The sequence below is a fragment of the Corvus hawaiiensis genome, chromosome 3, assembly GCF_020740725.1.
Source record: "Corvus hawaiiensis isolate bCorHaw1 chromosome 3, bCorHaw1.pri.cur, whole genome shotgun sequence".
Taxonomy (NCBI): Eukaryota; Metazoa; Chordata; class Aves; order Passeriformes; family Corvidae; genus Corvus; species Corvus hawaiiensis.
In genome coordinates this window covers 105,125,049-105,250,734 of record NC_063215.1, presented here as the reverse complement: position 1 = coordinate 105,250,734, position 125,686 = coordinate 105,125,049, and the positions used below count along the sequence as shown (strand labels likewise).

Genomic DNA, 125,686 nt, shown 5'->3' with positions numbered 1-125,686 from the left:
GGCCGCGCTGGGCGCCCGCCCACGCCCGGCACCCGGGGCGCAGCTTTCCAGTGACTCCTCCACCTGCGTTCGGCCCTTGCTGGCCCCCAGGACAAGCTGGTGGCACCTGAGAGGTGTGGGGCGAGCAGCCAGGGGTTTTGCTCGGGTGTTTTCGGTGCTGTGGCCGATGAGAGCGCGGGCAGCGCCCGTCCCCTGTGCCCCCGATGGTTTCCTGTTAGCGGCCGCAGCCCGCTGCTTTCGCTCTGGTCGGGCTCGCCCTGCAGCGAGGGGCTTTCCACACCAAAGGAAGGTTCAGTAATCTGTCGGGAATCAACCCCCCAGATGGCATGGCAAGAGTTTATAAGAAGGAATATATTGGATTATTTAGGTCAGCGTTAAGCTGCTTTATGCCTTTTGTTATTCTGTTCCCGAACAGATCGTGTTGTAATGTTCCCAAAGTGTAACATACTGTATCGGAGCATTGACCCTGTTGAGCTGCCTTAATAAAAACCTCAGACACTGCTCAGACACAAATTGCTCTCTATTAAAATAGTCTGAGTTGTGCTGGGTGTATGCTGTTGCAGCTCTGAAACATAACATGGAAAACAATTTGGTTTGCAGTGCCCAACAGGCTTCACAAAGGTCCAGCAGTGCTTAGCTGTGTCATTTCTCTCTCGTTTCCTGCTGTAGAGGATATGCACAAATGGCTCTTGAAACTCTGCAGAAAAAAGGTAAATGGTATTGTTATGATGCCTTTGACTTACCAACAGTATGTTTAGTTGCAAAATTATTCTGCAGTACAGGAGTAGGCCCATCTGGCTAATTTAGTGTTTCACCACATAATTAAAAAACATGTGTAGATATCTTCTACAGAGATCTGCAACACTGAACCCAAAGAGTACCTCTGCAGGTCTTCTGTGCCAGGTTAAAATTTTCCCAGGGGAAAAACATATGTTTCAGATGATTGCCTTTTTCCCCCCCTTTTTTTTGTAATTACTTATTTACTACTATAATACTTACTTACTATTTAAAATACATTTAATGCCATTTTAGTTAAAATATGCAGCTTGAAACCAAACATGTAATTTGGGTCTTCAAAGACAGCAGTACCAGACTGTGCTGCTTTGAGTTATACAATAAAATGAGTTACAAGGACTTCTAAGCTTCTATTACAATTGTTTCTCATTTACCAGTGATTTTGCCTGGTAAAAGAGGTGTGTTAACTGAACTGAATGCATCAAATGCATCTTTTTACATCACCTGGAGAACAGCGAGTCCCTTCTGCTTTAAAAGCAGGCGCTGTGTTCTTTCACATGACGTGTGAGATTCAGATGACTCCGTATCTTTTCTGGTGGGGAGCCTTGGGGGAGAATAAAGCAGAGTTTTTCTTGTTTAGTTCAAATCACGGAATATTTGTCTCCGAAGCGACTTCATCCAGCATTTAAAACAAGGTCTGTCCCAAGTGGTGAAGGACAATTCCCCAGACTTGCACAGCGTTTGATGGGTTTTCACAGCAACCTGAATTCGAGTGTGATTTGCATGACATCCGTTCTTTCACACATTGGCGTCAGTGACTTAAGCTGAGCTCAGAGAGGCTGCACACATCTGGATGAGTGCCAGGGAAACACTCACACAGCTGGAGACGTGCTCAGGACTCTTCAGTCCCTCCTCTTGCTTGCATTGCTCCTTTCCTGGGATATATTCCTTGCTTGGACAGTATCCCAATGAAAAACACTGAAACTACCCAGCCTGACTAGGGAAACACATCTGCCACTTTTCATCTGTGACAGACATCAAAGAAAAGTGACTTCAACTGGGCTGAGCTGTTCTAGGACTGGCACTGATTCAGGGTAAGCAAATCCTTAAATTAAATATGAATCAGTGGGTTTATTCCACGATAGTTAAAGCAAAGAATCAAACTCATGACGTGGATTGCAGGGAAATTCCAGCTGGAACAAACCCCGGCTTCATCTGACCTTCATCTCAAAACAAGGTCAGCTGTAAGGTCAGGCCTGCTCACTCAGAGCTTTAAATGTCCTAGATATGGCATTTTAAATAGATCAACAGAGCATTCCTTAGTGCCTGTACCAACACCCAGCCATCCCACCCTGCATCACATCCCTGCAAACGCTGCAGTTGTTAGCCTTGCCAGCAGATGCCACTGCAGGAAATTTGTTATAAAAGGCACAAAATAGGCAAGATTAAGACCTTTTGTTACTTGGTCCGTCACGGTACCTACCCAGCAGCTTTCCAGAATTGCTTAAAGTGTAAGCTGATGATGGGAAAAAATCCCCCTAAGTCCTGCATCGATGTCCCCCCTCTCAGGGCACTGAGTTTTCTTGGGTTTGGTGCAGAAACCACAGCGTGGCAAAGAGTGAAGATACAGCAGAAAGGCTGGGCACGACAGATGCTGGGCACTGCATTTAAGCCACCCCGGCAGATGCCAGATGGACAATGAGGGACACGACAGAAACCTCAAGAAACAGCCACACTTGGAACATCCTGCCTGCAGTTTGTGCTGCCCAAATTCTCGGAGACCTGCTGGTGCTCAGCAGCCTGAAATAGAACAGAACCACGGAATAAGCTGAGTTGAAAGGGATCCATCAGGATCATCGAGTCCAGCTCCTGGTCCTGCACAGGACACCTCAAGAATCACACCGTGTATCTCAGCTCTTTCCATAAGGAAGGGACAAGGAAAGGGCTTGGCTTTTGGTTTGGGTTTTTTGTTAGCTTCTTTTTGAAGTTTCACTGTGAACTGTTGGTTCTTGATACAAGAAACCTGGCCAGGCACACGCATGGAAATCCAGCAATCAGCAGGCACCAGCAACATGTCTGGGGAAGATCAGGCTCCACCTCCACTGGGGCATTTTCCTGGTCAGACTCTGTCTCTGATCATCCTGACACTGCTCTGAGTAGGAAAGAGCAGTGCTGCTGCCAGTAAACTGTCTGGACAATACATGTCTGTCCCTGAAGAGGTAGTGGGAGAGTGGTGGAAGAACCCACCTGCTTTCCTTGGCCTACATTTGCTGGAGACAGATTCTCAGTGACAGGAGAAGCCCAGCTGCAGGAACACTCCTGCCTGCTGCCAGCTCAGCAGCCTGAGACACCTTGATAAGGCTCAGAATGCCACATGGGGCTTGGCAGTGGTGGCAGCAGCTCACTCCAACAGCCAGGCAGGAGTCACCACGCCCCAGCCTCCCCCAGCTGCAGCAGCACCTTGGCTTTGTTTTTAAATGAAACTCGTGGCTACAGAGGTGGCAGTGGGAGATCAGGTGTGGTGGCTCATGTGCTGTAATAAAGGCTGGGTGACGTGGAGGTGGCCCTGCAAACTGCACAGCAGTAATTAAGGGATCACTGCTTGTGAGGACAGTGGTGGAGGGCACGGAAGGCAAGAAAACACATCTCGAATAGCTCTCCTTAGAAGGGGGAGTAGGAACAAGGTGGACCCTTAAACAACATGGCGACCACACAGTTCCTGGACATCCTCCGAACTGAGGGAGCCTACCAGCTTCTGAAAGGGGTGGAGAGGGACACAGGAGAGAAGCACTCACCTCCCAGCAGAAGAGGGAAGTCTACCCCAGGCTCTTGGGTTTCTCGGAAGGGAATTTCTCCGCAGGTGCATCCACAGGAGTCCACTTCTTGTTTAACGAGCCTCTTTTCCTTCATTACCTCACTGATCTCAAGTTGGATGATGGAAACCTCTTTACAACAGCACCCAAAACACCAGCTGCACAGCAGTCAGGGAACTGGAACAAATTCCTTGAGAGAAAAAAGAGCCAAAAGGCTCTTCTTGAGCAAATAAGGCCCCCTATTGTCAAGCCACAGTCCGAGAGAGATGAAGCCTTCATCCTCTGGAGATGCTGTTTCTCTGCTGTCTAGGCTGGGCAGTTTAGAGTTGGAGGCCTAATGAAGAAGGGAAAACTGAGATGGTGCCAGTCCCTCCTGGAGCTGTAGGTTTCCTTTAGTGCTACCAGCACTATCCCTGGCAATTAACACTCATGACCTTTCTGTGTTCCCTTTCCCTGTGATTGGATTTCTTCCAGTCACACACAGGAAAAGAGGATGTCTCCTATTCCTCAGCACCACTCCTGAGTTACTCCTCCATCTCTCCCTGGACAGAGCAGACTTTTAGGTAGATGCAGATGGCATCTGCTCTGCAGCAAGGTGTAACCCCCAACACACTCCACTGTGTAATAACACCAACACTCAGCTGAGCAAATTATATTTCCAGGCTCCTATCAGCAACAGCTCTCACTTTACCAACTCCCCAAAGCCTTTTTGCCCTACCAGCCTCAAACTCCACTGGCCATGGGATGGTACCTCCTGTACACCTCTATTCTGAACATGTGGGCAGGGTCAGTAGCTCACCACAAGACAATTTTCTGCTAACTTTGATTAACTGTGTGTTTGTGGCACACAATGATGTTGCCTCATGGCAGGAAGCAACTCAAACCACAGAAACACTTCCTTTTCTTTCCTTTTCTCTTGAAATTTTAGCAGCAGGTTTTGGGGTCAGCCCCTTAGAAATGTAACAGTGTCGCTGTCAGGTTTGTGTTAGAAGGTAAAATGCATATTTTTTACTGGGTGACTATTTGAAGGATGGTTATTTTTGCCCTTCAGAAAATTCTACCTGAACATAACACCAAGGGCTGAGGTCAAGAGCCACTCAGTCACTGGAGTAAAACAAAAGAAATGGAGGAACCATTTATTAAAATCCCTCAGAAGAATGAATGCACTTGAGCAAAACCACCACTAATGTGCACCAACTGCACTTCTGGCAGAACTTAAGCAGCTGATGCAGATTTTTCCTTTTCCCCCAGCAGCTGTTGGTGTTTGCTGGTGCCCTCCCATCACCACTTGATGTTTTAACAGATGCTTTTTATCACAAAATGGTATCTGTACATGCTCAATATAAATTTTGGGCCACAGGCAAAGCAGACTAAACACACAGAGTACGTCTGGCTGTCCACAAACACAAAGTTCTCTCATCTGCATCCTTTTTGCACTTGAAAAAAGTGGAAGTTGTTAATTGTGAGCTTAAGTAAGAGTTCAGATTTATAGATTAAAAGCCTATCAAGAATTGAATTGCTTTGCTAGACTAAGAAAATAGCAGATGCTGATGCACCACCCTGTGTGGTTTGCTAGGAATATTTAACCTGAGTATGAAAAATTCCTTTTAAAAAGGAGTCCTCACACAAGCAAACCTTTGGTTTTGAATGAGAACAAAAGGATCAGATCCTCTAATCAAAGTCTCTCTGTTGCCACAATCTCCTTTGTGTTCTTGCATGGATTTTCTTTGGACAAATGTAACAGAAATGTGGGTATGGATGCATCATGCAGGGAAGGAAACTCCACTCATTTCTGGAACCTATAGAAAGCACACCCTAAGACAGAGAGGCTGGGGAGCTACAGTGATGTTAATAATTTCTGGTAAGAAAAAAAAAGGATGATGTTTTCCTTATTCCTGTCTTGGTCCAACACTGTCAGTGATTCTTCTGTCTCTGCATCCCACAGAGACTGCCATCTCATCAATCCCATTATACTCTGAGACCTTGGAAAGATCTTTCATCAATTTTCATTTTAAACAAAATGTCACGTGTTTGGGAACAGGGTTCATACACAGGAACATTTCCTCCTAATGGGCCCACTGTATTTTTCCTGAAGCTGGTAGAGTGAAAACACACACACACACACACACATAACAATTTATACCTTGGTTCTCACAGACCCTTTTTTTTCTTCTGCATTGGCTCCAGCTATTTTACACCTTTCCCATGACACAGCACAATACTGGGCATTGTATCTGGAGGGGAACCACCCTGCCATTAGCTCCTGCTGCTGCCTTTGCAGGGGGATTTCCCAATAATTATTTGCTTCTCAATGCACAATCATCTGAGCAACACTCCAGACTGAGCATTCCTGAGGGGTATTTAGTAGGATTTTATTTTTGAGTTGTATCCTTGATACTGAAGTACTTGGGTGTTTGTACTGCTGTGTCCTGAGGCTTGCCAGCTATTTTTCCTGCTGGTCCAACAGCCAATAACCCAAGTCACCTTGGCCAAGTGTCATGGTTTAACCTCAGATGTCAACTGAGTACCACACAGCTGCTTGCTCATTCCTCCCCCAGTGGGATGGGGAGGAGAATCAGGACAAAAAAAATGTAAAAAGCCCCAAACTCATGGGTTAAGAACAGTTTAATAATTGAAAACCCTACTACTACTAATGGAGGGAGAAATAAACCCCAAGAGAAACAAGTGATGCACAACACAGCTCAGGCTCTGCCATGAGCTGAGGAGAACCTTCTCAACAGGCAAGTGAGAGGATGCTGAGGGAGAAGATTTAGGAGGCCTGGAGGAAAAACATGAATCCATATCAATGTATTGACCTTTAAAGATGAACTTAAGCCTTAAAAGACTGTGAACAGTCACTCCCTGCCTCTTCTGAAGTTGTTTTCAGACTAAAATCACCTCGTGGAAATTGTTCTCCAGATCTGGAAGGAAATAGCTCCTTTAACAGTTCAGTGATGCTTCAGCTGCTCTGAAAGGTATTTTCAAGAGGAAAAACTGAAACTAACTGGAATATGAAATCTATGTGCACTTCACAAAATACAAAAAGACTATTTCTAAGTCACAGTTTGCAATACAGAATCTCAATCTGGCTGTGATGCATCTGTGCAGCACTTCAGTGAAGTTTTCCTCTGGGAGCATTAGCTTTGGCAATAACATTAAAAACCCCCTCTGAGATCACTTTGCAGTGGGAGCATTTTGATTTTCATTCCCTTTAAAGCAGACATGTAGCCATTTCTGAAATTCTGGTGAGGAACCTCTCCCCAAAAAGGGGTTTCCCTTACCTGCAGCAAATTCAGTGCTACTGAAACTCCGTAGCAGCGCTCCAAATTCCCTCAACACTTGCAATGGCTGCATCCACCTGCAATGCCAGCTCCAAACTGCACCAGCTGGAGATGCCATCCAGCTCCTTGCTCAAAAGGAGACCTTACTTGTCAGTAATTGCTGTTTATTTATCCACTATCTCTACCTCAGCTATTCCAGCTATTCAGCAGATCACCAGTTAAAAAAAAAAGGTGCCATTTCCTGTAATTCAAGTTATATTTTATTGCTTAACATATTTTTCATAGATGCATAAAAATGCTGGGCAGTATTTACTAGATTGTATAACTACAAGACAATTACACCTGATGGCTGGAAACATTTCAGACTGAAAAAAACCCAAACTAGTATTGACTTCAGAGAAGCTGAGAACACTCAGGGCTTGAAGATGTGCAAGGTTTTTATTCACGACTGCTGAGAGCATACAGGGAAACCTTCATGATTTGGGTCCAGTAAACAAAGCAGAAAACCTTTTGCCTTTAGAGTAAGGGTAGAGGGTAAATTTGCTCTTTTTATTGACTTATTTGCTCTGAAGGTTGCAGGCTGACACTGAGGAAAAGCAATGACTTCATGGCAATGAAGCTGTCCTTCAGCAGATACATAAAACGTAATTATTACGCAATGAAAAAGCCCAAATTTCCTGATTGTGCTCAGGGCTTCAGGGCCAGGCTGTGCTGGATCCTGCACAGTGCTCAGACCCCAAGCTGTGCCCCTGCCAGGCTCTGCCTTCAGACCTGAACTCCTCTCCCTTTATGCTAGTCAAATATGTAAAAGGCATGATTATGGTTATGGAGTTCACCTCTAATGAAAAAATAAAAGCATACAAGTGAAAAGTAATGCAGCAAGAAATTGCAGTAATTCTGAAGTGCTCATTGCCCTTCTCTTCTTCACCTCTGGCTTTCCTCACACAGGATGCTTGCGAACACACAAAACCCAGATGCTCCAATCAACATTAATTGTTTTGACCGTGCTAAATGTGCCACCATCTTTGAAGCCTTTTGCACCTCTATGCCTTCGTTTTCAAGGAAGGAATTTGCATTTTTGGCTGCCAGAGTCCCTCTCTTCTGAAGTTTTCTCATTTGCCTACCAGTGCTGTGGACTCGTGACTTTTCTACCTACTCCCCCTGAAGGTGCACCACCCCCTTTCCATCCCCAAGTTAACCAATAAATTGCATAATTGTGACATTTTCAGCTTGCAAGTTATTTTGTAAAAGTCCTCCAAGAGGAGTTTTACTTGAAAGCTGGCATGCAGTGTGTTTCCCTTCCTTGTATTTTGAGATCTGTGTGGGCATGTGACCTGGTGAAGATTTGGTGAAAGTTTATCACCACAGCTTCACAAAAGCTTGCCTGACTCCAGAGTACCTGAGAAGAGTGTTTAAATCGCTGAAGGATTTTTTCCCCCCCCATGAAACAGAACAACCAAAGCAAATTTTAAGGCCTCACTCAGCAGTGCTGCCTCCAAAAACGTCTCGAGCACACACTGACCTGCCAGGTTAGGGAGATACTCCGATCTCCAGCTTCACTGAGTGTCACTTACTCATCTCTTTAATAACAGATTTCGGGGTGAAAAAACAGGTAAAAAGTGACAAGCATTGGATTTCCTTTCCCTGCTGGGCTAAGGCCTCCTGATCCTCAGACAAAGCCTCAACCTGTGCATCCATGGCTGACTGCACTCTCCCTCTGGGGACACAGCATTTATTAGGCACTGCACCTCCCACGTCCCTGAACTTCCAGTGCCCAACAGGGCTGAACTCCTCAGCCTCCCACTGTTCCTGGGTGTGGTGGTCACCTCCTCCTCACTCCATTAAGTCACCTAACAGCCAATCTGAGTTTTCTGAGTGACCAACTCCTACTTCAAGTCACTTTTGGGAGGTGGAACACATAAACTGGCTCCGTGACTGAGACATTCACTCCCATACAACTAATAAGATGCAGAGTAAGAGTAGGATATAAAAAGGTTCTCACCTCTGAGAATCCAAATGCTCTGGCTGCATTTCTGTCATGGCTCACTCTGAACACAGGAAATGATTTTTCACTTACCCCATAAACTCCTTGATGAACCAACTCCACCAGCACTGGACTCCTTGGACCCCTCTCTGCATCCTACACTCCAGTGTCAACCTGTGGGACTGAGAGCCAGAGAGAGCTTTCCTCATCAGTGGAGCAAAGATTACTGAGCACGTTTTTGATGCTCACATTTGAGGCAAAATTTGCCAGGCACCGGCAGAGAGAAAGATCTCGGCCTAAGAGCTGTGTAAAATTCTGTTCCTCAACTTCTCCAACCGCAAGGCTTCCTGGCAGTGACAGACCCCCCTAGATCCACAGCCAGGAGGCATTTATGAGTGTGTCTGCATCCCCCTTTTCCTCAGGAGGGCTCCGGGGCTGGTTCTGCAGCATCACAGGGCTTTCCAAGCTATGTAGGGTCTAACAGGTTTCACAATACAGTACTGGGGGAAAAAATGTCAAAAATTTACCTTCAACACTGAGGTAATTTTTTTTTTTTTTTAACTTCCTAGCCCTACCATGATGAGCAAGCAGCCTTCAGACTGCCCAGAAAGCCACCTCTCCTGCCTATCTCAATTTGTGGATTCCATCAGCATCCAGAGTGGGTTTAAAAGCTGCAGCCCCGTCCATTCCAGCAACATCTTCCCCTGCAGGTAGCCTGAAAACTTCCACAATCCCTTACACCTTCTCTTCCTGTACCAACTTCCTCACTATTTTTATTGTCCTCTGCCTGTGTCAGCAGGACAAATCCCAGAGACTCTGCAAGGAAAACCAGTTTGGCACACTTACAGCATATTAGCACAGACAACTTTATTGCTGAGTTGAAGTTGTTCAGGGAGTAGCCGGGGACTTAAGCTGGTTGGTGGTAAAAAGTTACATTAAAGATGGTAAACATCAGATGATGATGGGAGACCCCTTCCAACTCTACTGTGCTTAAGCAGCTGAGGGAGAGACCTGAAGTCACAAAAAGAAGTGAAAATGTCACACAGGTAACAGCTCTAAAACAGGCTGAGAAAGGAGGAGAAGGTGGCACCCATCACTGAATGACAATGATGGCAAAATTATGCATCTCAGAGAAAATGTCAGCTTGCAGCTGCCACAGCCAGAGCAGCAGCACAGCCCAGCTGCAGTAGCTGCTCCACATCTTCTCCACTGCACAGTTTGTCAGCAGGACACGAGATAAATATTCACCGAGATCCAGGACACCCAGCTCTAAAACATAAATGTCAGAAAATACATTTCTATAATGACAGAGTTCAGCTGGGATCCAGTTACAAAATGGAGGGGATTTCCAAAGCCCCTTGACTTCCAGCATCACTGTGACAAACAACTACCCGAGGAAGGCCCTGTGCAAGGGAAGATGCTGATTGCCAGGTACCCTGCAGACACTGCTCTGACTGTAAGGTTTGCCTGAGCTTTCCCAACATCCAGAACTACACCATTTCTGCCACATCTTGGACAATTACACCAATTTCTATTGCACGTGTTTTTTACTAAGATTATAAACCTAGACTGACTTGAATATATCTCCTGACGTATCAATTTCAACAGGTGACCATTTCCAAGGTTTTAAAATAAATATTAATTCCTGTTAGGCCCTCATACAGGCTGACTTTAAAACACACTCTTCTGAATGTGTACATACAGGTTGTGACAGTATTGATTTAACATACTACTTTACTTCTCTCTCCCTTAAGACTCCCAGGTAGCATGCAAAAGAATCCTCATTTCCCAAAATCACACCCTAAGACAAATTAAGTGATCTTTAGACTGTTCTTCAAGAACTCTGAACTGGCCCCAGTTCCTCCAAAATCACTGACTTTTCCCTTTGCACCTGCTCTCCACCACCTCCTGCCCAGCAACAGCCTACAGAATCAAGGAAATTTACAGCTTCAAAAGGAATTGTCAAGTCTTTGGTAAAAAGCCAGTTTGGGAAAATTTTTTCTTGCTTCCCATCTTGTTCACCTACTGAAAACTGAGGGAGTCTTCTTGATTTTGCAAGCTTAGTATGACTAGATGTAGAAGACACTGGCACGTAATATTCATCACTGGAACTCAGCCCAATTAAACATTTTCAGAAGAGCCCATGACAACCCCCAGTTTGACCAGCCACAGACCATCTCCCATCTGCCTTTTAATATACAACTTAAAAAAGTAGACATTGTCCATCTCTTGACACCAATGGACATAGTTGGTAACACTGTTCAGACATTTAAATCAGAAATATTTATTACACTTGGTGCCTAAACCCTGCCCCAAGAACAGCAGACCATTTTAGAATCTAGTGATAATTCTTTTTAAAAACCCCAAACCTTTATAACTCATTAAGGTTGGTGCCAAACTTGGCACTGGGACCAAGGTTTGCCAAACAGCAGCAGCAACAAAGTACAGCTTCAGGATGCCAAGTCAAGGACATTTGAACAGCTCTGCTCAGTATTTTGCTGTAAGATAAATTGAGCAGAACTGTCCTTACTGTACAGAAACCTCTACTGATCTGCCATGGTAGGTTTGCTTTATTACCAGTATTGAAAATAAGTCATGAACATAAAAGCAGCAAGAGAGGTCGTCAGACTGACCACAATTATTTCCCCCCCCAGTCCTTCCTTCTCTCTCCCATGTTCTCTGTGGATACAGAGACCAAAATGTGTATATACCACGTGAGAATGTAAACCACATCATACATTTGAAATTAATTTTATGTAGTTACCATTCATGAATGCACACAGTCCCTGCAGTTACATTCTTTATAAGGTAAGTCTTCACTGTTCTCTACTGGATCTTCTGATGGAGGAACAGAAAGGAGAGGTGGAATCAAGGAGCACGGAATGATCACAGTCACGAAAAATTTGGGGAATTTGAATAGTGAATCTCAGAGAGTCTTCTGTGAGGTTCCAGAAATAAATGGTGGCAACGTGTATATATTGCAATTTTATTTCATTCGCTCAAACAAAACGTTAGCATGTAAGAAATTTAAAATGACACAATATGATAAAAATAGCAGAGAATGAACTGAGAAACTAAAAAGAAGGTAAACCTAAATGCATGAAAAGTCAACATTCATTAGTGAACAGCTTCAGTCTTTGATTGACACTTGATAACTTTAAAACAACGAACTGGAAATCATTATGACTGTCTGAAGAGATTTCAGCACCAGCACTAAGGGTTTTACATTCAGTTGGTTTGCAGTTGACTTGGTAGCCACTTGTCTATAGTGCAGGTTTATCACAGGTCAGATCACAGTGTTGAGGAAAGCAACGCCCTCCTGGCATTCGGAAGGATCCCTTAAACTGCCCTCAGCTTAAGACATCCATTGTACAAAAGCACAGAACCACCACAATATGGTTTTTAAAGAACTTAGTCACCAGTAAGCAAAATAATCGTAGCTTCTGCAGTTCATTTTCAATACTGAAATCTCTGGAAACGGTGCAACTGTCAGTAGGTCAGGAAATGTCTACAGTAATCTTTAATTCAATCCGATTTTCTGGAAAGAACCAGTTCTGCAGGCTGGGATTACAGAAAGTATGTATGTAGAAGCAGCACAAAAAGACAACATCTGTTCCTTTTTCTTTTAAACAGAAATCATGTTAATTGTAGACCAAGGCACAAAACGTTTAGTGCATAAGCCAGTTCCTTGCACAATCTAGAAGTTCAGCCTTTAATTTTGGACCACTTTTAGCCATCCATGCTATTCCACTGTGTAACTCCTGAACCCTCCTAGAAACGAATCAAACGTGATTTCTGACAAGGGTAAACATCCTTACTGCTCAAAAAGTCTGTGTAAAACAAAAAGCTACATCAACAAAGATGAAAATGCCTCCTCTTGTTTTGAGAAAAACAGTACTTGACAAACTTACTATGGATTTTTTTCTTTTTAATGCCTTCAATAAATGCATGCAGAAAAGTGATGTTGTTTCTCCTCTTTAATTAAAAAAAAAATAATAAATGGAGTTAGGCAATATTTCCACTGTCATCTTCCCTAAGAATCTGAACCTATAAAATCAGGAAATGTTTGAATGGGAGAAAAATTTCTTATTGAAGCCTTTCTGAAGCTGCTAAGTGCTGTTCTGCTCTGGTGTTCAGCACTCAAGACAGTCTGTTACTGAAAGCATCTGTCCGACGAACGGAGCTGTTGGGTACTTGTAAGCAAATCTCTCAAGTTCTAAGTAAACTTTTCTTCTGGATCAGCACAGATCCCAAAGCAAACACTGCTTGGAAAAATGGACAGTGCAAAGGAAAAGGGAAGATTTTGATCCATATTCTTTGTCCAAAGCACTACAGAGCCAATTTGCAGAATTTCTATGCCACTGAACTTTACCACATTAAGGAACAAAATTAAAAAAATAAGATTGAAAACCCTGGGAAAGAGAGAGGTATCACCTCCCTGAAAAATGATTCTCAAATTGCTGAGCAAAACCAATGGCATATCATTGCTGTTTTTCAGGGTTTGTGTCGCGTGGAGCTGTGGGGGTTTTTTGTTGGTTTTGTGGTTTTTTTGGAAAGGAGGGTGGCAGATAAACTAGGAGGAGAAGGGGACATTTACTGACATTTACCTGATCGTTCTCAGGTAACTACTGCTGTTCTGTTTCATTAACCAACCAAAAAAAGGAGTCTTGGAAAAGAGTGAAGCAGAGGGTCATGGTGAAAAGGTGAAGGACAACGCACTTACACAGGGGCATCCTCAGCAACTCAGATGCCCACAACGTTTTCTCTCTCGCCGAGAAACAAGTTCGGTTCACCTGGGAGTTTCAGAACCATTACTGGAAGTATTACTGAATTTCAAATAGAAAACTGAAAAAAGATACAAAAGGATCAAGTACCTGGTTCCATTAACATGGTTACTGATAAAAGTCATGTTTTCCTCATTATTACACATGCATGTAAGATGAAGAAAAAGTGTAGAAAGTAATAAAAATGTGTCACCTTCCCCCTCCCTCTTCCCACATCTTTCTGGGCATAAATTAAGCCTTACAAATGAAAAGGCTACTCTGTGACATGCAAGTTTTCTTTTAATTAAAAAGCTGGCTGTGTTGTGTTACATTACAAAATGTCCACATGCATAAATCTAAAAAAAGCCCCAAAATCTACTGTAAATCTACAACATACTAATGATTTACATTTGACTGCTGACTCGCATTATGTAGAAGTCTTAGATTTGGTAAAGCATCGTAACAATGTAGGAAGGCATCTACATCTTTAAACTCTGGACTGTATTTGCTTTTTTTTTTTTTTTGTTTTCCTAGAAAATTGCATGAAGGCTAACTAGAGAGGCTTCCTATCATAAAATTCCAAAATCTTGATATGTCATCACCGTCTAAGTCATCCTTACTTACAAATATTGCCCTTTAAAAGCACGCGTCTCTAATTGCTCCTTGTTTTGTGAACCAAACCTCTACACATCTGATCTCTTAAATTACTCGTGGAAATACCAGATATGATAGGAAGACAAACCTGAGATACATTTGAAGTACAACAGTATAACTTGCTAACTCCTTCATTAATAAAGAAAACCTCTCTGAAAAGCCTTCCCAAGCTTTTCCCTGTTTTTTTTTTTTTGTCTTAACAACAAATTCTGAAACATGTGCAATTTTATCTTGACATGAGTAGACTTCAAAGCACTGTGATCTTGTCTGATAGATGTAGGAATTTCTGCATAATCATTACAGTAACTTCAAGAGTCTTTTCCACCCTGCTGTAAAGGTCAGAAAAAAGCTGCAAACTAGGAGGGGAATAGCATTATCACCAGAGTGATGTCTGAAGCTTTTCAGAATAGGTTGTTTCTCCCTCCTTCCAAGTGTCTGTCTGTCTGTCTCCGTTTTCTTCTAACAGCTCACAAAACGTAGTCAGTTTTATATCAAGTTAAAGAGTCACATCGGCTTAGTACGAGTCTTTCTATGCAGTATTGGACTTGCTGAGTTCCTGCCTGATAGCTGCAGAGAAAGAGAAAGAGAGAGAGAGAGAGAGAGAGAGAGAAAGTGTTAGCAGATCAAACAGAGTCAGTGCAGGAAGCTGGAACACACAACTGACCCCCCAAAGCTCACCCTGCTCTGACAATGTGAATAACCAACAGCTGAGGCAGCCCCATGTGGCTTCAGACAAGTGGCATTATCCACCAGACAGACACTACCCTTTTTCTTCCTGTAAACTTCATATTAAAAATCTTAATTTTTAGTTCCCACCTCCAGCAAGCCTGTGGCCTTACCTGGTGACAACCAGCACTGCTGGGATTAGCAAGGAGCATATGTGGGGGCTCATTTATTTTAATTTTCTTTGTTTAAGAGCAGCCTCAGGGCCCCGTTTGCACTGCACTGTTCTGAAAGGCTGTGGTAGAACACAGCACAAAAAAATACAGGGAAAAGGACTACATTCTCTGTAGTCCCAAACCAGCCAGATATTTCTACATCACTTGATGACATTCAGTATTTTATCAGCAGTGGTATTAGATTAATATGACTTTTTTCCCTCCCTATACTTTATTTTGGTACATTCCATTAAGCCAATTAAAAACAAAAAGGCCCACCAAGGTAGTAAATCATACAGAGAGCTCTGTTTAATTCCTCACAGGTGGTCCTTTAAGATTATGCTTTCTCAATGACTTCCCTTAACTACAGAAGAGTACACAGGAAAATAACTTCTGTTAAAATAAAAATGAAAACCATGAGAATTCTTTTCTTTGACTCTTGTGTTACAGATCAAAGAGGTGACTGAAGGCTGGAAGCCCAGTTCTACTCTGAGTATTACTAGTTTTGAAATACATACCTCAACAGCTCTGGATTATTTCAAAATAACCCACCTACCACCACATGACACTAAGGATAACTTCAAATCACTCAAATGTGGCATCACTTCAACCACTCTTAAAGTCCCTACTTGGTGTCAATGTTCTACTGAAACAAAGCCCCCAGGAGAGAAATCACTGAAGCACATCAGTTGGAACAGCTCTGGCACCAGTGGTTTGCCACCAGACTGAGAAGAAAGCCACTTTTACCAATGAATCACTCTCAGGCTACCAACCCATTGTATTTACATTTTAAAGCACCTGCAGCTACTCTAAAACTGAGCAGCAGCAGTGCAAAGAACAATACTTACCATCAATGAGTTCTTCCTTTAATTTCGTTAACTCCTTCCTCATTTCATCTAAAATGTCCTGCAATGTGTCACAGCATAAATAAGAGATTAGCAAACAAATCAGTTTTGCCACCTGTAAACATCTGTGGAGAGAAATCCAGAATTCTCCCACTACAATCCTTCCCATTAATCCTTAACCCTTCTGAAACCCATCTCTCAGCTTCCAAGTTAATCCTCAAAACCTAAGGCATCCCTAGAACATTATTAAGTGCAGGTACAATGAAGAAAAAACCATCCCTAGAAGTCCCACAAATCGATTCCAGTGGAATTTAGGAGGGGAAGGGATAAGAGTAAGAAAGCTTTGCTACAGGTGAAATGTGATGTGGAATGCAAAAGGAGCTAACGAAACACCACAAGCCAAGGAAGCACTCCAAGAAAAAAAACCAAAAGAAAAAAGGGTAATCAAGGTATCAAGGTCCCAGTCCAAGTGGGATGTGAGGGAATGAAGGCAACAGCATGAAATGCTGTCCCTGCTTGCTGCTTTTTCCATCCTTTCCTCTAAGCTCCTTCAGAACCACTCACCAGGCCAGAAGCCACTCTAGAACTGCCTGTGGATCCAGGACCCAATCCAGAACCAACCAGAACTGATCCATAACCCAATCTAAAGCCAACCACTATGTGGGGACATGTTCTAGAAGCAACTAAAAGTTGCTACCAAAGTGAAAGTGGCTCTAGAACCACCCACTGAGCTGGAGCCTGCACCAGAGTCTCCCTCCCCCCTTGGGGATGGGCCCATTGATCCAAAAACCACTTGAAGATCCTTCACCTCCAATTCCACAATTCCCACAGGACTCCTCTGCTCTTGGCCTGGATAACTACACAGAAGGCAACATCTCTGGATGCTCTTCCACCACCAAACTAGTGACCACGGGTGCTCACATCTGATATTAAAGCATGGTCATACTTGTTCTGCTAGAGCTGCCCCGAGGGCTTGTTGCATGTTCGGGTACAGAGAAGAGAAGGAAAGGTTTTCCAGGCAAACTAATTTCCCAGTTCTATCTATAATGTCAACACCATCCTGTGTGTGCTGCCTAATGCAAAAGAAGGGACTTTGTGAGAAACTAATGGGGCTGTCTAGGCCACCATCCCACAGCTCCAGCTTCTAAGAATACTGACACATGCCTGGGCAAAAATAAAGACTAGTGTCACTAAATCATTAAGTTTGGAACTGGCTAACAAAACAGTCAGAAGTTGGTATTGGACAGCTGCAAGTCCTTACATCCAACTTACAGAGCCATCTTTTTCAAAGCATCATACACATACCTGCTTCAATCTGTCATAATCTAGACCTTCTGACTGTACTCCGTTGGCACTGGGCTGTCCTGTTGGTGTAGATTTTGGTCTGCAGCACAAAAACACATCCATGAGTTACTGGTTGCTCATTGTTACAGGATACATAGGACTCCCCCATCAAAATTGCTGACATTTGTCTACCAAAAACATAGTAATAAATCAGAATGGAAAAAAAATAATGTTGGGAGTGGGAGGGTGGGAAAAATCAAGCAGACCCAAAATACCACACAGAATAGAAAGCAACAACCAAGAATGTTTTCCACACACTGGAAATATTAATTACCATAAGAGTTATTAGTTCAAAACAAGAACTTTCAAAGCAGCAGACAGATTTCACTGTCAGTGGTTTCTGATTTCTTCATAATGGGCATGAAAAGCTGAATGCCTTCAAATGTCAAGTACCTTCCTTTCTCAACTGCTTACTCATTCAATAGAGGCTCTCCCATGGAAGCACTCCCACTAACTAATGACTGCACGTTGATGCTGACTGTGAATGCTGAGCAATCACCCTGGGGGATTTTCAACAGCTGACAGACTCAAGCAACTCCTTTGCAACCTGAATTATTCCATCAGTTGCTTTCTAAAGCTACTGAAAGCAAATACTGTAACAGCAGCAAGACTTACCAGGTGATACTTGAGAGGAAGTTCTAATGTTTTGGACTATGTCATGTTTGATGTTTGCTTATGCAATACTCTCTTTTAGACATCAAAAACTTGCTGACCCAGATCACCTTGCCTTTTTAACACAAATTCCAAAATAAGTGGGTTTTCTGCCTTCCCATTTCCTTCCTGATCCCCTCTCTCATAGAAGGGGTAATTCAGACTCATGGACTCACTACAGCTATGAGCAGAGCCTAGATGCTCACAGCATGAATACCAAAACAGTTCTCCAAAGAGGGAGGAATGTTCTGCTGTTCTTACATACATTTTACATCTTGGCTAGCATTCTCCCTCCATTACCTATGAAACTTCAAACCAAAAAGAAACTGTTGGTAGAATTCCTGACAGTTCATGCCAAGAGGTTTCCCCAATTTTAGAATTATCACAGTATGCTAACTTTAAGGGAGGGCAGGGTGTACGTAAACTAAGCTGGATCCTATTTCATTGCCCTTGTATGTGGCATCACTGAACAAAAAAGCCTGGCCTAAACTCAGTGTGTCCTTTCAAAATTCCTACATAGGAGGAATTCATTTAGCACTGCATTTGTTACCTAAAGGTACAGCCTTATTTACTGCAGTGGAAGCTGGGCAGGAACAAAAAAAAGACTGTATTTCTTAGTTTGTCTGACAAAATCACTACCTTGAGCTTTGATGTGTCTGCCCTTACAAGACAGGAGTTTATCCATGAAGAAATTATCCTATTACACTGGTTTTGTTCAATGAGAGCTGAATCAACCTCACACTCGACTGTCTTGATGACTTTTACAACCTGACAGGACTATTTTCTGACTTGCTAACCAAAGGAGAACACTCAAAATGTGACTCCCAACAGAAAAGGGTGCACACATGAAAATGTTGGTTTGAAACTTGTTCTTCCCTTGGGATCACAAACCTCAATTGTCACAGCTGTAAAGACTTAAGTCCTCACGGTCTAAATGTAAGTTCCCAGAGAGAAATTGCTAATTACTATTGCTTAAAACACACCAAAATTAAACACAATCCACTGAGTAAGACAGAAGATGAAATATTGAATAACTTGATAGTGAAAGAAGCTGGAAAATAGAATTCACCTTGCAACCACCAGAGAACCCACTGTGTGCACTAATGCTATGAAGGCAAACCACAGCTCAGGATCTTTTACAAAACTCTTTATGTGTTACAGTGCTTAGTTCAGTATGGAAGAATGCCTTGCTCAAAAACATTCATCAGCTGAGATCTTTGGCAACTGCTGTTTCATCAGGTATCTGGTATTTAAGAGTTACTTGCAGTTTACACCAGGAATTGTGAGCCCCGACTTACTCCAGGCAGAACAGCTGAGTTTTTCAGATTGTTCATCTATAGATTCTGATCATTTCCATTGACTACAGCTCTGTTCCCACACACTATGGCATGACAGCATTTACCCAACATGACTGAAAAAAATCCTCTTAAATGCAGCTCCTGGCAACTGGTAACAGGCACCTAGTGCCTGCCTTAATGGAAAAACCCAACCCATAGCATACTTTAATACTTTTTAAAAAATTAGTTGTGAAGTTTAATGTGTTAATAAAACTACTTCAAAGAAAAGCTCTACACAAACTGACTGCTTCTTTTTCTTCATACCCTTAGAATAAAAAGTCAGCTTTACCCATCATAACTATCTACTGCTGCTATCTGTCAAAAATCTCCACAGGAAAGCTTCTTTATAAACTCTGCCCCTCAGTCTTGAGGATGTTTTCCCTTTTTGCATTCCGAAATACGAGACATTCTTAATTCAAATATTGAAATACTGTAATTAGCAAAATAGACCATTTCTAATCTCAGGAAAGTCTAGCTGTCTTCCTCCCCAAATTATGCTATTTTTTTCCTTCTTCAGCTTGGATGTAGTTGCCGTTAAAAAAAACATTAACTATTGAAATTTAGTGAATAAAACTTCCCAGCCATTTGATCCCAAGATGGCTAAAGAGCTCTCCCGTGTGGTTTTTCATAGCATTGCCTAACAGGACAGTGAGGCAATCCTGACAGTCCCTAACACACCTTAAATCAAGCATGCAAAGTAAAGATTTTATTCATGCCAACATGCAGAATACACCACCCAACACAAGTAGCTAAAAGGGGAACTTTTCATACAAAAAGCTTAAGTAATCACCACAATGAGTGCCTTCATGAAAAACAAAGCTGGAATTTGATTCAGTAATTCTGAGGGGCTCTGTAACACATTTACCTCTGGAAAGCTCTCATCACCTGAAGGGTTTCAATGTCAGTACTTTATGCCTACTAGAGAGTGAAACTTAAATCTCCAGTAAAAAAATACACATAATGTTAACTAACTTGTGAATGTGTTCCGAACAGAAGCACTAATTTACGTTTAAAAAAATCTTTAATCAAAAAGCAGGTGTGAAAACTCACCTGGAAAATTAATTCCTGTTCCTCTGTATATAAACTTACAGTTTTGAAAACCTGCTTCTCAAAACACTGCAAATGGTTCACTAAATGCTGGCATACTCAACAGGAATTTGTACCTCTGCAGGTGGAGACTGCCAGAAAACCAGTACTTAATATGAATTCATACCTGGTTCTTAAGCCATCTCAATTTGCCTTTGACACCATCTGCTTTTAACCAGTCCAAAAATGGGCTCAACTGGACAAACAAAATGTGAAGTGGAACCTGGTGCACGTGGTGATTACCAACCCATGTAGAAAAAGTCCAACCCTGATCTGGTCAAAGGGGTTATTAGGAAGTCTCAAATCCCAACAGGATGATACCTGTTTAATGAATCATAGAACCTGTTTTCAGAAGCAAGCAGATTTTTCCATGGAGATTCCCGTCTATTAGGGGGAGAAACACTACCTTAAAAAGCTATAACAGGTCTTAATTTTGTTCAGTTTTAGCACCTTAAACACCAAGGGGTTTCACTAGATTCAAGAGTTCTACTTGCATGTTTCAGGAAATACTAAAAAGCCCACAGCTTAAGTCTTTTCAGTTTGCTACAAAAAGAAAAGGCCTGATGTTAGACAGGACACTAACTTATTTTAAAATACTTAGAACATTCATTCTGAATAACAACAACTGCATTGTCTACCTCTGGGGAAGCTATGAAGAGAACATTTTGCTGACTTGCCAGTTTCTTAAATCTGCTTTGCTTAATCCCTGTAAGTGACTCATATCCTCCCTGCAGAGGTCGGGAGCAGGTTCTCCACCAGGTGAGAGATCCCCCTCTGGCAAACACAGTATTAGTGTTTCAAACAGCAGCTCCCCTTGACTAACTCACTCAAAGAAAGCTACTTTAACAAGCTGCTTGCTGAGAGAGACTTGGCAAATGTGTAGAATGAAGAAAAATGCAAGGATATTCAAGAGCTACTTCTTCTAACACCTTCTCTTGCTATGAAATTTTCCTCATCCTGGTAGAGCAACCCATCAACACTGACTAAAAAACTGTACCAGCAGGCCTAAAGTACGTGCTATGGCACCTTCCAGCAGGTTATGACAGCACTGGAAAAGAATATTGACATTAAATAAACACAGAATTCTTCTTTTGGAAGTACTTTTAGAGTATATACCCAGGGAAGCTCACATCAAGTTAAATTCTATCAGCGTTTTCCACTGGAGGAATGAAGACAAAAGCTTGATGGAGAGAGAGTCTCAATACTTCTAAGAGAAACCTCAAAAATCCTCTGTACTCCCCTACGTCAGAAAACATTTTTAAACAGACCTCAGCAACCACTGAATTTCACCAGCTGGAAAAAGATCAGTAAAACTGGATGCATGAAAGAGTTTACAAGAACCTACGGCTGTGGGGAAAGGTAGAATCAAGACTTCAGAACATTCCAGACTCCCCAAAAGAGTCTGATAATAGACACTTGCCCTACTTATTAATCCCTTTAGCCTCTGGATAAGCAATTTGAGGAAAGTATCTGTAGCCAAAGGGCCAGGTCAGCAGCTGTCTTACACAATACAAACTCTACAATGCTCTTTAGGATTCCTTACACCAATTATTTCTGTGACAAGTTTCCCCTCAACGCCACATTTTGAAGCGGATCAAGCACAAGACCTTGGCTAAAGCAGGTCACACCTACTGGGGAGGAGGGGGAAGAGGGCAGGGCAGAGTCAAGGCCAAAGGCAATGCAGTATTCTGTTACACTGACAGTGGAGCAGAGAGAACATCACCACCAATGGCACCTTGCTTTTTGACAAAAAACAAAGCAACCAGAACCAAGGCTGCAGACACCTGAAACTCCTGGATTTACTCTGAAAGACAAAGATACTGAGAGTGTTTAGTGTTGCATTTTAGAACTGAAGACCTCAATGGCAACCTCAACTACAAGTGAGGCCACTTAGAGAACAATTGTTTTTAATACCCTGATCACCCAATCTTGTATAGCTGTTTCCAACAGCCAAATTTTGAGAAGAATTCAAGTAATTTCAAACACAGCATTCCCAAGTTGAACATGTTCTTTTGTTTTCTCTCAAGAAATTCAGGTAACTTTCTCAGATTATCAGGGGTCAGAGCCCTTTAACCTCTGTATACACAATATACAGGAATTCCAAATGAACCACAAGCCTTCTGCTTAAAGTAAACAACAATTAAATATACCTCCAAAAAATTGCTGAAGCAGCCATTTCACTTACTGAACTGCCTACCAAAACACTCCCTGCCTACCAAAGTTCAGCTGACAAATTACCAAAGACAGGCTGATGCACTGAGGGATGTACAATAGTTCTATGCTCCTTTAGAATGGACTTTCTTAGATTGGTACAAGACAGCTACTGAAAATTGTCACAGAATCAAATCTTACCAAGATGGCTTAAATATCCAGATAGCCATTCTATGACTAGCAAAGAAATAGAAAAGAGAACATCTATTCACTAGATTTACTACTGAATATATGAACTGCAGCACTGAGTTTGGTTTCCCCTTGCAGGAAACTTCAGACATCAAATAAAGAATTAAACTTCGCTGTAGGCAAATATACACCCTATTAATTCAGGTTATACACCAGCAATTGCTAAAGAAACTTTTTTGGGTATTGCTTTTGATTTTACTGTCAAAAATTTCACTTATTAGCATCCTCCAACAGGAACTCTTCATTCCTACCTAAACCTGCCAAAAGCAGTTTCACAGCAGCAATTTTAAATGCATACATTTTGATTTTAACAGTATGAAGGTGTTCTTTACTGTTTTAGTCCAGTATCTTCAGCAGCACGTGCAACAACAGCAAATGCAAGGAAAAGACAGCTGGTACAAAAGGGGAGTACCTGGAGATAACAGGGGATTTGCTTCCATTCACTGTATTTGTCCTTTCCCAAGGCTTTCTTGTTAGTTCTGGAAAACAGAGTGAGGAGATTAAAAACTGTCTTTTTCTCTTCATTGTGTCATTTATGTGAGGAAACTTCAAGCATCTGGCAACTCAAGTCAGCTGCTTGGTGTTTTGCTGGTTTTACTGCATTGCTTTAGTTCTTTCATGTTAAGCTACCTCCTGTTGCATTCATCTGTGAATGCATCAAGTTGTGAGAGCATCTTAAAGTCTCACTGGTCTCCCAGACACTGTAAATGCCATTTGATTCTTAATCCAGCTGGGAGGAGGTCTGCCCATACTTTATGTATCGGATTGCTTCAGTTGTGAAACACGGAATTCTGGAACTGCAGCCAGTCAGCTTCAAACACCTGAGGAAGGGGTTTTGAAGCTAAAGGAGTTTTCCTAAACTGTTAATGATATAAAATTAATTCAGTGCCAATTCCAGTGAAGTGACAGCAGGTATGATACAACCTGACACAACCAGAATATCTTTCAGCAACAAGGCATTTGTTTTCATTCCTTACAATCTGCACAAGTTAGAACAGTCTTTCTGTAGCGTGGATTGTTATTATTTGCCATCATTACTTACTCAGGACTTCAATGTGCCACTGATCTTATCAGTTTTCATTTCAGATTTGGAGTTTGTTTGGTCTGTTCCTTTCTTTCATATTGCTCAGCTCTGCTAAGCTGGGCAAGCAGAGAGGCAGAAAGGCCCCTTTGGAGTCTCATATTGACCAGAAAATTGCCTGGCATGCAGCTGGATACTGAGAATATCTAAATTACAGAAGTCTGCCAGCATAGTCTGTGACCCAGCCAAGTACAAGCTGCTTATGCTAGTAATAAGCCTTAAATTTAATTTTATACACCAGTCTTCAGGACATGTCCTGCTACAGGAGTTATTTTAACAGGATTTTAGCTGTATCTACAAAATTGAGAAACTTTGCTATGGCTGCAGCTTGCTCAAGGATGCCAAGCATTCCTCTTAAAACACTTTAAAGACCTGTTCCAGTGATGAGGCTCAGCATTACCAGAGCATCTCACATCAAGGAATGAAGCAAAATTTCTCAGCTGGAAGGAAATGGTCAAATTCTGAATGCATTTGACATTTTAAACAGGTTTGATGAGCTAATCAAACTCATTTATCATCACCAATTAAAGGAACAACTTCCACTGGTTTTAATTTCCCTCTTTTGGGCCTATATTATTAGAAGTGTTCCAAAAGCAGTCCTTTCCCTAAGGCTAATATCCTTTCTGTTTAACAGAATGTGTAGAACAGAACGAAGCAGATTCCGAAGAGAAAAGAAAAAGGGGGGTGGGGGGTGTGAAAAACTTGATCTGTGTGATGTCGTTTCTTGCCTTGCAGTCTAACTTCTCTAGACAAGTGCCTGTACCTCAATACTAAGTTTGCCAGCTATTTCCATCTGGACACACAACTCCTAGCACTCTGTTTTATTCCCCAGCCAGGTGTCACCTGCGTTTTGCTCACACTACAGCAGTGGTTTTCAACCTTAAGGCCTGCACATCATCAAGTGGTTGAATCATCTACAGGAGAAGTGTACACATGGGCAAGCAATCAAGAGAGGAAGCTGGAACAGACTGAATTCTGGTATATTCATTATCCAGTTACTTCCCTTCTGCTTCCACTGCCTTTTGGGATGACAAACTGCAGGTTATACAGCATATCCTTCCCCCTTATACAGGTATGTACTGAGAAAACTGAGGGTACAAGGTACTACTAAAGGACAGGAAAAGAAAGTCTTGAGTGTCTCTTGATAGACAATAATTTACAGTATGAATACATCTGCATGCTGACAATACCTCTTGGCCAACTGCAGAATGTGTAAGTTTTCCTTACTGCCTGACTGCAGCAGAGATGTTGGCTACACAGTTCCAAACTCTGCCTCTTCAGCAGAGGGATCATGGGCAAAGAATTTCAACATTCTGCACTTATATTCTGCATTCAGTTATGTTCTTTTTATCCACCATCTTATGAACCAGGACTCATTCTACAGCAAAATCCCGGGCTGTAATCATGGGAGAAGAGGCAGGCTCCCAAATTCAGCAGAGCTGATTGAGACTTGTCACTAGATTCCAGCATTACTGTATCCCAGAGTTCACAAACCTGAGCTACTTACCAGGTGTGCTTGTCGAAGAAACCTTAGAAGATGAAGACTCTGATTCTTCCTGATTAAAAGGGAGAAGAGAAGGAATAGAGAGAAAAAAGGGAGGTAGAAAAAAAAATCTTTATAATCTGTTAGATTCACAAGAAAACAGTTTAAATATTTATTTCACTTTTTATATATTTTTAAAATGGTTCTGCTCAACTGTATGTAGAAAATGTGCAAGCACTTAACAAAATAGTGATTATATGTGTGTATATAGTATACACACATAAAGTACTGTATACAGTAAATTATAAATCATCCCTTGTACACCACTGGAATCTCTCTAATAACCCTTGTACTGAGTAATGTGAATTAGATAAAATTTCTCAACTCACAGCTTTATCTTCTTTCTGCTCTGCTTCTGTTGATCCCTTTTCAGCAATTCTTCTCCTGTAAGCAGAGACAAAAGTTACCAAGCTCATCATGGCTTTAAGATGGAAGAATGCTGTTTACTGCAATTAAAGGCTTATACAGCCTCATAGACAGATCATTGAAAATTAGTGTTTTAAGTAGGACTTCCAAAATACCTTCAAAGGCAAAGCTCTCCTGCCAAAGCAACTGAGCAATTTGAAGTCTGCATGCCCTCCCCTACTGCTGCACAAAGGCTTACACAGAAGTACTGGATTACACTCAAATAAAAATGGCTATTCATGAAACATGATCAGGTTCCCAAAGCAACCATGAGCCGCTGTCTATTTGAGCCTCAGCCAGCTGCAAGCAGGCACCCCAAATCCCACCTGTGTGATGACTAAGCAGCTGGAGCAGAGCAGGAACAGCTCCTCACCTCCTGGCCAGCAGGGCACTCATTTCTTCCATCAACCCACTGCCTCCCAAGGGAAGGGGTCCATTTCCACGGCCACCATCTGTTTTAGATGAAGCAGAGCCTCCTCCTCCTCCACTCGAACTGGAGGAGTCTTCACCCTTCAGAGTGCACAAAAAGACAGCAGATGTGCCAAAAGAACGAGAGCTGACTTCATGAAACCAGCAAAGTTCACATGCAAGAAAGACACAACTGCATAAAGAATGGGATGGGCTGGCAGCACATCCTGTAATGCTTTTTTCATAATGAATTAAGCCTAGCCCAGATGTCTTGATACTGCTATCAACCTTGAACAAAGGTTAGAACCAGGGACAGGGATTGCAAAAAGAAAGCCGAGTTATATTTACCCGTGAGACTTTCCTAAGTTTGGCTCCAGCAAGTGCAGCTGCTAGTCCAGTTAGAGGGCGATTATCCTCGGACACGAATCCCGCTGAAAATCCAGAGGCTGGGAGGGGGGGAGCAGGAGGTGGCAGGGGAACGGGAGGAACTTGGCTGGGCAGGGGAGGAGGCGGTGGTGGCGGCAGCGGAGGCCCCGAAGGTGGGAGTGGAGGAGGTGGTGGTGGGCCAGGAGGAGGTGGGGCTGCTACTGAAGACTGAGCTGGGCCAGGGGGCAGGGGAGGTGGAGGAGGAGGTGCAGGGGGTCCTTGGACAACACCTAGTGTCAAACAGAAAGCAAACAGAATACGTTAAGGATTTAGAAAACAAAGGTCTTCCTTTCACTGAAATGGTGGCTCTTTTGCTCAGGGTATGAAACATTAAAACTGGTAAGATACTGGGCAAGAAAACACTGAATTTCAGCAGGAGAGAAATATTCTTATTCAATGTACTAAGTGTATTACACAGTATGCTGTGAGAGATCAGCCAGTTCCAGAGACATTTACATGAAACCCCTCCAGTCAGGTTCTGTGCTGCAACCAAGAACAACTTTACACCGGGAAACAGGCAAAGAGTCAGGTCAAGCATGAGCATCGTAGCAGGAGGAACAACAGGGTGTGCCCACATGGTGCTAAACAGAGTGACATCTCACTGTATGAACAAGCACTAACACATCACCCAAACATCTGAACCCCTGAACTGTTTGAGTTCTAATGCTAATTTCTAAGCTGTATGTAAATCTTTCCTTTAAAATAATTCCAGCAATCAACTTTTATAATTTAATACAAACACTAATTAGTGAGTTAGAAGACTGACATATTTCAAGCTGATGGGAAGAAGCTCATCTATTTTTTATCTATCATTCTTTTACTGCTTTATATTCACATTGCTATCCAAAGTGTACTTTGAAAATAGAATATTCTGATGATCACCATGTTATTGTTACAGGAAGAGTTTAAGAAATTGTGACTTAGACAACAGCTGTACCCCTCCACAGATCCTACCCCTGTCTCACCCAAACTGCCATAAGGCAGGAAAAATGCTGCACAACTACCTTAAACAATCTCTAAAGGAAGGAATTTCACATACAGGTCTTTCTGGTTTCCTACTCTGCTAATCACTGCAGAAATTTAAAAGCCTGTTAAACCCTCTTGGCATCACTCACTGTCCAAGCGCACACTTTTATTCCATACTCAAGTTGTGAGAGCATCTTAAAGTCTCACTGGTCTCCCAGACACTGTAAATGCCATTTGATTCTTAATGCAGCTGGGAGGAGGTCTGCCCATACTTTATGTATCGGATTGCTTCAGTTGTGAAACACGGAATTCTGGAACTGCAGCCAGTCAGCTTCAAACACCTGAGGAAGGGGTTTTGAAGCTAAAGGAGTTTTCCTAAACTGAGGCCATTCATTTTCTTCCCACTCCATCCCAAAGCAGCTCAGATCTTCATTTAAGGCAGGAGGATATAAACAGGATCTATTCTGCATGGCTTATGTGTGATGAAGCCACAGGCTGCTTATCCCCCAGGAGCCCCTCTGCCCACACCTTTAGAGCTACTGCAGAGTTCTGTACAAAGACCTACACCTATTAAATCAACCTCTATCTATTAAATCAATATAAAAGCAGGACTCAGGTTAACAAGGACATTTATGCCCGTGTAAGACGCATTTCTATCATACTAGTGGAGCGTTCATTAAGTGTCACCTGCTTAATCAAACTTTTTGTCCAAAGTTTACCAGCTACACTGGTAAAATACTGCAGAAAGACCTCTCTCTCTATAGACATACACACATATATGTAGGTGCACACAGCCATGTATCAAAATACAACCACTGTCCAGAAAGAAATGCTGTAGGTGCCACATACTACTTTCTAAATTTCAATTCTTCCTCACTAAAGGTCATTTACCTGTCCAAAGCCACACAAATGTTCTTCTGTGTTGGCTGCCATTAGGAAACTAATGATGCTGCCTGGTAACACCACTTTCCAAATAAACCAACAGAGCAGGGTTTACCAAGCAAGAATTTGACAACAGTGAGTTCTTAAGAAATTAGAATTTTACTCATGACATGTCACAGAACATCAGCTCCTAGGCACAGAGCTTGTCCATTTCCCTTACCCCAGTCTTCCAAAGGGTGGTTGGCTGTGGCATTAGGATCACTGCAGCTTTGGAAGCACTGCATTAATTCCTGGGGGCAGTTAGGAGCTCTGACACCCACGGGCTCCGCCTGCAGCCCTGCTTAGCGCATTAGTAGCAATAACAGAAAGCCTTACCCTGCTGGGTCGGAGGTTCAACCGGCTGAGAGGCTGCCTGCAAGACTGGCTCAGAAGCAGAGGAGTCTCCCAGCACAGAGTTTAGAGAGTTCTCAACAGAGGCAGGGGTAGCTGCAGAGGGAGAAGGGAGAACACTAGGCTTGGATGAGGGAGTCGAGGCATTCGGGGAGTTGGGAGAAGGAGAAGCTTGAGGTCCAGAGAGTGACAGAGGTGGAAAGGAAGGCAGTGGGGGGGGAGGAGGTGGCAGAGGCGGCGTTGGACCTGAGGTAGAAGGTGAAGGAACCGGATAAGCCAGGTTTTCAGGAAGCCCGTTAGGAGCCGTGGGAGACGTGGACATTTGGGTCACCGGATTGGAAGCCGACACTGGGAGGACAGGTCTCGGGCCAGTAGCTTTGCCTGGTGGACTGCTTATCATTACTGGAGGAGATGGGGGCAGGGGGGCAAAACTGGGCGCGGACCAGGCAACGGGCTTTGTGCTGGGAGGCAAAGTCGCCACGGCACTGACGGGAGAAGGGGGCCGAGAACTTTTGCTCAGCGGACGTGGAACCGTAGCGTAATGGGGGAGAACGGGGTGGAAAGCTGAGCCTAAGGATGTAGCAAAACGTGATGCAGAGTGCCTTAGAGGCGGTGTAGGGGGAGTGGAGGTCGGTGGTGCAGAAGTCACTACAGCGTACTCCGGTGTGGCCTCTGCCATTGGTGCTGAGACTGCTTTTGCATATGATGGAGGAGGTGCTGAAGGAGGCTGGCAACTGGAGTATTCAGGAAGTGGAGTGCTATACGGGGAGTTGTCGAAAGATGGAGCTGGACAGAAGATGGAAAGCAGCAGCAAAGGCAGGATAAAAAAAGGAGAAAGAGAAAAAGGGAGCTAATGAAGCAACAAAACCAGCATTCAAACAAAATGTAAAAATGTAGACTACAGTTAGTACCAGAGGATTAGGCACAAGTGAAAATACTGTTAGGAAAGTTTTATGTATTATCAACAGCTGCTTTTAAATTTTACCAACTCTTTTTGTGCCAACATTTGAATTTACAAGTATGTTCTAGAGAAGGTTTTCCCCAATCCCATCTGTGAGATGGATTAGATACAGGGTTGAGCAATCAGTCTTTTACCAGCTTTTATCTTCCTGTTTGGTTGCAAACTGCAAGCAAGTGTAGTGATCTTAACATTTGTTTCAACTTCACTAATAAAACTCTAACCATAGGCAGCAAGTGTCATCTCTCTATTCCCCAGAAAAAGCTCCATAGCAAATATTGAAAGCACTGGGAATAAAACTACCAATAAAATCCTCTGCTCTAAAATGACTTACACAGTATTCCTTGACTTTCACCATGAGCTGACTTATGTAAATTGAGTTTGAGACTGAAGAACAACCAAGCACTTGACTAATGTTCCATTATATTACCAAAATGAGAAAGCTTTCAGTTATCACTGGATACATTTCCGCAGGCAGTGCATTATCTTATCTACAAATACATACAACACATTTCACTGAAATGTTACCACAATGATAAATTAAGCAAGACTTCATACTGAAAAGCATTTCTCACACTATTACTTTGCCTTTTATAGGAACATACCTTCTATGTTAACACACTCAACCTGGTACCTTTAGGGTTTTTTTATGACTTATGCAACGACAATACATTTGTTGAATAGAGCAAACCATGATAAGATATTTAGAAAGTTTAACTCATCACACTTTAACCAGTGTTGGAGGTGCCCAAAATGATTCAAGTTCTTCCATGCAATCAGAGTATGGCAACAGAGTGAGCAAATAGAGCAAAAAAATTTAATTCAGAATTAATGGAAAATTATGACAGGAAAGTCAAACCTCTTGGACTTCTTGCCATAAAAAAAGGGGAAGGAATTCCAGCAAAAGAAAGCCTGAAATACTGACTGTTGTTACACAACTGTACTCACTGCCCTTTGTTGGCTCTCTCACACTCCATCACCCAAACACATAAAGAGCAGCCTGGTGGTTGAACACGCTTGGGTTTTAGAAATCTTACCAGCATTTGAAATTCTTCGCTCTCTTTCCCATTCCAACTGTTCCCTTTCCAACTGTTCTTGCCGTTCTCTTTCTTGCCTCTCCCGTTCAAGTCGTTCGAGTCTCTCCCGGTCCTGCCTCTCCTTCTCTTGTCTCTCCCTCTCCAGGCGCTCCTGCCGTTCCCTCTCTTGCCGTTCCCTCTCCAGTTGCTCCTGCTCCAGGCGCTCTCTTTCCAGTCTTTCCCTTTCTAGCCTCTCTCTCTCCAGCCTCTCCCGTTCCATCCGTTCACGATCCAGCCTCTCCCGTTCCAGCTCCTTCTGCCTCTGCTGCTCTTGCAACTGTCTACAATCGTGAGAAAAGGAAAGAGACTAAGCTGCAAGGCGAAAACCAAAAACATCGAGCAACTGTTAAAAGGACAAGGAGATAAACTGATCAACAATCTCAGCAGCAGCGAGAACAAAAGCACAGCATTTGTACCTGCATGGAAGTCTTAATTCTAACATGTCATTTTTCTGAGCTGGATAATAGTTTATTATGTTTACAGTAAAAAGAATCACATATCCGATTTCCTCTTAACATTCTGAGAGACAGCCTTCAAGAGGTAAGAATAGAAAGCTGATGCTGCTAATTTACTACCTGATACAATCTTCCCAGTTTGGGATATGGAGTTACATTTGTTCTTTGCACGGTATTTTATACTCCAAGCAGTGAATAGAAGTACAGTGAAATAGAAGCAACAAAAATACTCATAAAAAAAAAACAACACCCCCAAATAAATGGTGTTTTTCGGATTAACTAATCAGGTAGAATTTATCCAAATTTTACATAAGAATCAAAATGCACATGTGTCCATCTCCACTTGCATAGTAACACGCGCACACAGCTGAACTGGCAACAACATGGGAACACCCTGAAGGCACAGGAAAACTGGACAGAGTCAAAAAAATCCAGGGTGCAGCAGCCAAGGAAACACTGCAGGGAGCTGGCAGGGTTTCCAGCTCATGGGAGTCTTTGCAAAGCAAAGCAGAGAGGGGGAAGACGTGAAGAGGAGGAAAACAAGTAAAAGCCAGGCAGTGGAAATATCCTAAGGGTAAGAAGAAACCTTGCAAAATTCTCTGCCAAAGCCACTGGGTTGGCTGAAAGGACTTTCCTGAAAAAAAAAAATACAGTGGGAAAAGCTATATACCACCTTTTTGATCCTTTCTTCTCAACTTGTTTTACATTTTCTTGAGGGTTTTTTAGGGCTTTTAAAAAGATATCTCTTTTAAATAAAATACAGCTTTTTGATTTTCAAAGCTTTTTCATCTCTTGGGGATAACTAACTGCTAAAATGAAAATTAGGCACATCTTCCTCCCAGCTGTGGCCAGTATGTTCCTGTCAGTACATAACACTGAAAGTGTTGCTAGTTGTTCTCTATTTGAATTCTTGTTTCCAAAAACCAATCCTGACAGTTAGAAGGAAAATCTTGTCTATAAAGCACAAAGCCATTTTTTCTGCCATGTTTCAGATGCAAACTGATGACAGCTTCTCAACAAATACAAAGCACAGTCAGCTCTTAACTAGAAAGCAGAGAGAAGACCTGAATTTTGACACCTCAAGCTACCAGATGTGTGCTTTCTATACTATGCCACTGGGCAATTTAATTTGGACAGTCATTGGCAATAATATGTATGTGTAGAGTCGTAAGGACTGAATTCTGGAAAGGAACTTCAGCTGTTTCACTCCTTTTCATGCCCAGACAATACCAGCATAACTGCAAACTCCAGCCCATGAACAACTGTTACTGAAGTCCATCCGGTTTTCAGACCACTGCTTTTCCTTTAGAAACAAAAAAAAATTATGAATATTGAATTTTCATAATTGCTTTAACCAAGTAAGTTCCAGTTATGCACAACAAAAGGACTTTTTTCACGACTCAACTCATTTACCCATCAGAAGCAAAAAATCAGTTCTGCTCCTCTACCAGTTCTTCCCTCAGCCATATAACAAAGCTGTAAGAGCAGTCACTATGAATTCAGAGCTGCAACTCAGCTTGTTAAATGCCTGATTTTTAGCCTCTGAAGTCCACTAAAAACTCTGGTGATTGACCCATACATATTTGGAACCAGTAGAGGATTTATATAAATATTAAGAGAATATAATATAAACCACAGAAATTTAAGCTCCAAGACGTATTAAAAATATTTTTGATGTTACATTTTCGCTTGTGCTGTACAAAACCAATTTTACTATGTGCTCTTTTTCCTCCCCCCAGATGAAATCTATTATTAGAGGAAAACAGGGTTTTCATCAAGGCTAACTTCAGCTTGGTCATGTTAAAATTCTTCTTCTTTTTTTTTTTTTTTTTGGAAAGGAGAGGTGGATACACGTTTGTAGCTAAAAGGCTGTTCAGAGCAGAAAACAACACTGACAGACTCCAAAGCAGCTTTGTTTATTTTCGTCATTCTTTTGCATTCATTTGCCAGAAGTGAGCATATTCTACCTAGAAATGTACACTCTGTTCATCCTAAAACTAAAATGGAGATATGGCATTTGGGATCATAAACATTTCACGTTATATTTAGTTTATAATACTGGAAGGTATCAATTCCCTGGGTTTAACAACACATCAAGCAACTGCCAGAAAATTTCTTTTGCTTAAGTTCTTCATTTCTTTACAGAAATAGAAGCTCAATATAGGTCACTCCTCACACAAGGGCAGCATTGCCAAGGCTGTTTTGCAATAAGCCATACCAAGAGCTCTGCCATTTCATATTTTCATAAGCAACCTGGAAAAGAAGCAGCAAGGTGCTCCTCATAAAGCTCCTTAGTAATGTTAAGATATTTAGGATAGCAAGGATGATGGCCGATTATGAAGAACTACTGATGGATCTTCTAATTCCACCTAACCTGGGAATAAAATTGGCAAATAAAACTCAGCTGAAGTGAAGCAAGGGAGAGAGAGAGAAATATCTGCTAAATTCATACACAAAGTGCTGGACTTTGAGTTGCCTGTTGGCTCAGAGGTGAGATATTAGGGTTACAACAGGCAGTTCTGCAACAACATCCATTCACTGATGTGTTCTGTTCCAAAACATCAACCAGATGCTAGACATCAAGAAAGGATTACAGAGCAGTACAGAAATAGCACCATCCTGCCTCACAATCCCTGCATCCCTGCTCCCATCTCAAAACAGGGAGAACAGCAGAACTGAAAAGATTCGAAGAGCGACAACACTGTGATCAAATGTACCAAACACTTTCCATCTAAAAATAATTTTAAAAGCTGGAATTCTGCATTCTGAGAAAGACAACTGGAGCTGTACAAAATCCTCAGTGATGAGGACATCCCTTTACAACAGCTGGGAGGAAAGACTCAATGCAACTAATGAGAGCAAAGCTCAAAAGAAAAGAGCACCTCTGCACACCAAGCAGATGAGCTATGGAACTCCTTGCCAGGGTGATTCAAAGAAAGAGCAGGAAAAAGCTCACATGAAAAAAAAAAAAAACAACCATGGGAAATCATTTAGAAAACAGAAATAGCATCATGCAGAAGCTGTTGAACCAAGAGATGCCCAGAGGATGGGAGAGCAGCAGAGGGAAGTATTCCAGGTGTTCAGCCTGGCCCAGAAGGGTTTGTGTCGTAACAAAATGCATCTATAGGTGTTCAAACTTAATCTGAAGCAAAAACTATTTCAATTGGCAATGAACACTATCAAACTGTGCTAATCTAATAAGATCTAGATGAAAGACAGTGAGAACAACTTTCATCCACACAACAGCTGAATGAAAAAGTACTCATTATTTCATAAATATTGAGTGACTCAGTATTTCACACTTCACTTTTTTTGTAAAAGAATCCTCATTTTCCATTTCTTCAGGAAATAAAAGGAAAAAACCCAGACTTTTTTGGCAGGAACAAAGCTAAGCACTTTGCTTACAATACAAATGCTCTACCAAGAGAGGGCAGCAAAATACCTTGCAAACATATCTCATACATACGAGATTAAATACACCATTGTTGAGAGTAATTTCTCATTATATGTCACTGAAGCATCCCTTTGTCAACAAAGAAAAAAAAAAGAAACCAAAACAATAAGCAAACAACAACAACAACAAAAAAAAAAATCAAAAAAACACACCTCACTACATTTCCACTGTCATTTTAACAATTTTAGTAAATGTTTTGAATAGCAAACCAAAAGGTGCACAAGGAGATCAGAATGCCAGTAATGCAATCAAGTTGCTTTAACACAACTTAAGAATTCCATAAGCTACACACTCTTAGCAAGTGTTACAGTGGGTAGCTTAAAAAGAGTAAAACCACATCTGATTATTTAAAAAAAAAAAAGAAAAAGCATGAAATCCCTCTGGTTTTGTTTAGCTAGCAATAGATAGTATAATTTTATTTTAAAATTTTGTCAGAGATCAAAATTATATTAGACAAAAGCATTAGTAGATTAAGGAGAGTCATCACACGTCAATTAAAGTACATCTGAATGACAAGACTTGTAGTTCAAGAACCCTGTGAAAGCAATACCTGAAAATCCTTCAGCTTTAGAAAGCACATCTGGCCACCAGGACAACTTCAGAAAAAGCTGAAGAGGTACTCAAAATGCCCCAAAAAGCTGTCTCATAGTGAAATGCTTGTTATGAAAAGGCAATGTGATTATTCTAACTATTTTGGAAGTGTGAATTACTAAATCTAAGAGCTAATTTACATTAAATAGCTGAGACTGCTGTAAAACTATACATGTCAGTCACACACACAAGGTACTGTTACTCATGTTTAGATTCAGAGCCAACTTCAGAATCTCAGAATAGCTGCTAGCTTTACCACAGAGACTATTCATGGCACTTTCTTTGTGGATTTTAATTAGCTTCATGTCAGAAGCATTTTGGGAAACTTCACTTTGGGGTGTTTTGGGGGGAGGCTCTTGGTTTTTTTTTTTTTGTGGTGGTGTTTCTTAATCAGCTTACTTTAATACTGCATCAGCTTTTAAAATTATTTCCTCTCTTGCCCTTATACTTTTGTCCAGTTAAGGAGATAGTGGGAAATATTGTCTGAGGATAAAGAATCATATTTACAATACTAACTTGTGACTTAATATGAGCATTAATCCTACAGTTCTTTGGGCAGCCAAGCAGCAGGAGCATGACTACATTCTTGAAATAACACATGGAGAAAAAAATGCAATGAGCAGAATTAAGCACACACTGTTGCATCCCTGCTGAAAAAAATCCCCCCACATTCTGTGATGGTGAAAGTGTTCAGAATGTCTCCTACACGACAACTGCAAAACACAATTGCAGTTAATTTACTTACCCAGGTACACACAAAGCCTTCCTGGCTTGCTCTTGATCATAAAAAAGAATAACAATTAAGAAGTCCTGCTGTCTCAGCTCCTGTTATTATATGAAATGAGCCAACACCACATGCACACTGAGATCACTTTCCATTTAGCAAGTAGCACCACTGCATTCAAAACCCAGTGTGTGTGATGGGTAACTAGGAGGCTATCTCCAACTAATACTATCCATTATTTTTTGATCTGTATTGGGGAGGCAGAAGGGAACAGGTGGGGTTTTTAACTTCTGTTCCTGAAGGTGAATGACTGAGAGACCCTCCTGTTCTTTTGCTAAAGACCTCAGCACAGTCAATCAAAAGAATGGAATCCTCAGTTAATTCTCTTAAAATATGGCCACTACCATACAGGTTGAAGAGAAGACAAAGATCTCACGTAGATTAAGAAACTTCAGTGTTTACTGGTAAAACAATATTCTGCTTCAGAGCAGACTTAATAGCCAGAGGGAAACTGTCCCTTTCTGGAACACTTTTCACATCTAAGCCTCCATATTTTGCTCACCTGCAGCAGTTACTTTATTTGTGGAAAGACTCCTTCTACCACAGCAAAGATGCCTTGGAACATGCAGAAACCCCCACTGTGTCAAAACTCAGAGCTTCTGTCACAAGGGCACCAAAAGAAAAAAAAAAAACCCTGCAAATAACAAATCCAGAGCTGAAACAGTTTGCAAAAGCAAAGAGCTGCCTGCTCCGGCAGGTCACCTTGTTTCCTCAAGTGGAAGTTGTGCTGTACATTCGCATAAATCTTCAGGATTCTAACACTAGCTTGCTTTGCTCTTGGCTGTGAGATCAAGCCATTAAATTTTTTCCTAAAAAGATGATAGGAAACTGCACTGAGAAGCCCATATATCAATCTGAGTAACAGAGTTCAGCCACAAACCTGGAAGGCTTCTTGTCACAAAGCCAGATACATTAAAAACAGAGGTATTTCCATGAACAGTAAGAAAGCATCTTTGTATCACATCCAAATTCGGCAGGCACTGAGCTGACAGACACTCCAAGACGAACAGAAACTTGTTTGAAGTATTTAATTTTAAAACTCACTGTAGAAAACAAAGATCCAAGACAAAGCCTGCAGAAAACAAAGTATCTTGAGGAACAGACCTTACTGAAGCAATTGCTACACTGAATGAAGAGGTCAGCTGCAGGCAGATAATACATAATATTTGACAGCTGTTAGTCATCATTTATAAACACGCCAATTTCGTATTTCATTCTTGTTTGGCAGAAAAACTGTGTCAAAGCAGGGCATCAAATCACTCAAAGATCAATATGAATACTATTCCTGTTTTGTCTGCTTAAAGATAAAACAACAAGGAGAATGGGGGAGAAAAGAAATGTATCACTAATGTGTATTGAAAGATGACACCAAAGGCCATCACTTGAGTCATTAAAAAACAACGCGGACTTAAAAATCATAAAATTGAGGAGAGATTTTCTGTGTCCCACATGGTGTTTTTTGCTTTTTTTTTGAAAAATAGTTTCTTGCTTGTGCTGTTACTTTTTCTAAAATGACAAGGTGTGGCAGAAGAGAGACACAAGGATGACACCCAGAAGGCAACATGAAGGTTGCCAGACTATTGCTGGCTTTAAACATTGCAGTAATATTCAGCACTCACTGTTCTGAAAGTTACCATTAAGACATTCTGTATAAGAAACCAAATGTGATTATAAAAAAGTATTCAATAGTGGATGCATCTTTATTTCTGGGCTTCACTAGGGTTTTTCTTAAAGGTTTATAAACATGAAATCTAGGAATAACTCTACTATGCTAAAGTTCTAAAAGTAAATGTATTTTACCACCTACAATTAAAGCTGGGCTCATCAGTCCAAACCAACTGACTTGTTCAACCTAGAGTCTCAGTGTAGCCAGGCTTTCGGGGCTGCTCCGAGCTCCTCTAACCCTGCCTCAAACTGTGGAGCAACAAACAAGACAGCAGTGTTTTGAGTTTTATTCTCAAATGCTGTTAGCCCCAGCATGTGGGCACAGATAGCATTATCTAATCCAACAGTCACTACTTACTAGAATACATCTCACATGATGGCTCTCCTCCTCCCACCACTGAGTCACTGCAACAAACAGAGCAGCTGGCTGCAAACAGGCTACACAATGTCTGGCTGAGCCACAGGCACCAGCACCAGATGCAGGCTGACCTCAACTCCATCTGAAGCACGTTGTCCTCTACAGAAGAGCAGCCACCTTGTGATCACCAGGATCTGCACACACTCTCTGGACATCAACACAAGTAGATGCAGACACAGCTAACCTACTTTATCACTGTTGGAACTGTTTACAGGGCAAAAAAAAAATGCTCTGACATGTTATTTTGAACTTAGCTCCTTGCTTGATTTTTAATAGTTTAATCCTCTGATCATCTTCGGCACAAGTTCAGGCAACTGTGTCTGTTATGGCCCTTCAAATTTGCAGGAACTTATCTGAATAATCAAAACGGAGTATCAGCATTAAACTTGCTCTTCCATCTTTAATATTAAATATTTATTCACCACTCCAAAATTCAGCATTTACCACAGAGCTCACTCTCCTGTGTGGTCACGCAAACCTACTGAATACATATCTCAGTGCCTACACATTATGTACCATGGAATGAACACACACCACCCCCCAAATTTCATAATTCATGTACCAAGAGAAAATACATCCACAGCTTGGAAATTTCCAATCTGTATTGACATCAAACACAGGCAGCCTCCACAGAGACTGAGAATCTTCATAAATAAAAAGTACACAGATGCACCAATAACAAGCTCAGCAGAAGTGATCAATATTTAACCTCTTTGCATCTTCCTAAGCAATCTCAGCTGCAGAAACTTCACTTTGCATTATCTAAACTAAACTCCTGCTCTAAAACTCTTACCAAGTTAGCTTTATTTTCTGCCAAGTTCTAGACAGTGAGGACAGTTTCTTCCTGAGCATAATGCACATGGTGTCAGAGAAACCCAGACAAGACCTAGTCAGCTTGGTACAGTGAGCAAGAAACAGGGACTCAGATCTGCCAAGCCTGACTGTTAAAGGCCAGAGGTTTGTGAAGTGAGTTTATGTATATGCCCTGGAACTGACAATTACTGCCAGTCTGAACAGTGCTGTGGATCTCTAGTTCTTTAAGCAGCAGTGAAAGGTGAGACTGTTTCAAATCACAGTTTGTTTGGTTTTTTAAAAAAAATTTGTATCAAACACTCTACACTTAATTTAATGCAAAATTATATAAGCAAGTAATTGACTACATGCATCATGATTTTGAAACACTGCACAAATCTAGGTCCTTACAGCTACTTCCAGTGATCAGGCAGCTTTTTCTTGATCAGTCACCATTGCATGTAACACTTCCAATGTCCATTTGATTTTCCCAATACACTAGTATGATCTATGGGTTGGTGGCTTTCCCCTCTAAAACAGGAGGCCTACTATGAGCTCTTGTTCTATTCTGATCATCAAAATCTGCAATATCATCCAACTCCTCCTGTTGTCCTTCATTCTCACGTATCTCAACTCACATCAGCAGCAAGGACTTGCTTTGTTCAGCAAAACACCAAAACAGATTTGATTGTTCCAGGTCCCATTCATGCATTGGTGCCTGTTCTAATGCTCCTCTCTTCCACATTAACTAGGAAATTCCCTCTTGATATCTGTCAAATGCTTTACCAAAGCCCAGGAACATCCTTTCTGCTTTTGCAAAGAAAATACTGTCAGGGTCCAGTTTACTGTCCTATGCTTTATCTGTTACCAAAGTCAAACTAACAGGCTTTCATTTCCTTGATCAAAAGGGATTTAAGGTTTAAGAAGAAGCTTTTATGTTATAAGCTAAAAATGCATTAGCTGGAAGTAATAAGAACTAGGTTTCATCAGTCAAGCAAAAATTAGTAGCCAGCCACCACAATAAAGACATGAAGAGACAACTACAAACCTGAAATGTATTAGATAGAGGAATTCTAACAGACTGAGGGATCTATTAATGCTCTTGCATCAAACCTCCTTAAGCCTCATTTTCTTCATCTCCATCTTTTCAATACATCATCTAAAACTAACAGAACACCAACTTTCCTGGCAGAAGTTAGATCACAAAAAGACACTTGTACTCATGGAATTTTAGAAAAAAGAAGAATCTCAGCAGTAGAAAAACCTTTCATTGGCAAAAAAAAAAAAGGGGGGGGGGGAAAAAATACCCCTGTATCTTAGGCATTAAAAATTCTTTTGATTTCATCTAAATCAAGTCTCTGGGATGCAAACTTCATGCAAATTCTGTAACATGCAGTTACACACAATACAATCATATAACTGATTGTACTGACCACTCAAACCCTAAACCAAAAGGCCAACCACTACATCATAATCACATCTATCTCAGATTAGAACTCTAAGTTATAATCTAATCAATCCATATGCTTTTTAAAGAAATTCTACATCCTTGAAAGAAGCTGTGGGATAAATGGCACAATTTCAGAAGCAAAGGATAACTGGAAGCTGTACATCTGGCCAGTAACTAGGGAAAGGTGACAGGCTGTGAGAAATCAGTAGAAACAAGGCTACACAAAGCCATGGGCAAACTTTCATTCCTTTAAATTACTATAGCTAAATTGATACTGAATTGTGGGGTGCAAGTTTTTTTCTTTTAGTATTTCCACATGTTTTCAAGCTCAGGAGTATGTAATAATTACTCATTTACAGGGGGAAAAATATTTTACTGCAGTTAAAAAATAAGATTAGCAAAATTCAGAAAAAATGCTTTTAATCTGTAAAATAAAAATCTTGCCTTTGAGTCTATCAGTAAATAAACTGTTACCCTTGTCATCCTCTGGACTTGCACTAAAACTAAGAACTCTTCCACAAGATGTTCTGAAAACCACACCATGTCCACACTACATTCTAGCACAGGCACACCCCACGTTTTCTTTAATGGTATCATCACAAACCAAACTGAAGCAGCAAGTGAACTTCAAGTATGTAACAATTACAACCCCCCGCCCTAATATTCTGCTGTTGCATTTTGCAAACTTGGAATGTTTTCGAGTACTTACGAAAGAATTCGGTCAAGTTTTGGTCCATGACGTCCCTGAGGGACAGTGGGGGGCTTGTACACCCTCATCATTCCTTACTATCTGTACAGTTCCTCTGATCCTGGAGCTCTTGCTCTCTTTATTTATGAAGCTGTGACCATTTTGAAGTTATTTATAAGCATTAACTCATTAAATTCCCAAGTGTCATATTAGATACCAACTCAGTGACTCACACTCCTGCCAATCTATTTACCACGGCTGGGAGAGAAGGTAAATTTACATGCACGAGTAGCACACACAGGCATGCCATGAACTAATCTTGTATTTTAAAATGGTCTGTGACATGAGGTAACTCTGGAGTTATTAACAAATACGTATGTCAACTGAAGCTGGCTCATTATCAATCAGTGGAATTTATAAACACTGCCTGGCCACCTCTCTGGCAAAATGAAAAACAACCCACAGAACAAAATATCCCCTCAGTTTTAAGGATCAAAAATGGAAGCTGGAGTGTTTTAAAGCTTTGTTACTGTACTTAAGTGAGTGTAAGTTAAGGAAAATTAGAGCTAGCTTCAAGTACTCCCTGAGAGGGAAAGCACATACCATGTGCTAAGGTTTCTTAAAGTTACCAATTCACCAGAAAATATTATTTCTTTACATCTTATGTGTAATCTTGGCCTCATAAAAACCTCAGTGTCTCAGATGGCACATCTGGTCCTAGCAGCTTTAGAAACTGTATCACTGCACAGTAAGCAATACAAATATTCAAGTAAGAAGATCTGCAGCAAAATAAACAAAGTAGTATTACTACTTTAGCACTTTTACCCAAAATGTAAGGCATCTAAATCTTTTCTAAAATAGAGAAAAATCTCTGAACCAAAATAATGTACTTCTGCTGGCAATGATCTAATTTCACTCTTCAGTTCCCAATTTTCCCAAGATTCCTGAACACTGGTTATAAAAGCAAAGGAAAACATCAGATCCGTTGAAGAGCTCTCTTTATTATGGCATTCTTCACGGGCCAGTCCTTTGGCAAAATATTTCTGAAGAAATGTTTCTATTTATGCCTAGGAAAACCCTGAAGCTACAAGCCACATAATTTAACTTTGAAATTAGTCCTTCTTTGAGCAGAGGGTTGGACTAGACCTCCACTGGGTCCCTTTTTCAACTTTAATTTTCATGCAAGCAGATATTTTTCTCCAGCTTAGAATAATTTAAAAAAAAAAAGGTTTTCCTGCACTTAACATGGGAGTCAGTTACACACTACTAAATCCAGGTACACCTAAGAGGAGGGATGTGAGACCAGAACTCAAAGACAACTATTATCAAGCACATTTTCAAGAAAACCCCCACCCAAAAGACACACATTTCACGAGCCACAGACTTGGCAAAGCCTTTCTCCTGATCCATCACAAACCCCATGTTCCTTCCCACGCAGTAACATTTATTCCCATTTCTTGCATTCCCTGTAGTCTTACTGCTCCCCACAGGATTCAAGTCTTCCCACACTGCCTTTACCCTTTACTGAGATTGGAAATGTCACTTTAAATGTTAAAATGTTAAAAGTAATATATACTTAAACCTTTTCTTCCCAACTATTTACTACTCTCTACATTATGGTAGTAACTCTTGTTCTTACAGTCTGAAAGCTGCAAGACAGTTACTATGGAAGAGAAGTTCTAGCTTGGAGTTAATTGAACTTTATTATAGCCATGTAGTTACAGGAGTAATGAGACTGAAGAAGCATTTGTGAAAGATTTTAGCAAAATTACATGTTCTTCTTAAGCTAAATGACAAAACAGCAATAGTCTTTCCACAGACAATCTGTCTACCAGCATGAGTAAACACCCATTCCAGTGCTCCATCCTTTTTTCACGGAAAAGCAAATCAAACCCAGGACCAGACTTCAAAGAGGACATTAAATGGAAACAAGGAGAGCACACTGATCAAAAAAGCAAAGCCACAGAATGCCATCTGATAGGATGACCTTCACATGCCAAAAATTTCAAGAGACTTTCAGAGCTCTTAATATAGGGCAGCACCTTTTTCTGAAGAGATGCCTATCTACAATGCTTCTCTGAAAAGTATTCCAGCATTATACATTTCAGATAATGCAGCCGTCTAAAGGAACAGACAGGAAATAAAAATACTAAAAGCCACTAATGTAGGACAGAAAAAATATCAAAAGAAAAAAGGCTTTTTAAAAGTCTGTCAAAAGAAGAGACATAAAAGACTTTTACCATGACAGCAAACTTGCACATAAACACATCAAACGGACAAATTTGTAATGAGCTTTCTGCTTTTTGTTTTTAAACAAGGTAACTTTCAGATAAAGTGATCCCCACTCAGATTCAAGAACACACAGAAGAAAAGAGACAGACAAGTATGACCAATTTTGATGTCAACCCTTTGTTCAACATACATAGCTAGTTTATCAAATGAATTATTCTCAAATTAGCAATCTGGTTCTGCTCACCTTTTCATAAACAAACTCAATGCTGAATAGCAAACAGAAAAAACCTGAGTGCTAATTAGAGCCAACATGTTTAAGCACTCTTCCAGTTACCACAAAAAGCTATAGGGTGCATTTGCACCATCAGTCTGGACCACCTCCCATTTATTCAAGGCTCCTGTTGCCTGTATCTGTTCTGCATGTGACCTAAATCACTCCCAGCATCCCTTCAGGAAGGGAACAGCTAATCTCCTGGGAGTATTTTGATGGTAAAATAATCCAGGATTGCACCACAGGCAGTGTGCTTGGGACAGCCCAAGGTCTTACTGTTTTCACTTAGCCCAGTGTGACAGCACTGTCCTACAAGGCTTTGCCATTTCATACACCCATAACCCAGACACTCACCCTACAGCACCACTCCATATTGCCACAAAACAAAAGAGGGAGTATGGCAACCACAGAGTTTGTGGAAATTGGGAACTCCATCAACACATAATGATTATTAAAAGGAATGGAAAAAAACCTGTATGTTCGAAATGCTATGGGTCTGAAAAATATCCTGCAGGGATAGAAATTGAATGGAACAGCTTAGCTTGGAGGAAGCACCAACTGGTATGGGGAACACAGACCAGTCACTCAGGGCAGCACAGATATAACCAGCACTGCTCCAGCTGAAAGTTAAACTGCTGAAGGCTCCATAAATTTATACACTAAAAGTAGAAAATTAAGGTTTTTTGCTAAAGAATACATTGTAAAGGCAAACAAGATTTCCAATAGAATGTTCTGATCTAGTACCTCCACATTCAGGACAAAAAACCTGTCATTCGTGATGACTCAATTCTCTGCTTCTAAAACTTCCTTCCTCACTTGCTGCTTTTTTCAGTGTCAAAAACTGAACACACAACAGTCACTGGAAAATTAATTAGCCTGGTTGGAAATGACAGCAGTGAAATTTCCCAAGGCTTCCCCTCTGATCTTCAACTCTTTCCTGACAGGCCAATTCCAACTGCATTGTTTGAATGGGTGGAGAGCACGAACAAGGGATCCAGCTACAAAGTATTTACAGAGCTGCACTAATGAAAACTGCGCACATAAAAATGCTGCTCTCATGCAGAAGTGCAGTTCTAAGTCCTTGACATTTATTTTCTCATAATTCAAGGAGTTAACACTTCCTTGAACTGAACAGCTGTTCACTTTTAATACCATACCTTCTCTGGATTTCCATTTCTTCTTGTGATGGACCATTTTGTACTTGAGAAGGAAGCTGTGAATTCTGTCGAGGCAATGTAGGACCTAAGAGCAAAGACAGATCATAAATTAATGGTTTGAATTTTTACCATGCAAAAAAAAGCACAAAATCAAGGAAAAAGGCCAGCCATCACACAACATTGTAAGAACTGCTCACTTCTGCTTTTTAAGCCAAACAAGCTCAACAACATAATGCAGCAAATAAAAACTGCAACCTCACGCATGTACAATGTTACCTCACACATCTGGGGAATGAATTTATTTCACATGGATGGAAAGGTTTCACAGAAATGCAAAACAAACTTTATATATGATGGAATTTGACAAAAGCTTTGAAAAGCACTCCAAGTCTGAGTTTTTCTTTAAACAATGAAGTCCTCTTCGAGGAACAAAAAAGGCTCAAACAATTAAAACACTCACCTAAATAGAACACTGGAAAAGTGGGAGAAAAAAGAAAAAGGAAAAAACAAAAGAACACGAGAAAAACCATCAGAACCTTATCACCACACTGAGAGAAGGAAGATAAAGCATGTTTCTACAGGTCACACCAAAACTTATTCAGATTTCAGCTCATCAACTTGGATCAAAGGCCTTTTTTGGATAGGTAAGTATTGTGTCCAAAGGAATGGGGGCATATAACAAATGTACAAACTGTGAATTCTGCTAAGCATAAGAAATGCAAAAGGGAAGGTCATGCAAAATCATCTTCAGCCTTTACTGATGGGCAACTCTGAACCATACAACTTTCAAGTAATTGTATACACAAGATCTGTGTTCTAGAAACAAAAAAGCTTTACCATTTTAATCACAAATGTACTTACAGCACAAAACTGTGTAAAAAGAAGTGAAGAATGAAGAAGTGTGGAATGGAATACAAGAGACCATGAATGCATTGTTGCTGTCAAAACAGGCAGGATAATCCAGGAAATTATTTAGATTAAAGCTATGCTCAAGATGATGGAATTTATGAAAAAGAATTAGAATAAATTAAAATGTCAAGTTCTGAAAACGTCCCAGAGCGAAGCAGTGATTTCTCACTGATATTCCACCAGACTAGTTAGAGTGACAGAGTTGTAATGAGATCTTCCCCATCTCAAACATCACAACGCAAAACTTTTTCCTATCTGAACTTGTGAAAGTCACCCAAACTGATACAAAGACCATGTGTGATACACTGACACATCAAGGACAGGCAATTTGCCTCAGACACAGCAAACAAGTGCCCTGTTTAAAAGCCATACAGAAAGGTTCATTTCCTCAGAACACCACAGTATTGTGTCCACTGTGGTCCTTAATCATGAAAATTATAGAAGTGTCTGTGCACTATCTACGTACCCTAGAATTACAAAAAGGAATGGAACTTAATTCTGGAGGATAAAAGCAGGAATGTACTACAGAGGTGGCGTCTTCCTTAGTTATACTTTCAGCAAGCATTAGGCCCTTATACCTAATGATGTTGCTTGGGATGTACTATTTTTGCTTGAAGTATCTCCCAAGAGACACCCACAGATACAAACCTATAGTCCTTGAAATGCAAAATATTTAACTGCATCGATAAATTAATAATGAAATTATCGTTAAGTAGAAACATCTGCCACACGGCTCATCTGGAAAACTTTTCAGCTTTAAAACTTCCATAAGATGCACGTCCTCCTCTCCTCTCCCCTGTGTGACAGGTGGAAGGCTTTAATGCCCACTAAGCCATGACTGCAGCTCCCAGGCAGCTGGGCTATTTGCTGCCTGCACCAGGCTGCAGCCTTTCATGGACTTTTACAAGTAGAAATAATCCAGCAGCAGTTAAAGGTGCTATAAACACCAGCACTGCTGCTTGCCGTGTCCAACAGAACACTTGGAGTAAGTCAAGGCTCACAGCTTGAGCTGCAAACTGCAGGCAACACTTTAAGTATCAGATATGTGATGAAATTCCCGTCCTATTCCTCAGAATGAAACATGCTGGCGTAAAAATTAACAACGAAGAACAAAAATAAAAAGAAATGGTCACAATGTGTCCATATACCAACCAGAACTATTTTGTACTGAAAAATGCAGTAGAAATGAGAAGTTCAAGCTTCCACCCATTTAATCTTTAAGAGTATGTTTTTTTTGAAGAAGGTATTATCATGCTCCAGGTAGCTGGATGCAAACTACCACTCTCCAACCCTTCTACCTTAGTCCTTCTTTAGCCAACACCTCCAGAAAGCAAACACCGAGCTTCACCTGCACTGGCCATTCCAACCCACCTAGCTGTGAGAAAATCTGTTCTTGTAGCCCCAGACTTTGTTCCAGAGCACTGTCCTTCAGAAAACCACGTTATCCATCTGCAGAATTCTGCAGAAGGCAAGCATCAGCAGGCCAAGTTAGCTTGAACTTGGCCAGCCTACTCCAGTGGTGGGCTTCTTTCACAGCTATGCACACAGGAGACAGAAGAAAATCACCTGCTGGCAATTAACCTGGTGGTTCTGGTACCTCTTACACATTTTCGCCTCAAGGAACTGCAACCTGAGTATACCAGGCTTTCAAGAAAGAAATGTCCAGCTACCAAGGCCTGTTTTCTCATCAAAATTCTCTCTGCAACCACCTTGCTAATGAACATTAGCAAGTTAAAGGTACATGCCAGGTTAAAAAGTATGTTTTATCCTAGAAGGTTTATTACAGCAAGCCAAGACTACCACTTCATTGCTAAAATACAATTGCCTGGGTAGCAGGACAGGTGTTACATTAAATAAACAGGAACTAGCTAATAAAAAGCACTCTCAGAGGCTTTTGAACACTTCAAGATACTTCAGAAACCGCAACCCCCAGGAGAAATACCCAGATACTGCCTGGAAAAGAACTCTGATCCTCCTACAGGATCACTTTATCTTCAGAAGCCAATATAAACCAAGTGAGAGATGAGGATGAATGGTCTATTCATTCTGAGTTTTAAAGAAAACCTAACATCTCTTTTTTTTCTAAAAAAGCACAGATGGTGCACTCCACAGCACACTCTGACAGACAGAGGATATAATTTCATACTAATTTGTTCAGCAGCCATTCCAGTTTCAGTGCTTTCTGTTTTTCAGCTTATTCTCACCTTTGCATCATCCTTCCTTCAGGCAACTGCGTGGTGAGAGATGGACTGGAAATCTAACACATTAAAAATCCCAGGGGAAAAAGCCTGCATGAAGCATTTCCACCACCTAGATCAGAGCCAGACCTGGTTCTTCATGCAGTCACACAGACAATTATGGTGGCATCAACATCAGAACATCAACATCAGACTGCTAGGGACTGCTGGAACCAAATCAAGCATCCCCAACATCACCTTTTTAAACCACAACCAGAGTTGTAGTTTATCAAACTCCTTAACTTCATTTTTCAGCCCTAATGGACTGCTTACCTTGTATCCCTATTCAAAAGCCAAACCAATTTCAGTTGCACAACCCTATGAAAGCATTAACTGGCAAGCTGGGGAAGGAAACACATGGTTTGTCCTTCCTCAATGCCTTTTGTTCCTCTGTTCCTTCAGTCTTTCAATTACCTCCTCTGCTTTGGAGTGTCACACCACACCCTACCCCACTTCTTTTAATGTCAGCTGCATTGTATGTTACCAGTGTTGACACTGGCTGACATTGGAAAGATCACATTCCTATAGCCCTAAAAAACCCCAAGGATCAGCTGTTCAAGATTGGCATAACACATGTCCTGCAAGTTACACACTGAGCTAGTGTGTGTTTTCATCTGGCTGGACAGGCTTTCTTGGGAGCTGGTAATACAAGGATGGATGAAATGGGGTGGGGGGGGGACCAGTGGCAGCCAGATCATGTGAAATCTTCCTCAGAACCCCACATGCCCTAATTCAAGAAGGCAAAACCACACAGAAAATCTCAGTCCTGCAATTACAGTCCTTCAGAGTACAGCATTAAAAGACAAACTGTAATTTTTGAATAAAGCTGGTCAACTATCACACATAAGAATTTTAGTTTGAGGTGAAGATCTCCATTTTCTCCCTAGAGAAAGTTTATATAAACAACTCAGTAACTAAGAATTTCCACTCTTTCATTTCTCAGTATGTTGGTGCCAAAACTAAGCAATGTTCCAATTATACAGTCTGATACCCAAATCAAAGTATGACATGCCTTTTAGAAGTCTTTTCAAAGACTGGAAGTGGACAGCAAGTTTATTTATACATGTATAAGATATAAACATAAGTGAACTGGCTAACTATAATCTTTAGAAAATATTTTCTTTAAGGACAGTTTGAATACTCCTACTAAGCAAAGCCCACACCCCAGGCAAGAGTTCAAAGCTACAGCCAAAAAGATGTATTTGTTAGGGTATATAAGAACTTATTAAAAAAATAAAGTGTTTTACTAAATGGTTAAAGGTTTTCTGAATGAATGGAAAGCAGGCTTTTCAGAGATCTGTGCAGGAAGCAATAAGAACAACAATTATGGTGAAGTGTCCCTCTTTCATGTGTCTTCTCCAGCTCCTGCTCCTATTCAGAGCTTGTCCTGCTCTAAGCCATGAAAGAACAAAGTCTGGGGAGATTTGCTAACCAGCCTTCAGCAGAACCAAAACCACATCATTCCTTGAGCCCTGGAAGTGTGTTATGGGTTTATATGCAAGACTCTGATGGCCAAAAACTAGGGCATTAGCAAGTGACAAAATGCTCTCTATTTGGGTGAATCACCTTCCAGCCAAGGCTTCCCTTTCCTTCAAACACCTACTTCCTCACTCAGTTACCACTCCATAAGCACCTTCAACTGAGTTAATTCACTCATCACTCTAAACTTGAAAGTAACCGCTTTCCACTTCACAAGCTCTTTTAACTGGATCGAGGTAATAAAAGGCAACAGGAATAACAAAAATATTCATTAAAATACACTTGAATTTAAGTAGAGGTAAGCCTCCTATGAATGCCAGCAGAACTTCCTATCGGTGCCAGCAATGCCTTGGAAACCAGGCACTGATAACCTGGGAGCCAGGCTTGGCCCAGCACCCGTGTGCTGGGGGACCTCAGCAGCTTCCAGTTTCCCTCTGCCATCCCATGCTCAGGGACGCAGAGACAAAGCTTCACCAGCAGGGAACTACGGTTGCTTAATTGAACTACAATACCACAAACTTAATGGAGCAAGCAGTGAAGTTAAATATAACACCACCATCTACTGTGGGATATTTATTACTGCCCCCCATCCCCAGTTCTGTCAAAATTTGTTTAAATAACAATGTTATAGGTGATGACTGTCACTATTGGTGTATAGTGCTACAGAAATGAGTCTAACAAAGCTATATTTCACAACTATCTTCAAGACTTTTCTGAAAACACCCTGCTCCCAAAAGGCAGATTTAATCTACCTAAAACTTCTACTGAAAATATTTTTAAAGACAACAATATAAACCCTCAACAGTAAAATATGCTGACATTCCTCTATGTTTATTAAACAAAACTTTATCCATAAATTAATGTACCTCTATTTATATCTGCCATGCAGTTTAGACTAGCTACCAAATTTTAATTAAATTCTTCAGGTTGTTCACCTAAAATTTAATGCTGTCACATGATATACCACTAATTCTGAAGAACCCCAGAAATCAGAAACACCATATGGGTGTTCGTAAAACTCTGAAAACTTAGCAACCATCCCTTCACTTCCAAACACCACAACTAACACTGGTTATGCTTTCAATAATCTTATGTGCAATTACAATGAAGAGGAAGTACTCTGTCCAATAAACAGGTAAAACTTCCTGTAGGTCAGCATATTGGCATATAAATCACGATTACCTAATCAGTATTACCTATTATGAACACCTAGTAACAACCTAAAAAAATTTCTTTAATCAATCCCACATTTTAAAAGAAGGGAAAAATCTTGCTAGCAAGACCAGAGATCTTATCCATCTTTTGACAACACAGGTAATAATAATACCTTCATGTTACTCCTGTTCTGACAGGGAGTGCTGACAGCCTGTTCCAGAGGCTTGCTAAGAGTACAGGTACAGCATAATTACTTCACTGCTGTAGAATTCTTCTTCTCCCAAAACAAGTTTTAGCATGACATGGACAAAACAGTACAAAGAAAAGCATTTGAAATCTGCCCCCCTCCCCCCCCCCCCCGAGCTCTCCACATATACTTTTCTCACTCCAGTCTTCTGTAGTCTCTCTATACATTCCAATTAGGCAACCCCAATTTTTGTTTCAGTTTGCATTTCCCAAAGATACTGAATTATTCAATCCATGATTTGAGTGCATTCCCCTACCAGCAAGGATTTAATTACCTATCTCTGCTGGAAGAGAAAGGGCTGTACATCAATATACAGCTGTGAATAAAGATTTGTTTATTTAATAACTGGACAACCTAACTTCTAGAGTTACTAATCGAAGAGAAATTCAAAAAACTTGAACCACAGGGACTTCCCCCTCCCCCAAAAAAGGTCAGATGGACAAAATAATGAGACTATGGAAACAAAAAAACCTCTCTTTCTTTTTCTTCCTCCCCATTTTCCTATGAATTAAACTGTGATCTACGGCAATACTAGAACAGATTCACTGAAGCCATTCCTGACCCTGATTTTATACCCAGAACGTTCCAAAATCTTTTCAAGAATCAATATATAACTGCTACAGATTAGTACAAAAAGCATCACAAATCCTACACATACGTAATTCTATTAGAAAGAATTAAAATAGACTTATTTACTGTTGTGACATCCTTCCTTCAGTTCTTTTGCTGCTTTCATCTTCTGCAACAAACAGCTGTGAGGACCTCCTCAGATGGAAATTACACATCTATAAATCTCACGCTTGAGTTTCTGATTCTCTCAGCAAGGTTTTCCTGAGGTTGAAGACAGATGCCACACAAAGCAACACCGATCCCAGCTGAACTAGAAGGTGCTTTCTGCAGCAAAACTGAGTATGATACTCCTTTGTTCCTCTCAACACAAGCTTCCCTTACGTGACCTTATTCCTTCAAAGAAATAATCCATTGTCTCACACAGAGAATTCTCAGCCGTCTAATTTCCCTTCATTGAAGCTTTTCTCTCATTCCAGAGCCACTTTGATTGCAACAATGAGCCCTACTTAATGCAGATGTGAAAATTTTCTTTGTAATGCAATGCAAAACCTTTGTAGAGAGCCGTCATCTCCAGACAAGACCAATTACTGAATATCTGAACACATTGCACACAGCCTTAGAGCCAGAAATCCTCTTCATTTGACCTCTTAAACGTGATGACACACACTTGTCATTTGATGAAGGTATCATTTTTGACCACATCGAACAATTATTTAATGTAATGAGTAGTAAGTCTTCCAAAATTTTCCCGTAAGAGTGGCAGAAAAAAAACTTGGTTCACTTTTCATGCATATGTATGGGGCAGGAATCTGCAGTGTTTAATTCTTTAAAATTTCAGGAGAAAATGCAGTCCTATGTTGTCCTTCTCTTCTGGATTTGCAGGTTGCCTACAATCTGCCCAACTGGCCAGCAGGAAAATAAGGTCCGGCTGAATAGCTGCTAGCTAATGCAATCATTCAAACCAGAATGGACCTAAACCACTTTGACATTTATCTAAACAAACAGAGTTCAAGCACAGGAGAAGTTAGGATGTGTTAGGATTTGATCTGTCCTGTAAATCAAGGGGAGGAAAAAACCTACACCTGAAGAGTACTTCCAACAGTTTCACTGATAAGGCAGCCATCGCTTCCGAGTCCTTTGAGACAAACCTGCACTGGCTTTTTTAGCAGAAAGCTGCCACTTGCAGTACAGCCTTTACTCTTAACTTCAGAGATTTCCACTCTGCATTCTGAACTCATCAGAAGGACAAAAAGCCCATCCCTGTGAGCTCAGCGGTGCCTCGACTCTGGCAGATCCACTAGAGGGAGATCCTAAATTAAACAACCTCCGATTTTGCCAGCAGCCAGCAGAACAGCTGAGGATGCCAACTGCAAGCAAAAGATCAATGACATTTTTCAAATATATGCAAGAGAAGGAGACCATGATCTAATTTTATTTTAAAAAGAGCGAGAGAGCCATACCCAACAGCTGACTTGCAAACCAAAAGGATGTACACAACTTAATCTTTAATATCCCTCAGAAGTCGTTTAGATTTCTGTGAACCCTTGCATAAAATTTAAAATTCATCTACAGCTTTACGAATTTCTGAATAGTATGCTCAGCTAACATTATAACTGCTTTCCTTTTATGCATAAAATATGACATAAAATAAGCAAGCTAATAAAAGAAATTGCCAAAATGAGAAAGCACAGCAGAAAGTAAGGACACTGCAAGAATATAACTTTAACTGTATGTAATTCTAGAATAAAAGGGAAGCTATCTACGTAGGATTTCTTTATTTTATTTGAGTTGGAGGTTCTATATGCCATTTTGGATACACTAGGAAACACAGCAATTTCTTTAAACTATTAGAGACAAATTGTCATCTTCAAGTACAGATTTGTGAAGCAGTATCATCAAAATACCAACTAGGGCTGCACATGTTAGAAATTTTTTAAAGCCTAGCAGATACATTGAAAGAGACAAAGCAAGGCATATATAATGTATTGATCATCACATTTCAGCATAAGATCATTTTCTGACACATGCCCTCCCAACACCTTTTCAAAAAGAGTAATTTGTTTATAAAAGGGAGGCAGTTGCAATCCATCTCCTAAAATGAAGAGCTAATATTAGAGCCTCCGAGCCAGTGACCCGTCTAAGTAAATATTCATCTATTTCAGAGATGCTCGGGGTGGGGGGGGAAACCTAACACCAAGGATTCATTTCTAGCTGCACTTTTAGAAAATTACACCAACTACAGAGAAACAAAATTCACTGAACTTTGAGCAAGGAGCACAATTAGTTTGTTTCTAAAGTGCAAGCCACTTAGCAACCTATCTCCATTATCAAAGCAGCATGTTCAGAAAGATACTTGATCTTTTTACTTCTTACTCTGATATAGATCAGAAAAATTAAGTAATATCTAGATCATACACTGACAAACTTCCCAGATGGAAAACTTAGGAACAGTTGACAGTACTCTAACACAGAAGAGTTATGAACATTTATCTTTAAACATTGTCTGGAAGTGATATGAGGCTGAGAGAGTAATTCTGTGTGCCTTATTAGGAATTTTTTTTAAAAAGCAGCAGTGCAAAACTGCTCATCTGTTAAAACAATACTGCTAATGTTAAGCTTTGGTTTTATTTCATCCTGATGGAAGCTAGAGCACCTATTTGTCTGTGACATAGGTAAGTGACAGCTAATCTTAAACCACCACAGCCCTTGGCTGATGGGAACCAGGGAAGAACAATTATCTCCTGTGCTCACCCACTAGCTTGTGATGCAGCTAATTAATGCATTTTGACTTGTGCCTGCTGCTACCAAATCAAAACACAAGAAGGAGAAACAAAGCGACTATCCTGTAATTCAGGAAACTTAAAGGTTACACCCAGTCACTTTCAAACAGCTACACAGCTTAATTCCTGTCCATCTCAAAATCGTTGAGAACAAACCAGAAGACAACAGCACTGTAGTCAGCAAGCAGGCTTTGACACTACAGTTATAGAACGATTTTAGTTTTATCCAAGTCTTTACAAACTGAAGGGACATCTCAATTCAAAAATTTCTACTACTGAACTATATAACAGTGTAGCAGCCCACAAATACTTTGCATAAAGCAGCAAGAGAATGAGTCATTAGACAAATTGCAATCCACAAAATGAAAAAAAGACACACAGTCTAACTAAAACATGAGCAATGCCATGCCTGCCTATGTCATTTCAGCCTCTCTAGCAGCTCAGGTTTAGTGTTATGAGGAGTTCAACCGAATTAGGAAGATATGTAACTGAAACATGTAACAAATTCTTCAAGTACAGGTAATGGGAAAGAAACCCCTCAAACCTGGTGTAATTACCATCAATAAGGCCTTTTCATCAAGGGGGAGTACAAATCAACACTTCACATGTTCCCAAATGTTGGGTGGGAGACAGGTGATGAACAGTCAGATGCATGAAAAGTTTACAACTGAGTAACCCTTAGGGAAAGCAGAACTGAGGGACTTCGAAGAGAAAACACCCAAGTGAGAGGTAGGAGACTGGGAATCACAACTGGGTTATTTTAGCAGGCAAAAAGAAACCTTCTAACTCTAGCTACCATTTATATTTTGGCCTCCTATGTTGCATAACGGTGTAAGCACTGCAGAATGTATCATCCACGGTCTAGACAGCTTAGTTGCAAAAGGTAAAGTCTTGAAACAATTACCAGGATAAAAACCAACTTGATAAAACCACCTTTTTTGCTGCAGTCGAGACAGCCCTAGTATAGTTATCTACAGCCTCTTTTCTACACAAGAGAAAGAAAACTGGCACACAAGTACTGTCTCTTGTTACACGGGCAATCTTTAAAGTTTAATGAGGACAAAAGAATTCTATTTGGTTACAAGAACACAAAAGACTCTTAGTCTTTTAAAAGAAAAACTCCCTCTGTGTGTGTCACAGTGTTACACTGATCAATTTGCTCTAGAGCCTACCTAGAATATTTTACAGATACCAGCTGAAGACTGAAAGCCACAAATTTTTCCACCAGTGCTTTAAAGCCTATGTCACCCTGGTCTTCAAACAAATGAAATGATAGACCTGGTGTCTAAACTGTATGTGCTCATCTGAATGTTAACCCTGGACTGAAGGTCTCTGAGCTAGAAAACTCTGTATGGTAAGAACTGCCAGAGAAGATTACCTGAACTCCAAAGTTTGGAGGAAAAAACCTTCACATTTTTATAATAAACCAGTAATCAATGAGAAGAGAAAATACCCAACACACAATAAGAACCTGAATGTCTCTAGGAAACCTGGAAAGTATCCTTGTTACAAGGTACCTGCTTCTTGGGCAGGTCTTGCTGTTTTGCTTCCTTAAAAAAAAGGCAAAGCCAGCAGTTTCTATATCTAATACAGAAACACAAAAATTGATTTACGTGCTAGGAGTTGCATTTACAGGGACGTCAGTGGAGTTGAGAATCACAGTTAAGAAGCAGTAATTAGTTAGACAAAACACCCAAATAATTAAAACACCTAGAGGCTTAATTATGATTAGAAACAAGACTTACTGACTTCTAAGCATAAACACTCGAATTTTTCTGTATTTGAACAATCTTAGGGGAAAAAATAGTGAAGAGACTCTTACCAGCTTCCTGTGAATTTAATACTTCTAAGGCATGCATCATGGCACTTGCGAAGACATTGGCATCTTCTTTGCTGCCAAAATTCAGACCATACACCTGCCTAGCATCACGCCACTGGTGGAAGGTCTGTGTAGCCTGATTGTACTTCAGCCCTTTTGGAATGGCACAATTTATAACCACCTAAAATCATTAAAAACAAACAAACAAACAAACTTAGGTTTAAAATGGCTGCTGTCCCATCAGAAGTTTCATCTTTGTGCAGATTTTATTCCTCAGCCACACGGGTTAATTCACGACCCCATAATCTGTAAAACACAATGCTGAAAGCACATAACCATTTCAATTTTAATTCCAATGCTGTCTGTAATCAGTGATGAGAATACACAAGGGGACTAATGAGATATTTTGTATCAACTTTTGTAGCTTAAGTGTTCTCACTTCAAAAGATGCAGCGATGTTTCCAACAGCAATGTAGTAACATCAACAGCTCTGACTTCCAGCAGCAGACTACTTGATGTGAATATGCATCTGAAATTCAGAAACTCGTTTTCCCATGAACTTCACAGAGTATTTGTTAGATTTCTTTTTTAACCAAGTTATCACCTTCTCCCTGTGGCTGCTGCACCCCTTGGCTAGCAGGGCTCTCAGCAGCAGTTTATTGGATTCGTACCATGGACCACAGGGTATCGTTTTGCAAGATTGTTATGGCTCACACAAAAGATGATAAATTCGAGGTATTAGGGCAACCATTTACTACTAGCCATCCACTAAGAGGATCCCATTGCACTTGGATAACTATATCCTCTCACCTGTTTCTGCTGAATAATGGGAGAAAAACCCCCACATTTGCTCTCAGATGAATGCAGAGAGACCATTTATTACTTGGAATAAGTGTTCAATAACAAATCACATAGGAGATTATCAGTCTAGGCTTCAGGTGTGTGATAAACGAGCAAGAACAGACCAAAAGAATTCTATGAAATGATGGGAGGGAGAGTAATAAATGTAAGAAGCTTTCCTCAAACAAAAGATTAGGTTTTTAACCCCATCCCAAGTATCAAATAGGAGAGCATTTCCAGAGTGCTAATTTGTCATTTAATCATGATCCAGTACCTTCATCAAGGAAATTAAGATGTAATCCCTGTTACTCCCTCTTCTCACTCTCTTAAAAGTGGTGATGATCAGCATTACCAAATATCAAAAGGTTTTTTTGAACAAATTGATCTGGGGAAATGAGACATCATGCATCCAAGTTTTCATGAGATAGGAAGAGCTAAAAGAACTGCTGGTGTCTACACAGACTGCAGCTCACAGCACAGAGTGAGGGAGAAAAGCTTTTAGGTTGCCACTTTGCTTTAAAAGAACCAGATGACTTCTGTGTACACCACTAACCTTTATAAACAGATTTCTGTAGGAAGGAATGGCAAAAGGACTATTGCCTTGGTGGTACGCAAAGTGCTTAGTTCACAGGGAAAAAGCAATAAAACAGTTTTGCTACTTCAGCTAAAAAAAATCTGATTTATTAATTTTTGGTCCCATAATTTTGCTGCAGACTTATTTCTTAATATTCCAAATTTTCAAAGATTTCCTTACCTGATGATCCTGAATCTTCCTGCCCACTACTCTGAATGTGTTGTTGCCTGTGTGATGATATATATGAACTCTGCTGAATCCAGTTGATCCACCAGCTGGTACCCATTTCTTATTGGCATCATCGTAGACCATTACAGCAGCTCGTGCTTGGCAGATACTCTGTTCACTGTTAATACACAAAGTGGAGGAGAAAATAAAATTACTTACGGCAAAGCATCATCTTTCTGGTTAACTTCTTTTTTTTAACTCATAAGGTTAAAGCCATACTCCTTGCAACTTGCTGAAACCTCCACCTTTCTGAATACAAAACCATCAGCACTTTGACATTTTGCTTACATGTGTTCATTCTGACAAGCTGTGGTCCAGACAGACAGGCCTAAGAACTAATAAAAGAGATCAAGAAGGTATTCATTTTTTATTTTTGCACTTTTCCCCCTTGCATGTTTTTTTTCCCTTCCTTTCTCCTCACCACCAGCCATGAATTTTAATTAAATGCCACAACCATATACAAAGCTTTCTGCAAAGACCAAAGAGCCAAGAATCTGGAGCTGCACTAGCTTCATACAGTCTACACTTCCCAGTGGAAATTACTTCTACAAGAGATGAGAATTGGAAGACCCTTGTACCTTTTAACATATAGGGAAGAAAAAAAACACACACAGGATAAAGTCCAGCACAAAAATTTCACCAGCTCATAAATGAAACGCATTTTGGTTTCGACACATTTTACAACAGTTGACACCCAGGTGTAAGATTTTCTCCCTGAAAAAAGGTTCTACTGATTACCAAAAAGTGCAATTTCATCAAGAGACTGCCATCAGTAGCTAATCCTGATTATGCCAGTCATCTGGAAGCTGAGGTACAGCCTGAAGTTAAAAAGGAGAATATCATGAATGTCATCATGTAAGAAACACATGAAACCAGAACATACCAGAAACAGACTATTTATTAGGAGAAGAAAGGGTGATACCATGCAGGTTGTCTTTGAGGGAAATGTCCAGATGCAGACAGGAAATAAAAATAGAAAGGAATGATTTCTTATCAGTAAGTCAGATTCTCTGAACATACCACTCCAGCACATCCAACATTATAGAAAGCACATGATGCCTGGCTTGCAAGGAATGCGGCCTGCCATTTGGAAAACTGAGAAGGCTGAAGAGACATGCATTCTTCATAGGAAAGTAAAGGAGTATTTCTTCATATTTTATGAAAGAGGGAAAGGATGCCTCCCCCACCCATCTGTCTTGGGATTTTTTGTGGTTTTTATTGGATGGTTGGTTTGGGAAGGGGGGGGGGGGGGGGGGGGGGGGGGGGGTTGGGGTTTTTTTCCAAAGACCATGCTGAATTTCCCAGTATCTTATTTACATCTCCCAACACAAGAAAATTCTGCAGTGCATCCAACTGTTTTGTTAACTTTCAATATCGACATTTTTGAGAAAACAGAATCAATTTCTATCACACTTCCCATGGCCCTCTAACAATTAGAAAAGTGCTCAACACTGGGACACTTTTCAAGGCTCACAGACAAGAGAGAATACTGAGATCATGTCTCTCATGCACGAGAGATTCATGATCAAATGAGGAAATAGGTTCTTAATTTTAAAAATGCACGTGTTCTAATCCCCTCACCTATTCAACAACTAGATCAGAATGGGATTACAACCTCTAATTAGACCACTCTTCTTGTAGCTCAATTTAGGGATATTAAAATCATAATATACATAACTGAAGTGCTTCTTTTCTAAGCATAGTTTACAATTTAAGACTGGAAGGACCACATCTGATCCAGGAAGAAAGATTAAATGCAAAGAAAATAAATTCTGGTACAACCTTTAGGCATTTCACAGTCCCATTAAATATATGCCACAGTGAAATATGGTTCCCTCACTTGAGAAGAGGGCAGTGCAAGAACCTACTTGATTTCTTTATTTTTAGATATTTTGGCACACATCTTAACGTTCAAACCTAGAAACATTCTGTACCGTTCACAAAGTACATGACAAACAGTAGTGGTTTTTCTAAAGTGCCTGACAGTAAACTTGGAAAACTTCTGAACCCATAATACATTTTTGCTATATTTCAATTTGGATCAATCACAGGCAGGATAAACCATAGGTGGCAGGACCTAGATACTGATTTGGAAGCAGAGCCACGTGGTTTGCAGAGTTCTTGCCAAAAAACAACTTCTACTCAGTCATGTGCCAGACAGATTAAAAAAAAAGGTTCTACTAAAAATTGAGACTATGATTCTAAGGTAATATGTTCCAACTACAACAAAGGTAGAACCAGAGAGAGTGACTGAGTAATGTGACCAGAAGACTTAAGTAATAGGACAAACCATCACATTTCAGGTGCTCTTATTCAGCTTAAGTTTATAAAACTTTTTACACTATTTTATTTAACATACCAAAAAAGAAAAGAGAAAAAAATAAGAAGAAAAACCTATTCATTTCAGAACTATTCGGTATTCAAGTGGCACACTTCACAAGTGCAAATAAGATGACCTTGAGTCGAATTTCTAGCTTTTCTTTAACAACTGCTAAACTATTTTTAGTTCCACTTCTCAGGCTATGTCGTATAACTGGAAGTATTAACCAAGTCTAGATCTCAAGTACTTCATGCTCCATTTAAAATAACACAATTATCATAACAGGGAATGATTCTTAGCCATATAAAAATGAGATGATTTACAAACTTTTAAAAATGACAAACAATTTCCAGCTGATCTTTTCAATCACTATACAATAAACCTTTTACCTTCATTTCATACAAATCCTGTAACTAAAATTTCGGTGTTCCAGGTGTGTAATTTTCATATCCAGGTATCAATTTGAAGGTGACATACTCCCCTCCAGCCAACAGTTCCCACCACCATCACTTTGTTTATCAGACTGCAAGAGTAAGATGGAAAAATGGAGCTATCCCTATCAGAAACAAATTAAACCAGTACAGGATGCTAGCCTTTTTCCAGGGTTCAATAATGGCACATTAGTAGGTGAAGGGGAGATTTATTCATTTACTCTTAGTAGTAAGTTCTCTGAAGTGATTACACTTCCTTTTGAAGAAAAGCATGGAGGCATGAGCTTTAATGAAAAGAATCTTTAGTTCTGCTCTTCAGTGGCCCTTTGGTAGTTTAGCATCTGAACACAGTATATTGTATATTATAATTAGACACCAGCAAGTATTTATGTATCAAAACCCCCCTAAAAATAAAATGCATACTGGAACTCCATTAACTTCAGAGGGTTACACCAAATCAAAAATCCACACCGTTAGCTCATGACTAATAAAAAATAACATTTAGGTTTTTTCCAAAGAGCCACCTTTATCTAGGAAAATTCTGACTTTAGCATACAGACTGTTACTAGGACCTGAACCAGTCTCTTGTATTCTACAAATATCTATGAACTTAAACTTCAGTGCAAAGGAACAAGAGCCAAGTGAATCAGAATGGTATCATTTATTGTATTTCTTGCTTTTCACACTTATGACACTTCCCTGCTGTAATTCTGTTAGGAAACAGGTCTTCACCCATCTCAGTTTTTATACATGAGCTCTTCACAGTCCCCAGGGTTTGCTGTAACACGTGTCCCTTACATGACCTGTGCTAGGATGGCTTCCTTCATTCACTGCGCCAGAGACACTTTGGTCTGATCACAAATGCAGATTTTTACAGACAGATTACTTTACACTGGTGGCAAATAAACAAACTGTCTACAGTCATATTGCAAGAGTAAAAAAAAAAAATGGGTCTTCATCTCTTGGCCATGCCATTAGGTCTTCAAAAGCATCCTACTGGGTTTACTTGCCTATCTGCAAATTTTCCTCTTCCTGGTGTGGTGTAATGGTTCCAGAAACCCTTAGACTTGGATTAGCCTGTACCTTTTCAATATGTGAGTTGATTAGGGGATGTGGGAGATTGAGCATCTCCAGCTTCACGTGCTAGTGCCAAAATGCACAGCTGCTCCAAGAACTGATTGCTAAATTATTAGGGAAGTGGATTGGGGAACTAGAGTGAAATATTAACTAAGAAAAACTGAGAAATCATATGTTCCCAAGTAAACTCACTAAACTAAGTCCATGAAATTATTTGCAGAAAACAGAAAATTCATTCAAGGGAACACTCATGCAAAAAAGTGCTTACCAAACCTTAGGAGACAAAGTGTACAAGCTCTCTTCCCAAAATGTAAAGCTTGACAAATAGCTGGATAAATATATGTTAGGAGGAGTTCTTCTCCAGACAAAGATGTAAGGCTCTGATTGTTAAAGCCAGCCATTATTCTGGGTAAGTCCACCTACAGCAATACCATATAAAGCCAAAGACAGGGTGGCTGGTTTTTATTTGGGGTGGAAGAGTGGGGGGAGGTCTGGCACTCAAAAGGCTCACACAAAAAACCACAGTAGTAATGAATCATAAGATTATTCTTATGGGAGAATATACTTTCCTCCTCCAGTGATGAGATCATACAAAAAAGCTCAAAAACCATAGCAAACTGAACCCTAGCAGACATCATTCTTTCGCCCAGATGGAATGTGTTCATTCTTTCACATCCCAAGTTCTTAAGCTCAATGCACAGTGACACCAATCCAGTCTGCTGACCTAAGCCTTATTTTTTTTTCCCTCTCCACAAGAAGTTGATGCTTGGTTTTCCTCTCTCAAGAACTAAAAAAGATAAACATACTTCAAGGATCAAACTCATATGAAAAACAGCACAATTGCAGCCACAGAAAAGATCATTTAAATATACTAACAAAAGCAAGGAAAAGCTGTGATTGTTCTGATTCTCAACATTTAGTATTTTTGTTAGTAATGTAACAATGAGGGTTTTAAAAAGTTATATCCCATTACCACTGCTTCTGGTGATTCAGGGTTGTTTTTTTTTTCCCTGCTATGGTCTCAATTTACAGAGACATAACAACATGTTCTTAAAATGTGCAGTCTTTGTGGGGCAGAAGGAATGGAAAGAGACACTGATTCATCAAACGCCTGTTTAGGATTTTCAAACCATGTGGCACAAAGCTAGAAAGAAACACTAAACATTTCCAATTCTAACATCTTAAAAATACACATTTTCGAAAAGCAGCTAAATGCTCGTTCAGATATAAAGGTCTGTATCTTAGTGGTGGTGTTTTGGAAGGTAGTTTTCCCTGCTTGCTCCTGAACCCCAACTGGCACATCACAGTGAAAATGTGTGTTCTCTGTTTTGCTATTAAAAAATTAAAACCAACCACCCAAAACCAACACAAAATTCTACATATACTGTATCACTACTTTCTGTTAACTAAACCAGACACTGTAGACAAAGTTGCCATGTATTCTAAGTTGCTCATCTGGCTTAACAGTTAAGCTACTTTTCAGCATCTTGAAGTTACACAGGAATGTTTCCTATGCCCTCAAATATGCTCCAGACTGAACTCAATTACATAGCTCAGTATTTATTTTTGGGAGTAGGGGAATGGGCTTGAATTTGTTGACAGGGGTGATGTGAGTGAGGAGACGGGAAGAACTTTGAGTTACTTTCTGTTTTAACTCATAATCAGCTGCTTTAATTTTATTCCTTTCTTGAACTTTAGCACTTCAGCCAGAAGGACATCTCAGAGGAGACTGAGTATAACAATTATCACCTCCTCCTGCCAGCAAGACATCTACACCATCAACAGGACATCATGGAAAAATATAAACCATTAGGAGTTCAGTAAGTTAAGTTTCTCTAAATCATCCTCAGCCAAGAAGTAAGAATCTCAACTTTCCCTGCATTACTAAAAGCCAGTGGCACATGGTGCTGGCAAGGGAACATCACATGCTTGGTACAGCAGAAGGAACTACGCTGTGCTACTTGCACCCAACTTCAAATGATGCAGCTTGCCCACTCCAACACTTCAGCCAGTACAGAATTTAATTGCTATTTAGGTTTTAACATAAGACTCAGTTAGGACCAGCTGTTTCATCTGACCTGTTTCCATGTGGATTCTTCTTCAGACACTACAACCCCCCACAGCACAAGAGTCCTTGTTGATTCCTTCCAGCAGATAGAACTCAAACAAGAGTGGCTGTTAAAAAGGAGGGTGAATGCAGAGGGAGAAATCCCAGATTGCTTCACTTACAGCTCTCCTGTACTTGCCTGTGCCTAGAAAACTTTTGATTGATAACTGAGAGATTCATTCATCTCTCCCACTTTTCCGTCTCTGATAACCGAGAGATTCATTCATCTCTCCCACTTTTTCTCCTCATGAACTACTCAGAATACAGATTAGCTGCAACATCAGAAACCAGCAGAAAATCCTGCAAAGGAAAGTCCCAACGAGAAATAAAACTAGGACTGCTGAGAAGCAGGGGGAACTGAACCACTGGGATTAATAGTTGGCAAAGGAAAGGTGCTTTGCTTTTGGCACAGGATTCTGCAACACTCCAGAGTTTTAGTTGGTACACAGTTTGCTGAGGACAAACTTTCTCTGCTCAATGAGCACCTTCCACTGAAAGAAAATTGCTTTTCATCTTGTGCATAAAAGCATTTAACATTAATTTAGGAGAAGTCTGCTCTCAGAGCCAGAAAATTCTCATAAATTTCTCCTGTTGCTATAAATCTGTTCCTTGATGATTTTGCATTTGTAGCTTGTTTCACAGCAGCAGGTGAATATCAAACAGCTGAAAGAAATTGCAGGACATGCAGGCAGAAAGAGAAATATTATTTAGAACAGCAGGTTGATGTCAAATGAAAGCCTACTTCTCACACAGAATTACCAATGTCAAACCCAAAGAAATTTTCTCTACCCGAATGTTTCACGTGCCATATTTCAGGCAATGGACAAAGTAATTTTTGTGTTGGCAATTCAATATTGTCTCTAGGCTTGTCATATGCTGATTCACATAAGAAATTCACCTATTCTCTCAAAGGAAATCAGGAATATCTAAGAGAATATGACAAGTCAAACCAACACACACTGACACTACAAAGACAAACCTTAAAAAAACTGAAAGCATTAACAGGAATTAAGAAAAGCAGACTGAAAAACATGGATTTTGAATAGCATGAAACTAGTTGTATTAACAGTGGTTAACTATATAATATGCAATAATGTAATACAGTATTAATAAAATATATTAGACATATGTGACTAATTTTATCTACCCTTAAATTCATAAATACTCTGTGAAGTCCAACTTTCATAACAAACCGAAGATGATATTAAGGTACTTCACTTCTCAACTCTCAATTTAAATAGACTGTGTAATTACCCAAAACCAAATACCAGTTTTTTAAGAGATACAGAAACTAAAATCCTTTAACACACAAAGTTAGGGGTGTTCTTAAGCAATTACTTCAGCAGACAGAAGGAACAACCATTTGGTCCCTTAAAAAGTATAGAATTCTGAATTTTCATCATCCATAGTACACACTCCATTCTAGGAAACCAGAGATGCTCAAAACTATTATCCAAAAACACCACGATCAAACTCAAGACTTCATGCTCATGACTTAATTTTCCATAGGTTATCTGCTAGCCTTAATATGTATTTGTACAAATACTTGTTTGTGTTATTGTACTACCCAGATATTTATCTATTTTTGTGTCTGTTAAGAGAAACAATTTTTCATGGCTTGCATTGCAGGTTCAAGGCTTTCCTTATAACAAATTTGGATCTACAGAATTCTATACATGTCCAAAAAGCAGGCACAGCTTTGGTACAGACAATACTTTGGAGGCTTAAAATAAAACACGAGGTTTTTACATCTCGGTGAAGAACTTACTTTGAAGCATCAGTTTGTCCAAAATTTACTGTCAAAAAAAGTGACTAGGTTTATTTAAAATTCCAAGCTTGAGACAGGGAAGAATGTGGATATGGTAGATTTTTATACACAGATTTGGTCTTTGCTTTGTATGCAAAGCTAGTGATAACTTCATGGAAAAACTTTATTAGAAGGCTTCATTATTTTACCTTGGAGGTAAGATTTTCAATGAAACAATCTGCAAGTGACAAGAGCAACATTTTCCCACTTTCTTCCACTATTTTCTAGATATTTTCATCCCACAGAGAATCATGAAGATTTTTTTTTTCAATAAATGTTTCCAACAAACATTTTGAAAAAAAATCAGAACTATACAGAGGCCAACGATTTCATTATAAGACATTTACACTGACAGGGGAAATCTTTGTAGCCATTATTTTTATACTGGTAAAATAAAGTCCTACATTTAGACTCCACAGAACCATGAAATAAGATAATTTAGTTTATGCTTGCTCCATGCACTCATCCATATTCTTGTTTTCTTTTATCCTCTTACACAGGGGTGTTCTCTTAGACATGGCACCTTCAGTAATTTATCCTGATTTTTTTCCTGAAAATATTACATTGTTATAATCAAATCCATTTTTCCACTGATTCTTCAAACATATTTCTTCAGGGCATTTACTACTTTGCTTACACTAAAAGGCTGTGCAGGATCTATGCAGTAATTGAAACAGATTCCATTTCCTCAAAGCAGATTCAATACAGTGGCATCACCAGCCAAAGGTTTTGCCACAGTAAAGGCTAATTCTGTCTGGGTAGTGATTTTACTCAACAGTAAAACAGGAGCAGAAGACTCCTACCATGATCTTTCACCTAGCTCAAGACAGATTTTTATCAAAAATCAATTCCTTGGTTTGTGTCTCTGTTGTCAAAGCTAATGGTAAAAAAACTCTGAAAAAAACCCCAATCTGTAAGCACCAGGGTACCCTGTAATTGAACAAAGCTATCAACCACAAAATCAGTATCTTTACCAAATAGGAACTATCATGACAGATTGAAAAGTTCAAATCTTTTAACCTGAAGGTCATAAAAGGCCAGGGCCAAAAGCCAGCCAGACACATTACTTCTTTCCTACAAATAGCCTATTTTTTGAGGGCTTGTTGCTTTCTTTGCTATGATTCCATGAATCTGAGCCCAACATACTGTGGAAAGCCTTTTTAAGCAGGCATGAAAAACAACATCTTCAGCAACTAGACTGACAGCTGATGACTTTCTGTGAAAAACCACTTAACATACATACATTTCCTATGTTCTATACATATTTTAACAAAAAGTGACCTTCTTACTTTATTTCCTAAGCTTTCGACACATGGTACAAATCACAGTTTTCAGAGCCCAGATTCCGCAGGCAATCCGAGTTCCCAAACAGGCTGCAACAGAATCCGTCATTACATTACCAGCACCACAGATCATGTAACTCATTTTACTTTCAGATAACCAATGCCCAGCTCCTCTTGGAACAGCAAGAGAGCAGCGTTTTTACAATACCTATTTAATACAAGGGCAACCTCTGATGTAGAGAGCTGTGCAAAGGGAAGGTGGCTAATCTTCGAGTGACACATTCTAGCCCCGGTGTTAACACATGAATATGCAATTCATACAAGAAAGATTCATTACAGGAAGGAATAGTCTTTCTAAAGCTGAATTTCACCTAAGAAAAAAAACCAAAACCCAGCACCCTATTTTGTTAATTTAACACTTATTTTTAAACACCAGGTTGACATTGACATGAATGAGAACTAGGCCAGGTTGGACGGGGCTCTGAGCAACCTGGTCTAGTGGAAAGTGTCCCTGCCCATGACACAGGGGTTGGAACTGGGTGATCCCTTCCAACCCAAGCCTTTTATGGTTTTATGGATTAATCATGAAAATGTGAGCAGCAAAGTACAAGAAAAGGCTACATGTAATTGCCTTGGTCTCAGAAGCAAGTTTTGTTCTCAGACTTTCCAGGTCTGCCTGAGTATTGCATTAGAAGGAAATAAAGTTAGTGGCTCCAGTTTGATGAACTGGATACAGAGAGTCCACTGAACAGCAGGCAGCCAGCACAGGTGAAGGTACCATGGTGACATTGTGTGGCCCCTCTAACAGCTTTACAGGGTGATCAAGACAAGTTCCTGAAAACGACAAATGCCACGACCGTCCTCCAGCAGAACAAGAACCACGGTTAGGGGAGCCAGAGGCTCAAAGGGTTGTAGGGAGCAGCTTGACATCTACTGGTAAGCTATGACTGGGGCCTTTCTTAGGGGGGTCAATACCAGCTGCGATGCTGTTCAATGCACTTGTTGACAACCGGGAAAATGGGATGTAATGCAACTCCAGCAAGTCTGTGGATGCATTTCCGTAAATTGGGATAGGCTGGTATGCTGGACAGTAGAGCTACTGTTGAGAGGTTTCTCAGCAGGCTGGAGAAATCAGGTAACAGAAACCTCAAGAAATGTGGAGGCAAGGGCTAAAACTTGCACCTAGGACAAAACAACCTCAGTGATGTAGAAAGTGATTACTCCCCTCTATTCAGACTGCATCTGGCACATTGTGCCCAGTTTTGGGCTCTCCAGTGGAAGGAAAGACTTAGACAAATTGGAGCAAATCCAAGAGAAAACCATTAATGAGGCTAGAGGCAAAGATGCACCAGGAGTGGATTCACAGCCGTGCTTGTTCAGTCTCCAGCTAAGGCAGGAACATAATGGCCACTTCTCAACTACTCAGCAGGGAATTACAGCGAATAAGAATCACAATCTTCTCAGAAGTGCACTACAGAAAGGTGAGAGAGAATCAAAAATTGCAGAAAAGGAGATTTTAACCAGGCAAGGAAAAGTTGCACCAAGAAATCAGTTAAATACTGTCAGAGGCTGACCAGAGGAGCTGTGGAATCTCCATTCTTGGAGACTTCAAAATTCATCTGGACAAGGCTTTAAGCAACCCAGCCAAGGTGACAGGAGCAGATAAACCCCAAGAACTCCCACCTTGACTAAGACAGTGTATGACTCTAGAAGAAATAAAATTCTTTGAGAACACCCCACTGAATTGCAGATATATAAGTGCCTTATTTATGACAATTTCTGCCTTAGCACCTCATTTTATTGGAATGCTCTTCCCAAAAATAGCAACATGCATTTCACACTTGAAGTTTCAAGCAGCCTCTCCTTCTGTAGCCTTTAAATGAGGATCTTAAACACTGCTGGTAGTTCAAATATTCAAAGCCTAAAAGCAAGAGGTTTAAATAAACCACATAATATTTATATCACTGATGTGTACTACCAAATAGATGTCTAAATATTAAATAATAAGCAATAAGCCTTATTTCTTTCATATTCTCCTCCCAACAAAACACGTAAGATTGATTCATGAATTTTTGACATCTCTTAACAAGTCTGTACTACAAAACACTTCAAATATAAACACAGCTCTTGACGATCTTGTCCTCATTTCCGAGGGCACCAGGGTAAGGCAAAGTTCTGGGCCTTATTCAAGCAGCTCTAAACAAATGAATTCTTCAGCAACCCAAGACCTGTAACGGTGTAGTGAGCAAACACTGATGTGTAAAAATTACCCCAGTTACAACTGCTTCCTTGTACAGGAAAATCTAATGAGCATCCTCATGTTGTGCATTCAGTAGAGATATTTATGATAATGTGTAAAACAAAGGAATACTAAATTTCCACTTAAATGCCTCTCTACAGTAGAGCTCTAGTCTCCTCTTTGAGCACAGGTTTCCACACAGAAATTTCACAAATCAAGGAGAGGTTATCATCATCAAGTTGACACAATCTGGAAGCATTCTGCTTTCACATCAATTATGGGTTATTTACATCTGCCACTGAATGCAGTCAAAGTTATCACCTATATTGAAATATGAATTCAATTTTCATGCCAAAGTACTGCATTTACTCACTGAATAGCACATTTTTCTTGCACTCCTCTCTTCTTTGATCCAAATTACTTTTTGGCAAGGCTAAGTCAGTCTCACTTTGAATAACTCTGATTTCTTTCCCACATCATTTTATCTCTCAATATCACTTTCTAAACTACTATTTTTCCACTCCTCCTATACCCTACATATTAGTAATATCCTTCCTGAAGTGGCTACTCACACAGCTACTTCAGCAGCTCTTCTTCCAAGTCTGACTGCAAGTCAGTCAAGATTTTAATCTCTAACTTGAAGAAATTCCTGATTCCAACTCATACAACAACCCCACAAATTCCTCACTTCTCCCAGCAATTCTTACTAATACACTTCCCTCAAGGTATTAAGGCTTGTCATTAAAATCTAGTCCCTGAGGTATAATCTCAATTGCATACATTCTTCTATTTAAATGCAGCTTAAATTAACCTATAATCATTCAAACCTGTGACCAGTTTTTCCTCTGAATATCCTTCATACAGTGCTATTTAACAACTAACAGTAAAAAATTTTGCATTTCCCAAAGTATGAAGGTTGACTTCATCAGTTAATGACTTTGATAATAACAATGTGGTAAAGGTCGTATGATCTAAAAATTCTACCACTGTTTATATATTTATTTATAAGTGAAATCCTTTTTCTGGAGCTGGCAAAGGGATTCAGAGGCATCTGTCCTGTCATGTATGTGCTAATGTGTAATTCTAAAAGAAGGGACAGGTTAACTGTACACTAATGAGGCTACAAGCAAAAGGCTTGAAGTGCTCTACTCTTCCTCTCCAGACTAGCAGGAAAAGAACAGCACAAGGAGAAATACGAAAATCAATGCTAAAATTCATTGCAAAAGTATTTTGAGACTCAGTGACCCACTTTTAAGTTTGAACACCAATAGACGACTGCAGTAACTAATTCAATCTAGTTAATAATTAACATTAACATTTGTGCATTCATTACATCTAACATTCTGTCCTAGAAAATTGGATGATCTGGATGCACCATGAAACACTGAGTAGAAGCTGTTTGATTTTCCCACAATGTCAGCTATTTCAAGTATCTCTTGCAATAAAAATTAAGCAGCTAGAGTGCAGTGGCAGTAAGCACACAGCCCTTGAACAGAAGTGTATCAACGCAGATGTGTGCTTGAAACACTTGTTTGGAGGGGTTTTACCCATGCAGAGCAGCCAGCACAAATGGACATTTGCATTGTCATGTCAATGAGTAAAAACTAAAACTATTTCTCAACAAATCTCACCTTCCTGAAATAGGTCTATCATCAAAATTCTACCAAAATGGTTACACAGTGAAAAGAAGAAATAGCAGTCTCACTCCAGAGCAGACAACACCCACATAGAAGAAATGAATAAATTATTATGCAAGGTCATAAAAGTTACTATAGATTTATAGAAAGTCAGCATCTTTATCATGAATTACACACTGGTTTTTCTTCTAGAGAGCAGCTCTTCTAGTATTTCAAACTTCTTGGCAACGTAATTATTGCTTAAGACTGCAATACTTTGTTTCCCCCATTTTAGGATGCTTTGCTTGTTAGCTTCTCAAATGTTGTCACTGAGATCTGCCTTCACACCAGAAAAACAGTTACCAAGTTAAACAGTGAGAAACTGTGTTTGCCTTGCTTTCCTGCTCCCAATTCCTAAGCGATTCAGCTGTCTCTCCAGTTGTTCTCCTTGCTTTGCAAATGCTCATGTTTAAGAGACAAAACTTCAATTTTAAGACTTGAAAGGCACCTCTCTTTCACATTTACTTTAATCTTAAATGTGTGTCCTAGCTGAAAACAGGACAATTTGTTAATCTGTTAAACACTAGGATCTACAGTAACAGGCACATATCCATGTTCTGTTCCATTAAATTACCACCTACCTCTACCCCAAAGTTTTAGAACAAATTGCATCACATCTACTGGTGATAGTAAATTGTATTTCCCAAGAGTCCTCTATTTTAAACTTTCCCAGACATGACAAATCACACTTTCAAGCCTATCTGCATGAACAAATACAAATAATTATTCAACAAATCCAAAACTCTGCATGTGAGTTTGTATCTGTACTTGGGCACAAGACTTGACTGTGGAACAGCCAAAATCTGATTAAAACATCACTCAGAAGAAAAAAGTCTACAGATTTTTGTATTTTCCTATGTTATATTGTACACATAATGCATTATATTAAAAAAATTCCACTGTGCAATCCTTTATACCCAATGGTATTACCAGGTCGGGAAGTCCTTTAAAGTTCTGATAAAAATATTTTTTTTCCTTTAGGGCAAGGACAAAAGTAGTTGCTGCCTTCCTTTACTAGAAAAACAGGAAAATAAAGTTTTCAAAATAGCAATAAGGTCCAAAAAACCCCTTATCTAGCAAGAGTGCATTTATTACATTACTATCAAAACTGGAAGATATATTTAGGCACTTTCTTCTAATATTAGTTAGAATTGGATGTCAGCTATTCTATTTCCCCCTTTTCAAGGAGCATAAGTCACGACACCTTCTCTCACACTGAGAGCCCAGTATTTAAACTGAAAATACTACTACTTTGTACTTAATTTTACTGCTTATCTTTTCTTCCCCAAGTTTATTCAGTGAATCATTACATATAAGGAAGTAGTTCTCATTAAACTGAAATTAGAAATCCAATCTAGAAAGTAGGAATACAAACAGCCCAAACAGAACAGCAGCTCTAGCCAGTTAAGGCTTTTATTCTGTGGTTTTAAGTATTAAAAATACATCAAAGAAATAAAAAGGTAGAGGCCAACACTAACCACTATACTTTCCAAATGAAAAAAAGACTTGCAAACTCCAGCAGGGATAAGAGTATTTAAAAGTAAAGTTTTACATTCGTTGATGATTTGCGCTAATAAATTATTTAGAGGAGTAACTATAACGCAAAGGTGAGCTGAAGAACAATTCTGCTCACACTAGAAAATTAAGACTCCTTATCAGCATATCCATTGTTTAGGTTTGTGCTGGCTGCAAGTGCCAGAAAGCTTTATCTGCGCAGGGATTTTCACTAGTTCAGCTAATCCAGCAGTAATTATCGGAAAACGCTATTTTAACGCATAAAGGCAGCACAATCCAGCTGGCATCCCAGGGGCCTCTCTCATTGTACAAGATGGCTGTTGCCGGGCTCCAAATGGAACGTGGCTTTCATTGCTCTAGATCAACACTCCAGCCATTGTTATTATCTTCCCCCTCCAGCTCCAGCTTCATTTTAGAAACCACCTTTTCCAGGCAATCTTGCCTTATTTTAACCAGCATTTGATGATGTTACTGTCTCTCACAGTCATTTCAGTGCTAAGATACCTTAAGCTTCATGTCAGAGAACATTTGACTGCTATTTACAGCCCTTACTACTAGGCTGGGTTTTTCCAGTGTCACAACACCCTTTTAACAGTTACACTCGGAGGTTTAATCTTTAAACCACACAGGGACTTTTCTGCATCTTCCCTCTTCACAGAAGCTTTGGGAATCCTACTCTCTAACCAGGGCCTTCAGGTCTGCTTGCAAACAAGGAGTTTTGAGGCAGCTTGGGTGGGGTTTTTTTGGTTTTGTTTGGTTGGTTTGGGTTTTTCTGGTGTGTTGATGGGCATCTTTTTGTTTCTTAACTCAAGAATTCTTCTGTGCTGTAGCACGCAATTTGATAACACCAGCTACACACTTAACAAGATTTAGTTCTCTTCAGTTGTTACCTGCCTCACAAAAGCCCTCTTTTAGGCAAGTGATACACAAGACAAGAGGATTAACACCATACAGCCTTTTCAGACTAGCTATGCATTCATATTCTGGAATACATTACCTGATCAGCTGCTAACTTGAGGTAAGCAAACAGACTGCACTACCAACCCTAAATAGGTATTTTGCAGGGAGACAGAGAGAAAAGGGTAGTTTTATTAACAGCTTTATGCCGTATGTGGTCATATGCTAAAACCACAGTTCAGTTAGCTGGTCCCTGATATAGTCTAATCCAGTTTCCATTTCTGCATATTCAATTGTCCAAAGTCATTTCTGAAAAAGCAGGCGATGAAATGTAAGGATAAAATTTGGTTAATGTAATGTGACACAAAGTCAACAGAACTTAGTTTACACATCTCCGTGCATAAAACGAACAGGTAATGTTCCAGAAAACACTAACAACCTTATTACAGACTGCAGAAAATTATATACTTTCAACTTTCTTCTGTTGTGACCTTTTTCCTCCTCTACATCAGCATGTTAGTTGTGGGGGTTGTTTTGTTTATAGAGTTTATCTTTAAAAGCAAAAAGGTAAACTGCTCGTTCTCCCTCCTCCTATGTACAAAGAACAGCATTTACTGCCCCTATGAAGTACCTAAGGGCTGTGAGTCATTTGTTTTGGAAAAAAGCTCCCAAAGGCTATCAAGCAAGACTGTTGAGATAAAGCCTTTCAAGACTTACATCAGGGTTTCCCAGACACTACGTGTACCAGTAAGTGCAGACTAATCATATTTTGTCAGACTGCACACTACTTCTGAATCCATCTACCAGCATGCCAGCGAGCATAATGTAACCATAAACCATTAGAAGCACATGCTACCCATGTAAGAGTTCTTCTGCATCCTCATGCAAGTTGCTTCAGAAGCGCTTCGGGGCTTTTTACAAAAACTGAGACAAATGGACTCACGGGAAACAAAACCAAGCAGGGAGGACTGCAGCAATGAGTGAGCACAGCAGAAAGCTGCAGAAAGGCTGTTCCAGGCCAAAGGAGAAAAGAAGCCCCAGCAAACTGGTTAGCTACCCCACCAGCACAATGCTCTGAATTAGCCAAAGTTCTGGTTTGGTTTAGAAACTTTTATTCCAGGCATCTAAGGCTGCCAGCAACCTAGGCAGTCTAATCAAATCCAGGCCTTGTTAAAAGCAGTAGTTTGGATGTCAGTAGCTGTTTTCCTTATGGTACTGGGTCAGACCTACAGCAGCATTTGCACTCAAAGCAGGACAGAGGTTATTTAAATCCAGCTATGGCAACACATCTCCCTCTACCAGCTGGGACATCAGGCAGTGTTTTTTAACAGCTAATATCTGCTAAATTAAGTGGACACACACAGATGTCCACAGGAGCAAGACTTCTGAAAAAAATAACCCAAAACCAACACAAAAGTACAGTCATTTTGATGAAAATATTCCAATGAAAAAATACAGTAACAAGCACCAGCATGCAGTCTTACCTCTTCCTGCCTAACAATGGTCAGAAAAGTAGCCAACATTTTATAAGGGAGCAGTCAAAGCAAATTGAAAAGTCTGGGAACGGACCAAATACTATTCACAATTCCTCACAAAACACAGCACACTGTGGGACCCACCATGAGCACCCTGTGTTTCCTTCACCTCAACAGCTAAAGAAACAATTAGAAAAGCCTTCAAAGGGGTGAAGCAGCACCCTGAGCCACCTAAAGCTACTGTTGTATCAGGTAAAGACATTCAGTTCATGGAACAGCCTCATGAAAAAACACACATGTCTTTTATAGAGCAGTGTAAGGCCATAGGGAACACCTTCATACAAATTAAAGAAAAAAGAAGATTTGTACGAAATACACATGTATAAAACAATTTCTTTGCCTCCATTAAGTAAGCAGCACTCACTCGGTAAGATCTAATGATATTAACAATGGCTTGGCCAAAACAATCCAAATAGTATAGTTACTGCCAAGAGCAGGGACTTCCTGTTGAGAGGCAAATCTACCTCCAAGTATGAAAACCATGCTCATAAAAACTAAGATTCCCAGTTACCTGTGGAATGTAAGATTTACCACTTTATAACCTTTTCTGTGACAAATCCATTGACGAGTAGCTTGCCATGAAATAGTGTATGTGGGGAAAAGAAGAAGCTGTAACTACCAGTGGTCATTTGGGAACTGTTTGTAATAATCTGGCTCAGGTAATGTGGGCACAAATAAGACTATAGGGAAAGTATATATCTTCTGTCCTACCAGGAAGGACAGAAGATCACACAAAAGTGACAGGCACTGTCTTTCATCATTACCCAACTTATTTAGGGCAGGGGAGAAGCACTGCATGCTAAGTATATGGTACTGACACCTATCCATACAATGTAAAATCTAAAGCGTAAGAAAAAATAACTCCAATTAGCTTTCTACAAGCAGGAGCACAAAGTAGCACACTTTGGACTACAGCAGCCATACAAATTGGGAAAACACTTGGCAAGGCAGAAGTGTGTCAAAAAAAGACACGGGAGTTACAAGGTTACAAAATAAAAGAGCAAACCACTCAACACAGAGGAGAAAAAACTGGGGATGTACTAAAAACATCCTCCATAAACAAGAATAACAGGAAAATTCCCCTAACAGTAACAGCAGTGAAATACTAGAACAGACTATGTAGAAATACTGTGAAATCTCACGGAAGATTCTGAAAAAGTTATACATGTCAAGATAAGTTTACTGGACTCTTTATTCTCAAGTTGCTATTGCTGGAGCATCCCTGTGCACAGGCAGCCCTTGACTTCACAGCCAGCAGAGCACACTCGAAGGCAGAAGGTGCCAGCAGCCCTTTCTGACACTGCTGCAGGGAGTGACAGACCCCTATCCCATGAAACTTCCTCAGCAGTGATGCAATTCCTCCCCTCAGCAGCCTTGGGTCACAAGCATCCATCACGGGTGAACCCTGTCACAGGAGAGACCAGCACTGGCTCTGTGCAGAACAAGGTCAAGATCCAGCAGCAGAGTTACAAAATGTATTGCAGCACTTAGGTGCTGGTTTTATCGCTCGCAGAGCAGCAGGAGGCTGTCTCAGAAGGTGCAGAGTAAGAATCAATCAGCCAAATGAATCCGGCTCAGATATTCCCAGACCATGGCTCCGCTCCCATGTCTGAGAAACACCCCAGGAGCATGCATAACTTTATTAGGATCTGAAGCTACAGCTCAACTAATTTGCAATTACAGCACCAGCTGGTGGCCCAAAGCACCGTGCTGCGTCATTTGAGCCTCTCAATATCTGTGGCAGTAAAAAAACCCCGATGCCTACAGTATCCCAACTTCCTTTAACATTCGAGAGGCAAAGTTACACATAGGGAATCAGCTGAGCAAGGATCTAAACACTCACTTATGATAGTTTAGGAAATGGGAAGTCTTCCCTGAATTCAGAATATCTCATCAACATAAGTGAGACACAGCTCAGCAGTGTTCTTACTGTTTTTTCTCACACTTCTCCAAGTGATTTGTATTTTGACTTATCTGGCCAGGATAAACAGTCCCTCAAATGCAGCAGTGTCTAGAAATGATCCTGGTAAATTATGAGCAGGCATCTGATTAATTCAGAGTCCCAAGACAAGAGATTACAGAACAAGCTCTTCATGGTTAGAGCAGAACGTTCTGCCTCCTTACACGTGTGACTTCCACAAAATACACCAAAGACTTTCAGGTTGCTGACGAAGGAACAAACAACCCCTTCCCACCAAAAAAGAGGGCAGTACTTGCATAATAATGATTCTAACTCAGTGTTTCCCATACACTGGCAGAGACACTAAATTGTCTGTTTTCAAGCTCAAAAAGCAGCATTTGTCCTAAATATTTCAGACAAGGTATAAGAGACGAATATTCCAAGTTTCAAATATTACACATGGCAGCACGTGCAGAGATAACTTTCTGGGCAGGGGGGAAGAAATTCTTCCTTACCTGTCATAGGAGGCATTTACTATTCTGAGAACCAGAAATCTGGTCCTCATAAATGATGAGAGACTCTGAAAAGTAAAGTTGAATAATCAACATCAAGTGTTATCTCTTTTTATCATTCCTGGAACCCATTAGCCTTTAGCAATAACTTTCCTTAAAATGAAACAAAATGAAACCAATGAATCCCTAAATGAAACCAAATTAATCCCTAAACAGTCTAGAAAGAGACTCATAGTTGCAGTTCCCAACAATTTTTAATAAAGTAAAATCATAATTTTGTTTTTAGTATTATTCTATTTAAGTTTCAGTGGTTTCAATTATTTAAGTGCCTGGTGAAACTCATTCCACTGTGGTTACTCAAATGGTATTTGTTCCAGTATATAAGAATATGCAAATTTTTTGGTCAAACAGCCTGGATCTTCATCTGCTTCTTTTAAAAATTCTGAATTACAGATGGTTTCAAGAAAGTTCCGAGCATGTACAGCTTCTCTTCATATACTGAGCCCTGTCAACTTTGCTATCTGGAGCATCTCTCTTACGAGGAAAGGCTGAGGGAGCTGGGCGTGCTCAGCCTCCAGAAGAGACAACAGAGAGGGAACTCCATCAGTGTCTGTCAGTCTCTGCAGGGAGGGGTCAGAGGATGGAGCCAGGCTCTGCTCAGTGGTGCCAAGCAATAGGACAAGGGGGAAGGGGCAGAAACTGATGCACAGGAAGTTCCACCTGAATACAAGGAAAAACTTTTCCTGTGCAGTGACCAAGCACTGGAAGAGGTTGCCCAGAGAGGTTGGGAAGTCTCCGTCACTGGGGACATACAAGAACCATCTGGACACAATCCTGTGCCATGTGCTCTGGGATGACTCTGCCTGAGCAGGGAGGTCAGACCAGATGACCCACTGTGGTCCCTTCCAACCTGACCCACGCTGTGAAAACATTCTGTTGCACCCAAGTTGCTCTAGAAACCCAAGGGCGTCAGGCACCACAAACATCTGCAAGTGCCTGGTAATTCCAACTATGGCAATTTGCATCTGTTCACCACCTCCAGACATGCATTAGCTTCTCAGATGCTGCAGTCCACATTTAAGCCTAATTTAACACCAGTTATCAACCACTTCAGATGTTTATCTTCCAGCTGCTACTACTTCTGCCAGAGCATTAAGTGACAACAAATACCCAAGCTGTCAATCTTACAATGTCCCTGAGAAACCTGGTATCAGCTGTCTTGTGTAATTCTAGTGTCTGGATAAATTCTAACACCTTGGGACAACTCTGAAAATTAGATTCAAACAACTGACCACTGAAGGCTGAACACCTATTAAATCACTCTTCTTAAAAAAAGAGCTTGAGAATTTTGGGCCTGTGCTATTTGGAGTTGGTTCTGAAATCAGCTTTTGCTCTCCAGAGGTCCAGCCCCTGTGAGTGGTCTTTCATGCCAGGTACATAAATATGTATAAAGGATGAAGAGGAGATATCGAACCTTCTCTTTTGCTTTTTGTAACAGGATGGTCTGAATCTGTCTGCAAAAAAAACCAGAGGAAAATCGTGTAGGAAAGTTTGCATGGATTTCTCCGTGCTAGAATTAGGTCGGTGCTATCCATGCTCCCCTTTCATATACGAAGTGACATTTTTAGAAATACTGGCTAATGGAAGCTTAGAGTTAAAACTTGCACATATCAGCAAATTTATATTTTTGAAAGTTTTGACTTCAGCATATATGCTCTCGCATATGCATATGCTATGGAGAGGTTACATTTTTAACAAACTGAATGAAAAAAAAAACCTGTCAGACAGTACACAAGGTCTGTTTGCAGAATGACTGCACAAATTCCTGCTCTGTGCATGCCATTTGACTCAAAGTGCAATCCCAAAGACAACAGGTCCCTGTTTTTCACATACCAATTGTTGGCTTGAATCAGTGAATTCATTGTCTGAGTCTGCATGACCATAGCTGTAATGTAATTTAAATAAAGTTCTCATTCCCCAAACTTTTGAAAGTACCTCGAATACTTTCTGGTATCTAACATCACTTACTATTCTAAAGCAGTCTCCTGACTTGAAAACTGTATAACTTTGGAAGGAAACAGAAACCACCCTACAAAGCCCCACATGCTTGATTCTGAGGCTGTTTAAAAGAGTTTTCCATCAAGTCCCACACCTTAGAGACCTGCACTCAGTTTCTGAAGCTTCTTTAGGACCAGAAGCCAAAGCACTGACTTCTCCCACATTTCAGGTGGTGCCTGCTGAAAGAGCAGCTTATTGCAGAACCTGCTGGGGCCTCTCCCAGCAGCCAGGTAAGCACCAGGGTGTGGCACAGCACCTGGGACAAAAAGTCCCCTCCAGATCCTTCTCCAGTTGATAACAAGCCTGTTGGATGCTTACAAAGGAGAATACACCAGCCCTTCCTCTGAAGGGAAAGCTGTAACATTAAATTAATACATCCTGTAGTATTGGTACTATATTCTAGGTTTAGTTTACTTGATGCAGCCTAGATTTAACTCACACAAAATCTCTATGCTTACATTTAACTAACAATCCCATTCCATCATTTCAATTTTCATTGAAAAAAAACCCCTTTCTTCTTGCTTAACACTTTTTGTTCAGTTTCTTTGCTGCACACAGTGTAGAATCCCAACAGCCAAAAATGCTGTTCTTTGCAAAATTTATGCTGCAACGACAGCCAGAATCATGTCTGCCCTTCATCAATATTCAATTTTGGGTACTCCAGTGATAAAACTTAAACCAAGTGATTCAGTTATAATAGCAAGTGCCCATAGACAGCATTTCATTATCAATTTGCTGTCACGACAATCTGAGTAGGAATCCAAATTTATTGCAGGATTTTTGGATTTTAATCTAGGTTATGATATTACCCACCTATAAAAGCAATTAGGATAAAAAAATATTCATTTATTAAAAGACCCCAAACAAACACTGAACACCTTTTCAGTCAGAGTTCCATTTCCCAGGACAAAAAAAAAAAAAAAAAAACCAAAACAACCCAAAGCTTGTGAAAATAAGTAATGTTTATAACATCTAAGTAGACTGATTTTTGCAGCTAGCCATCAGCAACAATACTGCAGAGAAACAAAATAGTTATATACAAAGTTGGGCCCCTTAATTGGATCAGAGAGGTAATGAATTAAGTTCACAATTGCTTTTAAAGGAAACACAAGGCAGAGGTTTTCTGTATTAAAAGAGTTATCCACCTTAAAATGGGAGCTCTGTGTAAGTTATTTGTAAAGGCATCTCACTGTGGTCAGCAAATATCCTCACCAGGTGCTACGCCTATGTAATTCTAACATAGAAAACAAGTAAGGCCTTTCCTGCATCATTCACTGTTCTGTTTTACAATCCAAAATAACCTAATTTGGCCTAAATTTAAATTACATAACCTCCGCTCCTTTCAATGGGAGCTTTACAACCGTAAATAAAGACAGCTTTTGGTCCTGACATGGAAATATAATTGAATTTTGAATTAACTAGAACACAACCACATTTTCTTATACACAGCCACAATCTCTCTTTACAGCGAGCATCTGTCAGGCAAAAAACCCAAAGAATTCTGCTGTAACTAACTGTACCTTCTGAGTGTACTCTACCTGTGAACTTTTTGAAACAGCATTTCAGATTCCCCAGAACAAATCAGGAACTCATCAGTTTCTTGCCTGTACTTCAACATCAGACTGTTAACCTCTTCAATATCCGAAGCCCACAAAATTTCTACCTTTCATCACTGAAGAATTACTGCTGCTCCTGTTCATTACAAGTGAGGATATAAGAGAAATCAAGCCTAGAACCCTCATTAGTGTCAGATTAAGACTTAAAACACCCAGAAATGCTAGGAGAAAATTCCTAGAGTAATCCTAACATTCACGATACACAGACTGTGCCAATCCACGACTATAAGCAGCAAGAATGCAATGGCCAGCATACAACCTAAAGAGGAATAAATTCAAGTGTTTCCCTTGGCTTTAACCATATTATAGATGTTGGGGTTTTTTTAGTCAGTATATCTCTTACACTAAAAAACTCAAGTGTGAAGTAAAACACTTCTATCAGTCACAGTATATAGAGTGCTGCCACCATATCTTCTGAGGTCACCATGCTTCAGTTTTACAACTCTCATATCAAGGAGATAAAGGGAAGGCAGGTTAAAGAGCCAACCAATACTACTATATCATAAAAATCTACTGACTTTTCTCCTGACATAAAAGGGTTCTGTGAATTTAAAGTTTAAGGCCTTAGTACTCACATTCCTACATTACAGGTTCTAAGCTTGCAAATTTAATATTCCTCTGTGTCACAGGATTTCTGTTCAGTTTTCTGTGCTTTGGTCTAAACACAGCTACCTAGGGATAGCTAAAAACAAGGGGGAAGGGAAAGGAAAAACAAGCAAAACTGACCTGTAATCTGAGTAATGAACCAGGTGCAGCAGCAGGACAGTGACCTGACACAAGAGCAGCAAGGAATAGCTGCAGGAAAGCCCTGATCTTGCACAGGCTAAATCACACACAGGAGCTGTGCAAGTTTCAAGCTCTTCTCTCCAGCCATAAAAATTACGCAACATGTACTGCCTCTGTGCTAGACACACAAAGAACACTTTTATAGAAATGGTGCCATAAAAATATTACAGACTGCTAGAGCAATCACCAAAGTAACCTGTCAAAAACTTGTCAAAATGTTTAGAAAGATCTTCCCTTACTAGTGCAGACCTTTATTTGCAAGAAGGAATAAATTGGAAGGTGCTGTTTGGATACTCTAAACTCCTTCATCTGCATATCCACTTAATCCACGCTGAGAAAAATTAACAATGCCCTTTTGGTCTTAGGGTAGCACAAGCAACATGATTGCTCCTCCTTTTCATTTCACTTGCAAAGAAATATATTCACTATACTGCATACCATAAACCAGGCTGCTTAACAGAAGCAGAACTCACGGGCCAAAGCGAAGCGGTTGCAAACCTGAACTTTTGATTTGACTTCGTGTAAATAAATCCCTACCACCCTAAAGGTTAAAAAGTTACATACTAAGATAGTGAATTTCTGGACTTTGTTGCTACAGGAAGTCATGGAGGGAGATAAGATCAGCAAGCTACAAAGGAATTAGAGGAATCCATGGGTAACAGGTTCTTTAAAAATAATAATAAAAGGAATCTATAGGCATGTTCCAAAACACCTCAAAACAGACAATGGATTCTAGGGTGCTGGCAGAGGGAGAGGAAAAGAGATCCCTAAAGGGCTGCTGGCAATTTCTTCCAAGCAGCTTCTCCTATTGCTATTCTCCAGGACAGTGTGTGGGACTACGCTGACCAGTGGTCTGCCCCAGCAGGGCACTTCTCCAATTTTAATGCTACTCTAATAGTAAAATCTCTGTAGTTCACACAAGACCTAACTCTTTCCAAAGGCAAGGAATCACAGAACCCTGATATCTGTCTTGTTTAAATTACACATCCTGTTTTCTTTGTTTTGTTATCAAGGCAGTTAAATCTAAGATAGGAAGCAAAGTCTTTTAGATAAAAAGTCATTTTCTATTGTTTTAAGTAGTCAGAAGGAAGTCCCAGATTAAATAAACAGCCACTCTGCCCAGGGATCACCGCTGGGGAAACGCTGGCAAGCTTTCTTTTTCAATCTGACATTAATTTTAGATGTAACAGCTTTCAAACCTATTTGCATTATTTCAAAAGTAATCTACTGCTACGCTACTTTTGATATATTTTTATCTAATATTTCATAACAAACCAATCAACCTATATCCAGTTCCTACAAGCCCTGTTCTCTGGTAACACCAGAAAAGCACTGCTCCATGCCCCTCTAAGAGCAGGCTGTCAGATGTAAGGAATTTAGAAAGCACAAAGCAGAGTAAGACTGAATTTGAGACAACTAAAAGATCTGTGTGCTCTGTGATGAAACTGTGAGGAGATCAATATCCAAATTTTATGCTGAAGAGAAAATAAAAGAAAAAAAAAAGATGATGGTTTCTTCTGCAACAGGCAGCAGCAAAGCAGCACGTGTATGTGTGCTAGGGAGGCTGGTGTGTTTACAGGCTAGATGTGACAATGTTGCCCTCATTACTATCACACACACAGTGTTTAATCTCTGTGGTAAGGAATTATCCAGGAAAAGCGCTTAGACTTCCAAGAGACACTAAACCCAACAGGAAAGCTGAACACAGTGAACTTCACAGGCTTGCAGAGAGACACTGCCTGCAGTCCTCTGAAGAATTTTAAAGCAATCCCAACCACATAAGTTATGATCTCCCACATCTCAGCTCCCCCACGGCTACTAAAGGATGGGAAGTTTGCCAATCCTATCACCTTTAACTACTCAAGACTGATACAGCAGTGTCTGGCCAGACCTGCTGCAATGTCAAAAGAGAAAAACAACTCCTGCCCTTGCTTCAGCTGGAGAGCTAACAATAGATGCAGTGCATTCCATGGATCAAACAGAGCTGCAAATAATCCTAGCATTTTTTGCTGTGGTCACACGGAGTACACAGGCTGTCACTGAAGTTCTCCCCAAAATGGGGAAATACTGGGGGAAGTCTTAGGGCTTCTGTAGCCTGCAGCCACTATTTAAAATGGCTTTTTTACACTATTATCTCTGAAGATGAGCAAATAGATTCTAAAGTGGTTTGAGCTGACCAAGCTTTGCCTAAACCGTAGAGCAAGACATTCTATAGCTAGGAAACAAAAACTCTCCTTTTTACACAATAACCTGTTTTGCAAACAAGGCATATAAAATTTTTTTTTAAATGCAAACTAAATTTAGGATTGATACTTCAGTTGCAGTTTGTCCAGTTAATCCCAATCGCAGAAAAAAAAAATCAAAGATCTCTAAAGGAATAAAATGTTTTTTAAGTGGTTTTAATTTGCATTAGAATAATTGTTCTATTAACTTCAGATTTTTTAACAAAAGAATGGCAAAAAAGCAGATAACCGTTTCAGACAAAAATTCTGCTTCTAATTTCTACAAAACTTACAATGAAGTACAATTTTAGCAAGTGCTAGACATCACTCATATCAGCATTTAGTGAAGCTTAGAAAAAGCACTGATCAGATAAGCCTTCAAAACAACATTTATTTTGACCAAACATAATTAAATTCCAAAAGCTTGAGCTAAGTTATTGGTAAAACACAGAAAACAAGGAGGATGGCTATATGCACTACACAAGCTTGTAAAAAACCAATACCAATCAAGTCCTCTTCACCGTATTCCATTCTTTGGTAGCAGCTCCACAACCGCTGGGCTATGAACCCAAGCTACGAAGATGGCCTTGTGGATGTTCTCCTCATCATCCCATGGACAGGTATCTGTAACCCTACAGTAATCACCAGGAAAGCATCCTTGGCAGAAAGCTGACTGAAAGCCACTCTCTGCCAAATGAGCATTTGTTTCATTAAGAATACCACAGAGAGGTTTAAAACACAAGAATCTATTTCAGGTTTTCACTTGTGCCTTTGCTGGCCCCATTAATTAAGAGGTGGGGGTGGGAGCAAAGGGCAGTGCTCATTTTTGAAAGGCATGTGATGCTCCTGATAGGAAAAATGGCCACTTACTCCCGCCTCTGGATTTTACTTAGAACAGTGAGTTAAGCTCTCTCTGTACATAGAATATGCTGGATAAAAAGCTTGGGCACTCTCCCCACTCCCATTTCTCTTTTGACCTGTTCTTCTGTACTATCTATGAAGCGTTTTAAGCCAAACAACCAGCATGAAGTTACTCACTTAAGCCTAAAGATACTCAGCAGTGTACAGGAGATAAAAGGAATTCCATGGAAAGACTGTAACTACAAATAGTAGCTTGTTGCAACACAAAAGGAAAGCAAAATGAAAAGGTTCTCACGTTTTCAAGCTGTTTTGCAGACACAAGTGGTCATGTTGCCACTTTTTAATAAAAATTCAAATAGTTTCAAATAGAAGTAAATAATCCATGATTACCAGTTTAAGAGCTTATCCCCCAAGTGAACCAAGTAGCTACACAGAAAATTAGAATTTGATAACACAGTCTAGCAGTATTTCCAACACTTTCAGGCTATTATGAAACACAAGCCATGTACAAAGGAGACAAACCACCTGTCTCTTCTGGAAGTATTTCTCCTAGGTGCAGAAGCCAGGAGTACTGCTAATTACATCTCAGCAAAACTCTCTCACAGTTCAAAGATTCTTCAATCAGATTTATTTTCAAGTAAAACATTTTGTTTTAAAAAATGATTATACTTACTAACTTTATACTGTAGAAGAACATACTGTAAGTCACAAAACACTCTCTAATGCATTAGACTTCCTTGAAGGTATCTAAACTATGCAGATTCCTGTTATGACAATAGACCTCATTCTGATAAAAACAAGGAATTTCTGCTGAAAGTCAGAGCAAGTTTAAGATTCAGTACAGAACTCTGCTACAATCCACTGCAGCAAACAACAGCCTGGGCCAGACTGAAAGGATTTTAATCAGGCACCTGCAACACACTGGTACCACAGTAAGGGAATGAAATCTGAAGCATACTGCAGTTGTGTAACTACAGCAAGATGAGTTTACGGTAAAAAGAGGGTTATTCCTGCAAAACCAACCTCCTCCCCTCTTTCAGGCTATCATCAGTAGGCTGTAGCCCAACATCTTACCCCGTAAACTGGTCCACCCTGCTTGGATCCCAAGAGGGTAATCCTTCCAAATGCGATCCTTGAGCATTACCAGGGGAGCTCACACCATTCTCTTTACACTTTAGTCTTTTCTCTGCAGTACTATCAGTGATACCAGCAACAGATTGCTCCACACTGCTATTTACAAAGCTCATGTTCTCAACTGTGCAAAAATTTGCAAGCTTCAACCACGACAGATGACTTTTTTTGTATATTTTGTGTCTGCATTTACTATGTACCTTTTCCCCATGAGAAAATCCTGAATGTCATAGCTACGAGCCTCAGTTTTCAGGAGACTGCAGTTGTTTGGTTTACACAGAACAGACACAATTCCAAGCTGAGAAACTCAGCAAAATTTTCCACAAAACTACTATATTTCAGCTGGTGTTCAGAACCTCAGCCCATGGAGGGATGTCAGTCAGGTTTGCAGAATCCCGTGGCCCAGTGTTACATCCAGAGCAGATGTGATGTTTTGAATGGGGAAGGAAGTAGGCTGTCAAGTCATCTATAAAGAACCTATGTTTAACTTCAATCCCAAGAAAAACACCAGCACAATCTATTAGTAAAAACCTGCTAAAAGATAAAAAATGCATCTTCAATGCCACTTATGAACTAATGATGTCAAATAAGTTTAATTTCCTGCAGTTCTTCTGGAGTCCTACACTAATTACCATAGAGGGCAGATGCTGTCGTATGACTTTGTTCTTGTCAGCATTCACAGGGCATTTTTGTAAGAGATGTATACACAAAATTACTGTAAGGAGAGCAGAAAGGAGTTTTGAAAACCTTATTCAGACACCAGATGCTACACTCAGAGAAAATATATCAAGTGCAGCTTTGCAATGCCTGTGCTGCAGCAGAACCATAAAGAGATGGAAGAGTATGCTTGCTATCAGAGAGGACAGGAGCCCAGAAGATGATGCAAACAGGGTAAGAATTCTGAATAATACTGGCATACTGGAAGAGTGACTGAAAAAACAAATTCAGGTCTACATTTAGATACATTCCAGTGAACAGATGCAAATCAGTACATGACAGACTGGACAACAATCAGCCTTAGCTTCCAAATGAGGTGGACCAAGTAGAGAGTAACAACTGGCAGGAGATCTTAAAAACAGACCACAATGAGAATCAATGAAATTGGTGAGCTTAATGTTGAAAAGACTCCAGAGAAACACAAAACCTCACATACACTAGAGGTAGCTTCAGAGAGAATAAGCTGTTCTGTACTGTCTACGTTCAGTGAGTATGGAAGCCTTAATATACAGAAGGAAGATTTAAATAATGTAGAGAGACAAAACTTCCAAAGATAATTCAGAATGGGAGAAAGTTTCCCAATAGAGGTGATACCATCTCAGACTAAAGATACATTTAAATGAGGTGCCCAAACTGCAACCTACAGACCAGAGACTGAAGGAAAAATCTGTCTGCCTGGATGGTTTCTGGCATCATTTTTCACTGGAGCCTCCAAAGATTTATGCAGAGAACATGTACAGTTATTTTGAAAAGTTGTTCCTTGCTGCTCAGAGAGTACCACAACACCTCCTTTCTTAATAACCAGGCTTGCATCTGCCATGTAGCCAAAACACATAAAAGTGACCCATTTCATAATTTATTATAGACCAGGTGCACCTCCAGTTATCCAAAAAGAGTCACTGAAGTGGACTGTCCCATTATACAAGCCAGGTGGACATCATCCATCTTTTAGTTGTATGGCAAAGGAGAGATCAACTCAGTCCAATCCAAAGCACCTTCAGAGACAGCCACCTGGTCTAACCTACACACAACACTAGGACAATGAACTAAATGTCCCAGTCCTGTCTTAAAAGCAGATGGATAACTATTGGTGGATCTTAGCTTGGCTGAAGTTAGCAATTCTGATTAAGCACAGTACAAGGAGACCACAGATCCCTGGAGTTAGTGCTCCTCTCTGGCAAGCACACCTTGTTGTAATCACAGTTTCACATTCCTGCACGTGCATGCTCTACTAACAAGACAAGAACTACCAAGAGTTACAGTGATTTTAGGGAGCATATGCAGCTGGCAATCTAGCTGTTCCAAATCTATGTGTCTTTCAAATAGCATGGCACACTGTGTTTGGCCTATTATTTCAATTTTTAAAGAACATGAAAAATTATACTGTGTTCCGGTTAAAAAAAATAAACTTCAAAGCTAAAAAAAGTACATGAGTTAAGAACACCTCAAAGTTCTGGTTGCTTATATATGAAGGAAGGAGCGACTTGCAGTTGTAAAACCATTAAAAAGTCTTAGTTACATACTTACTCCTCTCACCCCTCCCACCTTTTTTCTCAGACTTCCTCTGACTTTGGATAGATGAACTGAGGAGTAAACGAACAGCTAGTAGGTTTCTTCATTATTCAATGTGTAGTGACGTTTTTTGCACATTAATCAAAACTTGTTCTGAATACCAAATTCAGAAGTTATTCACAGTTTAAGCACAGTGTCATAAAATACAGCATTTGAGAGCTTCAAACTTGAACACAGCTTCTTTTTAAGAAATTAGCAAAAGCTGGAAATTAAAGGAGAAACACACTGGAAGCTGTTTCCTCCATGGGAGAGCTGAAGCACAACAACTGGTGCACCCAGTCTTCTGATGTTGCTCATTTAATCCAAGATGATCTAGGGGCCTTTGTCTTCAGTGGCCATCTAAGATTCTCTCTGCTTTGAAGGACTAAGGTAGATGATGAATAATTTAATGCTTTGACAGATCAGGCCCACAGTCTTAAGTTAGTCAGTAAGAAAACAAGCCAGGACACAGCTAATGAACACCCCTGACAACTCTCAACCAGCACCAAAGGACAGAAATTCTTTGAAAAACACAAAGCAGTCAGTGCTTGCAGAAAACACTGAGTCCATATCTTCAATTCCCTATCTCACTCATTAGAGACCTCCAACCTCTGCAACAGATAAAGACAAACTAAACAAAAAAACCAAAAAACAACAACAAAAAAACAACCCACACCCAAACAAAAAAAACAAAAAAAAGCAGGCTTCAAATCACAATCTATTTCTTTCTGCAATCCAGAATCCAGGTTCTGTTGTAGGGGAGGAGAAAACAGCATATAATCATTCACATGCTCCAACCTCCTTTTTGAGATAATTCTGCATCTGATGTATGCATCCAGGTACTAATTTAGGACCAAGAGCTAGCAGGCTGGTGTCACTGGTCACACATACATAAACCATGTATTGATTTCTTTTCAACAGCCAAACAGAACTTTGGACTACTGGTAACAAACCTACAAGATTTGCTCCAACTTAATTTCAGTTTGGGAGGAAAGATGATGGATATGGAAAGCTGACTGTTTTGTCATAGCCCTATTTATAGCAGTATAGCACCAGAACTTAACTTTTAAATGCTCTTTGTGCTACAACCAGAGTGTTTCTAGAACATCTACTTTGTACTTTGATTTCCTTTAAGATTTACCTAAGCAGCCTACCAGCAGACTACTTAAAACTTACAGCTCAAATATCCCAGTTTCCTGGGTATATTCTAGAACTTCTCCATCTACACACTAAAATAAGTTTATTTCATTAAAGTTACAGATAAAAATGTTATCTTCACAATTGAATTACATTCTTCCCCCTTTCTCAGAAGTGGAGACATTTTTACAAATTCCTACTGTTTCCTGTGCCAAAAGATAGAATTAAAACAAGTTATCTTAGTACTGAAAGTCACAAGCAATTTTCTCATTCTTGCCAAACAGTTGTGCAACAGAAGCAGAGATCCCTCTTCCCAAAACAGAAAGCAAAAAGCCCCCAAGCATCCCCATCCCTGTATTTAAATCATTTCTGTGACAGAGCTCAGGTTTGATCTCACCAAATGCCATAAGAATTTTTTAGGTTGCATCAAATTCTCTTTGTGTACACAGAGAAACGTTTTTCATTGGGCCTGCTTGAGAACAGGCACACAACTCTCTGGCACTGAGGTCTGAATTAAGCATCAGACTATGAGAAAGGCATTTGTATTACTAAAGGCTGCTTGCTCAATGATGCTTTATAGATTACAGACACCCCCTTGGCAAAACAAGCAAGAGAACAGTACTGAGAGGTGTTTTGAATCTTTTCCTAGCTTTACTTTGACTCTTCCTTTTGGTTTCTGCTTTATAAAGAAGCCACACATAAGTACATTTACTACAGTATTAAAAAAACCCCAGCTACTTTCAAATCTGCTTCAGATTTTAAGATACATTAGAGAGTTCTAAGAGCAGGAAAGTGACCGTATTTGACCTGCTAATCTATGTATCTACCTTAATTTCAGCTTAGATCTTGTGAATTGTCTTTCAAAACCCAGAAGAAGATTCAGAAGACTGACTTAAATAAGATGATTACACAGTATAACCATCATGACACCTAAGACAAATGCACACGTTACAAAAGCACAGTATTACAACTCCTCAGCTTTCCAGTTTCTGCATTTCAGACATCTGTATTGCACAACAGACTTTGAAGCAAAGATCAAATTAACATCCTTCTAGATTTCAAATATTACTTTTGCCTTGTTTTCCACTATGGAAGACTAACTAGATTATAAGATAATGCCTTACCAGATACTGTCATTTGTCCATTACTTAATTACTGGTTCCAGAGCCACAGAGGGTAGTTTTCCCAAACATGCTCTAAACATTTATTCCAGAATCCATCGAGAGCAAATGTACAGCGTTTAGATGCTGAGGCTGCTTGGGTTTAGCACTGGGGGGAATGGGGAGGTAGGCAGAGGAAGTATGAAGGTATTCAAATATTAAAGTTAAATCTAATCATTAAAAATTAACCGGATCTTTTGGTTTAAAGATTCATATAGTGCCATCTGCATTAACTTTCTCTGCACCACATATAAAGGTTTTCACAATTCACAGCCTAATATTTTTCCCATATAACAAATTTCTCCCTTTTGAAGTGTTAACATGTTGCTTGGCAATGCCATCCCACCTCGGGGAAGATAACCACCACCCCTTTTTGTCTGGTTGGAAGCCTGATTGTGTTGCACAGGTGTCCCATCCATCCGAAAACAAAGAAAGGCTCTGCAAGTGCACTGACGTCACCGCAGCTACAGCAAGCCCCAGAATAGCAGCTCAAATACATACTTCATACTCCAGTCCTACAGGAAGCCAGAACCATACCCTCCTGCTAAAGTATAAAATGAACGGGCAGAGATATGTGCCGGGAATACCAATTTAATATATCCTGTACTAAGTGACATTCTGTTTGTTGCATAGCAACAGGAATCTACTGCAGAAAAACAATATGGAACTTTTTTTTTTTGACTTGCCAAGCTACAATTAACCCCAGTCTTCCTGAGAAACAGACATCCACAGCACAAACATTACCTTTGTCACCAGTCCACCAAAGATGCTATCTCCAACATTTACTCTCTTCTACATTAAAATGATTCTGTGCATTTAAATGGCTGGAGAGTATGGTGCTGCCAAGAGAAAATTCCCTGCTGCAGTGCATACGGCCAGCAACATTTTAACTCTATAGCAATGACCAAGAAAAAGTTCTTAGATACACAAAACTTCAATTTTTTAGCATGAAATGCTTTTGTTATTTTACAATATTTCTGTCACACTACGTAAGAAAATTAAGGCACTCAAATTCTGAAAGAAAAGCCTATGGCTTTATTTCTAAATGGTTTTGCTTTGTTTTGTTTGGGGGATTGGTTTTGTCTTAAAAAGTATTAAAAATTAGCACCTACCCAAACTGCTTTGAATTTAAAATCAGTTTATCTTCAGATTTCATAATGATGTATATACACCTAAACTCTGTGCTTCTTCATGGGAAAGTTTTTTTGTAACACAGTATGAATTGCATAAGATTCCTGTTCCCAAAAGCAAAGAATATGACAAACACTCAGGTGGTTGGGAAATTGATACTTCATAAATTATATAAAAATATGCCCCAGCAAATTGGAGAGAATCTTCTCTCGGGTTTTTGTTTCTTTGTTGTTTCTTTTTTAAACACCCTTCCCATTCCCAGACAAGACCAGGGTAAGCTCCCTGAGAGTTAAAACCAAAACACCTGATGGACTGGGCTTTGGGGGGAGTCTTCTCCATATACCCACCCCAAGTACACACATACTCGAGGACAGGGAGGTTAGCTGAATTCAGGAGGAGAAAACATGAGATTTCAAATACATGGATCCAAATCTGTTGAATGCTGAGACTGCTACTACACAAATCACCAAACCTGCAAGCATTCCTCACAGTTACACGAACAGTCTTTGTATCAAGGTTTTCTTTTTGTTGTTGGGGCAGAGAATGGTGCAAGAGGAGAGGTTGCTTGCTTTACATCCATCTGCCCTAAGAAAAGGAGGCATGTAAATTCAAGGCAAGATATCCAGGGTACTCAGATTTGGCTTAGCAGTGCACTCCTCTATCCTGTGATGAGTGAGTAACTGGGGATTTCAACAGGGCAAAAATAAAATCCTACTATTAAGTATTACTAAGCATTAGTCACATCTAAAGATGCAACCCTTGCAGTGCAATCCACTTCTATCTGCATCTTACAGATTTACTATATAAAAGTCACACTAATGACCAAGACCAGGTCTTCACAACAATAACACAGATGGGCTCTTTAAAAAAGGCGTTCCAAGCATCCTTTTCCCCCAGCGATTTAGTGATTTCCAGTAGTCAGATGCTTCAAAAGAAAATTTATCTCCATGCTTTACATGGAAACAGTAACATTTGAAAATGTTACCTATTTTCACAGGTTTACTTTCTGACATTGCTCTCTGCAGTGAAATCTCCACTTCCTTTATGCAGACATCATCTTTGCAGAGTAATACAAAAACAAATAGTGATTTAAATAGATCCTACATCTGCTAACCTGTTTTCAAGCACCTAATTCCTTCATCTTTGAAATAAGAATTACACCAAATATTGCTATTACATCAGACATCAAAACTATGAGCTACCTACAAAAAAATAAACCACACAGTAACATTTACCTGTATCTGCCTGTGACAATCCACACAGTACAAAATCTCCACATGGTGTCTCTAAAGAACTGAGCAACTTTCTGAGGAACTCAGCCCTCAGATGTGTGAAATTGTCTGTGTCCTGTTCCCCACCACTGCAGCAGGTGATCTAATAAAAGATATTCCCTCTCCTTATAAAACTTTTGTCATGTTTATAACCTTAGAGTAACACAGCTACAGCAACAGTATTCATAACCTTCAAGGCAACCTTTGTGTTTGTCTTATTGCCATCCATTTGTGGGTTTAGCTATTGTTGGAAACAGTCACAACTACAGGAATGTAGAACTGTTCTATCAGTGAATAAGAAAGGTACACAAAATAAAAGGAATATCCTTTTGTTTTAAAGTCATCTTTACAGTATGCCAAAGAAGAAGCCTGAAGCCACCCTATTGCTCCAAATTTATGAACAAACTACTCAAAGGTACTGCCAAAACACAAAATCAAGTTCCTGAGCCCAGTCCAGATTTCTTCACCTCACAACCTAGATGCAAGGTCAGATGTGAAGTGCAGCAGTAATTGTTCTGAGGATAATTCATATATGATGCAGTTAACACAGCTGATCACCAAACTAAAGGCTACTGGACTCATCACACCACACTGTGGAAGCCAGAAAAATGGTACCACCTCAATCCTTGCCATTGCAGCATGAGATCTTTAAAATGCAAAATCTATTTGATGGACTTCTTTTATGTGTTTAGTGCTGTGGTCTTCTTCCTCAATCTCAAGTAAAAATTTTCATCCAAAAGCCACTACTGCATTTCTACTCACTAGCTAAAAACCCAAGGAAACCACTGAAATGGTACAAAACCTCATTCTCAATTACTCTCCAAAACACGTAACACTAAAGAAGCAGCTGAAGTACTGGATTCAAATTATGATTAAGTTCAAACACCACTCAAGTGCCCTAATCATGCATCTCCTCGTCCTTCTACTCATGATTAGACACAGGTTCCCTGCTAGTTTTCCAAAATGGACCTCTCTCCTCAGCCTTCTCTTGGTCAGAACAACACTGAAGCAGGTAGGTCTCTCATGCCTTCCCTCACCCCTCAAACAGCAGGCTCTGACCAAGGGAAAAACACTGACTACTAGAGACAGAACTACAGTCTCCAGACTCAGTTTCAGACCAGATGGTTCATATCTGACTAGGAAGGCAGTCCTGTGTTCCAAATATCTTTACTTCATATACCTACATCAGACACTTTCTGCACCATCCTCCTGTTCCACTCACACTAACGTGATTCAACTAAGTAGATTGGTGTATGACAAAAAATTAAAATATGATAGCTGCTTCTAGAGTTCTGACTATATCCACGAATTTCTGTCAAAGCAGAAGTATTCTGAACTAGGAAAAAAGTACCTCTAAACATAATTTTTTTTAAAAAAAGTCAATATTTCTGCTAGAGTAGTACATAACCAAAACCAAACCATACCTGTTCTTAAGTAGCATGTTCAGTGATTAGACTTACATATGCAAATGCTAAACTTCAACACCAATCATTTTCCTAATGCTGTCATTCACTATTTTGATTCATTATCTCTGCCAAAATTGGGCTCATTTGGATTAGGTTTCACTGTTTTGTCAGTCTGGCCACACCATCTATTTCAGACAATAGGTAACTATGTTTATGCTGTAGCTGTAAAGACCATTTACTGTCATCCACAGTAGCCAACTGAGATTTCTAAAAATGGGCTTTGCAAATGCATTCAAGAACACAGTACAAGTTTTCTAGGAAAGCTTCACTGTGTACAGTTTTAAATACAAATCCAACAGGTATTTTTTTTGTTTTAATGTTTTATTAAACTTAGACTGGGTACTCTTAAAGAAGAGCCAGCATTGTTTAATGGACTAAGGTTTGCCAAAAGGATCGTACACTTTCCTTGAATTATCAACAAGAGTTCCACACAGGAAATATAATAAAAGGTGTACACGTCACTATGCACTGTTTATAGAAGACTCCAAGCTTTTAAAAGAAAGCAAAGTGGAATGAGATTTTTATAGAACAGGAAAATACAGGGAGAAAACAAGTTTTCAAAATGAGTAGCAGTGCACAGTGTTCACTGTAATGCATTATTGACATGAACAACATACACTAGCTAGAAAAGGAAAATTCTTACTTGCCTGGAGCTTGAAGCTTGGAACCTGAAAAAAGCCACATATTCCGTGAAAGTTATTTGAAGAACTAGTGATTTTAGGCAGCAATACTACCAGGTTCAATGCCCAGATTTACTCAGAGCATATGCTAAAGTCACATTTGCAAAGCCAACCAGAAAGCTGAATGGAACCTAAAACTACCAACCACCTCTTTCCACCAATGCCAGTAAAATACCACTAAATGCAGCAGCATTCAAAGTTTTGTTGGAAATACATGAACTCCAACAGAATCTTAAATCATCTTTCCATCTAGTACTTCTATTTTCAATCCCATAAGATAGGAAAAAAAATGCAACTTCAGTGGAAGTCTCCACAAAATATAAACTTCTAGCAGACATGACCACATATGAAGACATACTGGTCTATGCAACTGAAATAGAAAAGCATTTACCAAGAGCCAAATGGGACCACAATCAAACACTACCTTAACTGCATGCCCTTCAAAGCATTTCAGTTTAAAAGCTGGTATCACTGTGTGGTAACCTGCAATAAACTGACAGCAGTCAGTGGCCTAAAAAAACTTTTAAGCATTAAACTACAATTTAGGAAATTGTTTTAAGGACATACACAGAAATTTATTTCCTCTAAAAAGAAAATTTAAATATTTCTTTACTTGCTATAAAACTGCAACTAATGCACAATACAGGTTTTAGCTATACCAATGATTACTCTTGTTTTACTATTCTGCTGAATCCCAGGTTTTAAAACTTCTTCTGTTTTGAACTAGGTGGCAAGCATACCAGAGCAAACAACAACCCCGCCTCACCTTCTGTCAGGAATTTGCAGTAAGTATAGACTACCTTGTAATCCAGTTCAGGAAACAGAAATTTCAAATTTGCAAAGAAAAGACAATGAAAGAACAATTTCAAACAAAACCCTCCCAATTGTGTTTGTGCTGCAAACTAGGAGTTTAGAGTTATTTCTGGCAGCACACCAGGCCAGCAAAGTAGCATTTTTTTTTGTATCACTCTCTGGAGTGCAATCAGTTTCCATTTCTTTCTCCCATACTTCACCTGGTGTCAGCACCTTTCTTTACCATAATTTAAAAAAACAAAAAAGAAAAAGAAAAAACCCACAACACCAACCCACACACTTAGCAAAGTAGCAGACCAATTTTGTACTAAACTGAAATAGTTTTTACTATTATTCTTTTATATAAAACAGCTTTGCCTGGAGAATTTTCAATATGTGAAACTAAGAGCAGATTTTTTTTTTTTGCCTGAATATTGATGGTGTTTTCTTTTAACAAGCCTTGCCTAAAGATTACTCACAGAGACAAGAGAGTTGTCCTTCAATTCCTCACATTAACTTGTGCATTGATTCCCAAAACATGTGCTTTTACAAGCAGTTCAGCTGGAAAGACTAATCCGAAGCGGATTGACACATCATCTCACATCCCACTGAACAGTCCTGTTTTCTCCACCAGGCTGTCACCAGCATTTGGGCAGGAGACCCAGAAAGATGTCACATCACCTCCCCAGCAGCAGTTCCATAAGCCTCCCATAAGTGCCTACAGAACCATAACATTAGGAGCAGCACACACCACCACATCACACCATCAAAGGCTGGTAAGCACAACATTCACATTCTTTTCTGGAACATTTTTATCATTAGTCATGAAATAGCTACAGCGAAGGAGACTCGTAATAATACATGATATCAAGGGAGAGGTTTAGCAACTAGGAGAACAATTTCTTAGGAGTATTTGAAGTAAAATTCAACATTTTCCTCTACAACCAGCATTGGTACAGAGCATTTTCAAATTAGACTCAATTACCTAGATACACGTTTTTATTTCTCATGTTAGAAAATTTGAAAGTTAAAATAAGGTGGTGCAGCTATTTCTAAAAGGGGGAAAAAGTTTCTGTATATTATTCAACCAAAAAAAGCTCCATACAAAATATGTTATTTTCCAGGTTTGTGAGAACCCGTGGGAAGTTAGGGCAGGAGAGGCACAGTAGGGACACAACAGTGACTCCTCACCTGGCAGGTTTAAATACAGGCAGCTACAAAAGCAGCTTCAGTCCCATATTAATCCCAAGGGAGATTCTAACAGCCCAAGAACACAAAGTCGTTTTATTGAATGCCCAAGGACTGGCAGGGAAAGATGGGGTGGGAGAGCGAGGCAGGCATCAACAAATATCACAGCTGAGGCAGTTCAACAAGGCTGATGAGACTTCAGTCTCTGCTACATTTAATTTCAGCTACTACTAGAAGTCAAATTTTTTTGAATCAGACACAAAAAGCACATATCTTCTGCTTTCTCTCACCACTACAGCACTCTTAAAACCTAAACATGCCTGGATGTTTAAAAAGCTGGCACATGTAGTTCTCCACTGCTGAGTGGAAGCAGGCATGAACTGTCAAAAGCAATTCTAGATGAAAGGTCAAAGTAAAGAAAGGAGTAATATCTGTTTCACAAAATACATTTGCTCTCTCTAGTAATGAAAGCAAATGACTCTATCCAGTGGTTCAATAACCTACTTCTGTAACAGTTCCACATGAACTGCCCTGGCATGGCAAGAAGCAGCCCTCATTACAAAGTATTTCCAATCACATGCCTAAGGCAGCACCGAGAGACGTCACTTAGGGCAAAGCATCCGCTGAAACAGGTGCTGGGAGAAAAATGTTTCTGCTTTTTATGGAAGTAGAGAAAAAAGGCTTTTACGCTATAGTGGCCCGAAGCAGGATGCCAACTAACTCGTTCTTGTTTTCTGACCTCCAACAGCAAACATGAAACCCTGAATCAGAGTCAAGAAAAAACTTGTACATGCCCTTCCAGAGAGCATTCCTGAATTACACACACTCCCAGACTGTTTCTAATTTTTAGAGGCTGACAACATAATTGCTAAGATGGTCATAAATAGCTTTTTCTAAAAAAATTGTATTCTCATTCCTGCATTCTCCATTCACATGGTGATTTTTAAAAGATTTATACTTTTACTATCAAAATAATTCACCAAACTATCCAGAGGCCTTGCAGGCAAAACAGCTGTCAGACTCCATATCAGGTGGGCAGAAACAGCCTGTCCAAAAATTACTTGCAACTGTCACAAATAAAGTACAAGCTAAAGACCACACTTCTATCAGACAGATGACTCAGTCCATCTGTTAGTTTACTTAAGAACAAGGAAAGTAACCTGAATTCTTGTATCCACCTGAAAAAAAAAAAAACCTGCCCACACCACCAATTTTTCTCTTGAGATACAAGCAATTTTAGGAACTGTATTGCTTGCAGTTATGCATATCCAGTCTAATTTAACTGCCTGCTTGCACTTCCAACATTTTGTCAGATATTTCTCAACTAAATTAAGCTTCCTACTTCAAATACACTATTCGGGCAAGTATTAAAACTAAAGGCACAATTCCAAAGAGTTACCTTACATATCCAACAATAACTTAATGCCACCATCAAATTGATGGCTTTGCTGCTGTGTTATTTCACCACCTTAAATAACTGCAGTTATTGCAGTAGACTGAACTGTACTATTGTCATGAATAATGCTCTTGTATACCCACTTTCCTGGAAACCCTAGGAAACGCGTGTGGGTTCCTTCAAGAATTCCTAGTCCTAATGAAGGTACATGTTTTGTTACTGCTGCTGTGGGCTTTCACTCAGTAAACAGTGAGTATGGTATTAGTTTTCTTAGCAGAACACCTAAAATATAACGAAGGCTTACCAACCCAGGCACAAAATATGCTGACTTTTAAATAATAACGTGAAGTGCATTCTGTAGCAAAATACTTAAGCAGAAAAGCTGCTGATTATAAGTATACAGAAATTTCAGTGTGGCTTAGAGACCACAAATTTAGCTACCCTTTTAGCTTAAAAACACAAGTGAGAATACGACATGATTTTCTGAAAAGGCAAAATCTATACTAATTTAGCTGCTTCCCCTATCTAAACATGGAATGAAATTCACATATAAATGATATGCATAGTAGCCCATCAGAAACAGAAATTATTATACTGGGCTCTTAAAATACTAGAATTTAAAATGTCAAAACACTGTTTCTTTCCCAGTTCTTGGGAACTCGGGTAATGAAACCCGACTAAGCAGTCTGCTTTCTGACCAGCACACTAATGAAAAACAATTCTTTCCCACACAAAGAAATGGATGTAGCAATCCCAAGAGAAGGCTGTAGAGTTTGATTTTTAAAAAGTTGTTATCTTGTAAAGCTCATTTATTTTTATTGGAGTTAACATTCAAAATGAGCCTGACACCAAAAAAAAAAAAAAAAAAAAAAAAAAAAAAAAAAAAAAAAAAAATCAAGATAATTCAGTTAACCTTCACTGTAGATTCCCAACTCTAGCAGCGGAGTTGTGTTTACCAGCTTCCGTAATACAGACTTCAACATATGCTACAATAAAAGTCTGTTCACACACGTTCTTCTTGTACAAATACGATGGGAAGCCATGCTATTACTAGAACAGGGGCACCCAACCCTGCTGTTACCTACATCTTCAACACCTCTTCCCCCCACCACATTGCAGTCAGCTGGTGAATGGAAACCTCACCGAATATGCCTATTCCTGGATACCTATTACAATATAAGTGCTTTCAGGAAACTCTATTAGGGGCAGCACTTAGTCAGCTAACCAGAGCACAAAGGGAGCCACAGGTGTTCATGGGAATCAGCTGTTTACCTAGGGCAGGAGACACAGATACACACAGCCCTATTCAAGCTGGCTTCTGAATCAAGTAACTTCATACTTAGGCTAGACCATTTAACTGGGATATTTAATATTCAGAGTTTCACTGCAACCTAAAACCCCTAACAGATGTTATTCAAATAGCATATCATTTCAATTTGAATACAAAGCAGACTTCTGCAAGAATTAATTCTTGTGTAGTGTCGGTGTTTGTGTCTTACAGAATCGCTGAATATTTTATCTTTCAAAGATGCTCTTCACAACGATGTTTGGTATTATTTGACAGAAGTAAAACAAGTCTGCTCTTCAGTAACTGACCAGCTAATCACCCAGACAAGATGCGAGAACTTAACACAAAATCATCAGAATTAGTGCAGGCTCATGATGGCTGAAGAATAGCCAAAGCACAGGAAAGAGAGTGAGGGTGCCTTCCCCCCATCCCAGTTCATCTATTTATTTTTTTATTCTTTGGAGCACCAACTGCATACTTACCTGCCCAACAGCAACGGCAGAATGCAGTTTACTCATTCCACGAGACCATCAGTATTGTGCCAAAAGTATATTTTTATTATTAACTGCTAAGATTTAACACCACCTGCAAACAGAGGAGCTGTATATGAAACGCTGGTCACTTGTCCCATCTACCCTGCCGCTCCTCACGCATCACACCTTGCCTTGACCAGTGACTGCACATTAAAAGACATTGCCTGAACAAAATACAGCATGAAGATATTGTTTAAACATGTTTCAGAAATATACCACCAACCATAGCCTAAACAAGTCCAAAGACAGAGCGTGCAGTGAAAGCTTGCCATTGTACTGGAGTTGGACCAATTAAACAAAACTGAGTGAATTTAATAGTGCCTCTATAGAGAGAAAATACTTCTTTAACCACATCATTTTCTTACCCTGTGTAGTTTAATTGGTGCAGCTTGTTTCTTTTTACCAAAGGGTTGGAACCAAGCATTCTCGAAGTCAGATTCCTTTGAAACACCCCATAACCACTCATCAGAGAGACCCTTCAAATCACAACTGCATCTCCCTCTTACCAGCTTGATGCTCTGCAGGCACGAGCAGATAGAAAGCTTCAAGACCAGTAATATATTCATTTACCTACCTTTACTCACTGCTGCAAGTCAACTGTTCAAACATCTAAATAAGCAACCTAAGGGTAGGTTCAACCTAGACACTTTCCTGTTGTGCTGGTTAAGAGAAATACTCGTGCTCCCTCCAAGCTGGCACAAGTCCTAGCACACATACAGTTACATCAGTGAACAGTGAGCAGTCCTGCTGCTATAGCTCACTTCACTCAGCATCACCCGCACAATTCAAGCACTTTTTGCCAGCACGAAACCCAAACCTACGCGGGGCTTCCCAAGATATGTATGCCAAGCCTTGCTCGATTAGCAGCATTCATTGTGCTAAAGGCTGTCAAGGTAATTAAAAAGAACACCTCTGCTTAAAGGATCTGTATACGAACTGTAGGTTTTCCAAGTTGTAACTTTTCATTTGCAGGGTATCTGACTTCTACATGAGTAACACGAATAACTGAAAATAAATTATCACAAGACAAAACAAAGCTTAAAATAATGTAGGACATAAATACCTACAGTTAACAAAGAAAACTAGAGGGAAATACAGGAACACAATTCTAAACAAACAGCAGGGAGATTGTTCCCATGCTTCCCGCTGCGACGCTACCCTTTCCACTGAAGGTGCACTGAAGAAGGAACCCTCATAGTACAAAAAATTTTATTAGGATTTTCCTGTAATTTACAGCGAATTCTAATGGCTCATCAATTTCATGCAGCAGAGGAATTTGCCGACTTTGATCACGCAAATCTTGCCGGACCTCTAATCCAAAGGACCTCACGACTTACGGTCGGGTCTTTAGACAAAGAAGGTTCATATCCAACTGCAAGGCAGACAATAACTTCCAGGCGAAAAAAAAAGAAAGGCATGAGTAACTCGTTTCCCCAGCTGTCTGAGTGAGGGGCAGGCCTACAGGGAGCACGGCGTCCCCGAGCAGCCAGACCAGCGCTCGGCCACCGAGCCGCATTTCTCACCGGGTCCTGCACCAATCCAGAAAGGAGATTATGGAAACAGAACAGGCGCTAAAAGCGAGCTGGGGGGAGGATGGCGGGGGAAAGGGGGGGAACGGGCCAGGGAGACAGAAAATCGCCTTCAAATGAATGAGCCGGCGGGGAGCGGGAGTTCCCGGCGGGAAGGCGGCAGGCACCCACCTCCCTCCCCGCCGCCCCCAGCCGCGGCCACCTCTGTGTTTACATCCCAAACCTCCGAACGCGACACTTTCCCGGCTGCCGAGAGGGGGATCCCCCCTCCCTGCTTCCCTCCCGGCGCCTCTTTATTGATTACCGAGGGAAAAGCCCAGCTGCTGCTGCAATGCAACACGCGCCGGGTAAGGCGGAGGGGAAGGGGGGGAAAAAAAAAATCACCACCGGCAGAGAAAGAAAGGAGACGGGCGCCCGGGGCTCACGCCGTGCCCGGCCCGGGGGAGGCGCCGGAGCGCGGCCGCCCCCCGCCCCGGCCCGGGCCCCGCCGCCGCCCCCCGACCGCAACTTCGCCGCCGCCGCGGGGGGACGGGGACGGCGGGGCCGCCCTTCCCCCGCCGCCACTAACAATGGGCCCTTCCCCCACCGCGGGGCTCCCCTCGGCCCGGCCCCCTCCCCCGCCGCCAGCCGATCCCCCCGGCTCCCATTCCCATTCCCGTTCCCGGCTGTGCGCCGTCCGAGCCCGGGGGCGCGGAGAATCGCCCCCCACCCCGCGCCCGCCGCCCGCTCCGGAGCCGTCCGCTCACCTCATGGTGCTGCCCGCGGTCGGGGAGCCGCTCCCGCTGCCTCGCTCGCTGCGCTGTTTCCCCCGCCCAGCTCCGCTGCTCGCCGCGTCCCCGCAGAGCCAGACCCCCGGAGAGCGAGACCCCCGCCCGGCAGCGCCGCCCGCTCCGCCGCTCCCTCCGCCGCCGGGCCGGGCCAGACCACCGCGGGGAGCCGGGGGTGGGAGGGGACGGGAGAGGTGGGGGAAAGGGGCGGGGAGGAGCGAACCACCGCGCGGGAAGGGCGGGGGGAAAGGAGGAGGAGGAGGAAGAGGAGGAGGAGAAGAAGAACGGGCGGGCGGAGCGCGGAGGCGGCCGGAGACACCGGCGGGGCCGCGGGAGCGGCGGCGGGCGGGGGGCGCGGGAGCGGCGGGCGGGAGGAAGGAGGGAGGGAGGGAGGAAGGGGCGGGCGGCGGAGGCCGCGCCCACCGTCGCGCTGTGCCCGGGCGGCTCTCTGGGGCTCGGCGGCCCCGGCGCGGGGGTGGCGGGGGTGGAGGGACGGGGCGGCCGCAGGTGAGGCGGCGGCTCCTCGGGAGAACCGCCCGCCCGCGGCGGCTCGTTCCCCGGCGGCCCAGGGATCGCCCCGGAGCGGAGGGGCGGGATGGGCTCCCGGGGAGCCGTGTCCCGGGCGGCGGAGCCTGGCCCCTCCCGGGGCGTGAACACTTCCACCGATCCGCAGATCCTTTCCCACTCAGCCCCACGCTGCTGGAAATCCCACCGGCCGGGAATCCTCGCCCGGTGCAGCGGTGCCGGTGCGGGAGGGAACACGCAGTCCCTGAGCCCCCCTGCCCGACAGGCGACACCACTGCGGGCAGTCGCCCCTCCGTGCCCTCGGAAGCCAGTGGCCTAAGCCTTTCTCAGGAATACAGTAGTGTTATTTCTGCATCTTTCGGTAGCCCTGTGCCTGTCCTAAATGCAGATTTACGTTCTGCTTTCGGTACCCGCAGCGGACCCAGCACACCGTACAAGTAACTTTAACCCAGCTCGTGTTCGGCTCCTTTCTGTCGACTAGCGAATGAATGAATGCCCGTTCTCTTTCGTCTAGGTTAAAAGAAGTGATGAGCAAGTGTCTTTGCAATTCCCAATGCCGTTAAGCCATCTTGGTGCTTTTGCACCCCCAGTTTCATTTTTCTCTAATGAATACCCGTGTTTTCTAGGGTCTAGTATTAAAAATATACGAGAAGCAAATGCGTAAGCATCTTCTTTATAAGTGTCTAGACTTTTAGCTATAAAAAGTGAAGAATTTTAAAAAGAGATATGTATTTCTGATGTAGGTTCCACACATTTAAGGGGATTTTACCATGAATCTCAGTTATTTGACACCATGCGTACCACCTCTTCCTTGATCAGTGAGGCAGGGTCATTCACTGTCAATTAATGGTGTCAGTAGCACAGTAAGAGATGAACTAATCAATGAAAAAAATTGGCCAATTGCTAGAAAACACTAACTAGGGAACAAGGACAGGCTTTGAAACTGAGGCTAATGAAGAATAGTTTAGAATGAAAACATGTTTTTACTGGCATAGGGATGATGTCAATGAAAATGTTGCAGTAGTGGTGAATCACAAAATGCAGATGAGTAATCAGAAGAAAAGTGGCATAGTGGTCTTAAAAATTGTGTACCTTTGACAACAATGTAAAGACAGTCTGAGAAAGGGATACAATTGAATCTGGTAAATAAAATTACTGTAATTGCTTCCAGCAAATGCTGAGGACTCTAATGACTGGCAGCGGACCTCAGTTCTTAAGGCATAATGAATTTTCTAAGATCTGGGCTTCTTATCACCATAACATCCTCCAAATAAAAGGTTTGGGAAGAAAGCCATTCTGACTGTGAAAAGTCTCTTGAAGGCAGCCAAGCAGAAATGTTAAAATCCGTATCTAATATACCTCTGTATGCATATAGATACATCTAAGATGTATGTCTAATGGGCTTCAGCAGATACATCAGTAGAAGGAATGGCAGAGACAGTCAAAAGAAGGAGGATTTTATTCACAGATACCTGTTGTTCTATAACAGAAAAAATCAGGATCATAATGTGACTGTCCTGATGCAACTGTCTGGTCTTATTAGTCAAACCTAAAAGAATTTTGACTGTGGCAGGTATATAAAAAACACTGAAAGTATGCCTGGGCTCCAGGTCTGCCTGAGAGGGAATGAAAATAGCCAGAAGCTGTTACTCCTGCAAAATAACTATTATCGCTATTCGTGTTATATTACTTGGTGTTCTTAGCCAAATCAGATACAGTCATAGCTGGATTTCTCAAGACCTTCTCAGTGGTACAATAGAATTTGTAAAAATGCCAGAAGAATCATTTTGCATGCTGGCATCGCAGATGTCACCAAGTGCAAAGTCATTTTGGACGCTAGCTTAGTCAAAAATCCCATTGAATTAATCTGTAACAAAATACTAAATCTGCAGTAACTCATATTAGCAGCTACATGATAAGGACGGGAGCCAAAATTATATAGGGCAGAAATCAAATTATAAATGTTGAGTGCCTCTTTCTTTCCAGGTCAATTTAGTGATGTTATTGTCAAGAAATTAAAGTAGTCTAGCAGAAGAATGAGTTCATGTTGTGTACATGTTTATGGTACTGAATTATGCATTGAGAAATCTGCCCGCTCTCGTAGCAGACTGCATGCTCTCAAGCTGTAATCGCTTGGTGTGTCCTGTGTCCAAGTCACTTGGTGTGACTGCTGTCACCTTTCTCCCTCATAGGATCCTCCAGCAGCACAGCATGGGTGTCAATGCCCTCTTCACCCTCTCCCACTGCTCTGCCTTCTTCTGGCAATGACAAAACCAATGTGGCAGAAAGCCTTCTTAGCTGGCGGTGTCACACTAATAACCTGAGGCCTGTGACAACCTACGAGGCAGAGCCCCGTAATGGTTCTTCTAATCTGTGTCCAAGGATTGTGTTCATGTCCTTCTTCCTCCAGATCCAAGTGGCTTAGAATACCCCAAAACCACTTTGCATGCCTCCCTCTTGCATTTTCTGCTGCTCAGCTGCAGCTGAGGACTGGAATTCAGATGCTTCCAAAAGCTAAGACAGCTCAGGTTGAGCAGTATGGTGTGCCTCCTTTCCAAACAACTCAACTAATGAAGGCTTTCTGAATGCTACAGAAATGGCTCCCCCAGGCATAAACCAGAAGAGAACATGTTCCTGTTTAATGTCAGCCAAATGCAAAAGGCTTGGCAATCTGCTCCTGAGTAAACCCAGCCGATTCCATTGCATCTCATCAGTGTGGATGACCCTTGATACAGGGTCATGAGGAAGATGCATGACTAATGTTCTGGAGACATTCAGGGAATCCAAAAGCTTCAAAAAGAGAGTAGTCCTTTCTCTCACAGTGAGATTTCTTCCATCTTCTCTGAAACAGTCTCCCACTTTCCAGTCTTTGTTTCTTTAGAAAGGAAAAAGTAGGTGAGATCTTCATATGTCTACAACAGTGTCCTAGGACAGCAGCTCATATGCAAGATTACTTTGCCCTTCTTCAATGACTGTAAATAACATAATGCAGGATACAGTCAAAGAGGATTTCAGAGCAGGGAAAGTGGTTTTTTCTGGTGGTTTTGGCTTTTTGAAGGTTATTGTTCTTCTCACTTAATACATCCAGAGTTTGGTTTTTGAGTACGTAAGAAAAGATATTTTATTTCACTTGTTTGGATTATTTTCTATAGAACTAGTATAGAAAGAAAACACAATTTACTACATAATAGAAGTGAGAGAATTGCAACTACAAAGCATGAGCTTTCTCTACAGAGATAGTGAAGGTCTTTCCAAAAATGATGGACTAAAAGAAAATAGCTCTGACAGTGCACTTCTGGTAGCATTGAATATTATCAAAACAGAAGTGAATTAAGTAATTGAACATATTATCCCCATCACTGATTATGTTAATCTAATTTATAAATACATCTTTTGCTCTGGACCAGACACAGAGCTGACGCCTGAACCAATTCTCTGAGGTCACAGTTAGTTGAACAAAACGAAGATCCAACTATTATATAGATAGTTAAAGTATACTAGCTAGTATAATTCTCCCTGTCCTCTTCTTGCTTTCCCTCAACCCCAAGTCATTTTCAATTTCAGGTTGCCATGAGTCAGCCAACTGCTGAAGTGTTGCATAGCAGACCATTAAAGGAAATGCTTTCAACTAAAAACTCTTTAGTTTTATTTTATTTATGAAATTACGTGGTTTTTCCTAACTGCTTTCTGGGGAAGGGGGAGTAAACTGTCTCTAAAATTCTCCAAGAATGCTAAAATAAACAATTATTGGCATGACTCAGCAGATAACAACAATAGCCAACAAGGTCTTTTCTTAAAGGAATAATATTTTTGTTCTGTTGTAAAAAAGGCAAAACAACATCACCAGAAAAGGAAGCAAATCTTTTGCTATCAAACACAGTCCTTTGACTCCTAAAGGTGAAACTTTGTCTTCCTACCAGCATGCCCCACTCCTTGTTATACAAGTAAACAACTCCTAGATCTTCCACCAAGCACCTCCAAAAAGGAATGAAAACAGCAGCTGAAGCTTTCCACTGTGCTTCTTTCCACCAGGGTTCCTAAAAGTGCCCCTCACACTGTCAAATAGCATCAGCCTATCAAACCACAAGCCTCTGTGGTTGTGAGTTGGGAGTATGGTATGTGTCTTTCAGGCTGCTCCCAGTAGACTCAAATATTTAAATGAAAATTCCTTGTATAAAAAGGGATTGTTTTTTCCCCCCCTTGGTTTATCATGGAAAGAATTTGTATTGTGCTGCAGGCTATTTAGTGAGGGTTGAAGTCTCTTTTGGTGTAAGTACTGTCTATCAAGTGTAAATCGATGTGTTGTGTACTTAGTGTAAAAATGCTTTTCTGACATTCAGATAAATTATGATTGTTGTTTTGACACTTGTCTTTCATTCACCTCCACTCAGCTGCTGACTTTTGTGGTTTCTGAGACGAAATGTTGATTTAAGACCAGTGCAATTGACCAATGTCATCTCTTCCTTTCCATCTAATTTTATACTCTTATCCCCTAATGGTCTTATTTGCCACCACTCTGCAGTCTTCTTATGCATTACCAATAAAATGTATTCATTATGTTCTTCTCTCTCCCTTGCTAATGTCTTAGAACAAATTGTACTCTGCTGCTTTATCTTTTGCTGGAGGAAAGTCCAGGCACAAAGCTGGCCCAGGATTTGGTTAAGATTGTTTTGAGCCATCTTTTCTTACAACACTAGATGAGTTATTCTCTGAAGTCTTCAATCACAGCCAAGGATTTGGGCCATTATTAATTAGTTATTATTAATAACTGTTAAGTGCCTACAGTGCACTTGCAGCATAAGAAAGGGCAGGCTTCTTGCCTAGAAGAGCTATGTATGGGATGTCTACACTGCAGTCTCCCAAGTCTACGCCAGCTGGGTAAGTAATACCCAGGTATTACTCACCTGGTGCTCAGTGCCCTCTACCTAAAAGTGCACTGAGCTCTGCAAGCAGCTTCTACAACCCCAGCAGAGGTTTGACTTCACCAGAGCACACCCACTGCACTGTACCCCTTTATTCTGTCTGGGATTAGGCAGGCAGATGCCAAAGGGAGTGGTGTAGTCTTTCAGTTGGAAGCCTGTGCTGAATTTCACCAACTTAATGCTACCTTGCACTACCCTGGGATTGTTTTACTCAGACTCCATTGCAAATATGTTCTGTATTTTGTCCATCTTTCTCCTTTCTCCTCCCTTCTATTTTAGATGAATGACAACACACTTACTATTGCTGGTTAGTTTTCATTGACTGCAAAGTTGGAATAACTTATGATGGAAGTACTGTCCCAGTTATAGATGAATGACAACACTTTTACTATAGCTGGTTAGTTTCCATTGACTGCAAAGTTGGAATAACTTGCAGTAAAAATAATGTCCCGATTATAGATGAATTACAACACTTTTGCTATTGTGAGTGACCACCTGTGGATTGCAAAGCTGTTAGTAACCTACAATACAAATATTGTTCCAAGAAAGGTTGCAGCTTAGTCAGATGATAACCTTTTTAGTCCCTTTCCAGCACTGCAGATTCTGCTATCTGGCAATAGCTATAGCCAGTTCCACAATTTGGATTTCAAATTTAGTAAGTGATAAATCATGCATGAGACCCAAAATACACAAAGCAGCAGTTGCAAAAATATTCATCCTCAGTATTTTAGAAAGAACATCACAAAATTTTTTTGCCAAAAGAATTAATGTTTCTATAAAAAGACGTGAAGAAATGAGCTCTTAAGAGATTACAACGCTAACACATGCCATTATTATTACTATAACTAGTTAGGAACTATTTCAGAATGCAGATATACTCTATAAAATCAATGAGGAGGAATTCCTTGCAACTGGCCCTAAGTCACACTTCCAGGACTAGGGATCTGTATCTCAACTATAATCACTCTCTCTGCTGAGTATTTATTTATTCTCCACTTCCTCTGTTAGTTCAGCTCCCATGTGTCACAACCACATAAACAGTGATGGATTTTCTCCAGCTCCTGCCACCCTCAGACAGAACAGAACCACCTCGTACCCTATTTCCTGTGTCACAGGTTTATTTCTAAACAACTCATCCTGAGTGTTTGACACTGACTGGTGTGCTGCAGTCGGGAATTCAGCTACTACGGTCAACTGACTGCTTTCCAAGAATACCACTCATTAAAAAGTACTGCTGGAGATTCTACATTCAAATCCTTGTTGAATGCTGGGCTTTCTCGCTGGTTAATAAGAAAGGATTCATCTTCTGGAGAGTGTAAATAAATAGAGGCAGGAAAAGACCAACAAAAATTCCCCAGCAGGCTTTTTCCAGAGTTTTCAAAAAACAACCTTCTACTATCTGAAATACATTTCACTGTCAGCAAGTTCTTCTTTGTAAAACTCCCCTTGTTTCTCTTAGGCTTACTGTGGCTAGGTAAATTCTATCTTCCCTGTTTTTTTTCTCTTCTAAATAGCTGTACATTTTGTCCCAGACAAAAATTTCTTCAGACATCAAGTATCCCAAAAATATCAACTGCTCTCTGTCACTAAACAAAATTTTTCGTTGCTCCCATAGCTCAGTTTCTCAAAAGCTTCCACTAACATTTTGTGGCTTTGTTCTAAGCTCCCTCCCATGTCTCCAGTTCTGGTCACAAAACTCATGTCTTTATTCAAGGTACAAGCAACTGCTCTTTGCTCCTGAACATGGAAAAACAGAAATCATATTTCACGCAACTGTTTCCTCTAGAGCTGTTGTCAGTCTTAAAGATTCTGTGGATCTATTATAAAAGACAGGTAGCACCAACTGCATGGAGACAGGATGGTTTGTAACCCTAAGGGATGCTCAGACAATACTTTTATTTAATTGTCATGACTGGTTGAACATTTCTAACCCTCCAGTTCTGAATAGAGGTTGCACTGTGCAGTGAAATGACTCTTCCAACAATGATCATTCATTCTGCTGTGACTACACCAGTGGGTGAAGGGGAAATGCCAGCTTTGCAATGTTTAAAATTATTATTATTATTAAAACAACTGTACTAGGGTATTGGCACATCTGCAAAGAAATAAAACCCTTCCACTGCTTACCTGTTCATGATTTAGAACCATCTTAAACTGGTAGCATCCTAAATCTGATAGGCTCAGTCTATTCATAGAACCATCAGTAAAATCCTCCAGGAGATCCTGGACAAACTCAAACAGAAAAAGGAAGCCTACAGAGGGTGGATGCAGGAACAGGCAGCCGGGGAGGAACATAGAGAAAACTGTAGCCAGGGATCAGATTATGAAAGCCAAAACCTTGATGGAATTAAACCTGGCCAGGGACATCAAGGACAACAAAAAAAGCTTCTATAGGTACAGTGATGATAAAAGAAAAACTGGGGAAAATGTGGGCCATCTCCAGAAGGAAATGGGAGACCAGGTTACCTGGGACATGGAGAAGGGTAAGTTCTCAATGATTTTTTTGCTTCCATCTTCACCAGCAGGGCTTCCAGCCACACCAACCAAGTCACAGAAGGCAAAGGCGGGGACTGGGGGAATGAGGAACCACACGCCGTAATGGAAGAATGGGTACAAGAGCATCTATGGAATGTGAAGTTGTACAAATCCATGGAATCTGATGAGATGCATCCATGGGTCCCAAGGGCACCAGTGGATGAAGTGGCTAAGCCACTATCCATCATATTTGAGAAATCGTGGCAGTCTGGTGAAGTTCACAGTTGGCGGATATGGAATTGGCTGGATGGTCGCTCTCCAAGAGTTGTGGTCAGCAGTTCAGTGTCCAAGTGGAAACCAGGGATGAGTGGTGCTCCTCAGGGGTCAGCACTGGGACAGATGCTGTCCAGCACCTCCATCAGCAGCAGGAACCATGAATGGAGTGCACCCTCAGCACATCTGCTGGTGACACGAGCTGGGTGGTGCTGTCAACGTGCTGGAGGGAAGGGACGCCACAGGGACCTTGTGAGCCTCATGAAGTTCAACAAGGCCAAGTGTAAGGTCCTGCACCTGGATTGTGGCATCCGTCCCTGGAAGTGTTCAAACCCAGTTTAGGTGGGCCTTTGAGCAACCTGGTGTAGTGGAAGGTGTCCCTGCCTAAGGCAGGGGGGTGGAACGAGATGGTCTTTAATGTCCCTTCCAACCCAAACCATCCTATGATTCTGTGATTCTACAAATATGAGCTGATGGGTTGGTAAAAACATGCTCAGATAAAAAATGCTAGAAAGATAAGAAGCCCATCTCTTTCCACAAGAGGTGACTGATAAGGTGAAAAATGCACAACTGAATGAGAATCTATGCAAGGTTGCAAGCCTGTTCCTAAAACCCAGCAGCAAGGGCAATCCTTGTGTGCTCCTTTGGAGCAGTGGCTGAGAACAAGAGCAGGAAAAGAAATGGGGTTTTAGCAAGAAGGTGGTAAGGTTATAATGCTAAAAAATTGATAAAACCCGGTATGAATTTGTCAGCATTTCTCCCAAGAAAAGAACAAGTCATCTACAAAGGCAGGGAATGTATTTTTTAAAAAGGAATTACCATATAATCATATTTCATAGACCATTATTCTAAACCAAACCCAGAGAAAATATAATATGAAAGTCAGTCTGCCATTGTAGAGGTGGGCTTTGCATTTACCAGTTTAAATTTGGCTTTAAAACCAAAGAAGGCCAGTTACTTATTCTTATAAAACTGCTGTGCATTTCCCTTCCATCTCTTAACTTCATCATGAAAACTCAAAAGGAGTTTCAAAACAGATACATTACAAGATCCATTTGACAAAAATCTTCATTCACTTCACGTTCTTCTCCATAATCTGGAATAGATGGCGTGTCCGGAGGACGGCTGAAAGTGGATATGTGCCTCCTATCCCACCAAAGCATAGGGATTCCTGCCTCACAATGGTCCGTTCAGGGTGACCACGCTTGTGGTAACTCAGAGCAGGCTGGAAGCTGCTGCAGGCTGTGCATGGGAAGGGAGAGGAGTTAGGTAAAGCTCAGAAAATGAACTAGCCCAGGGAATCCCAGGGGGATTTCATGCATGAATTATGTCAAAGCACACCACAAGAAGTGATGCCTTCGAACCTGGCCTAAATGGGATTAAAAGCATTGCTTTGGAATCCTGGTCTGTGATTTGTACAAAGGTGTAGGGAATTTCACCCTAGTAAACAAATTCCGGTTGCATTTGTACGTTAACTAAGAAAGAGGTGCTCTTGCCTCCACTTACATTTGTATCACTGAGGAAAGCCCAAAGCTGCTGATTTTTTCAGGAAGATCAGCCTGGTATAGGCTGCAGGAAGGTCCTGGACACAGGAGTTCTGGTTGAGCACAGCTAAATCCATGAGCTTTCCCTACAAAGCTCTTCATTTGTAGCACTTTCATGCAATTTTTGGAAGGGATCTTTTAATTCGTAGAAATAAGCAAGTTATCCTCATTATCACTGCATTACAGCCTCATCCATGACAGTAATGCTGGTTCATGTGCTACACAAGTACCTGAGCACGTTCCCTCTGTGTGAGTTAACCTTTAACACAACTCAGCTGAGACTCTGACCCACATAAACTGTGACCTTACAACAGGGCATTTCTTCTTCCCTTCAGTTTCAGACATAGCAGCTCATCTTTTCATTTACATGAAGATCTTTTACATCAATTACATCTGAATTTTACGCTATAATTAAGATCCCTTTGCACCAAAAAATAGTGGTTCAAAATGAATGAATTAATTACATTAAATAAGCACACAAGAGACTGTCTTGCATTTTTTGTTCCTCGTCTAAGAAATCAGTGAAGCCAGCTGGAATTCACAAAATTGCTCAGCTTCACTAGCATTTCTTCCTCAAATTCTCAGACCTTTTGGACATCTTACTGGTTTCTGTGAGGGCTCTCAAGCAGCCATAAATGTGTTTCTCTTCCTATATCCCACTGTGTGTACCTTTGCTAAACCCTTCACACCAGGTTTTCCTCAAAAGCTGAGAATTTTCCATAGCTGAGGTTTTACCTACTGAGTTCTGCAGACAGATTCTCCTGAGATGGTGACCTCACTTGTTCAGTGATTTCTCTCCAGCTACTGCATTCTTATAGCAACTGTACAAAGGAGTTCTGGCTGGTTGTAAGAACCAGGGAAAGGCTTGTCCAAGTGTATTCAGAGGACTTAAATGTAACAGCAGAGACAATCCTGTTAATCCACAACGTAATTTAAAAAATTCATCTTAAGTGTCCAGGATTTTATCTTCTTTGTCTCTTCTCCTGTTATTATGTAAAGAAATTTTTTTGTTTAATGATAAATTTATTATTATGGCTATGAAACTGGGTAAGAGTTCTAGATGAGTATAAAAATTATGGAGCAATTGCACAGGAGTGGTCCTTAGTAGGGTAAGACAGAAAGGAATGCTTAGTTGGGAACAGTGATCTTCCGTAATTCCTCAAAATGCTACGATTCCTGAAAATTCACCTCAAAAGACAGATTCTTTGCTACTATTTCATTTTACAATGGCTTTGTCCAAATGGGAGTATCATGCAGAATTCTGTTTTGCTGCTTTCTGGTGTCTTTAGCACGGTGGAAACAAATGATGAAGAATCCCTGTGCTCATCAAAAATAGACCATATGCAAAGCTTTCTGGCAATCTTTGTACATGAAAAGGGAAGGGTTGGAAGCTATGACCACGTGAAACATAAATCATAGTCCACGTTCAGAATACCTGGCTAGCAGCATCCAAAAGGCTGGAGGGATAGATCTGCTAATGCCATATAGCATGTTCTCTCTCTGCACTGCCTGTTTAGCTCCTCTGGGATGGTAGGAAAGATAATGGCAGTCTTTGGCTTCATGCCTGTCATTGCCATGACACTACCATACGTTCCCTTCAGCATTGTGTATGTCTCCCTTTACCTCTCAGCAGCAGCAGCATCAGTTACTCAACAGGAAATGTCTCGAAATAAGCCTTTCATTTGAGGAGTCTGCCAAAATGAAAACACTTTTAGAAAGAGACAACTGATCTCATAAACAGAAATAAATCTAAAATTAACTAAAATCACATGTTTCTCCCCCTACACCCCCACCCAGGTCTCTGGATGTTGGGAACCTTAAGCTCTATTCAGAAACTAAATTAGACTCACAGTCTGAAAACTGACCTCAGGCTCAAACTTTGGTGGAGTGGCTTGGGATGATATGTTCTTTACTTAGATATAAGTGCACAACTTTAGATCCTCTGTAATCACAAGTTGTTTCCTAGAAACAAAATCTTATGATTTTCCATTCAATTAGATTGTGTATTTTAATTAATTCTCTAGTCTTTCTCTGGAAGCAAATCATCAAATAGAAGAGACATCTGCACTGTTCTAATTGACTTAAATAGAAATAATGAATGTACAACCTTTGGGTTGATTGGACACCTGGATTATTTCTCACTAAGAAAAATAATACAACTATCCACAAGCAAATTTTGGGAAGAGAGAGTGTGGTAATTTCATCAAAAAAAGCATTAGGAGAAAAAGTGGGCTAGAATTACAGACATTTACTGAGTAGAGCCTCTACTCCATCCACTTCTAGGGCTTCTCTTTGAAGACTGAAGTGAAACAGCAACAGTTTATTTCTTTCTGAGATTTCCATAATAGAGGAGAAGGGAGGATCTGGTCCATGTACTTAGCTATAGACTATCTAGGAATTCTTCTGAGTAAAATGCACCGGGGTTTGCAGTTGCCACCTTTATTCCCTCTGACGGAAATAATTCCATTGAAATATTTTTTTTCCAGAGACATTGGGTTTACATTTTATTAAAAGGATAAAACTGTTGTTATACCTAGAAAGCAAGAAGCCTTTCCGAAAAAAAGTACCTTGAACTAGTTTTTACAGAATACAGACCATTTACTTCACAAAATTAAACTCTTGGAATTTCATGTACAAAACACAAACCTCGGGAACAATTCCCATAAGGATTCATTTAACAGTCTTCATTATGTGGAAAGGGTATAAAGCAATCAAAAACCTAAAATGGTTGCTCGGCATTATATTGTTCTGTGGCTGCAAGCATGATTTACAACTATGCATTTTCTGCCCTTGTTTCTTTAGCTTAGTGCTGAATTATAAATGAACAACTGGATCCTGGCATTCTTCTTCTAGTTTGAAAATAAAATTAACCTGTTTGAGGGACATTTTTTTAACACATTCAGTCAATGAATTCTTTATAAGGAAATGCTTCATTTGAAGAAAAAAGACCCCAACCGATCTCAAACCTTTCCGTTTTGCTCTTAAACGAAGAGTAAAGATAGCTAGGTATAAAGCCAGGCCAAACAATTCTATGTCAGCTTGCTTGATGCAGTTCAAGTAACTGTGGATAACCAATTCACAATGCTTTGTGTGAACAAATATTTATGCAATGGAAAGGTAACTGGTTTGCTTTGGCTTGATTTGAATTTAGATGTGCAGTAAATTTGTCTACTGATGTAGGTATTTGACAACACCTGGAGTCTGCAAAATCACTTTCAGTCTGCTTGACAACATAGATCTTTTTGTCTGCTCAACACTTGTGGTCCATATCTGTCATTAAATAATGTACACAAATGCTGCAACAAACGAACCATAAATAATTACTGAGCTTTTTTTTAATAGATGACGTAAGTCCCTGCCTCAGGGGCTTGCTATCTACCTCAAAAATGGGCTAAAAAGATGGAAAATTATACACAACACCAAAAATTAGCAGGGGTCTGGCACTGTTCAGAACTAAAGGCTTGAGAGAAGACGTTGGTATGAAGGAAGAGGAGACAGAACTGTGAATTTCAAAGCCAAGAGCACACTAACACTAAAAAGCTATCTAAGTTTCACTTTCATTGTGGGTGTGATCTCAAGACCTGCTGGAGGGAGACTCACCAGTCCTTGCTGTATTTGGAGCTCTGTCACAGCTAGACCTGAATGTTTATCATTAAAGAGATGCTTATCTAGGAAGGTGCGACCCGTCTAAGGTATGCTGTTGTGCTTCGTGTTTGCAGGCCCCCAGGTGGGCATGGAGCTTGTCCTTGTGCCTTCCCAAAAGCCCCAGCATGGGGCCCTGCATGGCTCCGTGGGGCATTCCCAGGGGTTAAGGCAGACTGGTGGAGGCGACTGTCCGGGCACTTTGCATCCTCTGACCACAGCCACCAAAATAGCTCTCGAGCTGTCAACCACAGCCCTGGGGAGAAGGGAAGGTTCTTCAGCTCTCTCCTTGTATTACAGGCCTGGATTAGGCTGATATAGCCTTTTTTTTTTTTTCTTTTTTTCTTTTTGTAAATAAGGCATCAGGATCTGCCAACAACATTCCTCGCATTTTATCTGATCTCATAAGAATTATTTTTAGTAAGAACTGGTTTGCCCTGGAAGAAAGCTATTCTCTAAAAAAAGCTTTGTACACTTAAGACATATGGGACAGAAGGAAGCCTGCATCTAGCATTACTTTTTTCTTTCAGGCACCAGAAAAGCCCTGAAGTTGCCCTTTTTAGCAAAGAGAAAAGATAAATGGGTTCGTTCTGAATCAAAAATAATAGATATGTCTTGTGCCTTCTTGACAACCTTTTCTGAAATCTCATTAGCTCCCAGAACATGTGCACAACTCCTACCTCTAAGAAATTTACACAGGTGTAATTCCACTGAAATAACAGTTGAATAGCTGTAGTAGAATGAGAGCTATTTTTGTCACTTCTCTCACAAAATTTAATTGAAATAGATAGTTCACAGAGGTAGCAGCAGCCAGTCCCCCTTTCTGACAAGCTTAGAAGCACTGGAGACATTGCTTAGGGTCATCATACCCTGTATTTTGGTGCACAGACTTAGTGAATGGCATGCATGTTATGCTTACTAAGCTACTTTGGATAAACATGGAAAAAATCTAGTGGTGTAGCTGTCACAGACCAAAATGGTTTCATGTGCTATGTGATTTGAAGGGAGATTCCTTTGCTGTGTGTCATTTACCTTTTATACATTGCTGCTGCTCAGTATTTCATAACCATTCATTCTTTGGATGCCCACACTGACATTGTTATATACATATAGGCATAAAAAAAAGGGGAACTGTGCATTCTCACTTGACATCACATTATAGTCCACAAGCAGCTTTATTGCTCTTTACCATGTTTGGGAACAAAGGGAAAGGGATGCCAGTGATGTATGTCTCACAGTAGAACAATTTCCTTTTCACACTTGGAAAACAGAGCTCCTCTCTTTTACATATGGTTTATGTACACATGCATAGCCTTGGGACATCAGGATCTGAGGAAAAAACCCTCTCATGTTTCATATGTAAATCAGTGACAGCCGTGGTCATGTGCTAAATGATAAATAAGCTGGCGAGGTGGAGTCAGCAAAAACCTTTCATGCTTTAATTTTTAGCATCATTTCTCAAGCCATGATCCTGCAAGTCATAAGGATTTTTGAGTATGTTGAATTAACTGTCATGAATTAACTGTTGGCACAACTGATACAACAGCAAACAGCATCCTAGATAGTGAACTTCTTTGGGAAAAGAGCTGCTTGTGTCTCTCTGGCATACAGCACAAGACCACCTTGCTGATGCCTGCCTTTCCTGGCACACCTGTATGCATTCACTATGCCTCAGTCACTGTGAATTCCTTGAATCCATTGACACCATGGGGAGAGAATGATGATATTTAGAATATAACAGGAATTGAAGGTAATGTGGGATCCATTTCTCCCTCCTGTCCCCTGTGGCACTCTGAAACCACCCTGTGATGCCTCTGTGTCTCCATTTCTGCCTTCACAGTGATAATTTCCCCATCCTAGGAAGCCTGAGAGCCTGTAAATGTGTTTAATGTGAACTGAGGTCTTCGGCTGCAATTTTCAAAGCAGATGTAGCTATTTTGTGAAGGAGGTTGTGACATTATGGAGAGTAAAGACAAGGCTTCCTGTAGCCGAGGTTTTTACACTCTCCATTTAATTCACAGTTTTTTTGCTGAATTACAGTGTTCCAACTGTCCAGCAAGTACTAACAATGACAGCTGAAAGTGACACTCTTGGGCATCCACCTCATCTCAATACTTTGGGATGATTCTAGCCCAAGTAACCTGGGTAAGAAAAAAGGATGTAGTATTGGTTTAAAACAGTCACATCCTTTCCTGTAGTAATCCTAGCCCATTCTTACTCCGAAGGAGGGAGGAATCATGAATGCTGATATCAAACAGGCACCTTTTGCTGCTCCTTTCATGAGCCTCTCTGTTTGACCAAACCTCTGACAATTGCTTGTCAGTTATTCAGTCAAGAATGGACAGGCTTGGATTCAACTTGTGTGCTGGGACAGAGACCTGGGTGGGAACACAGGGGGAGCAGCCCTGTGGCAAGGTTTGGGGTACCTGGAGTACCATGGAGCTTGGAAGCAAGGGAGCCTAGGATGATGACTAGAGGAAGGAGCTCCTGGCAGCTGGAATATGGCAATGGTGGGGACTAAAACCTGGAGCTGAAAGGAGACTGAGAAACAGGGATGGAGACAAGGAGATGTAAGGCTAAAAGGGGGAGAAACAGGGAGGGTAAGAAGGAAAAGCTAGAGTAACTAGGAGTTGAACATTTCAGAGTTATGTTAAGAGCTGACTCGTTGCCTAGATGGGTTCCTTCCAGAATCTGGAATAGAAGCCAAAATTTCTGACTTGCAGTATTTTTCTATTTTTCCTATTGAGATCTACTAAAATAACAGATGCCTCTTCTCCTTGCAGCCTGCATGGGGATGATACACTTCTGCATGGTAAGAGTTGTCTGTGAACCTCTGCTTCAATCTGTGAAAGAATTTCATTGGAAATTCCTTCCAATGAAACAAAGGGAACTGAATGTTGTAACATGTGAAAGGAAATCAACTTCCTTAAAAAGCTAAGAAATTCTTTGATATGCATGTGTTTGTGTATATATTTACACACACACATAAAGTAGTGTGAAGGGAACTGGTAATGTCACTGTGTTCAGAAAGCAGGAAGTACAAGAATACAACAATTTGGGCTCAACCATTGCTCATCTGCTCTGAGCACTTCCATTTTTATCCCATCTATTTCTTACATCTCGTGCAGAGGTTCCTGCAAGTCATCTGGTGCACCATGGTTACTTCAGCCTTTTATTCTTAGGAAGTGTTTGGGTAGTGGTAGTCCCTAAGTCGGAGATCCAGTCTCTTCCCAGACAACTTCACAATCTAAAGAATCTGGACTGTAATTCCATAGCTGGAACTTTTCACTGCAGTGCTCAAATAGAATTCAACCAACTCCCAGCTTATCTCGCTGCTCTTCCTACTCTTCCTCCTTTTATTTTTTCTTTGCTTCTTGGGCTTTTATTTCTTTTTTTGTTTTCACACTTTTTCAACAAAAAATGAAAGCATTCTATATTTCTTCATCGCTCTTTTCCTTTCCACCTCTTCTGTTTCCGTGATTCTTTCCCACAATTAGCTCTTTTTCTTTTTCTTCTTCATTTTTATTTCCCTCTCCTGCCACAAGGACTGAAGCTTGAGCCTGGATCTTGCATTATCTTAATAATTATTTGAACCTGTATTACGTCTTTAGACCACTGCTATAGTCACAAGAGTTAAAACATCTTTTGGTTTTTTATATTTTATTTTATTTTATTTTCAATAAAAACTGGTCCTAGGCAGTCTTCCAATTATGATATCAGTCTTGTAACGTTTGCCTGAATTTGCTGACATGCTGAAAGAATGATCTCAAGAGGTGTATTCTCCTGGCTGAAAGGGCCAGCAATGACACATCACAGTCAGTCATTAGCCTGCCCACAGCTGATTGTTTTGGGGGTTGGAATGGTGCACGTGGAGAGAATGGAGCCCCCCAAGAGGCAAGATCTGGAAACAGCTGGAATAAAGATGTGCAGGAAGGATGAGGGGTTAAGAAAAGAAAATCCAAGGAGAAAAAGGAGGAGCTTAAGAGCCCAGAGGCAGAAGCAGCAGTAGCCTAGGGCAGAGATTTTCTTAGCGTAATGGAGAACAGGAAAATAAGAAATGATTAACTTCTAGTTATAACGTAATTTTAATCTATGAAAAAGCCTCCTGGTGGTATCAGTATGAGAGCCAGTGATAACTGGGGAGATTATAATGAAACACCAAAGCCTGCTTTCTTTTCTCCTCAGCTCTGCTCTATCATCTTCCTTATCCATCCCTATTTTCCCTGCCTAGACCTGTCCAGCTCCTACAGGAGTTAACAGGAGCTTTGCCATCAAATCCAGGAGGAGCACAGTTGTGAATTATCGTAAACTGAGGCCAGCCTTGGCAACAGGCTCACAGAAGGGCCAGTTCCACATCAGGAAGAATGGGATGTTTCACTGACAGTGTTAATGCACTGTGGAGCAATAAAACTACTGGTTTCTGGCATATTATTGAGCAACATGACAAAAAATTGCAGAATCCACAGTATAATCCTACCCACAGTTTTCTACTGACCCTAATTACAGTTCTGTTGCTAAAGCTATATAATTTGATTTTCAACAGCACACCAAAAAGGCAGGAGCTCAGCAGTTCCCAGAGCAATTGCACAGTTTGCGGGACACGTGTTTTGCTTCTGGTCAGGACTTAGGTGACTAATCAATTAAGAAATTAGATGTCCAAACATGTCTTCAATTGGTCTACAGAACAACAACAGTTAGTTAGGGCTGGCATGGCTGCATGCCACTCCAAATGTTTGAAGTTGATGGTAGCTCTTTTCTCTAATGGCAGGTGGTAGATCCAGTGGAGGGCACAGTGTTCTCACACTTTCATTCCAAGTGTAATTTTCATCTCTTCAGAGATAACCAAAGGCCTAAGCACCACTGGTGTGGTGGCACTTGGCCCTCATGCATATGACAACAAAAATATCTGCTAGAAAAGGAAGATGTCATTTTACCTTGTGTATTCTTGTTTGGATCTTAAAGCATTTTGCCTTTCTCTTATTTCCATCCATGTGTATTTTTGTTTATTTTGCCATTGAAGTCCCTAATCTCTTTTTTGTGTAATTGCTGTTGACATACAGTTGTACACAACGAGCTGACTCTGCCACATGGGCATTGCTGTGGTAGAATCACAAGCTGCCACCTTCAGCTAACCTGTCCTTCTGAAGGAGGTTTCCACCTGATGCAGCAGGAAGTCTTTGCTTCAACCCCTGCAGAGACATCAGTGCAAACCCAGTCAAAAACCCAGTCAAAAATCCAGCTGAGGTGAACGTAAGCAGACAACCAGGTTTTCCATGAGGAAACTGAGGAGTGACACACTCTTTACACCCTAGGTTGCCTGAATGGCAATAACCTCCAGCAAAGCAGCAGGTGGGAAGCCAAGGCAGCCACTCCTGTAGCTGCTGCAGCAAAATTCACCAGAGCTCATCTCTCAACATGGAGTAATGTGCTTGGCATTTGTGGGAATCAGCCTTCCTCTGACTAAAGTCAAAAGTAGCAAGGGACATGATTTTAGATTGTTACTGATTTTGTTTCATTTTCAAAGGCAACAAGATTAAAATTTGAATTCTAATTATCTGCCTTTTTTTTTTTTTTAAGTCACAGCAGCTAACTAATTCCCATCAGTGCTTTCCCTAAGATCAGAAGCAAAGCTGACACTAAAATACATTTTTTCAATTCCAAGCCAGCCATATAAGTACAGTGACTAAGATGAATCAGTTCCATAGTGCTCTCATTCTGTGTTTAATAATAAAATAAAACAAAAAATTACTAATGAAATCCCAAATCCTGCAGGGTGTTGAAAATTGCAGACTGCTGTCTGAGCTTGCACTCTGACCCCAGCTTATGTTTATCTGCTAATGCACAGTAAGCACGCACGATATTATAGAGCAAATAAAACACACAATTAAGCCAACACATTCAGGCAGATAAAACTAATGAAAGGTTTAGCTCTTCTCGAAAATAATGTGCTCGGTAGAAGACAATCTCTTGAAGCGTGTGGAATGTCTTAACATAATACATTTCCATGCTTTGATTTTCAAAACTGCAAAATACAGACATTTATAGGTACGTGTCTCAAATTTAAAATAATCTTTTTGGAAGGAGCAGACAGTATCTTTTTCTGACACACTGAAGGGGAATAATGTTCATTGTTTATGCATTTGCTCAAGGAGTGGAATTTTACATGGCTAAACTTCACTTCATCAGATGTGTATCAGTTTAAATTAGCTCAAAATCCAAGTCAACGTTCATTTTTAGATCACAGTCTTCAGAGGAACTGATTTATCAGGGTGCCTAAATCCAGATGCACCACAAATAAGCCAGGAAAAACAAATAAGCCTCTTGGCATAAAACAAATGAGCCGGGGGGGGGGGGGGGGTGGTGGGGTAAAGAAATGTGAAAAAATGAACAGCTTAGGGAAAGTAAGAAAAAACCTGCCGGTGGGAAGAATGCACTGTTTCATATTGCAGACACTACCCCACTTGGATTTCCTCATGTTCCACCTTCCCTCCAGCCCTTCCTTTTTTATTTTATTCTTTTTCCTTTTTTTACCATTGCCTTCTGGACCACCTGCCCTGCTCGCATCCATCAGCTCTCCAGTTTTGCGTTTGCATTCCTTTTTAAACCACGTCTCTTTAACAAACCTTATAAACCATGTAGAGTGCTTGAATGAGAACAGTTTGGAAGGACCAAAAAGCTTTGGGCATGGCCTGAGCAATGGTAGCTGCCTGGGTATGCTTTGAGCTCCCAACAAATACAAAACCAATCACGCCAAGAACAGCATCTTAAAATGAGAGGTAGTTAATAGCAGACCCTTACCATCCTTCTGTCAGGTAACTGGTTTGCTGATTCTGGAACTGAAGACTTTATAGAAGAGGAAAATTTGTAAAAAAGTGAAGGAAAATTGAAATGTTTGTATGATACCAGTCCTGTCAAGAAACAGTGGCCAGGTGTTTGAATAACTACCCTTTAAGAAATTGGGGATTAAAGGTAAAATACTTCTGGCTGGAGACCAGGTCTCCTTAGCTGTGGAGCAGCCCAACAGAGAGAAATCCTCCTTCCTGCACAAACTTTCCATTAATGGTGGCTAATTAACCTGGTGATTGGTGAAAAATTTAACGTATTTGTCAGGCCTGACTCAGTTCTTATTCATCACTATTTAAGAACACAACAGTGTCTCATTTCCATCCATGTTCATGGAGTCTGGCTTGTGTAGAGAGGTAAATGAACTCAGAGAAGTTAGATCTCTTAGATCATGCAGAAGAAACAGTTTTATCAGGTAGCCCTGAGTGTAAGACAGTCAGTGCCACATATATTACCATTATATGCTGTTCTTCATTTTGCTCCTTTTGTTTCCTATCAGACTCCCTAGAGGCCTTAGTCTGTATTCATTCACTCTCTCAAACGTCTTCCCAGATGCTCAAATCCCACTTCTGTTATTGCAGTTTCTTTTAAATTCGTCTGGATCCCTTGTGCAGAGTCAGGACTTTACTGTTCCTTAGCTCAGCATTCTCCTGGCGGGACTCCAGCTCAGGTAATTATATCCAGGGCTCCCTCAGACTTCTCTCTCTAGCTGCCTTTGGAGAAGTTATTCTTCCTTTTCTTTTCCAAACTGCTTTATAACACTGCAGTTCCTGGGAACTGATGGGATGTGTATTTTGGAGAGGCTGTGCATTATGCATTAGGGGTGAACCAACACCTTCCGCAGTGGGACTGAAAGTACTGACACAGCTTCCTTTCTTTTGCATTTCGACGCTATTTTAAGCGGGCAGTTGTCACACCAAGCACAAGCTGAAGGACAAAAATTTGGTCCAGATGAATCTGTTGATGCCATTTGAATGTGGAGACTTTGCCCTCCAATTTCCTACTCTGAATCTAGCCCAGATTTGTTCAATAGCTGTTCAGTGGCTTATATCACTTGAGCCGGTTGTCACAAGATGCTCACAAAAATAGATTCCTCACTTCTTGGGAGAAGTATCAATACAGAGGCTAAAGAGAGAACAAGTACTGCTAGAGGTAATGCTGCCACATCAACCAGGAGGCGAATTACAAAGCAAAAGCAGTAGAAAACTTAATTTTGCAATGCCTCTGTTCAATCTGCTTGTTAACCAGCAGTTCTCTCTTATATTTATCCAGTGCTAGGCCAAAGACAGTTCAGGGTATCCTTTCCAAAGAAAAGGATTCATATAGAATCAGCAGGAGTCTAAAACATGTAAGAAAAGTATTTTCCTTCTTAACTAAGAAGCATGAACCATAAAGTTAGACAAACTTCAGAAAGAAAAAGAGATATCTAGTAAAAAACAAGATAAAGAATAGTAATTGATCTACTTACTAGACACTGCTCATTTCCTGCAGGACATGGGCATGAGAACTGGCTGCAAGTACTTGTGCAAGCTCATGTAACTGCTCACTGCAGGGAAGTTCTTCCAAGGCAAAGAAAAGGATCTTCACACATCAAACAAGTCAATTCTGACCAATTCTCACTCCCTCACCGTGGAGGAATTTGAGCTGCTGCTATCAGCAAAAGTTTAAACTGTTCCCTAGTCTGGGCAGAACTGCTGCACTCAAAAAAATCTTGGGAAGACAAATTATTCAGGAGAGGTCAATCTGTGCTCACAAGAGCCCTAAGAAATGCTTTCCTAATCTAAACTTGAAGGTTTTACTTTCACCACGGGCTGTCTCTCAGGGAAGGATCATCAGAGAGCAGCCTCATCTACTTGGCCTCACTTGGAATGGAGGTTGGATCAAGTCACCTCCAGAGGACCCTTCATGCCCATTCTGCACCCACAGGGAAATCCTTCATACCACGGAAATTCCTACCAAGGAAAAACAATTAAATAAACATCTATCTGATGCAAAAGTAATATAGACTATATTCAGTATTTTTTTTTGTTTTCTTTTCCCCTCCAATCTACAAGTTTTAAAAGCTGCCAGGTCCAGCTCAGCTTTCATGTTAAAAACCCCCATTTATACCCAGTGAGGCCATGACTGAACTTGGATCACTTGCTGAATTAGGTTCTCCAGAGTAGTCACAATCATCACAGTCTTCACGTGATGATGTCCAGCCAGCTAAGATGGTATCTGCACTTGTCCCAGAAGTGAATAGAGGGGAAGGGAAGGAGCAGGGGTCTGTGGAAGTGTACATTTGGAAGTTTAACTTGACCCTGCTGCAGAGTTAAGTTGGCACAGCCCCTGTGCAGTTTTGATGACAGGACTTAGCCAGTGCAGAAATAGCTGGCACCAGGTTCACCTTCCTCCCCCTCTGCTAAACAGCACTTTCATGCAAAAAGAAATGGACCCCACTGTACTCAGTAACACTTTTATCCTCCCTCCCCTGCAGTTCAGGGGTACGTGAGCGGTCATAAATCCATATTTAAAGTGCTGTTGACTGCTTTAGAACTTGGGCAGTAAAGGAAATAAAGTAAGCACATAAGCATGTAGCCCTTGCACTGTTAAACATGGCATCTACTGCTGGGGATAACTAAAAGCATGGTTGACTAAGGAACTAAATAAAACTGTAAGGCACTACTGTACGATTTATATCGCATGGGTTTTTCTGTAATTTTTGTAAGTGGAAACCAGCATTGGGTGCAGGACATGTTTGCACAAGACAATAGGAACATATATATTTTAGTATTCTTACTGCAATCAAAACACTGGGGACAAGGAAAGAGTGAAAGTGTACAAACATACTTGAGCATTGGAATTTTTATGAAGGAGGAATATTCACTCTATAATGGTATCCATGTGGAATGGATGCTGTTGGCTTACATTGTACCACATGATTGATGATGGTGCAACATAAATAGGTAATGAGCAATGTAACCTGTATTATTTCATGCTTGTTTATTTTCAAGAGGTGATACAAGAATAAAGCAAATTCTACAGCTTCATAAATTTCAGCATCTGTTTCATTTTTCTGTTTGAAAACTTTAAATATCAAGCAGGTTTTGGGACCTGCAAGCAGGCAAGTAAAAATTGCTGCCTCATATCCAACTCAGGATTTTCTTATTAGTCATTATGAGTTAAGATGTCTAATGTAAGAA

General features: G+C 40.6%; 1 protein-coding gene across 12 annotated transcripts; it reads right to left on the bottom strand.

The window, feature by feature from the left end:
* Positions 1 to 11,783: 11,783 nt before the first annotated feature.
* Positions 11,784 to 102,585, bottom strand: ENAH (ENAH actin regulator). Of its 12 annotated transcripts, none has more exons than XM_048297115.1 (16): positions 102,260 to 102,585; positions 57,654 to 57,819; positions 56,063 to 56,240; positions 45,324 to 45,335; positions 44,864 to 44,948; positions 30,868 to 31,187; positions 28,858 to 29,658; positions 26,557 to 26,864; positions 26,174 to 26,310; positions 25,725 to 25,779; positions 25,360 to 25,408; positions 23,184 to 23,250; positions 20,693 to 20,755; positions 17,259 to 17,337; positions 15,957 to 16,014; positions 11,784 to 14,797 (listed from the first exon to the last, which is right to left on the bottom strand). In XM_048297115.1, exons 1-16 carry the CDS (start codon positions 102,262 to 102,264, stop codon positions 14,760 to 14,762), a joined length of 2,421 nt encoding a protein of 806 aa, XP_048153072.1. In that variant the 5' UTR covers positions 102,265 to 102,585; the 3' UTR covers positions 11,784 to 14,759. The 12 variants fall into 12 exon arrangements, with proteins under 12 accessions (XP_048153072.1, XP_048153078.1, XP_048153074.1 ...); XM_048297121.1 differs by having other exon boundaries at positions 28,858 to 28,968; XM_048297117.1 differs by lacking the exon at positions 20,693 to 20,755.
* Positions 102,586 to 125,686: the final 23,101 nt, after the last annotated feature.

Excerpts from the sequence above, each read along its gene's own strand:
- ENAH (XM_048297115.1), bottom strand. Across the intron at positions 25,780-26,173 it reads AGTGCCCTGCTGGCCAGGAG|GAGAAGAATTGCTGAAAAGG; the intron begins GTGAGGAGCTGT and ends CTCTGCTTACAG. Across the intron at positions 16,015-17,258 it reads ATTATGACAGATTGAAGCAG|GACATTTTAGATGAAATGAG; the intron begins GTATGTGTATGA and ends GACACATTGCAG.